General features: G+C 38.7%; 8 protein-coding genes across 11 annotated transcripts; 5 read left to right on the top strand and 3 right to left on the bottom strand.

Annotated features, from left to right (window-relative positions):
* Positions 1-3,471: 3,471 nt before the first annotated feature.
* slc16a6b (solute carrier family 16 member 6b) lies at positions 3,472-11,231 on the top strand. The gene is made up of 6 exons (XM_053515136.1): positions 3,472-3,906; positions 5,083-5,349; positions 6,699-6,842; positions 7,670-7,798; positions 8,599-9,462; positions 9,564-11,231. The coding sequence occupies exons 2-6, from the start codon at positions 5,112-5,114 to the stop codon at positions 9,809-9,811; spliced, it is 1,623 nt and encodes a 540-aa protein (XP_053371111.1). The 5' UTR covers positions 3,472-3,906; positions 5,083-5,111; the 3' UTR covers positions 9,812-11,231.
* A 1,406-nt stretch (positions 11,232-12,637) lies between these two features.
* On the bottom strand, positions 12,638-17,281 carry si:dkeyp-72e1.6 (transmembrane protein 238-like). The gene is made up of 2 exons (XM_053515300.1): positions 16,608-17,281; positions 12,638-12,892 (listed from the first exon to the last, which is right to left on the bottom strand). The coding sequence occupies exon 1, from the start codon at positions 17,103-17,105 to the stop codon at positions 16,614-16,616; it is 492 nt and encodes a 163-aa protein (XP_053371275.1). The 5' UTR covers positions 17,106-17,281; the 3' UTR covers positions 12,638-12,892; positions 16,608-16,613.
* Positions 17,282-19,323: 2,042 nt separating this feature from the next.
* LOC128544881 (mpv17-like protein) lies at positions 19,324-24,807 on the bottom strand. The gene is made up of 4 exons (XM_053515182.1): positions 24,480-24,807; positions 22,109-22,179; positions 21,926-21,955; positions 19,324-20,199 (listed from the first exon to the last, which is right to left on the bottom strand). The coding sequence occupies exons 1-4, from the start codon at positions 24,775-24,777 to the stop codon at positions 20,014-20,016; spliced, it is 585 nt and encodes a 194-aa protein (XP_053371157.1). The 5' UTR covers positions 24,778-24,807; the 3' UTR covers positions 19,324-20,013.
* Positions 24,808-33,162: 8,355 nt separating this feature from the next.
* LOC128544424 (mpv17-like protein) lies at positions 33,163-41,857 on the bottom strand. The gene is made up of 4 exons (XM_053514519.1): positions 41,000-41,857; positions 36,612-36,682; positions 36,386-36,415; positions 33,163-33,489 (listed from the first exon to the last, which is right to left on the bottom strand). The coding sequence occupies exons 1-4, from the start codon at positions 41,307-41,309 to the stop codon at positions 33,304-33,306; spliced, it is 597 nt and encodes a 198-aa protein (XP_053370494.1). The 5' UTR covers positions 41,310-41,857; the 3' UTR covers positions 33,163-33,303.
* Positions 41,858-44,680: 2,823 nt separating this feature from the next.
* pdxdc1 (pyridoxal-dependent decarboxylase domain containing 1) lies at positions 44,681-70,695 on the top strand. Of its 4 annotated transcripts, none has more exons than XM_053514516.1 (23): positions 44,681-44,765; positions 52,471-52,541; positions 53,425-53,493; positions 53,701-53,775; positions 54,347-54,496; positions 55,191-55,380; positions 57,860-57,928; positions 58,022-58,100; positions 58,845-58,929; positions 59,404-59,452; positions 59,542-59,643; positions 60,389-60,514; positions 60,817-60,867; positions 64,251-64,311; positions 64,558-64,628; positions 64,811-64,916; positions 65,442-65,613; positions 66,038-66,156; positions 66,408-66,529; positions 66,718-66,810; positions 66,997-67,093; positions 68,367-68,465; positions 68,557-70,695. In XM_053514516.1, the coding sequence occupies exons 2-23, from the start codon at positions 52,471-52,473 to the stop codon at positions 68,766-68,768; spliced, it is 2,268 nt and encodes a 755-aa protein (XP_053370491.1). In that variant the 5' UTR covers positions 44,681-44,765; the 3' UTR covers positions 68,769-70,695. The 4 variants fall into 4 exon arrangements, with proteins under 4 accessions (XP_053370491.1, XP_053370492.1, XP_053370493.1 ...); XM_053514517.1 differs by lacking the exon at positions 44,681-44,765 and adding an exon at positions 45,988-46,021; XM_053514518.1 differs by lacking the exon at positions 44,681-44,765 and adding an exon at positions 47,940-48,104 and having other exon boundaries at positions 54,350-54,496.
* Positions 70,696-72,985: 2,290 nt separating this feature from the next.
* gspt1l (G1 to S phase transition 1, like) lies at positions 72,986-88,193 on the top strand. Its single transcript, XM_053515040.1, has 15 exons — positions 72,986-73,106; positions 73,192-73,430; positions 76,717-76,758; positions 77,114-77,320; positions 79,452-79,485; positions 80,195-80,272; positions 82,055-82,235; positions 82,789-82,943; positions 83,082-83,222; positions 84,142-84,235; positions 85,272-85,352; positions 85,496-85,669; positions 85,785-85,874; positions 86,106-86,274; positions 87,440-88,193. The coding sequence occupies exons 2-15, from the start codon at positions 73,223-73,225 to the stop codon at positions 87,490-87,492; spliced, it is 1,707 nt and encodes a 568-aa protein (XP_053371015.1). The 5' UTR covers positions 72,986-73,106; positions 73,192-73,222; the 3' UTR covers positions 87,493-88,193.
* A 1,940-nt stretch (positions 88,194-90,133) lies between these two features.
* Positions 90,134-100,907, top strand: nde1 (nudE neurodevelopment protein 1). Its single transcript, XM_053515387.1, has 9 exons — positions 90,134-90,389; positions 91,468-91,581; positions 91,930-92,083; positions 94,271-94,419; positions 94,601-94,737; positions 95,849-96,043; positions 96,225-96,310; positions 96,574-96,716; positions 98,340-100,907. The coding sequence occupies exons 2-9, from the start codon at positions 91,496-91,498 to the stop codon at positions 98,380-98,382; spliced, it is 993 nt and encodes a 330-aa protein (XP_053371362.1). The 5' UTR covers positions 90,134-90,389; positions 91,468-91,495; the 3' UTR covers positions 98,383-100,907.
* Positions 100,908-102,844: 1,937 nt separating this feature from the next.
* On the top strand, positions 102,845-136,887 carry abcc1 (ATP-binding cassette, sub-family C (CFTR/MRP), member 1). Its single transcript, XM_053514817.1, has 31 exons — positions 102,845-103,016; positions 104,670-104,846; positions 106,870-106,995; positions 107,640-107,777; positions 109,796-109,921; positions 112,008-112,069; positions 113,423-113,554; positions 118,621-118,851; positions 120,745-120,922; positions 121,357-121,518; positions 121,608-121,700; positions 121,818-122,021; positions 122,122-122,268; positions 122,606-122,693; positions 123,401-123,470; positions 125,284-125,410; positions 126,477-126,653; positions 127,723-127,890; positions 128,611-128,797; positions 130,431-130,482; positions 130,665-130,797; positions 131,548-131,755; positions 131,938-132,248; positions 132,585-132,784; positions 133,903-134,029; positions 134,641-134,742; positions 134,859-135,005; positions 135,107-135,265; positions 135,395-135,561; positions 135,658-135,852; positions 135,990-136,887. The coding sequence occupies exons 1-31, from the start codon at positions 102,966-102,968 to the stop codon at positions 136,096-136,098; spliced, it is 4,554 nt and encodes a 1,517-aa protein (XP_053370792.1). The 5' UTR covers positions 102,845-102,965; the 3' UTR covers positions 136,099-136,887.
* Positions 136,888-143,876: the final 6,989 nt, after the last annotated feature.

Below are 143,876 nucleotides of genomic sequence, written 5' to 3'. Positions count from 1 at the left end.
CTTCATTTAAACTTTGTGACATGTCTTTTAAGTTCTGTCATTTTGTACATTTTAAAGTCTCCTTAACCACATCGACAACTTACTGAACACTGAACTAATCTCCACAAAGCTGACCGAGGTGAGTATGTGATGACGCAGACATGCTGTTTACATTACACTCAGCATGTTTTACTTGTAAACTAGTCTCGTGACCCCAGTGCAAAAGACAAAAAAAAGAAAAAAGAAACATATGTCAGACACAAACATGTCTTTGGAGTGTGAGGCATATTTTGCACATTTCATGTATCACTTTAAATAAGAAAACTTCTCTTCTGAACACTGACACCTCTTTCATTTCCTGTAAAACATAAACATACGTAACAACAATATGAGACGGTCCAGTATGATTCATGAACAAACATTGGTCAGGTCTTACTCATATAGAGGGACATCAAACAAGAACAAAAGATTTATTATTATAGAGTTTATCTATAAACATTAGCCTTAAACCATTAAAGAATAAATTCAAATTCAAATTTTATTTATCGCATACACAGTCATACACAGTATGATATAAAGTGAAATGATTATACGACTGCTGTTGACCTCAATATTACAAAAAATAAGAGAATTTAATTTTTTTATTTACATAATATACAGTGATAAGAATAATAAAAATCAAAATAAAATAATAGAATAAAATAGAAATAGTAGAATAAAATAGAATAGATAAATAATTAAAAATTGCCAGACTATGAAAGCAAAAACCAGATCAATATACAGTATAGTTGCATTTTTTTTTTCATTTATGTAATTTTATCACACATATATTCATTTTAATATGTTCCCTGTGAACTTACGGTACAAAGCGTACAAGCTGAATGGCATGGCAACCCTTTGTAAAACACAAGTGGACACAGACACACGCACACACTCAAACACTTAATGCACACAATGTGCAATGCCAGTCAGCCTACAGTGCATGTCTTGTGCGTGCTAAGGAGAAACCAAAGTACCCAGAAGAAAACCACAAAGCACAGGAAGAACATGTAAACTCAATTTACACAGGAGAGAGAAGCCAAAGTTGGCAAGTCACAGCGCTAACCCCAGAGTCGTTGTGCTTGCCATGTCAACATGTTATTCTCTGGAATATGCAAGTGTGAATTCAGGTAAACACATGTGACATTGTCATGTGAATAATGAATCTACACCAGATGCCCTTCCTGACGCAACCCTCCCATTTAATCAGGTGTTGGGACTAGCCTTGCATCCAGTGGCTGGGGTTTGGTTATTGGGTGGGAAACAAACCCGGGTCTTCCACATGGCAGGCGAGAAACCTACCACTTAACCGTCTATGTGCCATCCAGCACATTGGGCAACGGATACTCCCCAACCTCAAGATATAGGCAGTTACTTAAGGGGTTGGGTTGCCAGCTCAATGCCATATTGTCATTCACACATACACTACGGGCAATTTGGAAATTCCAGTTAGCTTAACCTGAATGTCTTTGGACTGTGGGAAGCACAGGAGGAAACCCACCAAGCACGTGGTGAACAGGCGAAGTCCACACACGCAGACCTGAGATGGGAAATTTAACTTGACCCTGGAGGTGTGAGGCAACAGTGCTAACCACTACGCCACCATGTGACCGTATCGCACTTATACATACATACACACACACACACACATATATATATATATATATATATATGGGAGGGGGGGGGGGCTGGGTTATATGTAGATTTATATGAGAAAATGCCTTGTGGAAAAATACCCTGCGTGATTAATAAATAATGATTTTCATGTGAAATTCACTTGACATTGCTTGAAGCATGACATTGCCTTCATTCATGCCGCAACTTATTCTCCTTAATTGTGATGAAAAACCAGTTAACAGGGCGTTCTTCTAAAGCTGTAGATAAGTCCTTATCAGCTGTGCCTGTGAGACGACTGCGCATGCGCATGACGTCAACCTGAGCCGGCTTCCCTCGTGGTAACGCGTTTAGTTGTTCTTGTAACTTATTTCTCAGAAATAATGTTTTTTTTTCCACCTTAACTAAAAATACGAATGAAAAGCACAACACAATCATCTCGTAAGCATTAAACAGGGGTTAAACTGGATCGTATTGAACTAATGTGTCTCACTCTCTTCATGTGGCAGCGGCACAGAACAGAACTGGAATAAACCTGTTCTGCCCGGTACAATCCCTTACGCGCGCACAGACAGCAAGCATCTCGTGCTCCACTGCGGTGTGGTGCACGCGCGACCCCGGATGTAGGGCTGTATCTGTCATCACTGCAGAAACACACAGCACTATAAAGAGCTGTCTATAGTCGGGTCAAGAAAAAAAAAAAATCGATAATTTATGCTATTTTTGTGATTCTTTTTGTCTTTGAATAGTATAAAAGTTGAAAAGACTAAATGCTTAAAAATATTATTATTTGTTCATTTTAAACGGCCCTGATCTAATAAAAAAAAAAAAAAAAGATTAACAGGGGTTGCGAAAAGTTCTGCAGTTGTTAAAATGATTTTAATTCATTTCATATATATTTAATAATTCATTAAGATTTATAGATTTTATAATCTATTTGGAAAAACCTGGTATTTATTCAGGTGTTTCAATTGATTAGGTCCCTTAGCCCCAGTGAAGGACAATCATAATGCTTCAGCGTTATACCAAGACATCTTGGACAATGCTATACTTTTTTTTTAATCAACTTTGTGGCAACAGTTTGGTTGTTTTCTATTTTAACATGACTGTGCCCCAGCATACAAAGCAAGGACTATAAAGACATGGTTTGAAGAGTTTGTTGTGGAAGAACTCCACCGGCCCAAACACAGAGCCCTGTAACCTCAACCCCATTGAGCACGTTTGGGATGAACTGGAACAGGCCTTCTTGTCAAAGATCAGTGCCTGACCTAATAAATGCTCTTCAGAATGATTGGTCAGGAATTCCCACAAAAACACGGCAAAATCTTGTGGACAGCCTTCCAGGAAAAGTGGAAGCTGTTATAACTGCAAAAGGGGACCAACTTTTGTGTATGCATTTGGATACACAATATGGAATGTCATTGCAGGTTTGGCCAAATACTTTTGTCCATATGTATAACTTAAATGGACAGATGAACATATTTACATGTAAATGATAACTTTTTATAAAATTTTTAAAAATATATATTATTGTGATGAATACATGATAGCATTGCATGTTCTCGTGCCTGTAGTGTGTGAATATATATATATATATATATATATATATATATATATATATATGTTTAAAGAAAATGCATATATAACTAGCTAATACAGAAACATTTAATTAATCAGCAGTAGAACTAATGCCTAAATGCATTTTTCTATAGAAAAAATTTGCATTATATTTGTTTTATTTCTAAGATTATATTCTACAAAATTACTTGTTACACAGTGCACGGGCGGGCGCGCGCTCTAAAGGGCTTTATGAAAGCGCGGCACGGGCGCGCGCAGGCTCTCAAGTGTCTCGCAGTAGCGGTTGGCGCGCGCGTGCCCGCGTCTCAAATACCGGCTCGAGCCGGTATAAAAATCTGCCAAGAGAGAGACAGAGAGGGAGAGGAGGAAAAGAAAGAAAGAAAGAAAGAAAGAAAGAGTGTGGGGGGAAACACGAGGACCAACCGGTTAGATCGGTGATGCTCGCGCTGGAAAACGGGAGTTGTTTCTAAGAGAGAGAGCGCGAGCGATGATATTTGACGCGGCTGGATCAAACCGGAGTCACGGCGTTCTCACGAGTTTTCTCCTCAGAGAAAGTGAGAGAGAGTTAAGGTTCAACCTGATTAAGGTTAAGATGCTGGTCAGGTTGCTGAAAGGAAGGTAACGACGTTAGCTCGGGTGGTGGTGCTTCTGCCTTCTGTGCTCTCGAGATTTTGCTTAGTCATCATTTTTTTGTTGGTAAGTACACCTTAGGTAATGTTGAACATTTTATGACGCATTAATTGAGCTCATATATGTTCCTAATCACATGAAGAGGGTATAATGTACGTTTTCTGAGAGAAATCAGTCAGTCAGTTGTATCCTTGGTTGTCAAAATGTCAAAAAAAAAAAAAAAACTCTCTCTGTGCCTTGGTGAGATTGCTCACAGACAGAAAGCGCTAATTTAGTCCTAACTCTGACAGGAAATAGTGAGTGTGAGTGAGTGTGTTGTGTGTGTGTGCGCTGACTGGTTGAAGCCGGTTTATGTTTAGAGAAGATCCGCATTGCTGTGCTGTGAAATGATGCTCTTCTCATGCACCCTGAGCTGCCTCAAACAGCACCGTCTATATCATATTTAATCATGTTAGACATGTAAGCCACAGTTAAATAAAAAACAAACATTTCTTATTTGTTCCCGGTCTAACTTTTCTAACACAGTCTACCCCCGGAAGTTGTAAAAGTTGTACAGAATTAAAGCAATTCCCTCTCAGTTCCTCTCTCAAATAAAGTACTGTGAGTTCTAACTGCAGCCGTCTGCCGTAAACCCCGCCCATACGTGACGTCATCTGGTTGCGTCAGCGCCTCTATCCGGCTCATGAGTATGTTAATAATATTAATGAGCAACGCACAGAGCTGACGTGTAATTGCCTGAACACTGTGTCCAGATGTACAGTACAGTACTAGAACATCATCAGTGGTAAATATGACCAGAACATACAAGAAAATAAATGGGAGCACCTTCATAAATTTTACACTTAGGTGTTATTCCAAACATTCCATGCATGCCATGCCATGCCATGCCATTTCCTATTTTATCCTTGTTTTGATTAGAAAGAGTGTTATGGTTACAGTCTGGATAAGGTGTTTGACACTAATTGAACCCGAGTAGGAGAATCATGTCATGTTTCTCAGGGGCACTAAAGGGAGGATGGTTTACACAAGGGTTTGAGTTACAAGTAGCAAGGGAGGGTGAATGTGTGTCAGGTGACCCTTGTGCTTTCTGAGAACTGTACGATTGCCGTAAGGAGTTTTTTTTTTTTACATTAAAAATAAAACATGATTGATGTTATGAACCCTTAGATTGATTTAGCTTTATGAGTGTTATGATTTCCTCTGGAACATTCCTTTAACCTATATATGTCTTTACTTTCCCAGGTTCTCAGACAGGACGTGACGAGTCGACCATGCAGGGAACGATGCCCGCTATGCCCAGCTGCATGAAACCCAACGTTTACCCACAGGCCCCTGACGGAGGCTGGGGTTGGGTTGTAGCCGTGGCTTTCTTCTTTGTCGAGGTTTTCACCTATGGCATCATCAAGATTTTTGGCATCTTCTTGCAGGACATGACCAACCATTTCGGAGAGACGAACAGCCGGGTGTCCTGGATCGTCTCCATCTGCGTATTCGTCATGTCTTTCACAGGTCAGATGCCCCTGATTACTCAGGACGATCAGAAATATAAGGATATGTTCGGGCGAACAAAAAATTAATTTGCAAAAAAAATTTACAATTGAAGATTCTGATCAATTGAAGATAAAATTACTGAAAATAAAAATGGATATTTTTTCTCTTTTTCCCTTTAAAACTCATTGTCAAAAAACCTGCATTGTGTCAAAACTGATTCTAAAAAAAACCCTGAAGTTTATTCTTGAAGTTTTTTTCCCCTGATAAAGAATGATCCAAAAGCGTATTTTCCACCCAAAAAATAAAAATAAATAATTAAAAACTCTGACACTTATTTTTCACCCTTTAAACTGATTATTTAAAAATTTAAACTTTTCTTGCGCTATTTTCTTTTAACACTGATTCCGTTTTTCGAAAAAATTAAAATTTTTAAGGGAGAAGTGTTAAGGAGAATATCAAACACTTAATGAATCTGTGTTAGGACAAAATGGAGTAATCAAAGTTGCAAGATTTTAAAGAATCAATTTAAGGGGTAAAATGTAAGAGTCAGAGCTTTTACCTGTTTTTTTTTTTTTTAGAGTGGGGAAAATTTTTTTGAGAATCTTTTCTTGGAGAAAAACATTATTCAAGAATAAGTTTCAGGGTTTTTTAGAATCAGTTTTGACACAATGCAGATTTTGACAATGAAGTTTAGGGGGAAAAAGCCACATTTGTTATTTTAAGTTTATTCTTTTAAATGATCTCTTGGGGAAAATGGAAGTGTTTCAGTAATGAAATAAATTCATATTTGTTTTAAGAAAAACATTTTGTTAAGGAGGGATGTCTGCTTAGAAATAGGATCAGAAATATATCCTGAAACAATCAGAGTTTGTCCCGCCAGTTCAAGCACGTTCATTCTGTTCTAGCTCTTACAGCACGAGCGCTCGTTCTCCCTGAGCCTGAGTTCACTCTCATGATGGGTAGAAGCACTTTTGGAAATGAGATAATTAAAAAAAGCTTTTTGCATAAGGAACCCAGCAATCAGTATCCATGTGTGAGTCTCCTGTGAGCCATTATGGGAACGCGGCGTGTGTTTGTCGAGCCTCTTATGAGCCTGGAGTGTGTGTGTGTGTGTAGGCGTTATCACTGTAGCCTGAGCTTAAAGGAAAGGTCATTGAGGTAAACACTCAGAGCATGGAACTAACAAAGCGTTATGCTGTGTCATGGTTTATGGCACGAGGAAGCGTTTCTTCGCACCTTTTAAGTCTGGGTTAAACTACTGAGTCAGAAGAGCAGGTCTGATATCTGATCTCACCATGGCTGTTGCATGCTCTATGGATTTAAAAATCTTTTTGCTAATGATGTGTGTGTTTGTTTTGTGTGTCCAGCTCCTCTGTCGTCTGTGCTCAGTAACCGGTTTGGATTTCGGCCGGTCGTCATGGTCGGAGGTGTCCTGATCAGTCTGGGTACCATCACCACCGCCTTCGCAACGTCCATCAATCAGATGTACATCACCACAGGCCTCGTTACAGGTACCTGTGCATGTGTGTTTGTGTGTGTGTTGATTCTGGTCACTGAGAAATGTCTAGTAGCAGTAAATCAGTAGAATGTCCACGTGAGAGGGTTCACAGATAAACATGAATCTGGCATATTGTCCCTCCAGCCTGTTTAATCGACTCTTTGTGAATTAGTTTTGGATTATTTTGAATTGTTATCTTCTGTTTACTTCCTGTTCCTGTCAAGTTTCTTGATGCTGGTTATTAAAAGAGATTGAATTGATATCATGATATACGGTATAAAACGCTGGTTGGAGCATAAAAACTCATGTCTCATATTTAGCACTTACTTCCTGCAGTATGTGACATGTGTATTTAAAATTTCATGACCCCCATTTCTCCTAAAGGTGCAGAGAGAGAACCCAGAAAGGGCAGTGATCTGCGCCTGATCCGCCCTTCCTTCCTTTTTCTGCTGAGTCATGATTCTGTTTCGTTTTTTTTAAATATTGTAATTTCCTTGTACAGATTTGAATCTTGCGTGTCCAAACGATGCCCATGACTCAGATTCTGTTGTCGTTCCTCCTTATTTCTGTTTACTGCTTTCTCCTGACAATCACAGCACGTTTATTTCTGCTCAGTAAGAACCCCTCCCTAATGCAATGATTTTCTTTCTTCGTCCTTTTCCCCCTTTTTTTCTTTCTTTCTTTCTTTCTTTTTTTTTTTACTTTTTTGTGTCTCTTTTAATTGCAGTTTTTTTTCAGCGCAGTCTCCGACAGCAGGCAGCGACCAAGTGCTTTAGCGTGACCTGAGCTTCGTGCTGCACCACGTGGCTGTTATTCTTCCTTTGTGCTGTTTTATTTCAGGCCTTGGTTACTGCCTCACCTTTCTGCCCACCGTCACCATCCTCTCGCAGTACTTCAACAAGCGCAGATCGCTCGTCACATCCTTCGCCTCCACCGGAGAGTGCTTTTCCCTTTTTGCCTTAGCTCCAGGTAACAACGAAATGAAGAAATTTAATTCTTAAAGGAAAGCTACAGTAAATATGTTAATCAAGCACACAAAAAAAAGAAAAGGGAGAAGTTAATTACAGGTCATGCCCTGACACTGCAGTGCACCAGATACCAATATTTACAATTATATAAAATGTCTAAATCCACTATATTGTATGTGTGGGAATGCGGGAGAAATGAGTCAGCCTCACCAGGTTTCAATGTGAATCATTCCAGGAGAATGCTGATAGAAAATGTCTGTTCTGTAAAGCTGTCCTGAGAGTGAATAATCCTAATTTCGGAAAATCCTCAACAAAACAGAGTTCACAGCTCTAAGACAGAATAGCGCCTGGGATTCCGCTTGTAATTTAAAGGCACAGAGACAACGCTGGTACATGAGATGTGTTAGATTTTAGAATTTGCTTAGGAGCGGTGACGGCAGTATTGGAAGAGGGGACAGAGATTGGGGTCAAGTGGATCAATATGCTTTACGTTGTACATTCGTGTCCAAGGCGAAGAGGACTCACTTTGTCGGACTTAAGAACAAATTCGACTTACGAACATGCTCCTGGAGCGGAAGTCGAAGATGACCTGTATAACAAAAACTGCCTCAGAATCTTGTTTATTTAATAAAAAAATTCTGTGGAAGAACAATTTCATGTACAAAAGACTGATCAAATACATTGAGATCATATTACTTGATGCTTTCAGGTCCTAATAATCAGTTATGAATTAAAATTATATCATTATAATTTTACTTCACTCCTACTATTTTCTTATCGTTTACTTTTTGTTTTTTTCAGCCTTCAGCGCTTTGAAAGAACAAGTTGGCTGGCGAAACTGCATGATTGTAATAGGGATCCTACAGGCGTCTGTGATTGCCTGCGGAGCCGTGCTCAGACCGATTGTCATACAGCCTGAAGGTTCCAAGCTGGAAGAGGAACCGGAAGGTCCTCAGTCTCCCCTTAAACCCAATCCCGAAAACAAATATGAGCTAGAGAACGAGTTCACGCGCACGTCTCTGGACTCCGTCGACTCCGGCGTTCAGTCCATCTCCTCAGTGGGGCAAAACACAGCGTCTACCGAGATCTCTGACGCAGACCCGCAGGAGGGGGCGGGGAGAAGCGATGACGATCAGGCGCTGTCTTCCACTCCTCTAAAGCAAAGTCAGACTCTGAAGAGAAAAAGGAGGATTGATCTTTCGCTGCTGAAAGACGCCAGTTTTATTTTCTACTCCCTCTTCGGCCTCTTCGCGACCCTGGGCTTTTTCGCCCCGCAGCTCTACGTGATCGAGCTGAGTGTGTCGTACGGGGTCCAGCGCAACAAGGCCACCTACATGCTTTCCATCATGGCCGCGGCCGAGATCTTGGGACGGCTGTCTATAGGCTGGGTGATGAACCGCAGACCCATCCGGAAAATCTACATCCTGCTGATCTGCACGGCGCTCCTAGGCCTGGTGCTGGCACTCTTCCCTGCTGCCTCATCGCACTTCTGGGCGCTCACCTCCTGCTGCGTCGCCTGCGGCTTTCTGTTCGGCACGGTCGCCTCTACTCACATCCCCATGCTGGCCGAGGACGACGTGTTGGGCATGCAGAGGATGACAATGGGCGCTGGAGTTTACGTTTTCATCCAGAGCTTTGCCGGTCTCGGCGGTCCACCGCTCGCAGGTAAAATACGGATGGATATAAATATGATTCAAGTAAAAAAATTTACTGTGAGGATGTTCATGTAGAATCTGTTCCCTTACCTGGATGTGTGTGTGTTACAGGCATGTTGGTGGACGTGACGAAGGATTACGGCTCGGCGTTTTACTCCAGCGCGGCCGGAGTGTGTGTCGGCACTGTTTTTCTCTCGTTAGTACGACCGGCTAAAACCGGTTGGACCTGCTGCAGGAGGGACATCAGAAAGGGTGTACAACAGGAACAGGAAGTGATGCCAGATGACTTCCTGGAAGTGGACATAAATCTGGAAAGCAGCGAGGCGACGGAGACAGCGAAGAACACGGCACAAGTCTGAGATACAAACGCACACGAACACATGCACTTGAACGATTTACCCAAAGACGGACATTACGGATGTTGATTTGCTTTTAATATGCCTAGGGTTTTTTTTCCATTTTTATTTTATTGTTTTATGTTGTTGTTTTTTTTGGACCAAAAGAAACCTCAAGCTGGCGATGCTGCTGTTGTTATCAACATAGTCTTATGGATAAGTGTCAGTAGAGGGGTACGCGTTAGGTCGGAGGATTTGCTAACATCACTGGTTAGCATTGTGTATTTTACAGACAGTACTGAGCTGCCAACTTTTTTTTAATCCTCTTCATCTTTTTTTATAATTGATTTTGGTAATTTATTTTTAAAATTCTTAGGCAGTGTTCATCATTGTCTATACCCGCTTTATCCTGTATACAGAGTCAGGGGGGGCCTGGAGCCTGTCCCAGGAGACTTAGGGCACGAGGCGGGGTACACCCTAGACGGGGTGTCAATCATCTATCGCAGTATAAGGCAGTATTAAATGAATTAAGAAGTTAAAAAAAGACAAACTCCAGTGCAGAACAATGTTAACAATGTCAAGTCACAGCGCTGTATTACTGTACGCGGTTTACAGCGTGGTTTGGTTTTAATTGGCGCTAATTACAAGGCTGTTTTGCGGAAGGTTCTCCAAAGTTGGAGGCAATATTTTGACACATCTTGCTGTCCAAAAGAAATGCTGCCTACTTAGGTAGCCTACTTTCTTGTAGTCGTGGTGCACAACTAAACTAAATGTTCGCAGTGAAAAGATAGCATGTGACTGATAACTGATACGTTTACTTTTATACTTCTCCTTATTATTTTTTTGTTATTCTTATACTCCAGGTAGATCCAGTGACACGTCTTCCATGGTGTTTCTTTTGTTTTAAAAATGTCTAAAAGATGAAGAAGAATGAATGTAGCAACATAGTTAAAAAAATTTTAAAATAAATATATATATATATATATATATGTATGTGTGTAAATCCAGCGTCATTACCACAACACGAATAAATGTCTTTCATATTTATTTTGATATTTAATCCACTTATTTTACTTACTTAGCAGACTTGAACATGTTGCGGGCGAGAAACAATCAAACTCAGCACCCAGCAAAAAACTAACGCTAGGCCTCACTCTAACACTGATTTAACACACAATGTCACTGTAGTGCATGAGAAGAGGTTTTTATGATTTATTGTATTTTTTTTCTCTCAGTCATAATCTCACGATTGCACTGTATGTTGCTAATTTTTTTTTTCCTTCTGTTTTTACATCACAACGGGCATCTTATTTAATTCAATGAAAAATGACTTGTGCAATGAAACCAAACCATGATGTATGATGAGTTTGCCTCTGGAATGCTGCAACTGCTGTACTGCAATGAGATTGATCTTTTACACAGGAATAAAATGTTGTTAATTTCATGGACTGCCTTCTTCTTTTTTTTGCTCTAATGTGTATATACAGGAACAGGAGCAACTCAGAACACACAACATCTCATATTACAGAATTAAAACTTATTACAAAAATCTTCATCATATCAATAACTACATGTTTTAATTACTTTTTGTCAGAGCTGCTTTGGAAGAAAATTAATCATTACTTATCATTCTGATCAATTAGTGCAGTCGAGACCACTTTGGTACACTACAGAACCATCTGGATTTTGATACAACAGCGCCATCTGCTGTTAGGTGTGTGCTGGAGATTTTTAGAATAACATTAATTCCTTTTTCAAAAGCTTTGAAAAATGTGATTATTTAATTATCTGCATAATCTTTTTATTTTGCATGAAAACTATCAGAGTTAGAATCGGTTGATTTCCAAAGAGAATGAGTGCCTTCGTTGCTTTATTTGGTGTGTTGCTTTAAAGTTATATTTGCAGAGAGCTGAGAAAGAAAAATAAATGAGCGCGCAATAAAACCAAATCATGATGTATGACGAGTTTGCCTCTGGAATGCTGCAACTGTTGTAACAATTTTGCATTCAAGAATAATAAAATTTTTCATTTGAGAAGGTTACTGACACTACGGACATAAAAGGGCATGAAATTGTACAGTATTTAACAAATGAGTTTTATCTTGAGTTCTACTTTTATCTAATAGAAATATAAATACGTATGAATATTTACAAAAAATGAGATAAAAAGCATTAAGTATTATAAAAAATAATGTTATATGATTCGATCTGAAAATTCACTTTTTCTCCCTTGGGTGAGACATCGATACCATGTTTTTGGCCGATGGGATTTAAACAGCGTCTTCATTTATCTCCGTCTCGTGTGTTGATCAAAGCTGTGATTACAGATTCCTTGTGGCTGCAGACTTTCATGTTCCAAATACTTTTCACATTCTGATTTCACAGCCTTGTTAAGTTTGGGAATGACTGGAATTTATCTACACTAAACATTAAACCTCTACGTCCATCAAATCACATGAATGTCTGAAGAACCGGGATCAGTGCTCCGTTACTCAGGCTCGAGGTCAGCGGTCATTTTTACCCAAGCAAGCACTACGAATTCAACAGATTAACATATGAACAGATAAAAAAACACCTGATCATCAAACCTCTCATACTTCCCTTAACTTCATCTGCATCATTCCTTTATGAGCAAACAAAGATAAGAGGAAGTCACACACTCACGCCTCTCTGTCCAAAGGTGGCATTTAATAGATAACAGAATGGAGGCGGAAGTTTAAACCACACCAGGAACTGGACACGAAATCAGCTTGCGATGACACGACCACAAAAAAATACAGTTGTTTATTCTCCTGTCTGGTTTGTAAGACAATTACAGTGTGTGTGTGTTTGTGTTTGTGTCATGACTGAAAGTCATGATTCACATTAGATAATGCCCGAGAAAGACGAAGCGTCCCTGAATAGCAGTGTGGAACGGGCGGTGACAGTGAGGAATTAAAAGAAAACATCTTGATATCACAATTATAAAGTCGTAATTACTGATCAGTAATACAAATCATCTGTAAACAAATTAACAACAACAACAACAAAACCCTACGAAGCGGTAAAGGTACAGGAGATGAGCCTCAACTTCAGCCTCATGGTGAAATATCTTCTCTTGTGGTCGCTGTGGAATAAGAAGAAATGCAAAAATCATCCAAAGTCCAAATAAACATTTACTCATGCACCAGGTGAAGGATAATATTTTTTCAATAAACAGGCTGGAGGTTAAGTAGGAAAGTAGCTGCTGTACAGCTGTGCCAAACAATACAGGTGTGTGTGTGTGTATAATGGGTTTAGTGTTAATGTTTAACAAAACGATAAGAAGCTCTTTCTTTTCTGAACACTTTGCTTCTTTACAAAAAGAAAAAAAAAAAAAAAGCCAGGCCTATTATGTGGCGACAAAGCCGCAGCGTCTCGAGTCGGATAAATGGGAAAGAAATTGCTTTTGAATGGGAACAGGGTTGAATCCGCGCCGATGCCTTCTGCTCGTTAATATAAACAGGATCACTGATTAATACCTGCAGAATTCATGTAGAGACAATCTCTAAAGCAAGACGGATTTTCCCCAAAACGATCACATTAGTTCATTACTCCGGTCACGGAGACAGACGAACATCTGTAAGTCATGGCGTTTAGGAATTCTTTACACTTTTAGTCTTAGTCTTCCTTCCTAAACTCAATCTTGTCCTTTAGGCGACCTATAACTCCATAAATTGCAAACCCACAGAGCAAACCTGCATTTTTTCCACCAGAAGAACATAACACTGATATTCCACATCAAAAACCTCAAAGCAAATGAGCTTTCATTGACTTTCGTCAAGTTTAGTGTATAATATCTGCAGCATGTCATCTGACTATATCAAAATAAATAAAAGTGCAGTTATTATTCATTCTAACATTGTACATTTTTGGCAGATCTATTAATATTTATTTTTATCTTAAATTAGGTTAAAGAAAATTTACTTTTTTCTTTAATGAAATTCTCACGAACATCCTGTAAACACTTACTCTAATGTAATACACTCACACAAGGCCGTGTTAATAAGCTGATGCGTCGAGTCTGTACAAGTTCCTTTATGGTTCCCCTGTTTGTCTCCAAACCTCCAAACAAATGTACATTATGCATGCAGACTGGCTAGCCTGGATCATCCCTACACTGTGTTATACAATATTCTATATTGTGTTATATCCTGGGATAGGCTGCGGCTCCATCCCGATCTTTACCTGGATACATAAATAATCCTTCCGTATGAATAAAAGCATGTGGACTTTCCATATATCTATGCAACGTCTCGTAAAAATCAATAGATTTTTACACACAAACTCCACACACAAAGAGACCCCAGACGGGAATCGAACCTGGACCCCTGGAGATGTGAGGCGACAGTGATAACCACCAGCATTGCCAGAAGTGACAATGCCAAAGAAATATCTGATTTTTAATCAGAAGAGGACAGGACTGTTGGTGAGACAGAGAGTGGACTCTGCAGAGACAAATAGCTACGAAACCTAAGAAATCAGCCTTTCTATCTTTTACAGAATTATAGCACAGTTTAAATAAAAGGGTAAAACATCAGCGGAGTCACGACCTTGACCTTCTGAATGACATTTGTTTGTACACCCACAAAGAGGGGTAGCTCAGTAGTTAAGGTGTTAGAATGATGTTTAAAAGGACCCAGGTTCAAACCCAAGTTAGCCCTCTTAACCCTCAACTGCTCAGACACATAATAAGATGAAATATCAGTCAATCCGATAAAAATGCTGTAGATGTAAAACTGCCTCATTTTGTGTCTTTGCGAGTTGTTCCTCTTGAGGCGGTTGAACTCAACAAAGTGTTAATAACATATTAATTAAAAAGCTAAACTACTCAAAGATATCCCATGCTTCAAAGCATATATTTTATTATAAAACTATGGGTGTTTATTATTATTTTGTATGTTTTCTCTGAATTCATGCTTCAAATTCAAGAAGACTAACCTCGCATTTTCAAAACATAACCAAAACATGGACAATAACACTGCTGCTGACACACCCATCACTTTATTCCATGTTTCATGTTCTGTAATGTTTTATAATGTCGTACCTAAAGGCCATATCTTACTTTATTACACATTCTTCACATCCTGTTTAACTCATACGTTTCATCTGTATATTTTAATTCTTTAATTTTCTGTTGCAACTACTTTTTTTTTTTTGCTTCGTTTCCTTCACACCTGTATTGGAGCACGCCACACCACTAACCACAACACATGAATGAGGACTTACTTTTTACTTCAAAACCTGAACAATACCACCACTAATGTCACACACACATCATCTCATTTCATGTCATACCGACGTGCCATATCTTTCCCTCTAAAACCCTTTTTTATTTTGCACATTCCGTATAAATGAAATTTGAATGGGCGGGGTTCTTAGGACCTACACATGCAATTTGCCTATCGCAGTAAAATCTTTCTATCTCTTTGTCTTTCCACTCTACTCTACCTTTTTTTTTTTTTTTTTTTAGTAATAAGTATACAGTATATTCACTGTATAAGCCTTTCACTGCATATCATACAAAATTATACGATTTTAAATTTACATTTGAATTTATTAATTTGAGTGGGCGGGGTTGTTAGGACCTACACATACTTACACATATGACTTATATTAAATATGATATTTTTAACATTTTAAATTTACATTTCTGTAAAATGCATTTAAAATGCACCGTGCATTTTTTCCCTGTATTTCATCTCTCTGTCTTTCCACTCTACCCTAACTTTATTATTTTTATATTTTTTTGTCATAAATATACAGTATATTTGTATCAGCATTTTACTGCATATCATACAAACTCATACAATTTAAAATTTATATACGAGTTTTTTTATTTGAGTGGGCGGGGTTGTTGGGACCTACACATTACTTATTTGCACATATGACTTATATTAAATATGATATTTTTAATATTTTTAATTTACATTTTTTTTAAATGCATTTAAAATGCACTGTGCATTTTTTCCTGCATTTCATCTCTCTGTCTTCCCACTCTACCCTAACTTTATTATTTATATATATTTTTTGTAAAAAATACACAGTATATTTGTATCAGCATTTCACTGCATATCATACAAATTCATACGATTAAAAAATGTGAATTTTTGAATTTGAGTAGGTTGTTAGGACCCACACATTACTTACACATATGACTTATATTAAATATGATATTCTTACATTTTAAATTTACATTTCTCTAAAATGCACAGTGCATGTTTTTTCCTACTGCAGTTAAATTACAATTTATAATTCGAATTTTTTTTATTTGAGTGGGCGGGGTTGTTAGGACCTACACATTACTTACTCAAGTGTATGACTTATATTAAACATAATATTTTTAACATTTTAAATTTACATTTCTCTAAAATGCATTTAAAATGCGCCGTGCATTTTTTCCCTGTATTTCATCTCTCTGTCTTTCCACTTTACCCTAACTTTATTATTTATATATATATTTTTTGTAATAAATACACAGTATATTTGTATCAGCATTTCACTGCATATCATTCGAATTCATACGATTAAAAAATGTGAATTTTTGAATTTGAGTAGGTTGTTAGGACCCACACATTACTTACACATGACTTATATTAAATATGATATTCTTACATTTTAAATTTACATTTCTCTAAAATGCACAGTGCATGTTTTTTTCCTATTGCAGTAAAATTAAACATTTTAATTCGAATTTTTAGTGGGCGGGGTTGTTATGCCTCACCTGTTACCTGTTAATTAATTGAGTAATTAAGTGGAGTGTGTGTTTCTAACTCTATAGGCTTGTTCTATGTGATATTGACCTGGGCTCATATGGGTGCGGTTTCTGTGTCCACCGAGGCTGACACTGTGCTCAGGTGTTGGTGATGAGGAGGAGGAGGTGCTGGAGGTGGTGGTGGTCCGGTCATGGGCAGGCTCACCGCCACGGTCCCCCGGCCGCCATGTTGGCTCCGTGACGCCCGACCGGCCCCGGCGGCTCCCCCGTCCCTCCTCACGGAGCTCCTGAGGCGGCTCGAGAACCTCCTGAGGACCCCGCTCAGACCTCGGTCCTTCTTCTTCAGCAGGCCCACGTCGTCCTCCAGCTCCTCCGGGGGAACCTCGATGTTCCCCGTGTACCAGAACACCCACCAGATCAGGCTGAGGAAGATGACGATGGCGCCCGCGTAGATCAGAAAGTCGTAGAAGAAGATGTCGGCGAAAACCCCCGCGAGGAGCACGAGCAGGCCGCACACGTCGAACGCCACGGCCAGCCAGAAGGCGCACGAGCAGCGGCCCAGCCCGCCCACAACCGAGTCCTCCATCGGGGGGGAAAGAAAACACCGAGCACGAAAAGCGAATCAATACACAACCAGAGAGTGTGTGTGTGTGTGTGTGTCCTCACTGCTTTTAAACTTTCAGCATCATCATGATCTCAAATCTAACTCTCTATAACACTGAACATAACCGTTTCCAGATTAAACGAGCCGTGTGTGTGTGTGCGCGCGCGCGCAGGTAAAGGTGATCCAGGTGAGTGACACCGTTACCTGTAAACGCTTAGTGGGCGGGGCCACACCTCCACCTATCCAAAAAAAAAAAAAAAAAAAAACCAGGAAGTGAAGGACAGGTAAAGCCGAAATGATTGGAATAAATAGGTAACGAGATTTAGAACCTTCCAGTGGAAATCTCAGTCATAGCCAATATAAAATTATAATAATAATTATAATAACAACAACAACAACAACAATAATAATAATAATATGCAATACAGTTACATAATAATAATAATACATACATACATGCATGCATACATACATACATGTATTTTCATCATCATCTTCCTAATAATAATGTTGATGATAATAATAACAACAATAATAATACATAACCCACTTTATTAAATAATAATAATAATAATAATAATAATAAATTAATAATAAATTAATAATAATAATGACACCACAAACATTTTTAAATAATGGTATCTTTATAGATGGAGATTTGAACAGTTGATAAAAAAACAAATATAAGAAAGAAAGAAGGATAGATAGATAGATAGATAGATAGATAGATAGATAGATAGATAGATAGATAGATAGATAGATAGATAGATAGATACTTTATTGATTCAGAGAGAAATTTTAGATATGGACATGGAATGGAAAGCTGACCAATAGTTACTAATGCAATGCTACAAAAAAATAATAAAAATTATATATAAAGAATACAAATAAGGCATATAAATATGCAATAATATTTTTTTATTGTATTGTAAAGTGCAATCTTGATGTGCAATTTTATGCATGGCAAAGTGAGAACAATGCAAATAATATTTATAGTGCAAACAACAGCATGAAAGTAACCCTAGAGAATCACATCCTTCTGTACCTAATAATTTGGCAGCTCACTGTAAGACCATATTTGCAGGCTAAATAGATAGATAGATAGATAGATAGATAGATAGATAGATAGATAGATACTGATCCCCCCCCCCCAAAAAAAAACAGATTTCCAGCAGCAGTAGAGACAGTAACACACAGACAGGTTTCTAGATGTGTACATCTACACATACAGTCAGTAGACGTGATGTGAAAGTTGACCTAAAGTTACCAGTGCAACACTAAAACTAAACTAAAGTTAAATAGTTGATTAAAAAAAGAAAAAAAATGTTAAATACATCTCAAATTAATTTTAAATTTAAGGTTTTTATTTTGCCTGAATTTTTCTCTTTCCTTCATTTTTACTTTTCTTTTTTCATTCTTGTTTGTTTTTCTGTTCTTATGAACTTCTCTCTCTTCTTGTGCGTCCTTTTATACTTTATTAAACCCTTTTTTTACTTTAGTGTCTGTTTTTAATTTTATTATTCGTGGCATTATAGTCATTAATTAATACATTTCATTTAATCAAGTTTTGGCACAGCTTTCCTGGGATGGTCTTCATGTTGTAAGATTTGATGGTGCCAGCAGGTGGCGCTCTACACTTTGCTAGCAGGAAATGTTTCAGTGTAAGTGTCTGGATGAATTACTTTTATAGGTTATAATTAACTTACACATTAGATTATACATGTACTGATATTGATCATTAATTTTCAGGTCAATAATTATTTTTGTAAACATATACTGTATTTACACATAAATATACATGTTAAATATTATACAGTATACTTATTTATAATGTATTTAACCATTAGGCCATACAAAAAGGAAGATGTGAAACCAAATGCACCATTCTTTTAAAAAGTTGGATAAAATATATAACAAATATATTAAAAAAATATTTAAACCCAGGGGAATGTATGGATGCAAAATGTTAGAGATATCATTTACAAACATGTACATAGATAAATACATGACGATTCCACATATTCTAATTTGCAATCAGCATTTTTTTAAATATGTAATTTTAAAATGACATGCATTTTTTAAAATTTATTTTATAATGTACATGTTTTTGATGCTGGTATTGTCCTTCTTGTTGTTGTTATGAAATATCAATGAAAAAAATTTGTTCATCTGCAAAAGCAAACAAACAAACAACAACAACAACAACAAACCAACATAAAGACTTTTACAATGTTCTCACACTGGAGACTCCTTCTCTAAATATTATTTAAACGTCTCCTGACAGAGTAGTTTACATCAGATCTAAAAAATATATGTAGTGTATTGTGTTACAAATGAGGTTGTGTTACGGTAGCGAGTGAAGCGACATGAGAACAATATCTAGGCATCTTAAATAATATCATTGAATGCTATCTAGAGCAATTAAATTGTTAGCCGTGTAAAACGCATGTCTGTTGTGGGCTGTTCTTTTGTGTTTTTCTGTTGTGTGCGTATTATTATAACGATTATGCCTGGACATATGAGGTATTCTGATTCTGTTAAAAAAATTGTTTAAGTCACCTATACACAGAATATGAAATATATAAAAATATAGGATACACACACTACACACTACCAGTCAAAAGTTTGGATATATTGTCTAATACCATGGTCGATCCTGATTTTTCTCTCTTCCTCCACTGTAAAACAATACTGAAGGCGTTTATCCAAATAAATCTGGTATTGTTGCAAAATTAATAATAGAAAATAAATCACTATACAAAAAACTTGAATTTTACAGTATGGTGTGTCCAAACTTTTGACTGGTACTGTGTATATATACAGTATAAATAAAGGTTTGTGCAATACGCGTCTGTATGTGTGTGAGTGGAGGCACCAGGGTCGCTGTTTATTACTTCTGTCCATTAGGGCTTTGGCTCATGATCTGTTTCTCAGTGGCGGTTAACCAGTTGAGAGCCGTGCCCGCCGTGCCGTCGCCGCTCCGCTGCGAGAAACACAGGAACATGGACCACAGGAACGCCGAGCAGCCCATGAAAAAGGTGCGCAGGTACAGCGGCATGTACACAAAGTTCAGGACCTGAAACCAACGAACCATAAAGTTTCAGGCAACGATATAGACCGAGAAATCAAAGTTAAAACCATGGAAGAAACATAAGTTTATAATGGATTGGATGTGAAAAACAGTTATCAGGCTTTGATTCTTCATCCTCATGTCAGGAATAAGAAAGCAAACCCTTTTTACTGATCATCATGCAGAACAAAGCAATGACAGGAGCAAGGGCTAGAACCCTGGACTATGGACTGTGATCAAGGATTCACTGTGGATTTCCAGAAGATTAAAAATCAGCAGACACTCCCCCATCTACAGTACATCAATGGAATGTGTCCCTGCGTAGAAGTTCCTAGGTGTTCACATCTCAGGTATTCTATTTACAACAAAGCACAACAGCGCCTTTACCCCCTCCTGAGAAGATTAAAGAACGTATCTCCCTAAATTCTAGAAAGTTTTTCTCGTTGCACCATCGAGAGCATCCTGACCAACTACTGCACATCATCGTCTGGCACATCAGCTCCACTGTGTTAGAAAGAAGATCTCTACTAAGGGTGGTGAAAACCACCCAGCACATCATTGGTACCAGGCTATCACGGAGCACACATCACACACAGAGACTCCTCCCGCCCAAGTCACAAACTTTCTGACCCCCTTCCGTCCAAGAAAAGGTCCAGAAACATTCGCATCATTAGACTTAACTGTTCACAACAACAACTACTTCTACCTTTTACCTGTAATACATCTCACAACTGTTTTTTTCTGTTTTTTTTCCCACATACTGTATATAACTGAAGATCTGTATATAACCCCAACTTTCTTAATACATGCATATATCCTGTGTGTGTATATACACTCGAATCGATATTAAAGACTAAAGCCTCACTAAGACTATCTAATATTGTTTGATGTACGTATACACATCTGTACAGTCCATCCTGGTTAAGTCTTTTAACACATGATAAAAGTTTTGGTGCTTATTGAAATGAATAATCCTTCGTGACTTTATTACCAAATGCTAACAGAAGTGGTTTTCATCCATCTATCTAGGAACCTCTGAAGTCCAACTAGGTGAATACCGTTGTATTTATTCCAATTTTAATGATTGTGGAAGGACCTCATTAAACATACACACAGTACAGGCAATTTGGGAACGAATATTAGCCTAACGTGCGTGTCTTCGGACTGTGGGAGGAAACTGGAGTACTTAGAGGAAACCCAGCAACCACGTGGAGGAGATGCATACACGCAGACCCTGAGACGGGAATCGAACCCGGACACTGGTGGGGCAAGGCCACAAGGCTAACCGCTACGCCCCCGTGCTGCCAATCGTTAGGTATTTGAAGTTTGTTTTGGGAGAAGTTTGAAGTGGGTGGGGCTATTTTGGAAACGTCTGGCAGGTGATGTCAGACGAGTTCGTGTATACAGTAAACAAAGACTGTACGCATGAGTTCAGGAAAACTCCGAATCGGCAACACACTCACGTCAGCTATTTGAATATTCATTCATTCGTTGATTCCTTTCACTTAATATCCTCTCATTATCGTCGGAAATGTTTGTTGTTGGAGTGCTTTGTTTTATAATGCTAAGTGAATAAGTAGCAACCGTCACCTCCGCCCCAATTATCGAGCACAATCTGTGTCTATAGTCTACATCTGGTCCTGTTTTGCCTGTCCCTCTTTTCTAATATGGTTATAGTTTGTTGAGAGAGAGAGAGAGAGAGAGAGAGAAGACACACACACATTAAACATACCTGCATAAAGGGCCAGTACATGAGTCCAGTCTGAAATTCAAGAAAAACTAATTCAACATGATTTCCAATAAGATAAATAAATACATTACAGAAATCCCACAGGCAGTGAGTGCGATGTGACGTTTCATGATTAATATTCATGTCAGATTTCTCTAACGTCATAACATAACACAGACGTCCTACCTTATATGTGTTAAGGAATTTCTTCCTCCAGTCTTCAAAGACGTCCTCTTTGCCCTCCAGCACACTCACACCTGTATAAAAAAAAATGAAGTGACCATCCATTATCCTTCAAGCAATAAATGATAGGACGTCAGGAGAGGAAATAAGAACCAGAAGATCCAAAGACGAACATACTGTCCAGTGCTTGTTGAGTGTAGTGTGACTCAGAGTGTAGAGCTGTGTGTCACTCCGGAGACATATTCTGTATATTGGAATTATTTGCGTTTGTTATTGGACTTGTCTCAGTCTTGGCGCGTTGACAGAAAATTAAAGAAAAAACTATTTCTTTCAATGATTAGATTTTTTACACATGGACAAAGTTCAACAAGGAGTAATTCCTACATCCAGCCTTATGCCTTATGGTGGGTCCCTTTCGACTTAGGATCATCTAACCCTCGATGTTCTACACCGATCATGTTTTGCCTGTCAATTTTTGAAAGCCTGGCCATGAAAATACAATATTAGTTGGTTTTTTTTAGGCTCAATCTCAACAGGACAGTGCTTGATTCACATTAGGTAGACAGCCTTGTCTAGAGCGACGTAGATTTATCTCAATATACATCTAAGGGTGAGGTCATTGCTCAAGGACCCAATGGCTTGGTGGTGCTGGGGTTCAAATCCGTGACCTTCCTAGCTCTATCTGTAACCTGTGATGATGATGATGATGATGATGATGATGTACAAAGCGTAATGAATCTGCATTTACTAGAGGTGGGGAAAAAAATTGATTCAGTGATGTATCGCGATTCTTTTGTGTGGCAACTCATGTATCGTCTGACTGACTTTTTTATAAAAAATTATATATATATATAATCTTGATACTTGAAGAATCGCATCAGGTATCTTATCATGATGATAATGTTTTCATGGTGATTCCTGCTCCTATATACTTTATAATATAATAATCAATAATATATAATATATACCCATATATTTATCTCTTTATACTAAATGTTCTACTCGATACTTGTTTTTTTAGATCAAGGCCTGAATGACATGTGCTTAAAGAAACTCCAGCATCAAGGAACTTGTCGTGAGGTTTTTTTTTCCATTCACTTCCTGTTTCTATTTTTGTACAGAATGTTTCCAGGTTAGGTGCAAATTCTGCGTAAAAGTGTGCAGCTGATTTTGGAACTAAACGCAGAACGCTATTTTTAGTTTTTGGGTAAACACAATCAAAAACACGCTCATGTTGACAGAAAAAATAAAGATTTTTTGTGCAGGCAAATAAGGATATGAAAAAGACCAACACAGTAAGATCACAAAAATAAGAATGTAGATATCACTACATTCCTATGTATAAATATTTATGTTATTGTAAAGCGACTCTGAGTTTCCTGAAAGGTGCTATATAAAATAAACTTATTATTATTATTATTATTATTATTATTATTTATCACGTGATAGAACTGTGGCTTAAATTCTGGATAAGCTTCATTCTCAGAAGCATCTTATCTCATCTCATTATAACCGTCAGTTTCTCATTACTGTATGTGTCTTATACCTTTAATATTTTAAAAAGGTATAAAGATCCGAGCTTGAGGATACCATGTCAAAAGTACAGGTTGGTATTTTTTTTAGAGTGTGAAGAAGCAAAAGAATTCAGACCCTAAACAGACCTTGCTTAATCCAATATATTAACGGAAACTTTTTTTAATATTGCATATGTTTTAGTTTTTTTAATGACCTTTAATTAAATAATATCACATTTTGGATGAGTAAGGTTATCAGACTTGTCGCTGCAGTTTTCCATTAAAGAGTAAATCTTTAATACTTTATTGTCTATTTTTATACCTGTGATATACAGTATGTCACCAACCTTTACTCTGAAAACAAATGAAAGTTAAAGCACATGCGCCTTCTCATGTAAAATATGCAAAGTAGCCTTGACGGCTCCGCCCATCTGAGCAACCCGGAAAAGAACTTTTATCTACTTTTTAAGCATATCTTTAATTCGCTTTAGATCAGTGATCTAACAACTGTTTGTGGCTTAACGTTATATTAAAGGTATAAAGATAGAAAATAAAGTTACTTAAATATGGTGGAACCAGCAACCACAAGTTATAGATACCTTTATTTCTGAGAGTCTATGCTCTAATATGCTTAGTGTGCTGAGATTTACTGCAGTAATAGGATTCAGTTAGAACCAATGGTGTAAACCTCAGTCAGGATGATCTATTTATTCATTTATATATATATATATATATATATATATATATATATATATATATATATATATATATATAATTTATTTATTTATTTATTTATTTGCTTTATGTTCTTCAATAATGTACCTGAGGGTGTCGTTTCCGGTTCTCCCTGACTCACTCACCTGTGTAGAAGACGCTGGTGACTATAGGCAAGGAGAAGCTCTGATCCAGCGCTACCTTGGACAGCACCATGGCCAGGGACCGGCCCGGGAACCGGCGCTCGAGGGCGCGCAGCCAGAAGTAGTTCCAGTTGCCATGGAAACAAAACGTCACCAGCGCCACGTTCCTCGTGCGCTTCCAGTCGATCTCGGTGCCGAGCTGCTGCTGAGTAGCGCGCTGATAAATCACATCACCGCTCCCGTACAGACAGCCGTACAGGGACACGTTGGCCAGCCATGGGAACACCTTCCTCATCCTCATTCAATTATTTATGAAGTTCAGTTATACTTCTGTACGTCTAGTGTGTAAGCTGTCCTGCCTTTGATCTCTTCTGAATGTCTGACTGACTGGGCAGCTTTTATGAAAGCCGTGTACTGTAGGTGTGGCCCAACCCAGGGATAACCTCCTGTCTCACTTTGGTCATGCGCAGGTTGTGCATCGGGTTGAAGAGACACTCCTCCTCCTCGTCCTCCTCCTTCTTTACTTGTTCTGTTTTATTCATGCAGTTATTGTGATAATCAAATGTATCATGATCAAATGGCTTAATAAGTGTTCACATCAAAGAGAGAAAAAAAAAAATCTCAGTGATTTGACCCTGACTTTGGTGTGGCTGGTCTTATCAGAGGAGTTTGACTATTTCAAATTTAAACTTCTATCACTCCTCTGATTTTAATAATTCATAAGTCAGGCCTTTAGAATTTAACTAATTTATTTCCCTGACAAATGAGGTCAAAGGTCAGTCTTTTTATCATTTGTTTTGTAATTTAAAGCTTATTAGGGATGATATATATTATTCCCAGCCAATGCCCAAACCCCACCCACTGGAACCAGTGCTGCTCCCAAGACCAGATAAAATGGCAGGGTTGTGTCAGGAAGGGCACACAGTGTAAAAAACAAAACAAAACAAAAAAAACAGCAAACAAGGCTTTGTCAGGGCTCTGTGTTCAGGCCAGGCGGGTTCTTCCACATCCAACTCAACAAACCATGTCTTTATAGTTCTTGCTTTGTGCACTAGGGCACGGTTATGTTGTAGTAAATAAGAGCCTTCACCAAACTGTTGCCACCTAGTTTGGTGAAGCATAGTATTGTCCAATATGTATTTGTATACTGAAGCGTTAAGATTTCCTATCATTGGGGATAAAGGGGACTGATTGATTGAAACACCTGAATTCAATAATTACCAGGTTTGGCCAAATACTTTTGTTTATGTAGTATATTATTCATACAATCATACACAGATAAATATCAGTGCAGTAAACCTAGTTAAGAATCACTTTCTAACTCCATTGTCGTTCATGATTTTGTTTAATGCTGAAGGCGTCCGAATTATGCAATAATCTCCTTTGACCAGTTAAAGTTGAGATGCATCTCCTACTCATGATCTGTAAAGCCTTCATAACTGCCTTCATGACTTCTGTGTCTCAAAATAACAACTGACTGTATGTTGAGGTTGTTAAATAATTAAATCATTAATTAAAGTCCATATGTGTTATTTCACAGTTTAAAAATTTCCAGTATTGTTGTAGAATGTTAATTTTTTTTTTTAATCATTAAACAAAAGCAAAAAAATTTGCAAATGATCCCAAACTTTCGAGCGGTATAGTGGGTATTTTATTTAAAAAAAATTTTAACAAGTAACTTTAGAGTGTGTTCATTGTAAATTGTAAATTCAAGCAAATTGTTATAAACCTAAACAGTTTTTATTTTTAGGAAAACAAACCATTATGTAAAATACGGGCGTTTCAGGAAGATTTACTGATTCCGTTTATACCAAATTTCTTAAAATTTATCTTCCTGTAGCTTCATGAAAAAAAAACCTAACCTCAGGCTACTCTCAGGTAGATGGTTACTGATCGAAAGGTCTTTCTTTCTCTCTTTCTTTCTTCCTTACGTTATTTATTTATTCCTTCCTATCTTCCCTCCTTCCTCCATTTCTTTCTTTCTTTTTGCGCCACATGATTAAATGATGGCGTTGTGGTCCCTACAGTTGCTTCCATATCGTCATGTTAAATTCTCTGGTTATCCATCTCAGGTAGATGGTTACTGATCAGAACGTTGGGGGTTCAATCCCCAACATGGCCAAGCTGATGGTGTTGGGCTTTTCAGCAAAGTTCTTAATCTCCCTGCTGGCTATGTGAATCCCAATAAGCTGATGTATGTAACAAAACAGTGCCATTGTTGTGTGATGTACTGTATATGTGACAAATAAAGGCATCGCCTTCTCCTAAATGTGTGTGATGTTCTTGGATATGCCGGAGTCCCGTCCTGGGTGTGTTCCTGATTTTCATGCAGATCTTCCATGACTCTGCCCAGAATGAACCACTAAAAAAGATAAATAGATGAACATATTTGCTTCTAATATTGAATAAGACATTAAGGCACTGTGCACCTTGGAGCTATGATGTTGTATAGCGTGTCTAAATGCAACATGACAACAATCTACAGAAATGTGTATCATCGTAGCTGTAAATAGAAACTCTGTCTGCTTTAATTCCATTGGTAGCGTTCAGCTATTTCTGGAGCTTGTTCAATTTTAGATTCCATTTTTTTCTAATTCTTCCTTTTTTGTAAATATTACCAGGGATTGGCACACCCTGTGGGTCAGGTTTAGCGAAACACAGCTAATCCAGCCGGGTGGAGTACAGGAGGCATCGGTCATGTGACATTTAGATATTTCTTGGTAAAATGAGTAAATATTTTTCTGGTTATAATAAAAACTGGAAAACGTTTTTTTCCGTTTGTCATTTCAGACACAACCGTACATTTCATACTTTCATTTTAAAGCCTGTGATGTTGTTACAGCTTCATTTATCTGATTAACTCTAGTGTAAAACATCACTAATTCACAGCTGAATGTATTTACAGACTATAAAAATGATTCTGCAGTTACATCATACGAGGTAAACTCAGTCAACTTGTTTGTGTAGGATGTGTGTGTGTAGAATGTAGGATATGTGTGGAGGATGTAGGATGTGTGTGTGTGTTTGTGTGTAGTATGTGAAGTGTGTGAGTGTAGTGTGTGTGTATGTGTGTGTGGTGTGTAAGTGTAGTGTGTGTGTGTGTGTGTGTGTGTGTGTAGTATGTGTAGTGTAGTGTAGTGTAGTGTAGAGTGTGAGTCTAGTGTATGTAGTGTGTTTGTAAGTTGTGTGTGTGTGTGTGTGTGTGTGTGTGGTGTTTGTGTGTAGTATGTGTAGTGTGTGTGTAAGGTGTGGTGTGTGTGTGTGTGTTGGATAAGTAGTGTGTGTGTAATGTGTAGTGTGCATGCAGAATGTTTGTGTGAAGTATGTGTGTGTGGTGGTATATGTGTGTGTGAGTGTGTGTAGTATGTGTGTAGAATATGTTGTTTGTGTGTGTGTGTAGAATGTGTTGTGTGTGTGTAGTGTGTGAGTGTGTGTGTGTGGGATGGGTAATGTGTGTAGTATGTGAGTGTAGGGTGTAGTGTGTGTGGTATGTGTAGTGTGTGTGCGTGTAGTGTGTGTGTGGTATGTGTAGTGTGTGTGTGTGTGTGGTGTAGTATGTGTAGTGTGTAATGTGTGTGTGTGTGTGTTGTAGTGTGTGCAGTGTGTGTTGGATGTGTAGTGCGTGTGTAGTATGTGTAGTATGTGTGTGTAGTATGTGAAGTAGAAGTATAGATACAAGGGTTTAAAAAGACTTCTTTAGAAGTTGAAGTATCAACTCAAGCTTTTTACTCAAGTAAAAGTGTAAAAGTACTGGTTTCAACACTACTTAAAGTATAAAAGTAAAAGTAACGTAAGGGGGAAAAAGCATTAAGGATAAAAGCTTAGGCTGTGCCACCGGCCTATATACTGCACTAACACCTCATAAACAAAACAAAAAAAACCTGTTGTTTTTTTGTTGTATTTTTAACGGCTATAGTGATTTGGGATACTGTATATGGCAATTGAAAAAGAATGCATTTTAGTACAATGTAAATACATTAAAGAACCATATATGTGTATGACTGAGCATTAACATGTTTCATGGAGAAGAAGATATGAGAACTAGTTGCCTGTAAGTATTTTAATGGTGCAAAACTTCAGAGGCGTGTCATCGGTAACCTTTATTGGAATGTAAATGTACAGCCAAGCTTAGCTGCAGAAATCTGTGAGGGCAACATACAGGAAAATTAGTGCACCCAGGGCAGGCTTAGTAACAAGTGATTAATAAAAAATAAATAAAAATTATAAATAAAAATTATATATATATATATATATATATGTGTGTGTGTGTGTGTGTGTGTGTTTCGCTTGAATCTTGAGTCTCTATCACGGACATCTTCATCTACTTATCACAACCTCATCAACCGAAAATGATATTTTATTTAAACGTCCTCGCTGGAGTGTGTGACGTGACGTCATGTGCAGGTGCGATGGATCGCGTGCCAACCATTAGGGTGTCGAAATGCTATGTTTATACTTTACATCCTACCACAATCAAATTCGCTCCATTCGGATGTTTTATTTTCGTTAGTTTTTTAAATAACGAGCTAAATAAAATAGTGTAACCCTTCTTTCTTGACTTGACTGACTATTCTCCAGTCTCTCTCTCTCTCTCTCTGGCTGTGGGTAAAAAGCGGGCTACAGTTGAGTTTGCCACACAGCACGAGAGCATACAGACTTCTCTCACACCGTGTCACACTCTCACCTGTCCCCCTGGGAACCCAGGACAGGTAACTTGTTAGTTCCTCCTAACATAAGTAACATAACCAATAAATTAAATACAGTATTACACATTCAGGGATATAGACAAAATAATAATAATGCACTGTAAATAATGATTAAATAATATTAAATAACAAATAACAAATCAGTGCAGTAAACTTAAAATAATCCAAAATATATTGTTTGTAGGAACTAAGGTTACAATAGGAGTAACTAAGCTATTTTTAAAATGTAAGGAGTAGAAGTAAAAAGTCAGCTGAAAAATAATTACTCCAGTAAAGTATAGATACCCAAAATTTCTACTTAAGTAAGGTAACGGAGTATTTGGTAGTATGTGAAGTGTGTGTTGGATGTGTAGTGTGTGTATTGTAGTATTTGTAGTGTGTTTAGTGTGTAGTATGCGTGCGTAGTGTGTTTGTTTGTAGATCAGTTAAATTAAATTTTATTTATATAGCGCTTTTAACAATGGTCATTGTCTCAAAGCAACTTCACAAAAAATAAAAGATTATTATTTTTTTTTTTTAGAAAAGAAAAGAAAATATTTTGAAGTGTGTATGTGTGAGAAAAATGTGTCTAGATAATAACGAGATGAATGAATGATGAATGAAATGTCTCTGATGAGCAAGCCAAGGGTGACGGCGACGGTGGCAAGGAAAAACTCCCTGAGATGGCAATAGGAAGAAACCTTGAGAGGAACCAGACTCAACAGGGAACCCATCCTCATCTGGGTGATAACGGATAGAAATAACATCATGTGTTTTGTGCAGGTGAAAGTTCAATATAACAGAAGTTGTGTAGATTAACATGAAGTCCAGTTCAGCACTGGGAGTCAGTAGGTGCAGAGGGCAGATGGGGTCTGGGTCAATGGAAGCACAGGAGCAGGATGTGTAGCTCCAGCCATCATAAGGCAGAATCTAGCTGGAGCAGGTCCTTCTCTGGATGCCTTAGAAACCTCGCAGGGTTGGCCCTTGTCTACTGAAGCTGATACAATCTCCAGATGCCTCGGGATGGGTAGAAAAATACAGAAAAGATGGAGCGAATTAGCGTAGTTGGCATTCAGGATAGGTGTACTGGAGTATGAGGTTATGGGATGAGTTACGCGTATGCCAGATTAAAGAAATGCGTCTTGAGTCTACTTTTGAATTGGGAAACCGTGTCTACTCCCCGAAAACTGTCTGAAAGGCTATTTCAAAGCTTTGGAGCTAAATATGAAAATGCCCTGCCCCCTTTTGTAGATTTTAAAATTCTGGGAATTACCAGAAGTCTGGAGTTTTGTGATCTTAAGGAACGTGGTGGATTATAGCGTATCAGAAGACTGGCTAGGTATGTGGGAGCTAAACCATTTAAAGCCTTGTATGTAAGTAGTACTATTTTGTAATTAATTCTAAACTAAACAGGTAGCCAGTGCAGGGATGATAATATAGGTGTTATATGATCATATTTTCTGGATCTGGTGAGAACCCTGGCGGCTGCATTTTGAACTAACTGAAGCTTGTTTATTGAGGATGCAGAACAACCAGGAGGTCTGGAGGTCATGAATGCATGAACTAGCTTTTCTGCATCAGATACGGATAGGATACTCCTAAGTTTGGCGATATTTCTAAGATGGAAAAAGGCTGTTTTGTGATATTGGAAATATGATTTTCAAAAGACAAGTTACTGTCTAGTAGAGTGTAGTGTGTGTGTAGTATGTGTGTGTTGAACTGTGGGAGGAAACTCAGTGAGCACCGGGGGGACATACAAACTTCGTGCTGCAGAGTCCGAGGCGGGAATCGAACCCAGACCCTTGAGGTGGAAGGCGACAGTGCTAACCACTACGCCACCTTTATTATAATAATAAAAATTGTGTTACCACAAAAAGTAATATAAAATCTAATAAAGTGTAAAATTTATTTAATAGCTTAAAATTCTAATTACATTTTAAGTTTTGTTTTGTCTGTTTTTGTCCTGTAATGTAATGTATACTAATTGTTTCTCTTTTCCTTCATTTTTCCTATATATTTTTTTCAATTGTTCTCTTGTTCTTACAACTTCTCATTAATAATTAATGAATAAAAATCCTCTTTTATTTTATTGGTCTCTATTTCCATTTTATATTTTCATGTATTTCTGCTCTTTTAAGTAATATTATTGTCGTTAATTTTTTAAAATATATTTACAATTATATATATATATATATATATAACAGAGTAACAGGTATTTAGAGTCTTAATTATGTAGTAAGATTTGATAAACCCAGCAGATGGCAGTCTAGACCTGAATAATCGGGAATAGCTCAGTGTAAATGTCTGGATTAATTACTTTTATGGGTTATAATAATTCAATAAATTAGATTGTACAGGTACAATATACTGACATTGATCATTTATTGTCAAGTCAATAATAAATTACTTATATACATACAGTATATTTATTATAATAGATTCACACACACACACACACACACACACACACACACACACACACACACACACAGTACTGTGCAAAAGTCTTAGGCACCAATTTTGTTATATATATTTATCATGTCTGCATAATTCTGCGCAAAATCATTAAGTATTTCCATATATAACTTATATAAAATAATAAATAAATAACATTACAGGAGAATATATGCATGGCTGTAAAGAAATAAATATAGTACAAGACAGACCAGTTTTTAGATGGAAACAAAAAACCTAATGTACGCTCATGGGATTTACATGAAAATAGAAAGAAACGAGTGTGACAAAGTTACCAGAACAACTCATATTCTCCAGCCAGCTCAGTAAAACCTAACAACTGTTTTCTTATAAAATTGCACAAATCTGTGTCTAAAACTCCTGATTTTAAGCAACGGGTTTTCATTTCAAATATTGACGTTAATTTTATTACTCTTTATTGCTCTTTTTAAGTTATATATGGTGCCTAAGACTTTTGCACAGTACTATATATAGAAAGAGCATGTTCAGAATTATGACGTGGATAACAATAAATATTTAAATGCAGGAGAGGATGAAAAGTGTTATAGACGTCATATGCAAACATATACATAGCTTTAATAGTACTTTAAATATGAAACAATGACATATTGTACTTTTTTATCATTTTATAGTGCACATATTTTTGGTGATGGTGTTGTTCTTGTTGTTGTAGAAAGTCCATGACAAATTAATTAACCAACAAACAAACAAACAACAAACCAACATAAAAACTGCTACAATGTTCTGACACTGGAGACTCCTTCCATAAATATTCAATAAACATCTCCTGACAGATTGATTTTAAATCACATCTTAAAAACATGTAGTGTTTATCATAGAGCTGTTAAAACTGTTACATATGAGGTTGTGTTATGGTAGCGAGTGAAACAACATATGAACAATATCTAGGCATCTGAAACAATACTATGCTGAGCAATTAAACTGTTAGCCTTGTAAAAGGCACGCCTGTTGTGGAGCTTTTCTTTTGTGTTTTTCTATTGTGTGTGTATCATTATAACGATTATCAGCACATGTCTGAACATATGAGGTATTCTGATTCTGTTCAAGTTAAATGAAGTTACATAAACAATATAGGATACACACACTACCAGGGAAAGGTTTGCACACATTTTCTAATTCCATGCTCTTTCCTGATTTTTCTTTATTTCTACACTGTAAAACGATGCTGAAGTACACAATAATCTGCTTTAAACAGTTGATATTGAGATGTATATCTGCTACTTCTGCTCTGTAAAGCTTCATAACGCCTCTAATCTGAGGTGCTGGTTGTTAATCTGTGATTTCCGAGGCTGGTGACTCTAAATGAACTTCTCCTCTGCAGCAGAGCTCAGTTCTGGTCCTGCTTTCCTGAGAAGGTCTTCATGAGAAACATATTCATCATGGAGCTTGATGGGTTTTACAAACGCACTTGACGATACTAGAACAGCTAACCTTCATGTCTTAAAATACCAACTGACTATTATTACCTAATGCCGTTTGTGTCATTTCATAGTTTTGAACAGTCCTGTTCTAGAATGTAGAAAATAAATCACTAAACCTTGAATTAGAAGGTGTGTCCAATCTGGTACTGTATACATAAATAAAGGTTTGTGCAATACACGTCTGTAGAGTATGTGTGTGAGTGAAGGCACCACAGTCGCTGTTCATCACTTCTCCTCATTAGTGCTTTGGCTCATGATCTGTTTCTCAGTGGTGGTTAACCAGTCGAGAGCCGTGCCCGCCGTGCCGTCGCCACTCTGCTGCGAGAAACACAGGAACGTGGCCCAGAGGAACGCCGAGCAGCCCATGAACGCGGTGCGCAGGTACAGCGGCATCAACACAAAGTTTAGGAACTGAAACCAATAAACCATAGAGTTACAGTAAACAAAATGATCAGAGATATTAAAATTAAAATTATGGAAGAAAAGTAAGATGAAAATGGAGTCACATAACTTGAATTGAATTATGTATGAAGTATGATCCAAGATCAAGTTCGTTGAGCAGGCGAGGTCATACACATTGACAATGGGCAACATATTATGGGTTTTATCTGGGAGATAAGGAACGAGGGGATGATGCGGACTGCTGATATTGACTGCTTTTGACTTAAGAGCAGTCTGACTGTGCAAAGGTTAATAATCTTGAAGATGGTGAATGGGCTAATGAACCTAGGAGAGATCTTACGGGAAACTGTGTTAATGGAAATGTTGCGGGTGGTGAGCATGACTCTCTGTCCAACATGGTAGGTAGGGGCAGTAGAGAGGTGGCGATCCGCCTAATGTTTGAACACAAATATCAAGTTGCAAAGCCTAGAAATTGAAGCGAGAGAAGAACAAGGACCACCGGGCTTGTTGAATGTTCAGGCATTTGGCTAATTTAAGGTAGTCAAGGTTTTTGTGGCCCGTCCAGATAAGAAATGGGACCTCAGTCCCATCAAACCAGTGTCTCCATTCCTCCAGCGCCAGTTTTATTCCCCGTCTCCCAGCTTCTGATCCCCCATAGTTCTTCTCTGTGACCAAGAGGCGGTGAGAGAAGAAACAGCGGGCATCATTTGGTGACTTCTGAGAAAGCACAGCCGTCACCCGTCAGAAGTGTCTTCCTCCATTACTAGAAAATGGCGATCCTGAGAAAGCACTAAAGGTCTTTTTGGATGGATGGTCTCAGCCAGTCGGTTATTCATTCAGCCTTCTAGATCTTAGATAATAATAAGCAATAATAAAGCTGAGGAAGGAGATTGTTCGACCATAAAACTCACATTTTTCCACCTTCACAAACAATTGGTTCTCAAGGAGCCTCTGTAGAACTTGCCGAACTTGCACCCTGTGTTCCTCTAGGGAACGGGAAAAAATCAAGATAGACAAATATGAAAATGTTTAGGAAGTCCTAAACAGGGTTGTTAAAGGCTGTCTTCCACTCATCCCCTTTTTTGATCCTGATGAGATGATAGGTAGGTTCTGCAGGAGGTCAAAGTTGATATTAGGGGGAGAGGGTAACGATTCTTGATGGTTATCTCGTTCAGGCCTCAGTAATCAATGCAAGGCCATGGCGTCACAAAGAAGAATCCAGCTCCAGCAGGGGATGAGGGAGGGCAGATAATTCCGGCGGTCCATGGCCTCCTTTTCATGTGACGAGAGTGAATTCAGTCCTCCCCTAGGAGGAGTCTAGGCAGGAAGGAGGACAATGGCACAGTCATAAGGTCTGCGAGATGGTAGTGAGAGAGCCCATGATTTGCTGGAGGCCTCCTTGAGGTCAGCATAGTTAGGAGGAAGAGCTGAGAGGTCAAGAAAACCCTTAATAGAAGACATCGCTGGGGAGCAGTGAGCTGATGCAGGACAACGGGCACAAAGGACTTCATTAATGAATGGTGTTTTTGGCCCAGTCGATGCAGGGATTGTGAGTCAACCAGGGGCAACCAAGGGTAAGTGGGCTTTGCTCATAACCAAGAAGGAAGTCTCTTTTGTGTGGTTACCAAAAACCTGTAGAGTTATCGAAGCTTTATGTTGGATGATGACAGCCAGAGGGGTTCCATCGTGGGCCCAAAAAGCTAATGGGTTCTCCAGGGTTTGCGTGGGGAGGTTAAGGTCCTTAACCTTTTAGGAGGATATTAGGTTCTGGTCAGATCCGGAGTCAGTTAGTGTGGGGATCGTGTAAGGTCTGCCTTGTGCTATGATGGATCATTGGGGTCCCAAATAGCACTTACCCATTCACGAGCCCAGTTGGTGAGGAGTGTGATCACATACAGTATGCCACCCAAACAAAGCAGGGTTGATAACTGTTGTCCAGAAGCGAGAGCAGTGAAATCCAGAAGCATGGTCCAAGATTAAGGTTGTTAAGCAGGTGAGGTCATACACGTAGGCAAATCCAAAGTAAGAGATAATCCAGAGAACAGGCGTGCTCAAACACAGAAACAGAGCACTGGGGAAAATCACGGGTAAACAGGACGAGAGGCACGCAAGTTAGATACATCGCCGATGAGTGGAGCTTTCGGCGTCCTTTTAAAGGTCGATTGGTGACAGGTGTGCTCAGGTAATCAACCCGGATAACCTTGGGTGGGGTTGCAGGCAGACCCCGAGGCGGCACACTGGAGGTGCAAGGCGATAGCGCTAACCAACAACCACGCTAGCCACCGTGACGCCAGAAGTGGTTTTGGTTTTCAGATACTTGAAGTGTTTTTGTGCTAGTTTGAAGCGGGCGGGGCTCATGCATTAAAAATCACTCACATCAGCTATTTGAATATTCATTCATTTGTTAATTAATTTCACTTAATATCCTCTTATTATTATCAAAAATGTTAATTGTTGGAGTGCTTTGTTTTATAATGCTAAATGAATAATTAGCAACCGTAACTTCCTCCCCAATTCTGTCCCTGTTCACCCAGCATAATCTGCCTCTATATTCTACACCTGGTCCTGTTTTGCCTGTCACTCTTTCCTAATATGGTCATAGCTTCCTGTTCTTCTTTTGCATTTGTAATATCGCTGTCTGTAATTTAACCTCAGTTATTGACTATAATTAACGAACACTGCGTCATTTAATACTGGTTAGCACAAAACACTACAACGTTTCCGAGTGGGCTGTATAAGTATTTTATTGTAGAGTCAGAACCAGTAGGCAGTGTGTTCAGGAGCTGAACGCAGAGGAACGACAGTGTTGACAAAATAATAAAAGACGAGGGTGCATTCAGTTTATGGATCTACAGAGAGAGAGAGAGAGAGAAAGAGAGAACACACACACACACACTACACATACCTGCATAAAGGGCCAGTACATAAGTCCGGTCTGAAATTCAGAAAGACATTTTTAATAAAATAAAGAAATACAATACAGAAACATCCCATGCAGTGTGTGCTATGTAACGTTCCATGATCAATAATAATGTCATTACATAACACATAAAATCATTTTTTACATTATTTTTATGTCAATTACTGTTGTTATTATCATCCCAATGAAGTGTTTGATTTTTACATCCTACCTTATACGTGTTGAAGAATTTTTCCCTCCAGTCTTCAAAGATGTCCTCTTTGCCCTCCAACACACTCACACCTGTGTAGAAAAGAAATTAAGTCCTTCATACTTCAATCCTTTCAAAGGAAATAAGAACCAGAAGAACCGAAGATGAACATATTGTCCAAATGAGTCGTGTTTGTTCAGTGTAGTCTGGCCCAAAGTGTAGAGCTGTGGAACTTTGGGATTAAGCATAGCCTTGAGACGATTTCTGTATCTTGGGATATTACCTGAACAAAGTTCGACCAGAAGTAATTCCAACGTCTTGCAACCAGACTAATTATTGGGACGAAACCTGGATGAAGTGGGTTCCTTTTCACTCAGTGTCTCATAACTCTTTATATTCTATACCGATCATCTCTCCTAATCTGGTCATAGTGTCCTGTTCCTGAATGAAGCCAACTAGCTGAAAGCTTAGCCATGAAAGTACAGTATTAGTTGGTTTTTGAGCTTGATCTTGACTCGACAGAGCAGGTTTTGACTCAATCTTGGCTTGTGGTGGTCTTGAGTACTTGATTTACATTTGTGACATTTGGTAGACTGCCTTGTGCAGAGCTTTTGATCTAATTATACACCTGAGGACTTTGGTGGTGTTGGGGATTGAACCCATGACCTTCTGATCTGAACTGCTACCTGAAATTTACTTCATCATCTTATTGATGATGATGATGTTCTACAAAGAATAATGTTTCTGCATTTAGGGAAAAAATCGATTCAGTGATGTATTGAGATTATTTTGTGTGGCAATTAAATGTTTTTTTTTTTGTGCTGTAGGAGCAAATTACAGCGGTACCTCTGCATACAAATGTAATCCAATCCAGAGGTGAGTCCTTTAGGCCAAATTCGTATTATGAAACGCATTTTCTCATAGAAAATAATGCAAATGCAGATAATCGGTTCCAGCCACCCAAAAATATTACCAATATCACTCATTTCCAACAATATAATCATATTTTTGCATATAAGAACAATCTCAAAACATTAGGAAAAGACATGTAAATGAAGTAAAATATAAAATAAATAGACATTAAACCTGACTTAACTTAATTCATGATTCCTCTCGGCACCAGGTGCTTTTAAAACTAAACTGAAAGCGGCTCCCTTTTCTTCTTGCTATCGTCCTTGATAACATTCTTGGGACCCCATGGTGCTACTGTATGTCTTAACTAAATATTGCACAAAATGCGAAAAAAACTTGCTTCTCTTGGCTTTTCACTGACACAAACAAGTTTTGAACGGCTCTCAGACATGCACACCACTTGGCAGTAGCTCACTTCGGCTCGGTTCATTTCCAATCAAATCGGCACAGAGGTATCGTGATGTTATCGTATCGGGCGTTCCCTGTGAATCCCATCCCTAGCATTTTCACAACATGCTGTGAATACACACTATATAACCTCTATTTAAAACATTATAGTAAATATTAAGTACAATAGAAAATTGTTTAAATATGCGTTTTAGTATAAACAAGATTCAACCATGATTGCTAAATGTGTTGTCTTGCACAATTAATAAACCTTTATCCAAGATTTTTAATATCCATCTTTTCTGATTTGATGAATTTATACTTATACTTACATCAAGACGTTGTCTTAAATCTAGAAGCCTTTTATCTCTTTATACTGTCTGTTGATTCTTTTGAGTGCAGAATCAGCAGCATGTCTACACTATACGAAGAGGAAGTACTCAGTTTTTTAGATCAAAGCCTGAAGGACGTGTGCTCGGGGAAACATCAGTTAGAGTTTTGCTTTGTGCTTTTAGTCTCGCTCACACTGGATGACAAAAGCAGACCGACTGCAGCATCAAAAACACTGCTGTGAGTTTTTTTCCCCTCAACTTCCTGTTTCTATGTGTGATAGTAAAGTACAGAATGTTTCCAGATTATGTGCAAATTCCGCAGAAAAGTGTGTAGCTAAAAGTGGAACTGAACGCAGAACACCATTTTTAGTTTTCGGGTAAACAGAGTCATGAACACGCTCATGTTGACAGAATAAATATAGACTTTCCAGCCCAGGCATGTGATAATATAAAGAAATGAGATTTTTTAATTATTTCAAACAATTAGGCTAATAATCCTCACACAGCAAGGTGAAATAAATAACGAGGTAGAGAAGGTAGTGGGACGTAATCAAAATCATTTCCTGTTCCTGTCGCATGTAGTAATGCATCCTCTGACCTCTGATCAAAACTTTACGAGCACTGTTAGGAAAAAGATGGTAAAGTCAAGGATACACACTTTGTCTATATATAAAAGGTGAAAAGTGCAGAAGTTGACACTGAGTGCCACTATTTTAGTTGTGGAGACACGTTTGGACGTTGCCACCCTGATGACACAGATAGCATTGTGAAGGCTTGCTGGGTTTAAATGACCTTCCTGTGTGGGTGTGAAAGACTAATCCGTGATTATAGGTTTACGCACCAGCACCACCTTTAAGGAGACGAAGCGGAAACCAGCAAGGCTTTATAGTTCTCAGGTCTATGAACCTATTACTATACACCCTCTATGGACTCCAAATCTTAGAGCAGGTATTGTTAGGGTTCCGATATCTAATAAGGGTTTGTTCACTGGGTGGATACGCGTACAGTGATAGATCAGCCAACACATTTTTTTTTCTCTACTATACTTAAAATTCGCAGTTAATGTAGATATCACGTGATAGAACTGTGGCTTCGAGTCGGCTGCTGTGACTATTTTTAGCTTCATCATGCAGTGTCAGAAACCACATCAGCATTATACTTAACTGTGCGAAGATGACTACAACAGTGCACAATGCTAAACCAGTGTCTAATATCCGGCGTCTACTTTATCTTGCACATGGAGAAAAACTATGATATCAACATCATCTTTTGTAAAATCTCTTTAATTAGCATCCTTTAAAGGTGCAGTAAAAGTCATTGAAGCCCTTTAAATTATTTTAAAGGGAGACTGTGTTCTCATTTCTGGGTGCATAATGCTGCAAAGGTGGTACTCTTTGTCTTTGTCTTTGGTACATTTTTGTCTAAGGAAAAGTACCATTTTGAGAGTGTAAAGAAGCAAATCTCAGACACCATAAATAATCTGGTTAATCATATACTTTAGGATAATCTATACATTTTATTTTAAACTGAACTGGAACCTACCTAAATAAATCGACCTTAGAGACCTTTAACCCTAAAACACCACAAGCTAAATACCATGATTGTACTTTTAATTAAGTTTAAAGTAAAGATTAAACGGTTCATCTGTGGTTGTTTAAGGTCTGTTTGTGTGCTTTAATTTATTTTTTAATATATAAAACACAAACTAAACATACAGTACCTTCAAAGGTAGGCTTCCGGTGAAGCAACGAGGTGAAGTATAGTTAAGTACCATAAGCTTTAATGTAAAGATTATTCTTATGTGAATTTTAATTACCGTATGCACCTTATAATATTTTGGAAAGATATAAAGATATGAATTTAATGTACCAAATTTGTAAAAAAAAAAATTATAATAATTCCAGAGAGTGTAAAGAAGCAAAATTCAGACACAAAACAGACCTTGATTAAATATATGTGGGGTAACATTTTTGATATTGCATCTATTTATTTTTTTCCTCACCTTATAACATTTGGGTTGAGCTACGCTCTCAGAAGTGAAGTTATCAAACGTGTCACTGCGGTTAAATCCATTTTCAAGCATATATCTTTAACACTCTTTCATCAATCCATGAACCTCTATAAACCGTGACGGCCAATGGCGATTACCACAATATATTCCTATTTTTACATCCTCTGGTCAGCATTCACACACTTACGGGCATTTCAGGAACGCCAATTAGCCTAATCTGCATGTCTTTGGGTCTGAGGAACCCGACCAACCACGGAGAGAGAACATGCACACACAAACTCCAAGCACACAGACCCGAGGCAGGAATCGAACCTCAACCCTGGGATTCTTTTAGTGTGTATCTTTTTACCTTTGATGTACGTCACCTTTACTCTTAAAACAAATGAAAGCTAGAGCACGTTCCCAGGTAACATATGCAAAGTATAAAGCTGCAGCCTTGACGGTGCCACCCACCAGAGCAACCCGGAAAAGTAGTTTTATTACTTCTGAAGGCGTACATTTAATTAGATTCAATTACAGTTTGTGGCCAAAAGTTATTTTAAAGGTATAAAGATACAAAGTAGAGGTTCTAAACGTGGTACCTTTATTTCTGAGAGTCTTTGCTCTAACATGATTAGTGAATGAGATTGAATGCAGTAATAGGATTCAGTCAATGTCACAGGTGTAAATCTCAGTCAGGATGATTTATTTATTTATTTGTTTGTTTGTTTGTTTGTTTGTTTGTTTGCTTTATGCTCTTCAATAATGTACCTGAGGGTGTCACTCACCTGTGTAGAAGACGCTGGTCGCTAAGGGCGAGGAGAAGCTCTGATCCAGCGCTACCTTGGACAGCACCATGGCCAAGGACCGGCCCGGGAACCGGCGCTCGAGGGCGCGCAGCCAGAAGTAGTTCCAGTTGCCATGGAAACAGAACGCCACGAGCGCCACGTTCTTCGTGCGCCTCCAGTCGAGCTCGGCGCCGCGCTGCTTGTGCGTCACGCGCTGATGGAGCAGGTCGCCGCCGGCGAACAGACAGCCGTACAGGGACACGTTGGCCAGCCACGGGAACGCCTTCCTCATCCTCATCCTCATCCTCATTCAATCATTTATCAACTTCAGTTAGACTCCTGTTGGTCTGGTGTGAAAGCTGTGCTGCCTTTGATCTCTGCTGAATGTCTGACTGAAGTGCGTGTACTGTGGGTGTGTCCCAACCTGGGGATAACCTCCTGTCTCACCTTGGTCATGCGCAGGTTGCCAGGTTGTATTAAATCTGTGTGCATCACAAACACGGGTTAAAGAGACACTCCTCCTTCTCCTCCTCCTGCACATGTTCTGTTTCATTCATGCACTTATAGTGATACAGCAAATGTATCATGATCAAAGGTTCAATTAGTGTTCACATCAAACAAAGAGAAAAAAAAAAATCTCAATGATTTGATTTGATTCAAGTGACTTTGATCTTGGTGTTGCTGGTCTTATCAGAGGAGTTTCCTAAACTGCAAATACACTTCTGAGTTTAATGGTGAAAAAACAAAAAACGTCCAACAAGCATCAGGTCTTTCCTGATAAGTGAGGTCAAAAGACAGACACTTTTTTTTTTTTTTTTTTAAAGTTTATTGGCGATTACATATATTATTCCCATCCAATTCCCAACCCCTAGCCACTGGATGCAGTGCCAGTCCCAAGCCGAGCTAAAACAGGAGGAGTTGCGTCAGGAAGCGCATCTAGTGTATATATATATATATATATATATATATATATATATATATATTTTGTCCTTCACTTGATTAATTAATTAAAACCCGGCACGTTTTTGTTCAGATAGGATGATCTGCTGTGGCAACCCTGCAACCCCTGTACTGATATTTATATATAAATTAAAATATAAGTTCATCAAGTTTTTCATTAAACCTTTATAGTTAATAGTTTTTTGGTTTTTTTTAACTTTTTTTTTTAACTCGTCCAAACCTTATTTATTGATTCAGATGTTTCAATCAATCAGGCCCCTTATTTCCAGTGAAGGACAATCTTAATGCTTCCACGTTAAGACATCTTGGACAATGCTATACGTCACTAAACTTTGTGGTAAGAGTTTGGTGAAGGCCCTTTTCTATTCCAACATGACTGAGCCCCAGCGGACAAAGCAAGGACTATAAAGACATGGTTTGAAGAGTTTGGTGTGGAAGGACTTGACTGGCCCAAACACAGCGCCCTGTAACCTCAACCCCATCGAGCACCTTTGGAATGAACTGGAATGGAGATTTTGAGCCATGCCTTCTCGTCCAACATCAGTGCCTGATCTCATAAATGCTCTACAGAATGAATGGGGATGAATTCCCACAGAAACACTGTAAAATCTCCAAGAACAGTGGAAGCTGTTATAGCTGCAAAAGGAAGACTAACTCCATATTGAAGTGTATGTAACAAATACTTTTGTCCATATGGTGTACATTAGTCTCACCCAATGCCCAAACCCCAGCCACTGGATGCAGTGCCAGTCGTTAGTCCTAATAAAATGCCAGGTTTGCATCAGGAAGAGCATAAGGTGTACAAAAACCTGTGGCCAAGTTGTGTTCGCATCTGATGGTTCACTGCAGCGACCCCCTCGACAGGAGCAACTGAAAGACCAACAACATATATTACTCATACATATTATACATACTGTAGACAAATATCAGTAGAGTTAATCTCTTCTTTCCTCTTTTTTTCTCTTTATATATGTATATTTTAAACAAGTAACTATAGAACACAAGAGAACAAACTAGGGTGTACTCATTTATAAAGTAAATTGTTATGAAGTTAAACCACTTTTATTTTAAGAAAAAAAAGCATTATGTAAAATACAGGTATTTCAGGGAGATATACTGTCTCTATTTCTCCCAAATTTCTTCAAATTTATCGTCCTGTAGCTTCATGAAAAATGCATTCAAAGATTTCATAGATAATATCGTACCCCTCTAGGCCAGACACAATTTAGAAATTAAATTGTCTCTTTATAACCACAGAAAAGAATCTTAAAATGTTTCAGGTGGGTGAGCTAGTAGATTCCCTTTGGGCCCCTTTAAAGACCGATGATGTCATGGCAGTGTGAGAGGAAGGCTGAGAAAATAAAAAAGGCAGCTGATGACACAAAATCTTGCGAGAGCTCCACCCCAACCTCCAGGGAAGGGGAGAACAATGGGAATCTGAATAAGTTGAGTATAATGTGCAAAGTATTTTAGAAAATAGAGAAAGAGGACAAAGTGTTTGTGACGTTCTGGGGTGGACTGGTGTCCCATAACGGCTGTGCTCCTGCTTTGTACCAAAACCTACAGTAGACCTGACTAGGATAAACCAAGGAACATATTCAGTTCTTATATTTAATAAAGCAGTAAGACACTCTGTAACCTGGAGCAATGATCTTGTATAATGTTGAATGTAACTTAGCAATGATCTACAGAATGTCTATTATTGCATCTGTAATTTAAAACTGTCTATCTGATCTCGGTGTTCAGCAATTTTAAGATTTGATTAAATTCTAGGTTCCATATTTCTTTTCTTTTTATAAATATTGCCTGTGATTGGCACACCCTGTTGGTCAGGTTTAACGAGACACAGCCTAGTTCAGCCAGGTGGAGTACAGGAGGCACCCGACAAGTGACATTGTGACATTTCTTATGTAAACACAAAACTGTGACATGAGTTATTATCTTCATGGTTATAATAAAAGCCTGAGTAGGCATTCATTTGTCATTTCAGACACAAACGTATACTGTACACTTCCCTTTTAACGTCTGTAACGCTGTCACAGCCTAACTTACGGGACTTGACTAAATGAAACATCAACTCAGTCATTCTTGAGAACAGAAACAAAATGTTTTTAATTTGACAAAAAAAAAAAAATTTATTATTTTTGAAAACTTTCAATATAATGTTAAACAGATACATACAGTTAAACAGTCTGGATGATCAAAGGCTTGCATTGGAACAGCGTCCCAGTTGTAACATTTTTGTGCAAATAACAACCTTTTCAGTGCATTACAGGATTTTTGTCTTAAACATAAACACCAAAAATTCCCACCTGACGGTGTTGACACACATCTGACGGTGTTGACACCTATATATAACAGAATAACAGAAATTCTGTTTGTTTGTTTAAGCAGCGGGTGGAGCATGGCCGGAGGGCGGTGGGGTTTGCACAGGTAGTCACATGCGATTATCAGCTTTTATGTCATGCTGCGGGCGTGTCACAGGCAATTATCAGCTTTTGCATCACACTCTGGGCGCATCACAGGCATAACCTCACCGACTCTAACAGGGGGCAACGTCATCGTCAACTTTTACAACATACTGATTGTGTCACAGACATCCCTCACTGAATGCACAAGTGGGCAGCGTAGTTTGCAACGGAAACCGGTACATCAGGCCGATCTTAGGGCCGCTGAAACCCTGGATTAGACTGCAGAGCGTCTACAGAGACAGGCACATATGGCAGGCGGAGCAGTGAGGGCTGCTGAAACAGAGTGAGGAGCCTGAGGAGTGGCAGCGAGTTGACCACACACACTCTATTCGCAGGTAACGGTGGCACACAGGCATGTACGCAAGCGGTAACCTCTGGTTATAAGAGAAGAGATCTTTAAAGGTTTTACAGAGACAAAACTATTACATTCTGTTGTGAATTATTTTGCAGCAATGAATTATGCGTTAAATAAAGCAATAAACCCATTTTAGTAAATGTAAAAAGTATTTTAAGTAGCAACTGAACAGGATATAAAACAAACAGGGTGCCGTTAAGCTGTCCTTGGCGTTTTGGTTGAGGACAAGATTACCAGACTTTTTAAAAAATTTATTTTTAAAAAATGGCTGACGGTGTTGACACAAATTCAGCAAGCAAATAAAAAATTGGAGATTATTTTAAAAATGTAATTAATTATTTTTTTAACATCTATTAATGAATTAAAATTTACTTATTTTACTTAGCATGCAATGTGATTTTTTTCATAGATTTTAATCAGATCTTTTAGCTATTTGAAAATGTGAACCCTTGTCCTGGGCAAGGACTTTTTCATGTCTAGTGGGGACATTTTATCAAATAAAATAAAAATATTTTTATATAGGATTGAAAAAAACTGTTTTGTTATTCTGAGTTGATATAACTTATAACTTATAAAATTGATCATAATGAAAACATTAATGAATTTTGTAATTTTATAGAATAATAAGTGCTGGACATGTTTTGTCCCAGGTCTCAAAAATGACTGCACTAATTCACAGCTTAGTGTATTTATAGGGTATGAAAATGATTTTGTAAGTACATCATACTGTATAAACATCAGTTGCTTTTAAAAGCAATGAAATTCTGTGCGAAGCCAGAACTCAAGATGATTAGCAATTAAACTAAAAGCTTCCAGATCAGCCATCAGCACTTCTTCTTCACTCAGCAGGAAATCTGCAGTGATCAGGAATTCATGAATGGATTCTTTCTATAAAGTTATTCAGTTCTCACATGAACAAATCCTGACTGTTAGTTTCAGTGGGTCTGGTTTATCAATCTTTCACAAAAAAATGGTGTAAATATTTTCATACGTAAAATAAATCAATAAATCAATTAATTAATAAACATAAAAAAATACTGATATATATCCATAAAACTCTGTGTATGTGTACTCAAGAAAAATCTGTAAAATAAACACACTTATTATAAAAAATCTGTCTGATCGGGACAAAAAACACAAACGAAAAACCTCTATATAAACAAATCAGAAATTCTGTACCTTCGCCAGCTGGTGGTGTTTGCACAGGCGCTCTGTCACAGGCGTTCCTCATTAAAGGTAGGAAGTGCTGTCTAATAGCTCTGATTAAAATGCATTGTTTCGATGTGCAAAGTAATAAAAAAAACTTTGCAAATACTAATGCACGATTAATCATCTGGTGATCTAATATACTTTTTTCAAATGATTATTATGTATTTTGTGTCTATTTTTTCATCTAACCTACAGTAGTGCTGTACAGGCTGTAATGCTTCAGTTTAACATTTAGCCTCATTATGATTTTATTGTGTTAATGACTGAAGGTTTTTTTGTCAAGTTTTTTGTCTTTAGATGTGATGTCTTTAGGCTGGGTGTCACTCCCTAAAATGCTATTTATAACCGAATAAAAAAAGGTGTGTTAGTGGTTGGCACTGTCGCCTCTGAGGTTCGAATCCCGCCTCGGGTCTGTGTGCATGGAGTTTGCCTGTTCTCCCTGTGCTTGGTGGGTTTCCCCCAGTACAAGGACATGCAGATTAGGCTAACTGGCATTCCCAAGGTGCCTGTAGTGTGTGAATGATGTGTGAATGACAATTGGGTGTCGAACTGGCAACGCGACCCTATAAGTGACTGCCACGGAACCCGATTTTGCCGGATGGCACATGGAAGGACCAAATAAATAACAGATAAAGTCTAAATGTTGAAGAGAGAAAGAGTTGAGAAATAAATTGATTAAAAATAAGTAAATAAATAAATAAATAAAACATATTTTTAGACATTATAGGTATATATAGTTAAGTTTGGTGCGAAGATGATTTTTTCTTCTTCTACAGAGCACAGGGTTTCCTCACAACACCATATTGTTTTAAACATATCTATGTCCTTCATATTCTTGTAGAAATTAAAATCAATTACGATTCTTGATGTAATAAATCCGGAGAAGATCTTTTGGGGGTTGCAGACTGTACTTCGTGCCAGCTTATTTTTTTCTGCTTATGTATATTGGAGGAAGAGAGAGGAGAATAGAGAGAAGATGAGAGACCAAAAGCGAAGGAGAGATAACAGTTAGGTCTGGTCACAATCACAAAATGTACAGTATAATGTGCAAGCAGGGACTCCGGCAGGATTAACTAGGACATCATAACTAAAAGGGAGAGCCAGAAGGAAACACAGGCATGAGGGGGAACTGGGATATAAAGCGACCAATCAACTCACCGTCAACAATCCTGAGTGACCAATGAGAGAGGGGAGGGGAGGACAGCGTCTAAACATACCAGTCCACCATAATACTCTACGTCCGGTACCTCTATGGGTTGTACCTCCGGTCACCATCACACACCTCGGGTAATTTGGAAGCATCAATTAGCTTAATCTGCATGTTTTTGGACTGTAGGAGGAAACCAGAGTACCAGGAGGAAACCCACCAAGCACAGGGGAAAACATGCAAACTCCATGCAGACAGACCCCGAGGCGGGACCCTGGAGGTGCGAGGACACGGTGCTCAAATTAAAGCAAGATAATAACTAGTGACCTTAGTGATGTAGGACGCGTGTATTTATAACTAAATACGCAAATCTGCGCACGTTTTACCAACTTGTTTTATATTGTTAAATGATCAGATCTGAACAGATTTTAATGTGATCTTGTGTGAAAAAGGTGAATAAATAATTATACAAATCATAAAACAACATCAAAGAAGAATGTATTTGATAACACATTCAAATTCTATTATTAAAATTGTATATTGATGTATTTTTATTTATATTATTATTATTATTATTATTATTATTATTTATTCTGATATGACTAAAATAAACTTTTAGCGTTTAGAAAAATCCGAACACGCTCAAAAAAAAAAAAAATGAGAAAAAAAAAAGCTGTACGTTTGTGGCGGGAGCGCGCTCGTCGGGGGGCGTGTCCTTTACGCGATGACGTCACCGCTGCCAGCACACCAGGAAGTAGGGTAGAAATTTCTCTACACAAATTAGCAGAGAGAGAGAGAGAGAGAGAGAGAGAGAGACAACGCCGTATAGTTTGGATTTTTTTTATATAGAGATATAATTTATATATTTTACGTTATTATTATTCTACATTATTCTTCAACGGACACTTATTTACTTTATCATTCTCCACGGTTCTGAGGAAGGTCTAATCAAAATCCTGAAAGGTATGGAATGAATGCAGAAGAGCTTGACATTCACTTACAAGGTCCAGGTTAGATCAGACTAGCATGCAGGTGGCTAAGAGAGAGAGAGAGAGACGAGCAATGTGTGTGTGTGTGTGTGTGTGTGTGTTGTGCTGGAATTGTGTACTGTAACACATCATTCTCAACTGTAGGCAAGTGGAGTATCATGATGTTGGGGGTGTTGGGGGGGGTGACCACATAATCACGTGATGCAGATGTCGTGATGTGTGACGTCACATTAGGGTTTTCTGACAACATCAAGGTTATTGTGCAGTTTGCATAGAAAATGAAGATGCAGTATGATCTAGGATGTGAAGATCATGATCGGAGTTTTCATTACTGAGACATTCAGAATGGTCCAAACACACACACACACACACACACAGGTCAGGCTGGTCAAACTGGTGGGCTGATCTGGTCAGACTGGGTGGCTGGTACCCTGGGTGGACTCAGAAGTGTCCTGAGTTGGTGCATGCATGTGCTACAAGTTTCTAGACGTGTCCCTTTTCGGTTTGTCTAGTCTGGGTCCCTTGGGTTTAAAAAAAAAAAAAAAAAAAAATTATTATGCATGGTTTACATTTACATTTCTGACCTGCGATGTGAAGATAACAATCTGAGATATCATTGCACCCTGCTAAAAAACATTCAGCATGATCCAACAACAACAAAAAAAAACAAGGGACAAGCTGGTCAAATTTTTGTCCTGAGCCGGTGGACAAACTGGAGGCCCGTCTTTACTAAAATGTAATGGCACACTGGATGGACTCAAAAGTGTCCCAGGTTAATGCATGTGCTACGAGTTTCTAGGAGTGTCTCCGGTTTGTTTGGTCTGTGTCCCAAGTTTTTATGCATGGTTTAGATTTACATATACAGCATTTGGCAGACGTTCTTATGCAGAGCAGCTTACAGTTTATCTCATTGCACATCTGAGCATTACCTGTGTTTGTATAGAAAATGATGATGCAGTATAAAGGATGTTAAGAAAATGATCTCTTGTATGGTTACATCCTGTTGTAAAATCTGATTGTTTCTGGAAAAAAAAACACACAGGCCAATCTGGTGGCCTGAGCTGGTGGCCTGAGCTGGTTAGACTGGAAGACCATCTTTACCAACGTGTAATGGCGCACTCAGTGGACTCAAAAGTGTCCCAAATTGGTGCAGGTTTCTAGAAGTGTTCTCGGTTTGTTTAGTCTGGTCCCTAGTTTTTATGCTTGTTTATGACATTTTTCAGACGCCCTTTTCCACAGCGATTTTGATTTTTATCTCATTGACCATCTAAGCAGTTGAGGATTGAGGGTTAAGCCCTTGCTCAAGGGTCCGACACTTGTGGCAACTTGATGGTGCTGGGATTTAAACCTGGGACCCTCCAATTATTAGTCCAACCTTTGCCCCCTGTTTGACCTCGTGATCTCCATGTTGTGCATGTGGGTTCCTCAGGGTTCTCCGGTTTTCCTTCAGAAATGTGCCAGGATATCCTGTGAAGCGGACAGGAGAAGAAGGTGTTGTTCTGTAATAGATCGAGGTCCCATCCGGCGTGTATTTCCCATCTTTCTCCAGGGTAGACTTCGGATTCATCTCGAAGCCTGACGACGACAAAGCGCTGATATCTCGAGCGCCTGAATCATGTCCCCGATGCTGCCTTCTCTGATTTATTAGGTCCTGATCTAAATTAAGGTTCTGTTGCTTCACATTTACTTCAGTTTATATCTTCTCAGGTGTCGGTCAATCAAATCTCGTCATTGAAATGTAACGAGAGAGAGGAAGGGATGGTGCTTACTCTTAAAAATGAAGCCTTGTGATTAAATGTTGAGCTGCTTGAACATGGGATTAATGAGAAACGATGATTAAACATTTATCGCTGGGTTTATTGTGTAATACGTACTTTTGTGCTAACCCGCTGATGAACTTGGTCTACAGTGTTTCATAAGAACAAGGTCTGGATGATTTTCTTGTATTTTACTGAAATGCACCTCCAGGGTCCTAGCACAGCCTTAGCTCGGATCATCAGGATTAGATTTTTTGCCATTTGAGAATATTTAAATGATGTAAAGCTCATTTTTTTGTATGATGTATTTTTACGACGACAGAATAAAGCTCTGGAGTGACAAAATCATTTGTTACATTTTCTGCATTGTTTTTGTTTGATGTTTGATGTTTATAAATAAATGAGTTCTAAACTTTGTGTGATGAAATAAATAGGAACCATTAAAAGCAGATGCCTAAGTATTGATTAGACAATGTAGACAGGGGAATCACCACGGACCAGCCGATACGATGTCATGATGATGTAGAAATCCTGATTCGATTTGTATCGCGATTCTGTCAATATAACGACTTTATGAATTTCTTCATTTGATTTAATTTGTTTCAAATAATTCACTTGTACCACACAGGATGCTGTGCTGCCTGCTTAGGTGTAAATAGTTTGGAGTAGTCTAGCGCCACCTGCTGGATGATATCACCACATCCAATTTTAAACATGCATGTAAATATTTTTTTAAATCATAAAAGTTTGAAGTCAGTGAATTGCCACGCAAACAAATCTCGATACTTAACTGAATCGATTTTTCTCAAGTATTCATTTTGCATGACAAAATCAAAATTCATTGCATGCCAAGAGAGATATTTACAATCGTCTACCATCTGGATATCGTGAGAATATCATATCAGTTGATCTCTCATGATAATCTCATGCCTAGTGGTTACTGAGGCTCAGAATACTTTTGCGCGTTGGTGCTTGGACCCCTTATGCTTTACATTATACTGTCGTGGTTGGTGCTATAAAAACGTTAGAATGATTTTTATCAGAGAACCAGTTCCTCTTGTATCTCCTTTACCGTCACTGACGTTTCTTTAAACTCTGCCAAACGTTTGTGAAGAAGATCCGGGTTGATGGTGTTTGTTTAATGCCCTTTACACAGCCACTCCTATACACTCCACTCTACTCCATTTAGAGTTTGCTTTCTGGTGGAACCACTTTTTTTTTGTTTTTTGTCCCGTAGGCCAGACTCGCCAGCTTTAATAGTGTAGTGTAGATTGTATGAGCTGATAAGTTATATATTATGTTTATTTTGGAAAGTTTTCTTTGAGGAGGTGTGGTGTTTATTTTACATTTAAGGAAGGCGTCCTCAGCTTAAAGTGTAAAAAACGTAAAAAATATATATATTTTTTTAATCTTTGGGAGAGAAAAGGTCTTTCATGACGAGCTGCATTTATATGTTTTTTGCAATATTAATAAAAAAATAAAGGCGCACACGTTTTGTGGACGTTCCACATGGTAGATATCCCAATAATCATCAGCTTCAGGATGGTAACAGTAACTCACTGTCACACACACACACACACACACACACACACACACACCTCACTGTCACTGAACATTTTTCAATAATGTCATTGAACCGGTCCTGCTTGCTGCTCAGCTAAACTCATACATGTGTGTTTTTACATTTGCATAACTAGCTACGGTATAATAAGACAACAAACACTACGATACCATCATATAGTCAAAAATGATCCGCACTCCGGCTGTAGAAATTATTTAAATGAACATATAGAGAAGACAAATGCATCACTTTTCGACATAATCTCTTCTCTCCATCTGTCGCAAACGTCCGTATTCCCTCATTAAAAACCGTGTGCGGCGGATCTGCGAGCCACGAATGCGCCGCTGTCTTCACGTCTTCATCAGAAGTGGCTCTTCGTCCTAGTAGGGCTGCTTTCTGGGAGCCAAACACAAGAGATGAAAGTCTGATGGAGCGAGATCGGGACTATAGTGAGATCGCTTTAACACCCCAGAGTGTCAGTGACAGTGTGTGTAGTAGGAGTGTGTGGACGTACATCATCATGCGAGACCACATGACCGCCCGCGGGTACATCAACCCCCGTGTTTAATCCGAAGTTTAGGCTTCAGCTCTTCAAGATGCGTCTCTGCGACTGTGTAACGAGCGCTGTTATTTGTTAAACCCTTTTCCCGGATGGTGTTCCAATACTTTTGGCCCTTGAGATGAGAATCCCAGAAAACTTTAGGCGTGGGTGAATTTTCCAGCTGATGGTCGAGTTTTGAACTTTTTTCTCGGCCGGTGATGGGGGATGTTTACGTTCCAGACTCTGTTGTTTACTCTCAGTTGCTCTACTTTTCTAGAAATCACAAGCGGGGCGTCCAGGTTTGTTTTTACTTGTTTTTGGTATTCTTCGATCTGCTTTCAGATCTTTTCAGAAGTTTGTGTAGAAATTTTGACGTTCGCTGCATGATGAACTAATTTACTGTCTGTCCTGTACATGTACACGTCTTGTCCTAATTGTGTGGTTGGAACCGAATTAACCAAAACGAACCGCGTGATTTCAGATGGACCCGACGCTTACTGAAATGGGGAATCACCTCTCGGACGCCATGAAGATACTGGAGGGTGGCCAGCTGTAAGTTTGTTAATCCTTAATTAGTATAAATAAAGCTAGCTAACCTAAGATTAAACGTAAGTCCTGTGTTTAAATAGCAGCGGCGGCGCAAATCTTTTTTAACAGCAAACTTCTTATAATGCTAGTGTTAGCTGCTACGTTAAAGGCCAGCTAGCAAGATTGGCCACAACATAAATGTGGGAATGAAGTCGGCAGGTCGAGACAACGATAATTTAATCACAGCTCAGACAGAATGCTATGATGAGACGTAGAAAATAATCTTTATATATATATACAAAATAAATATTGTAGCATCTGAAGCGTAGGTTGTATTGGGTTTACTTTCAAAGCGTTATAAAGTTCAGTAATTATACACGGGTTTTTTTTCTGACTTTGGGGTTAAAGGTGTGCAGGATGACGAAACAAGTCACGTTTCACATCATAATTCTCAAAGACGTTTCTAGAAAAAATAATTAAGTTTTACGATATATAGGTCAGTATGTATAAAAGTTTATTACTACTGATATGTTTTCTTTTTATTAATAAAAACCTAATTTATAAGACATTTGTTTTTATTTCACGTGTAATAAGTAGCGTTTCTATTCGGTAAAATTTAAGTGGATAAAATGTACACATGAAAAGAGAAAGGACAACATAGAATTACCTTCTGTAATTAACTTTTTTTTTAATGTATTAATCAAAGTATTATCATTGTATCGAACCACTTGTTTTGATTATCATTAAAGATCAAAGTAAGTGAATATGAGAATATACAGTTCTGAGTTTCGGGTTTGTTAACGTCCTGTACGCATTTGTCACCAATCGACATTTTATTTATAATTTTTTAAGATTTATTTATAATTTTTTAAATAAATGATGTAACGAGTTTGTTTGTGTTCTGCAGCGAGACGGCGCAGGACGCAGTGAGACGGCAGCTCAGCTGGAGAGACATCCCAGGTCCTTTACAGGGAGAGTAAGTGTGTCTGAGCGTCTCGGGGCCCGAGCGTTCCTTCTCTGGGTGAATGTTGATGATACGCGTCCCTGTCTGTTCAGTTCGTCCTCGCTCAGTCACGCTCTCTCTATTTCTCTTCCTCCCCCCTTTCTCTCTCTCCCTATCTTTCTCCCCCCCCTCTCTTTTTCTCTTCCCCCTCTCTCTCTTTCTCTCTCTCTCTCGTTTCAGTGGTCAGAACGTCGTGACCATCCTGCAGCTCGTTCAGAACCTCATGCACGAGGACGAGGACAAACCGGGACACCGGTGAGATTCTGTGTAGTTCAGCTAGAGCGTACATATGATGATGCTTCTATGTAGTGATGTATTTCACACACACACACACACACACACACACACTGTCTCTGTCTTTGCTTCATCTACACATGTACACAAAAACACACACACACATATGCAAGCTTAGGCAAACGCACACAAACGCCCTCTAGGACATAAACACACACACACATACACACACACACACACACATACACACACACACACACATACACACACAAACGCCCTCTAGGAAATAAACACACACACACACACACACATACACACTCTCTCTCTCTGCCCTCAGGTCTGTTCCGGCTCCACACACACACATGCACAATCTCGAGCTCTGTCTCTGCTCCACACACACACACACACACACTCTTTCTTTATGTTTGTCCTTGCTCCACTCACACACAGCTCTAACTTGACCGTAACAAACACACACTACAGGAAGCAAAGAGATGATAAGAAACTAAATGATATCCCTGTGACTTATTGTTTGGGCTTATAAATGTGTGTGTGTGTGTGTGTGTGTGTGTGTGTCCATGTGCTTCCTCAGCAGGACGCAGTGTGTTGGAGAGAAGGGTTACATGGCTTTACTGGGTCACAGCCTGGCTGCGTACATCTCCACCCTGGATAAAGAGCGCGTGAGGAAACTGACCACACGCATCCTGTCAGACACCACACTGTGGCTCTGCAGACTCTTCAGGTACACGCCATCATCACCATCATTATCACCATCATCACCATCATCATCATCATCATCATTATCACCATCATCATCATCACCATCATCACCATCATCACCATCATCATCATCACCATCATCACCATCATCACCATCATCACCATCATCATCATCATCATCATTATCACCATCATCATCATTATCACCATCATCATCACAATCATCACAATTATCATCATCATCATCACAATCATCACCATCATCACAGTATTATAGTGTTTGTTCTAAGACTGACAGTCTTATCGATTTACGCTTTTTGTGTTTATACTTTGATTCAAGCTCACACTGAAAATATTAGTTGTAACAATACAAAATAATGTATATGAGCCTTTCCATGGCTTTTATCTGGGGAGGATATAAAAATCTACATACACATTAATAATGAAATAATTTTATTTAACAGTACTGTAGTTTTGTGTGACCAAGCACCAGTTCCTTATCTCCTCTCTCTCTCTCTCTCTCTCTCTCGTTATTTATAGTTTGAAGATGATCATACGAGTTTAAATAATTCTTTTTAATTACAAATATAACATCGTACACATTACGCATTATTAGTCTAAAGGGGATGGTAAGGGGGCTTTAACAGAAGGCATGGTGTGATTATAAAACTGGAATAATAATTATATATGTATATATGTGTGTGTTGTTGTTGCAGGTATGAGAACGGCTCGGCGTATTACCACGAGGACGAGCGAGACGGACTGCTGAAGGTGTGTCGGCTGGTCATTCACACTCGCTATGAGGATTACGCTACGGAGGGCTTCGGCGTGTTCAGCATTAAAGCGCCGGTCATTTACATGAGCGCGGCGTGCAGGCCGGGGCTGGGAGAACACCTGTGTAACCAGGTAACACACTGCAAACACAAACACTGCACAGGCTAACACGACAAACGGGAGTACGAGTGCTGTATGTTGCTGGCTGTCTTTGTGGAGTGTCTTTACCTACATTCATCAGGAGGTCACTCTGCCAGTGTGTACGGTACTGTGTAAGAGTTCTGACTCGGCCCTCATTGCGTCATATCTTGCTTTCAAAGAGCCAGACGTTCTTGTATTTATAATGTAGTCCTAGGGAATAGTTCTACGGGCTTCCTGAAGGACTTTTTTGTCTCTCATATGCTTTATATATATGTGAACATTTTTTGTTTTTTAACCCACACATTGACCTATGATTCATTCAAGCATAAAAAACTCTAACTTAAGGAAGGAAGTTAACCCTCTAAGCTACCACTGCCCTTACTACTGATAATACTGCCCTATTGCTACTGATACTACTCATAGCACTGATACTACTGCCATGTTACTCCTAATACTACTGCCCTACTACTCCTGATACTACTGCCATGTTACTCCTGATACTACTGCCCTACTACTCTTGATAATACTACCCTGTTACTATTGATACTACTGCCCTGTTACTCCTGATACTACTGCCCTATTACTCCTGATACTACTCCTACCGATACTATACTACGATACTACTGCCCTATTACTACTGCCCTATTACTCCGGATACTACTGCCCTATTACTCCTGATACTCCTACCGATACTATAATACGATACTACTGCCCTATTACTACTGCCCTATTACTCCTGATACTACTGCCCTATTACTACGGATACTACTGCCCTATTACTCCTGATACTACTGCCCTATTACTCCTGATAATACTACCCTGTTACTCCTGATACTACTCCTACCGATACTATACTACGATACTACTGCCCTATTACTACGGATACTACTGCCCTATTACTCCTGATACTACTGCCCTATTACTACTGCCCTATTACTCCTGATACTACTGCCCTATTACTACGGATACTACTGCCCTATTACTCCTGATACTACTGCCCTATTACTCCTGATAATACTACCCTGTTACTCCTGATACTACTCTTACTGATACTATACTACAATACTACTGCCCTATTACTACTGCCCTATTACTCCTGATACTACTTTATTACTACTGATACTGCTAATGGTAATTATACTACTGCCCTATTACTACTGATGCTTCTCATACTACTGATGCTACTTTTTCTATTATTTCTGATGTTACTACCCTGTTAGTACGAATAATACTCATAGTTCTGATACTACTGCCATGTTACTCCTGATAATACTCCTACCGATACTATGATATAACTGCCCTATTACTACTGATAATACTACCTTATTACTACTGATACTACTAATAGCACTGGTACTACTACCCATTACTACTGATACTACTTAGAGTACTGATACCACTGCCGTGCTGCTACTGATACCACTGCCTTGTTACAACTGATATTAACATATTACTACCGATACTTCATATTGTACTGATACTACTACCTACTACTTATTAATATTACAGACACTAATGCAGACAGTACTGTTCTATTACTACTGATACTACTACACTGTTACTTATAATGCTACTCATAGTACTGATAGGACTGTACTTTTATTACCGATAATACTCCATCTACTGATGCTACTTCTACTACTGATACTACTGTCATATATTACTACAGATACTACGCCTAATTCTGATACTACTGCCTGATTACTGCTGATACTACTCTATTATTACTGTTACTGCTCATAGTAGGCACACTACTGCTAATACTACAGCCATATTACCAACTATACTACTCCTACTACTGATACTACTCCTGATAATTATACTAGTATTGCTGCTGCTGCTGTGTGTTATTGTCGTTGGTTCTATTGCTACACATATGATAAATAATGCTATATTTATTACTAGTGCTTATATTAATACTAGTATTATTTCTGACACTACCACTATTTCTGCGACAAGTTCACCTATTACTCTTAGTACTAATACTAATACTACAACGATGCGTATAACCACTGCTACATTTATTATGAGTATCACTGTCACTACTTCTAATAATGTACTACCACCATTACAACAACTACAGCTATTGATAATACTAATGCTAATAGTTACAGCTATTACTTCTATGTATACTGCTACTGTTAGTGCTGTTACTCACGCCACCGTTACTACCGATTAAGACTAATGCCTTTATTCCTACTACTCCTAATCCTAACCCTACTATTATTGCTGCCACTATAACTACTACAGCTGGTGTTAATACTACTACTGCTTCTCTTTCACAAGCCTTTTCCTTATCTTATGTTGCAGCTGTTCACGGTTAATCAGTAACTAATGTGTGCTAGATGAGAACGCAGGATAATGTTAGTGAGGCAGTTTAAAGGAAGAAAGTAGTTTCCTGCCGAGGTTTGATTAAACCCTGTAAACAGATTTGTGTCTTTACTGTTATTTTTTTTTTTTATGTTTACAGTTGGGTCTGCCTCTGTCCAGCGTCTGCACCGTGCCGTGCAACACCATGTTCGGCTCCCAGCACCAAATGGTCAGGGTCGTATATTTGCGCTTGCATGTTTAATTAACCATTTATTGATCGTTCCTGGTTATATTTTCGCTTTGACGTGTCTCGTTCTTACAGGACGTGGCGTTGCTGGACAAGCTCATCAGAGAGGACGTCGACGCTGGGAAGATTCCCCTGCTGTTAGTCGCAAACGCTGGTCAGTTGGGTTTAATAATCCCCCCCCCCTCTTTTTTTTTAAATTCAATTACCAGGAAGTGCTTGATTGATTTATGGGACGCACATAATGAGCACGAGCAAGAGCAATGAAAAGGAGGGTTAACTTTGTACACAAAGTCCAGCAGCGAGCGTTTAATCGGATGTAATTCTAATATACTGTAGGTATAAAAACAAACAGCGAGACTGTTTAAAACGTGGTTATTTTTGGAACGCAATAAACAGGAGAGCAGCTCAAAACGCCCGGACTCAGTATAATAAAATTAAATCAGGCATTTACCTATTTAGTGCACGTAACAGCTCGCAAGCTAAAGGGTTGTTGTTTCGGGTCAGAATTAATTAAATGTGTTTTCGTCAGACAGATACTTAAATCTGTATCTAAACACACTTATCATAGAGCTGTTAGTCACTGGTCTCAGGGAGAGAGAGAGAGAGAGCACAGACTCCATTATTTCATATTGGAGTCCTACAGTTTGATAGAGGACGGGATAGTAAGTATATAGTAACACTATAGTGACTATACAGTAGATAGTAAGACCAATCAGAGTCGAGAACTCAGCAGGGCTGTGGTGTTATCAAAGTTATCGATACAGACGTAATATAAAGGGTATATCGTTGTCAGATTTTTCTAACATCATTATCATTGTAACGGATGAAGCTTTCTGACACAATATAAGTGCTTATATGAACCTTTTTGGTTTGTTTTTGTTTGTTTGGTTATTTTCAGGAACTCCCGGTGCGGGTCACACGGACAAGCTGAGTCGTCTGAAAGAGTTGTGTGTTCAGTACAGCATCTGGCTGCATGTAGAAGGGTGTGTAAAATAATCCTGTCCGAACAGAGCAAGAGTGTATGTGTGGGGAAATTGGAGAAAAAAGGCGGTGCAAAAATAGTGGGACTTTTATTACCATGTCAATAATTTAAAGGAACAGAGGAATGAAATGGGTCCTAAACTGGAGCCTTGCGCCACACCTTTGTTCGTTGCTGATCTTCGCTGCATTGTTGATGTTGTTCTGTGCTATATTATTCAATATATGTATATATATTCAACATAATTCCCAAATTTTTAACAGAACAAAGAACCTTCTTGTGATTCCTTTACACACTGATTCAGCGAACAGCTGATCAAAATCATTGATTTATCCACACAACCTTTTCGTTTCCTTTCATTAGATAGATCTTGGCGTGATAATGACTCTACTGAAGTATTTAATGTAAACAAAATTAAAAGTAACTGTTTTTTTTTTTTTTCATTTAATAATGACCGTTTCTCTTCTGTCACTTTTAGGGTCAATCTGGCAACCCTGGTGCTTGGGAACGTCACCTCTGCAGTCATGGTATGCTGTCAAGTCTGGTAGTTTGTGTAAGTGTGTAAGAGCTTTTCATTGCTTATGTTGGGTGTGTGTGTGTGTGTGTGTGTGTTTAGGCAGCCACTAAGAGTGACAGTATGACGTTGACTCCTGGCTCGTGGCTCGGACTGCCGGCTGTTCCTGCTGCGACTCTTTACAGACACGAGGATCCTGCGCTGGTAAGCGTGCACCCTAGGGCGGGGCTAATCATAGAGAATAAACTTTGTTTTAAAAAAAAGGATAAATCTCAGCAGTCTGCCCCATCCCTCCCACAAATTGTTAAAACAATCGCACTCGTTCACTCTGGGAGTGTTAAAAACACAGGCGTGTGCTAGACAATTGTGAAGAGCTCGCCGGGTTGAAAAGGAGATAACGCTATAGGAGCAGGCTTACCTGCCTGCGGAAGGGAAGGACGCCTACTGTATGTAGGGAGCCTACGGAGTGAGCGAGGAGTGACAGATGTTTTTAAAGTGACTTAAAAGTAACCTAATTAGTAATCTGATTACTTTTTACATGTAATAATCAGTAATGTAATCAAATTACAATTTTAAAGTAGTAATTAGTAATTTGTAGTAGATAACTTTTTTACATTGGTGCTTAAGCAGTCATTATTCGGGAAACTAGTGCTGTCAATCAGTTAAAAAACTCAATCTAGTTAATCACAAAGGCAGTAATTAATCGATATTAATCGAGATTAATCACAGTGAATAATCGTGATTAACTAGATTCAGTTTTAATTGATTGACAGCACTAGTTTACAGTCGAGCATTGAGTACTGGTGGTTCAATTTCTTGAAACTTTTCTTCTCCATCACTCTGCTGCCTAAACTCTTTATTTACTTTTTTTTTTCTTTCTTTTTTTCATTATCACCTGTTCTTTCTCTCTCTCTCTCTCTCTCTCTCTCTCTCTCTCTCTCGCTCTCAGTCTTTAGCGGCAGGTCTCACATCCAGTCATCCAGTGGAGAAACTCCGCGCTCTTCCTCTCTGGCTTTCGCTGCAGTATCTCGGACACGATGGGATCGTAGAGAAGATCCAACAGGCCTCACAGCTTGTGAGTTCGCACACACACACACACACACACGCACAAACACACACACACACACTCAGGCCAGCTACAGTTCTAATAACAGACCTGTAACATTTAAGAAGTTTTAGACAAATTTCTTAACAACGATTGTCTGATCGTCCGACTGATCACGTGACACACCGCGCCTTTTCACTGCAGCTGCCAGGGGACAGATTGTCTTGGAAAATAAAATAAAAAAAAATCCTTGAGTCTTAGGTGATATCGGGATTTTGTTCCTAAATAAAGATGAAACATTATAAAAACAATTTTTTTTTTTTTTTTTGCAGAGTCAGCAGCTTCTGGCGCAGCTGAAGACTTTGGCCTCCATCAAGACGTCGGTAGGTGAAGCAGCGCCTGTAGCCTGGTTTAGCGTTGTGGCAAAGCCTCTGTGAGATTGACTGCATCGCACTTTTTTGCGAAAATTAACGGCAGATTTCCAAATTGTTAAAAATGACTGACTTACTGCATCACTTACTTATTATTGTAAACTTATAGATGGAATTATTGGCAAAAAACGACATCACCGAATCGAGTTCAGCTGAAAAACTAATTTATACACCATCGTCTGATTTATTTATTTATTTATTTATTTATTTTCATTTTATTTATTTATTTTTTTCTCAACTGTCATTACGTTACTTAGTATTGACAGTAAATTTGTGACTATATCGTAAAAGAGGCCCGTTTAAGCTGTGCGCGCGTGTGTGTGTGATATCAAAACGACCTGTAAGGAATATCCTAAAAAACTTAAGACTTGATTAAAACGGAGACCTTTTTTCCTGTCATCATTATCAGGATGTCCTTGACAGAGAGATCTCTCTCCTGGAGGCTTTGAAAATGGTAAAGAGCTGTGTGTGTGTGTGTGTGTAGGTGTGTGTAGGGGTGGGAAGGTATAATAGTTAGTTATAATAGTATGTTTCAAGACCTCACATTTTCCTGATTCTTTTTACATCAATTAAAGTAAATTACTGCAGTGTTGTGTGAAGAATGCACCACTTGAGGGCGCTGTTTTGAGAAAATAACTCCCGAAGTTGATTATTTTTGTATAACGAGGTGATTCAGTTCTAGTTATCCAGCGAATAAAAAGAAAGTCTGTTTAATGATACCTAATACCGTCACACCCCTAACGCAAAGTGTGTGTAGAGTGTCTGGAAAGTGTGTAATGAGTGTGTGTGTGTGTGTGTCAGAGCTCTTCAGTAGTGTGTGTTAGTGAGAATCGGGTGCCTTGGTTCCAGGGGGCTGTGTCTCATTCGCGGGTGCCGCCTCTCTCCGCGGCCTCTCTGAGGGACGTGCTGGGCTCGCTCATACTCTCTATTGTAGGTGGGATTCACCCTCGTTCCCTCTCGCTCCCTCCCTCCCTCCCTCCCTCGCTCGCTCGCTCACTCACTCCGTCCGCTGTGTGTCCCCTCCACCGCTCACTCCCTCACCATGTCCACCGCTGCTTACAGCATGCGCACAGAGTTCACCCGATGGACTGGCAGGTCATCAGCACTGGGCCTGGGTTCAGTCTCGGACCTCCAGTTGTACTCTCCTGTGAAATCAGTGTTTCTGTTAAATCTGTTTGTAAGAGAAGAGACGCAAAGTGTCGAATGCTTTTTCCATTCAGGTTGTCGCTCATTCTGAGTAGATGAACTAAATACAGACGGGCTCTTTAGGTATTTCACATTTTTGATTGTCTGACTCACTCACTGAGTCACTCACTGACTGACTAACCCGCTTTATGACCCAGTCGATTACTCACTCTGAGTAACTCAGATACTAACTCCCTGACTCACTCACTCATTCGCTTATTCACTTACTGACTCGCTTACTCACTTATTGACTCACTGGGCCCTTTACTTACTGACTCACTCTTTCTCTGACTCCCTGACTCACTCACCGAGTCATTCACTTACTGACTCACCGAGTCATTTACTTACTGACTCACCGAGTCATTCACTTACTGACTCACCGAGTCATTCACTTACTGACTCACCGAGTCATTCACTTACTGACTCACCGAGTCATTCACTTACTGACTCACCGAGTCATTCACTTACTGACTCACCGTGTCATTCACTTACTGACTCACCGTGTCATTCACTTACTGACGGTGAGTCACTTACTGACTCACCGTGTCATTCACTTACTGACTCACCGAGTCATTCACTTACTGACTCACCGAGTCATTCACTTACTGACTCACAGAGTCATTCACTTACTGACTCACTCTCTCTCCGACTCCCTGACTCACTCACTGAGTCATTCACTTACTGACTCACAGAGGCATTCACTTACTGACTCACTCTCTCTCTCTCTCTGCGATTCCCTGACTCACTTACAGAGTCATTCACTTATTGACTGACCGAGTCTTTTACTTACTGACTCACAGAGTCATTCACTTACTGACTCACTGATTTATTTACATACTGACTCACCGAGTCATTCACTTACTGACTCACCAAGTCATTCACTTACTGACTCACTCTCTCTCTCCAACTCCCTGACTCACTCACAGTCATTCACTTACTGACTTACCGAGTCATTCACTTACTGACTTACCGAGTCATTCACTCACTGACTCACCGAGTCAATCACTTACTGACTCACCGAGTCATTCACCCACTCACTCACCGAGACATTCACTTACTGACTCACCGAGTCATTTACTTACAGACTCACTCACGCATTCACTTACTGACTCACGAGGCATTCCCTTACTGTCTCGCCCATTCATTCACTTACTAACTCACTCACCCACTTACTGACTTACTCACTCAATCACTCACTGACTCAATCACTCACTGAGTAATTCATCCACTGACTCACTCACTCTCTGACTTACTCTCTGACTCACTCACTGAGTCACTCACTGAGTCACTTACTTATTGACACACTAATTAAATAATAGTTTTGACTCTCTCAGTAACAAACTCACCCACTCTATTAATGATTTACTCACTTACTGATTCACTCATGCAGTCACTGACTCAACCTCTGTGACTTATACAGTGACACACACTCTCTCTCTCTCTCACACACACACACACACACAGAAACACACCACTTACTGACTCATGCACACTTTTTCGTTCCCTCTCTCTCCCTGGTGTTTTTACAAATCGAGACGCTCCACAAGGTGGCGCCGAGTAACCTCAGCGTCAGTCCCGATGTGGAGAAATCTTCAGTAGTTTGCATGGATCCCATGTAGCAGAATTCCAAAACAGAGCTGTAGTGTGTGTGTGTGTTGGAAACGGTGACGTGAAAGTGAGGACGTGCCTACTGTTCCAGCATCACATGGACATTCCGACAGCGATGCGATGCGATGTGATGTGATGTGATGTGATGTGATGTGATGCATGACACCAGATCAAAGGTCATGCAGTCAGGGTTCACCTCAACTTAACAACTAACCTAAATCTTTCCATGACATCACATTTCAATGGCTGAGACTCCAAACCTAATCAAACGGGTCACATGGTGCAGCTTAGTGCATGACATCAAGCCTTCCGGCTGTGTCTCATTCTCATATTTAAGTGTTGCAAAAGTACGTTAGATACTGTCTCTCTTTCTCTCCCTCGCTCTCTCTGTCTGTCTTTTTCAACGTCTCACCTTCTTGTTCCACTTCTTTTTTTTTTCCTTGTTTCTGTTTACTTCCTGTTTGCACTTTCTTTTCCTTCCTCCTGTTTTTGTCTTCCCTTGTCTCTCTCTCTCTCTCTTTCTCTCTCTCTGACATTTGCAGGTCGAGGACGAGCTCAGTTCTCCAGTCGTCGTGTTTAGGTTCTCTCAAGATACAAGTTCAGGTGATTGATTGTTTTCCAGTTTTCTGATTTTTTTACTATTTATCAGTGGTACAGAATTATTGGCACCCTCAGTAAATGCTGTATACAAAAACACACACCTAACTTTTCTAACCTCATGTTCATCAAGGGTGCCAATAATTCTGAACCTGACTCTACATAAAGAACATGTAACAGTGAAACATGCACATAATGGGAGAGATGGAATTAAGTGTTTTCTGAGCAGTGTGTGTGTTTCCATGTCTGCAGCGTCGAGCGGCGGGTCAGCAGAGGGATACTGCGGAGGAGACCGAGAAGTACAGGACGCTCTAAACAGATGGGTGAGAGCAGATCTCCTTCACCACATCACACAAAATATACACTTATGCTCTGTCTTTAGTAAATGACAAACTGTTAAAGACAAGATACGGTTCTGAAATGATTGAAAACATCAGATTTCATCATTGAAAATCAATGACACTGAATATATTTAATATTTGATATTTTTACGTTTTGTCTCCAGCTCGGTGAGAAGTTAGCGGTGCTGGTCCCTGAGAGCGGAGTCGATGTGGTCGAGCTGGAGGATGAGGGCGTGTGTGTGCGCTTTAACCCTCTAATGACTGCTGCAGGTGAGAGTTCAATCAAACACACACACACACACGTCTTTCTGCGTATGAAATTTAAACAGTTTGCATTAAATTTGGAGCCGAATCCATCCAGACTGATTTATTGCTGAGTGTCTCATTAATATTTTTTATCTATTTGTAATTAAATTCAATGATGTACAGTACGTCTCAAATATAAACACTCGTCCCCTCAGCAGTAGTTGATGATCCAGAATAAAAATGCAGCATTTTGTCAGAAAACCTTTCCCATCAATCTTAATTAAATGTCTACCTTAAAGAAAACGTCCTCACATCAGCGTTTGTAGCCTGTTTGGTGTTTGAAATCTGTTTATGTGGATCGTTCAGCTGGTCAACAACCTGTTGCTATAGAAACTATACCGCATTTGCTGTATCTAGAGAAACAATAATGTATTTACCGTTACTATAGAAACCATAACGTATACATGGTTGATGTAGAAACGATAATGTGTTGGCTGTTATAGAAATGATAAGTTGTGTGTGTGTGTGTGTGTGTGTGTGTATACACAGCTTTGGGCACACAGCAGGCAGACATAACACTCTTGGCGGAGCGGTTGGCGGAGACGATTCCCATGTTGAGCTCCACGCTGCGTTTGAGGCACGATTTCCGAGAGGAAGTTCTCCAGTACTCGGCTCTGACCTACATCGAGGATTTGAGCTGGGCCGGACTCGGAGTCGTGAGGTCAGAGAGCGCAGGGGGTTCATACCAAAACCAACATGGGCTGTGTCCCAAACACTACAGTTTACGGCAGCCGTGTTAGGGACCGCTCTCTGTATTATTCTCTGTATTATTCCCTGTATTATTCTCCTTATTATTCCCAGTCGTTTTAAGAAAAGACTTATTTATTGTGTTTATAATTATTATATCCCAGGGTTTTAATAATCTGGGTAGAAAAAGCACAGTATCCTGTATATTACCCACAAACCACTGCATATGAGCACGAGTCTCCAAAAAAGTCCCTCTCCAAACATAACATTTGAATGAGTGTGTAATAAAGTCATAAAATTGAAAAAAACTGGCTTTTATCATACAAACTGTAGTCAAATTTACTCCTGAAAAAAAAACTGTGCAGAGAATGCATGTTATTTTTGTTTTGTCTCTGCAGGTACGAGCCGAGGAGGACGGACGTTGATGACGCGAAGAGAGAGGTGGACGTGCAGAAGGTCAATTCTGAGCTGCTGAAGAAGCTGAAGGAACTGGACACGGAGCTGGAGTTCTCAACAGGTCCTTAAAAAAAATAATAAAAATAATAATTTACAAATATTCATATTTATTCTCATCCTGGGAGAAAAGTAGAAGTTTAACAGTTTAACAAACACCACAGTTCAGCTGTTTTCTTGAATCCGATTAGTCAGAAGGTGTTGATTAATTTTCTGTAACTCACACAGTGACGTAGTAGTAGTCATTAGTACACTAGTAGTGAGTGTGTGAGTGTGTGTGTGTGTGTGTGTTGTTTATATTTGTCTTACGTACAGGACCTGAATTCGGTGAAGAGAAGGACTGTGTGTACATCGGGATGGCGTCAGAAGACCTGGACGTTTCAGTGTTGGTTGAAACCATTTCGTCTTTGGGAAGAGACATTGAGGAGAGCGGGAAGGTATCTCACACAAACACACACACACACACACACACACACACACCTTACGACTTCCTGCAAAGCGTTTAAAAAAAATTGGGTTATTTAAAAAAGCGGAATTAAACTATTTAGATGTGAGTAATTGTCATGTCTTTTTATTCATCATGGATCACATTATTTCTTGCGTCTCTTCTTCCTCTTGTCTGTAGCTGTTAGAGAACATGACGGAGGTGGTGAGGAAGGGAATCTTGGACGCTGAGCTGCAGCTTCAGAAATCTGCTGAGGAGAAACTCATGGAAGAGGTGTGTGTGTGTGTGTGTGTGTGTGTGTGTGTGTGTGTCTGTGCCTCTGTATTCGGAGCTGGCTGACTCGTATTTAGGATGCTGAAGCGTGTCCAGTCACTTTGATTCATAGCTGCTGGACATCTGAGAAAAAGAAAGAAAGAAAAGAACTCTGATTGATTGATTTTCTATCCTTATCTCCTGTAGGGGGTGCTGCGGCAGATTCCTCTCGTCGGCTCCATGCTCAACTGGTTCTCTCCGATTCAGAGCTCGGTGAAAGGCAGGACGTTCGACCTGGCAGCAGGTAATCTGCACTTAATTACTCGAAATGTTCTTAAATCTTAATACAAGCAGCTCTTCGTGATGGACAAATTAAAAGACGAGGTGAGTCTGCTTTGAAACACATGATAGTCTGTGTAGGGACACATACTGTAGCTGCTGCACTCGTTATAGACTGCTGACACTGAGCTGGTTATGAACTGCCTTGTTAATGAACTGTTCATAAACAGAAGCTGCTGCGTAGTTGGTGAACCTTTCATAAAGCTACGGTGCTGTTTTTGAACTGTTCATCCAAAAAAAAAAAAAAAAGGACAGCCCTGGTTATGAACTGTTCATGAACAAACAAACTACTGTGCTGTTTGTGAACTCTTCACCAAATGAAGAAGTACTGCCCTGTTTATGAACTGTTCTTCACTCATTGTTCACAGTCTGCTGCGTTGTTCCTGAATGCTTCTCAGGGCATGAACTGATCACAAGCAAAAACTAAAGTGATGTTTGTGAAATTTCCATAAACAAAGCACTACATTATAGTTCATACAGCTGCTCAACCTGTCCACGAAAACAAGGTGCTGTGTTGGCACTTAACTGTTCACCAGCAATTGCTTGCACTGCTTACTGACGTGCTGCACTCTTTGTGAACTGTTCACGAGCAAGCTACTGTGCTGTTCACGAAATGTTCACAAACAGAAGCGGCCTCAGTACAGTACCTGTTCGCTAACAAGCCAATGTGCTGTTGATGAACTGTTCGCCTAAAGAAGGTGCCGCGCTACATATGAACTGTTCACATGCAGGAGCTGCTAGGCTGTTCGCTAACTTTAAATACACAAACCGCTTTGACACTACCACACGCTACAAGAGCCTCCATAAACCTAAACCATTCAGAAAAAGAAGGTAGCGATCTGCTTAAGAACTGTTCATGAACTTTTTTTATAAACAGGCACTTCAGTGTTAATGAACAGTTCACCAACAGGTGGCGCTGTACCTTTTATGAACTGTTTACAAAAAGAAGGTGGTGCACTAGTGCACCAGTTCACAAGAAGCAGCTACTGAGCTGATCATGAACTTTTCATAAAGAGGTGCGGCACAGATTTATGAACTGATGACAAAAAGAAGCTCATCGGTCTTTTATCAGTTTGTCACTGTTCAAAATATTTCATGTATTTTGAAAATACTGTTATTGTTTTATATAGAGCATTAACAGATTTTTATTGGCTTTATCAGTAGTATTTAAACCTGATAATCCGTTCATCTAATTGAAACCTGTGTGATGTCTTTTCCCTTTTTTTTTTTTGTTGCAGGTTTTTTGGACAGCACTGAGCCTCTTTACTCCGTGAAGGCTCAGACAAGCAAAGAGGCCTCACCTGAAACGCCTACATCTACAGCCAAACGGCTTACAGGTTTATTTTCCCGCAATAGCCTTCTAGGTGTTTGTTTTACACAAGAATAAGACCAGGTTAATTTATAACCCCTGAACTGTTTCACCGACAGGACAAAGGCTGTTCCGGCGCTCCACCATCGGTTCCGAGTCGTGCAGCGAGACCAGCTCTGTCTGCCACCTCGACGAGTCTCTAAAGGAGGCGGAAGTTCCTCAGCCTCACTCCGGCCAGTCAGACGCACCACCTCTGACGCTCACGCCGGAAGTAGAGGCGACAGATCAGCGCGTCCCCGAGGGCCAGGAGGAGTCCGAGTCGATCAGATAGAACCATCGAATCCATCAGCGACGCCAAAGCGGCTGTACACTGTGAAGTGCGCAACCTCGATGCCTTGACCAAGTCAGACTAGGGCTGCGTTCCAATACTTTTACTAACACTTGCTCATCCGCTTACCTTTAGTCGTTCTGTCCCTTTATTATTCGGAATGGCGTCAGGTTAGACGTCATGGAGCGCGTCTAGTTACGAAAAAAAAAAAAAAAAAAGCATCGACTTCCGTTTTCTTTCAGCGTAAACAGGAGCAATAAATCCATTAACAGCATCCGAATGAATCCGCTCTCCTCACTTCGTGCGCACATGTGTATGACATTGAAGTCGATGAGTATGTGTTACATCAATATTGGAACGCAGGACAGGAAGTGAAGGCTTGTTGTAGAAGAGTAGCCAATGGAACAACTGGAAAATTTCATCAGTGCACATCACATCACGCACTTTTTACTTTATTTTTCTGTTTTGCTAATAACACTGTTTCTGTGATTTAGCGAACGTTCACCTTTCTGGGTTTCGTGACGCCCTGTCAGTATGCACACTGCCACGCATCATTTGTTCTGTATTCGTTCGAGATCACATCGTTTACATTATATAAATATATATATTATGTTTTGTTCACTGTAGATGGTGGGTTGATTTTTCTATATATTTGTTTTCAGTTACACTATTTTTTTCTTAAACTAAAGAAGCAGTTCTACTAAAATAGAGGTGTACGTAATGTCTCTTGTACCCCTAGCCTAAAATGTTGGTATTAATTATAGATATTGTAAAGCCCTCTATAAGAAAACGTTTTATGGAAGGAGTCTCCAGCATCAGCCCTTTATAACGGTTAATAGTTTTCCCACAGCAGGCAAGTCTTTAGGGTGGAGAAGGTTACAGTTTTACACTTTTTGTGGTTCATTAATACCCAGCTACGTTTAAGGAGGACTTTTCTGAGGAAATATAAGGTTTAGAACTGCTATAACTGTAAGTGACAACGGAAGTGAATTTCAATATGGTCAAATTATTATTCCATTTAGATTGATGTGGGAGGAATAAAACACTTTGGGGTGTTAAGGACATTTTGTACTTTAAAATTTTCACTGAACTGCTGCTTGAAAGGATTGTTTGGTGTTTTTTTGGCAAAAAAAAAAAAAAGGAGGTTGGGGGGGGTGTTGGGATTTTCTTTTTTTGCGTTTTATTTGTGTAGTCTCACGATTACTACAAATGAAGTCGAATATAATTATAATTTTAATAATCAAATTAAAGCCGTATTGCACTTTTTTGTATAGATTGTTATAATTTAATCAGAATAATCTTTATTTATTCTACTGATCAAGATCTGATAAGACTTATAAAAAAATCCAATTCATAATCCTTAGCGTCCGATTGTAGGACCTGCAGACATGCTTTGCATTTACTGTAACAAAAAAAACCTTAAAAGTACACTGTCGATTTATTTTTTGGGTTCCGTCCATCACCACAAAGCCACTGATGAAGTTCTTCCTTTTTGTCAGCTCATTACATGCTCTCCTCCCTTTTCATGCTCACTAATAAGAGCATCTGAATAACACATGAAGTATGAACACGTGAGTCACCTTCCACCCAATAGTAAACGATCATCTCGTCACCTGTCGGGTTTTTCCACATAAAACACGTTCACGCGTTTATTTGTTGACGACTAATGTAAATGTGATTTCTTGATGGTTAATGTCAATTAGGACCGGATGATTTTTCAATGCAGCTACACTGTCTTAATTTGGTGCAATAAATATACTGGTAGTTGTTTTTTTCCCCTCTTTCTTTTTTTCTTTCTTTCTTTATTGTGGCAGAAAAGATTTAGTGCTACGAGCAGATTAGATTAGTTTTTATAATCATATAAGCTTTTTCAAAAGGCAAGTCTGTGAATTATAATAAAGATTATGATGCTATGCAAACCTTGGGAACTCATTACTTTCTGTCTTTTCAGTGTTAGCACTGAGCTAAAATTTTTATTCTACTTAAATGAGTAGACTTTCATTTAAAATAAAAACCCTGTATAGTACCTGTATACACCACCATATTAGGGCTAGCATTCGACGCTAAGTGTACCACAATGCTGTGGTAAATAGCAGTAGCAATAGTTTGGTAAATAGCATTTGGTAAATGAAGGTGATGTACCATCATATCTGAGGAAAATATTAGCATTTTTGACATCAATTTCTTATTTGCACATTGATTGTGCTTTCCTTTCCTTTATAAAAGCATTAATATCTACCTTAATTGTTAGCTTGCTAAATCATGCGATAGCTAGCTTATTTCTGGTGTGTGTGTTTTCCCAGCATTCAATTCTTAGTGTAACACAATGCTAAGTTTGGTAAATAGCATTAATTTTAGTTGAATTTAAAAAATGTTAGCATTCTTCACATTTCTGTCTTATTTGTAAATTGGTTGTGCTTTACATTTCCTTTATAAAAGCATTAATATCTACCTAAATTGTTAGCCTCTAGCATTAGCTAGCTTGTTTCTGGTGTTGGTGTTTCCCAGTTGTTTAGCAACGCTGCTCTTACAACCACCTGTGCAGCGAGGACACCAAATTTATACCTTTTGTAACTTCCTTTAAAAACATTAAGATTTGTGAGATTTATAAGATTTATAAATGTGGTAAATACAGTATTATCCCTCCCGGATAAAATGGGAGGATTGCGTCAGGAAGGGCATCCAGCGTAAAACCTGTGCCAAGTTGTTGTGCGGACTGAATATTTCGCTGTGGCGACCCCTTGCCGGGAGCAGCCGAAAGACCAACAACAACAAGCACGTGTTAATAAATGTACAGTGCCATCAGTTTAATTTTTTAAGGTCGCATTTTATGATATGCGGGCATCTTTCCATAGGCCGATTGCGTTAAGACAAAGCCTATAGGTTACCTTAAGCACGGCCAAATACACCTGTGAAAAACTCATTACACTTTGTTCAGTACTTTTTTTTTTTACGTGATCCATGCACAAATAAACAAACAAACAAAAAACAGACAGACAAAAATTCAACAAACCATCTTGATGTGTTCTATTACTCATCTTACAGGTCGTCCCCCCAAATTATATTTGCGCAAATATCTTCAATGTACAGACACGCACAGTTTTATTATATGTATAGAAGATAATAAAACTGTAAAATTTGCATGTCTGTACATTGAAAGTATTTGTAAAAAAATAATGAAAAGAAATATTTCCTTCAGCATTGTTCCCTTTGATTAGAAAGATTACATTTTTGTAAAGATTAATGTATAGAAATGTATGCAAAGAGCATAAAAATCACATGATTGTTGTCCTATGCTTTACTTTACCGTATTTTTTTCTAGATACTTTCACTTTTTTTTGCTTCCATCTATTTTTTTTTAACTCTGCATCAGTTATGTTTTTTTTCCCCTCAAATATTATAAATGATCCCCTAGTCCTGTGACTAAGTACACCTTTTGGATGATGTATGTTTTTGTTTATTGATTTTAATAGGATTTATGTTTTCAAAAAATATATAATTAATCATCATTTTCCTAAAACATATTTAAATATTAAAATTATTATTATGTTAAGTCTTTGAGGTATCAAATACAGGTGCATCTCAAAAATTATAATAAAATTTAAAAAGTTGATTTATTTTAGTAATTCAATTCAAAACGTTAAACTCGTATAGATTCACACAGGTTGATATATTTAATAAGTGTTTATTTATTTTAATGTTGATTATGGCTTACTTCTAATGAAAACAAACAAAATTAATAACTCAAACCAATAAGAAAAAAGATTTTAAACACAACATTAACACAAAAATTTTGCACTACTAGAAGGTATGATGAACATGTACAGCACTCAATTCTGAAATATATCAGTCTGTGTGTAATGACTATATAAGTATCACTTTTTGTAGTTATTATTAAAATAAATCAACTTTTCGAATATATTTTAATATTTTTGTAGATGCACCTGTAGGCCTATATAAATAATCCAATTACTGCACAATCCTTTTACTTAAAGATGTAGTTAATATGCCTTTAAGAAAAGTCACAGAAATCGCAACGTCACGACAGTAAACGAGACCTGCGTTCCTTTAAAAGCGGCGTAGAAGGCGGGAGATGTAGTCATTTGTTCATATTCAGACCTAGAAAAGTAAGGTACGGCTTGCGAACAGATGACTCGATTTCCCAGAATGCTCTCGCACGTCGATTACGAATGTCGTCATCGCAGACGTACGTACACACGAGGATTCCGTTCGTTGAGTCGAGTCTCCCTTTTTTCTTTCCGCTCGCGCGTGAAGCGAGACCGGCTGTTTCAGTTGTGGATAAACAGTGGGGGGCTGTTTAATAAGAAGTTTTAACAGGGGGTAAGTTTATTTACGAATTCTTCCTGTATGTGTTTGAAATAATAACATAAATCAGTATCAGTTAATACATATATTTGCCTTGAAGATAGAGCAGTTCGAGCCCCGCGCGCGCGCTAATGGAGCCAGCGCGAGACGCTGCCCCGGATTCGTGGGAGCAGGAGGATGAGGGCAGCGAGGCCCCGCTCATCGCTCCGCCCGGCCTCAGCGACGCCTTCAGCGGCCTCAACGTCAAGGCCAAGCCCTTCATTCCGAACGTCAACGCGGCTGAGTTTGTTCCCGGATATCTTCAGAAACCGCAGACGGAACCCATCGCCCCTGCAGCCGGTAAACTCCTCTAGCGGTCACGATTAGCTCGGCTAAGCTAGCTGTACATTTTTTTTGTCCCGCCTGTTAGCCCTCTGTGCTAAATCTGCCGCTACACTGCGCTATGCTAAGCTAGGCTAGGCTAGGCTAACCTGTGGTAAGAGGAAGGAGATGCGTAACAGTTTAAAGTTCGCTCACATTACCAGAACCTCAGCTAAAGTACACATTCTTATCATAAATACTCCCTTTATTCGGGTTGAATACCGCTTTAAACACCAGGCTTTATTGCTGTTATTTAGTTTTAAATTCTCTAACCACAAATCACCACACGTGTTAAAGTCGGCTAACTAGCTAACATTGCTTTAAACACCGAGACTTCAATAACAAAGATTAAAAAAAATATATACTAGTAAAAAAAAAAAAAAAAAAAAATCTACAGTAGATGGCAAGATATCTATGTTTGTTTAAAACACCCACACCACCTCTGCCACACCTGGTGTGTGTGTGTGTGTGGGGCATTTAGTGGTTGTGGTGCGAGTTAATTACCTTATTTTTTTGTATCTTGTTTTTTTTTTATATAAAATTTCTAGGTTAATTACCTCAGAAAAAGCACTACAAAGTGTGTGTGGGTGCCATTACTTTTGGCTTCGGCTATGTGCTGGGTTTTAACTCCGGATTATCTAATAAATAATTCTGGTCACGTGATTCTTTTTTTGTTTTTTGTAAGCCTGATGGGAATGTGCTCTGTGTGTGGGCAGTTAGTTAGTGGTTGTGGTGTTTGACTTAGTTACCAGTTTTATTATAATATTTTCACAGAAAAAAAGAAAATCATAGGTGAAAAGGTGTGGGTGCCATTACATTTGCCTTTTGCTATGTACTGGGTTTTAAATCCGGATTATTTAATAAATAATGACAGATTTTTCTAAGCCTGGTGGGATATTAAATGCTGCAGGTTACAGAAAAGAAATTTAAAAGAAAAGGTGCTGTGTGTGTGTGTGTGTGTGTGTGTTGAGTCACTGCTGTGTTGGCACCGTGTTGTTTTTCTCCTCCATGTAGCTTAAGAGAGGTTTTAAGGATACACAAAGGGACTTTGTGTTTTAGTTCAGGACTAAATCTACAAGCTCGCTCCTGTACCGTCGGGGGGAAAAAAAAACAACTAAATGTTCACGCCCCGCCCCTTAATTGAATGACGTCAGTCCTGTTTGGACCAGATCAGTTTATCAGTAAAATTTCTGTTTAAAAAGAGAGAGAAAATAAAACTTCTTGCATGTCTCCTCAGGGCTTTCGGACAGCAAAAGCAACACAAACCCTCATCATGCAAACAAGTTTTTCCAGTGTTTTTTTTTTTTTTTCTTTTTCTAACAAACCTGAAATGTTTGTGTTTTGTTTCGGACCTGATGGAGAGTCGTTTTATCTAAGTAGAAAAATACTTCTACAATATTGTATGCATTTGCGAGTGTAAAGTGATGCGAGATCTTATTTTCTGTCACCTTATGAGAAGACATTCTCAGGTAGCGAGTGTAGAGGAGGCTTTAGCTCTCAGACCAAGACTGTACAGTTGTACATGTTTAAGGCATTTTCTCCCCCAATTTTATGATTCAGGAAGTTTAGAAGAGGCACTGATGTACACAGGAGACTTGATCATGTAGTCGCACATAGAAAATATAAGATTATTAAGCTTCTTATTTCTAGTCATGTTACTAAAATTGCAAGTGAAAAATGTCTTGTTTTATTGGCCAATCATGTTGCTGGTTTTTAGGAATTTATTTCTCGAAACGAGACATTTTTAAAATTTAACATTTGGTAAGAAATAAGTGTAATTTTAGATTTGGTTTGTTGTAATCTTATTTAAAAAAATTATTGATACACTTGGTTATATTCAAGATTATTTCTCACCTTTTCCATTAATTGTATGATACTTCCACAGTTTTCTTTTCAATTATGCTCGATTATTTACATTTCTCTGTCCTTTTGCTTTATAAAGTCATTACTGTAGCTGTTCTGTTGTTCGTAAAAAAAGAATGACGTGTTTAAGGCAGAACAATCAGAAGAAAAAGGTACTTAAATTATATCTTGAATATAGTTAAATCTATCTAAAAAAATTTAAAATGAGATTACAACAAACCAAATATAGGAGTAGTTAGCTTATTTCCAGTCAAATTAAAAACTTACTTACAGGCTTACTAAAACTCTAAGCAAAATAGAGTCTTTGTCTTGGTCCAGTTTGCTCTGGGTTCAGATACGGGTCCTATCTCTGGAGTACCCTTTATACTCGTGCTGTGTTTTGTTGTTAATTCTGTAGGGGTAAATGTTAATGTCCATCCCAGCTTGTGACGTTTAACATGCGAGGGGTGTTGGGTGGGGGAGGGAGAAACGTGACACGGGCGTCTCCTTGGAGATTTTTTTTTTTAAATCAGCTTTTTGTCTTTGTCATGCTTGTTATGTAAATCATTTACCTTTTTAAACAGTGATTAGTCTTTAACCGCAAAGCTTTAATCGAGGCACTGTCTGTATATTAACCGATCAAAAGCACAATATTGCTTATTTACAAGCGGAAAAAGGGACTTCACTCTCTCTACAGTGTGTTCGTTTGGCATCCCTCCAGAAACAGGGAAGAAGAGGGATTTAAGAAAACTAACTAATAATACAGCTGCGAGCCCCAGTCCTCAAGGTGGTGCTGTCAATCTTCAAAGATTTGACCAAAAAAATGCAGTTGGACCTTTTAACCACGTTTCTCTATCTGATCATAAATAAGTCTTTTCATTCCAAAAGGGATTAGTTTTAACCCCTTTTTTTTTTTTTTTTTAAGAGCTCCATTTATAAGTATTTATATATTTACTAGTCATTATTATCAAGGATGATAATTATCTAAAATAATAATTTTCATCAAAAAATCCTTAGTATTATATAAGCAGCAATCTGTAAAAAAAATCTTTTATTTTTCTCCGTACATCTTGTAAGTTAATAAAAATAATTCACAGGCTAGACACGTTTTCATAGCAATTAATTTATAACGGTATTAGTTTTTTGTTTCAATAAATATTTTATGTCCGTAGTGTGGAATATCCACAGCGGCAGCCACAGGTCTCCCAGGAGCTCACGTTACCATGGTAACGCACAGAGGAAGTGATGTCTGCGGACGAGAAAAGTTCCCTCAACCAACATTCCCTGCACAGGGAGTAGGGAGCACCCTGTCAAGTTCACTTCGGGAAAGAACGCAGCGTAGAAGCTTTATGCACTTTGAGGTTTGTGCAGGGCGTTTTGTTTTTTGTGTAAATGATAAACTTTTTCTTTTTCCTTCTTACAGTGGTGGAGAATGATGGCTGTATCGAGGTCTCAGAAACAGCCGGTGAGTGACTTAAACAAAATAAATAAATAAATTTAGCTAAGTTTTTTTTTTTTTTTTTTTTTGGCGCTAAAGCAACGTGGTACAATTCTTTTATCAATTTATGCTATCCTTTAAAAAAAAAAATTATCTATAGTAAAGTTTCCAAGCAGTACGACACGACCTGTTCCTCACCTTTCATGACATTTACACTGTATCTATCTCTGCTTCATCACTGCACTCTAAATCTTTACACTTTCAACCGATGTAACAAGAACGACCAGTGTCTGATCTGTTGAGCGTGTAAACACCTAACTTGTAAAGCGCGCGTGCGTGTATATGTATCACTGACGCGTGTGCTGCGTGTTTGTTGTGACAGCACCTCCTCCGCCTGTAGAGAACGGCTCCAGAGACGGAGAGACGGCAGCCGAGGACGAGAGCTGGGAGCGGAAGGGCGGAGAGGAAGACTCTCTCCAGGAGGAGGTGATGGAGGAGGACGAGGAAGTGCCCACGCCGAAAGTGACTCCCACGCAGCCCAACGCGCCCAAGAAAGAACACGTCAACGTGGTGTTCATCGGACACGTGGGTGAGTACAGTTGCGTCTCGGAGAAGCAAGTCTTTAAAAAAAATAATAAATAAATCAAGATCGTATTACTGCCAAAGAAAGAATATCAAGAAAAAAAGATTAGTAAAAATAAAATAAAAAAAATCATCATTTTTTTAAAAAGTATTTATTTTTAAACAAGTTAGTAGAAAAATGGAGAAGATTGGAGTGTGTGTGATACTGGTTTTCATGTCCTGCCTCTTTTTAAAAAGAGAGAGGGGTGTGTGTGCCTGTGCACAAGAGATGAGTACCTGAGGTGTGAACGGTATGAGGTAATGTAATATAATATGCAAGATATAAAAAGATGAACGTGATGCACTCTTGCGATTCGGATGATTGTCAGGATGGCAAATGTGTTATTTGGTTATTTAAGGCTTAATTTATTGTTATTATTAATGGTGTTGCCGTGAAACGCGCGTGACAGTCGAGGGAACGAAATGTAAATTCCAGTCTGCTTTTCCTCGCGTGGTGATTTATTGATAAATCAGCATTGATTTGATTTGCCGTTACTAAATCAATCGATCAAATAAATTATCTTGTCTGTTTCATGTCTATCAATTTTAATAGAGAATTTATTTTCCTCCAAGCTTTTTAAAAATTAATTTATAAAAAAAAATAATAATTTAAAGCTTCTTTCAAGTAAAAGTGAATAATTTTTTTATTTTTATTTTTTACTTTTATAAAAGTCCTAAAAAAAAAAAAGATGTTAGACTTTTGTTAAAATACTCTGATGGGAGTGTAACGCTTCGTGTGAGAAACTTGAAGAGAAAATAAAAAGGCCTTGGACAGTGATAAGAGCGCGAGAGACGTCAGCACTAAATGAATACCAGTTGTTCCAGGTTCATGAGAAAATGCCTGTTTACTCCCACACACGCACACACTTGTTAAGCTTTGTTTTTTTTTTTTTTTATAGGTCTCAGCTCGGTTTATGTGTCCTCTTCGTGATATTTGGAGGTCGCGCTCGACCTGTGTTTTTACCTTATACATCAGGAAAGGCGCTCAGATTAGTTTTTTTTTTTTTTTTTTTGAGGAGTTTGCTGTGGAGTGAGAATGTGGTGGTGTTGGTAGTAGTGATGATGATGATGATGAGGGGCGATGAAGGACAAAAAAAGTTTGTTGGAAGGAGTGAAGGTGATGCAAAGAGTTGAGACTTTTTCAATAGTGTAATAAAAATAATTAAGAGTTAAACGGAAATCAATGTATGAGGTACAGTAGGTGAATGTAAATGACAAAACTGGAGAAAGAAAAAAGAGGGACGTAAAGTGACGCAGGTGAGCAGATGGAGAGGTGACGAAGACGAATGCTGGGATGAAAAAATTTAGCTAGCAGTGAAGAATAGAATGAAAAATAAGTTGGTTATACAGTATAGCCATAACGTGATGATAACCGCCTAGGTTTTTGGTTCCTCTTGTGCCATTGAGACAGCTCCGGCCCCTCAGGGCATGGATCCACAGGGTCTCCGGGGGTGCGATGTGGTGTCTGGCAGCAGATCCTTTTGGGAGTTATTGGTTTCGTGATTTGACTCGGATCTGGAGAATTTTGTAGGCCGTGTTTCAGTGCTCTGTTTGCTGGTCGCCATGTGTGATGAGTTCTAGGTTTAAATATAGTAAACTAAAGTATTAGAAGCGTTACAAATTGTTACAAATGACTTTGCCCCTGCTGTTCTGTTCTTGGAGTTGACTAAGAAGTGGGCGTGGCTTAAACCTGATGTTTAATTTTGAACCCTGGGGTTGTGTATTAAGAGGCGCTAACATTTACATGGGCTATTTTTTTTTTTTTTTTTCTTCATTTTTTTTTTTTTTTTTTAAATAATTAATTTAATTATAAGTTCAGTCATTTGTTCAGTCAGATTTGTCCGATACCCTCAGGTGACAAGCAGACGTTACGGGCTGTGTATACACGCTGCTCATGTGGGCCATATCATGTGTGTGTACACACACACACGCGCACTGTTGGAATACAGACTTCCTAAACAAAGAGAAACAGTAATGTTGATCCTGATAAACCCTGGTGTGTGTGTAATTTGAACACACAGGGTTGTCATTGAGTCTCTTATGAAGTTATTACACGTCTTTAGATTTCTAACTGCATTTTTCAACTCCTTTGTTTCTAGACGCCGGAAAATCGACCATCGGTGGACAGATCATGTGAGTAGCTGCTCAATTTTTTTTTTTTTTTTTTTTTTTTGTGAAATACTGATGTCCAAAAAGCTTAAAATGTTTTGTACTTATTAAATAATAAAGTCATGAAATGAAGAAAAAAAATCTATAAAAGTTTGTTAAAAAAATAAAACATGGGGTGCCCAAGAAATTTTTTATTTATATATATATTTTTGCTGGACCTCTGAGTGTTAGAAAGCGCTGACACTGGAGACTCCTTCTAGGAATAGCAAACCAGCGTCTCAGGTTTTACCAGTTATGTTATTTTTTTTTTTTTTAGGTGTTATAAATACTGCTTTTGTTTATATAGTGCCTTTTTTAGCTCGTGTGTGGATGTGGCTTTATACCTATTAACAAATAAAGGTAGAAGGAATTTAAAACATTTCTCAATTTAGTTTTTCTGGGCTGCAGGAGGGACTGCCCTCACACTGGTCATACAGCGCCACCCCTAATGTAAAGAATAAGATTGGGGTGGAAAAATTAAGCATTAAAAAAGCACTGAAAGCAAGAACTACAATAAAAAATTAAATCTTTGGTTCCTGAAAAGGTCGAAAGGCTGATTAAAAAAAAATTAATAAAAATATTTAGTGGTCAATAGATGGCGCTGTTAGTAAACTAATGTATGAATTTCAGGTGGAGGTTAAGCGAGTCTTGTGGAATTTCTAAGTGTGTTTGTGTTTTTCTTTTTACCTTACAGGTATTTAACAGGCATGGTGGAGAAGAGAACTCTGGAGAAATACGAAAGGGAGGCCAAGGAGAAGAACAGGGAAACTTGGTAATTTAATTTATTACACCGTTTGTGGAATGAATCATTCCGCGGTGTGCGGTTTATAGGGAAATAATCACGTCACAATTTTCTACATCAGCATGTCAAGAAGCAGTTTATTCCGCTTTTACTACAGGAAACACTTTCTTCGTGTTCATTTAAGAATGAGTTGTCATGCATTTAGTTGTTTCTGTTTAACGTTTAATGTTGTGTAACGTCCGTAAAAGCTTGTTAGTTCCTGTTCTTGGTTGTGTTATAGAAACTATAAACCACTGTACCCTTTTTTTAAAAAACCCTTGAAGTCGTGCACTTTTTGTTCCCCTTTTAAAATTTTTGTGGAAATGACAAGTTTGATTACCACATGGTCTGACGTTGATTCTCTCAGTAGACATAAATGTCCAACTTCTTACCAAATCCTAAATATGTCCATATTCTCACCTCGTTTCTGACAGGAAAATTATTTATATTTTCATTTCATTTCCAGTTAAAGGGAATTCACGCCTTAAGTCAAAATGTCTGCGTAAATGTTTATTTTAAGCTTTCAAAATAAAAGTTGCTGTGCAATGTTAAAAAATAATATTTGTGGATGTGTGCCCTCTGCATCGCCGAGATCAGATTATTAGTTGCTCGATCAGTTAACAAGGAACCATCGAAAACATGTCCTAAACATGTAAAAGGTTTAAGTAACTGTGGAAAACATAAGGCACATGCAAACAAAGCTGTAGAGGAAGAATGCTTTCAAAAAAAGAAGAAAACTTGTACGATCGACCAAAATTGGTGAGGGTTATATTCCTATACTTTTGGATGCGGTCCAAAAAATCAATTTTTTTTTTTTTTTATAGTTTACCCCTAAATATGCTCCCAGACACTTAAATTTTATTTCAACCTCCGCTTAATATATTACCCTTAGTTATTTTATGATATTTGTTACAAAATTAATACATTATATTGTTCTTCATAGTTTAGAGCTAAAACGCATGAAAATTTATATGTTGCCATGAAAAGAGGATATTTGTGATTTCCGAAAACAATTAGAGGTAGATTTTAAGAAAAAAATCCGCGAACGACTGATCCAGCAAACTCTGAACCACGACTTTGCGGGGGTCGACCGTAAACTGTAGTAAACAGTTACTAAAGGAACAAAGTCAGTAGTTGGTGTGACGGCGCTTTGAGTTCCCGTTAGACTTGAATACAGTTTGTGCAGTTTTATAACGACATTTGCTGTTTAAGCTCAGTTTGACGAAGCATCCTGCAGCGTCAGCCACAGTTCCTCTGAGGACACCTGCTTCTTTAATAATTTAACAAAAAATTTTAATGTGCTTTTGGCTGGCTAAACCCAGCAGCTTCCCTTTTTTTTTTTTTTTTTTTTCGTTTAAAAAGTGGTTGTTAAAATAGTGTGCTACTTTTCTGACTTTCTATTCTATTTTTTTGTAACAAAGTTTGTGGTGGAATACGCACGTTTGAAAAGCAGACAAAGTTTGTTCAGTATTGTATTTCTGAATGTTAAGAAGCGCTAGACTCTTTCCAGGAATGCCAAATAAGCGTCTTGGTGTTGCTTGTTAATGCGTAAAAATAAATCACCCTCTTCTCTGACCGATCGGAGATGAGAATTTAAAAGGTGCTGAGGTAAATGTACGGGTGTCTCTTGAAATATGTCATGGTAAAAAAAGAAAAAGAAAAGAATTGTCTCTACAACCCAGTTTTTCCAGGTTTCTCCCTATTTAGTAAAACAGATAAATCGTCTCTGAAATTAATGTACTTTTGGGTTAAATCTGTGCTCCCTCCCTGTAGGTACCTCTCTTGGGCCCTCGATACAAATCAGGAGGAGAGGGATAAGGGTAAGACTGTGGAGGTCGGCCGAGCGTATTTCGAGACGGAGAAGAAGCACTTCACCATCCTGGACGCGCCGGGACACAAGAGCTTCGTCCCGAACATGATCGGAGGCGCGTCGCAAGCCGATTTGGCCGTACTGGTGAGTCTCTGAGAGGTGCACACTCATTATAAATAGATTTTATAGGAAATATATAGTTTCTGTAACTTGTGTGAAATTAGTTTTTTTTTTCAGTTTAGCTGTAACAAACTTGTATGTAAAGCAGCTTGTAGCACAAGGTTTAAGTTCATCTAGTTTTCAAACAGAAAGAATCTGTAATTTAAATTCAATAAGTTTTTCTTTAACTTTTTTACCTTGTTGCCTTCAGTTTGTCTGCCAACCTGTGTATCATGATACACGTATAGAAATGACTTGAGATACTCATGTTTCATCTCTTATTTACCATGTAAGGTACTGTATGGCCAAAAGTTTCCCTCTTGTGCTCAAAACCTGCATTACAGCTTCTTATAATAGTGAAGTCTGGAATGTCATTTTCACCATCACGTGTAATAAATCTGGTGGTTATGTGTCCACATACTTTTGCCCATATATTGTACAGTTGTTTACACTTTTGAAATGCGTGTTCAGTGAGATCCTAAATGTTTTTTTTTTTTTTTATCATCATGAACGCTAAAATCTATGAAATGTCCCGCAGGTGATTTCGGCGCGTAAAGGCGAGTTTGAGACGGGGTTTGAAAAAGGCGGTCAGACGCGAGAGCACGCCATGCTGGCCAAAACGGCGGGAGTCAAACACCTGATCGTCCTGGTGAACAAAATGGACGACCCCACTGTGAACTGGAGCTTGGAGAGGTCAGGAATCTGCTTACTTTTTTAAACGGAGACTTTATTTGTTTGTACCTTGTTGAGAGAGAGAAAGAGACTTGAACTACTCGATCAAGGAGGCTCTAAATTCTAAAGACATGTCATTTTGTAAACGCTTGTCCACAGATACGAGGAGTGTAAGGAGAAACTGGTGCCATTTTTGAAGAAGGTGGGCTTCAACCCCCGGAAAGACATTCACTTCATGCCATGTTCAGGACTGACAGGGGCCAACCTGAAAGAACCAGCGGAGCACTGCTCCTGGTACACGTAAGTTCAAGTTCAAGTGCAGAAGAGGTGTCGCTTTATACATTTCTCGTACTCAAATCTGATTGGTTGATTATAACTAAGCACCGTCACAGCTCTAAGCAGCTCTGACAGAACGGCAGCTTCAAATCACGGGTCCATATTAAATTTTTATTTATGTATTTTTAAATTTAGTGTTAAAATTTCTCATTTAAACAATACAAACTAACTTTAAATACACAAGTTTAAGATTTAACTGAGCAGCTGCATGTACGTGTCATCTGCCATAATTATTTATGTAAACAATCTTGGCAAATAATTTACTTCTGCCACTCGGGATGAAAATGTGTGAATAGTTTGTTTACCTGTTGGATTAAAAAGAAACTAATGTTTTACCTCCTCTAATGCCTTCAAAACGTGCGGGTTAAGCAGCTGCAAGCATGCGGGCGCGTGGAGGCTCCTAGTGGCTAATTAGCGCTCAGTGTTGAGACTGGTGTATAAGTGTAATGAGCGAGTTCGACTGATTCGCACAGAATTTGGAGGGAAAAAAAGGAGATTGGAAACTTTTAACGCACACAATTTCTGATGCAACACTCGAAAGAGAATCCTTTATGTCTGAGGCTTATCACTGATCAGGGTCGATCAAACAGAGGCAGATCGACATCTGTTATAAATGTTATATATAATTTTTATTATTATTGATTTTGTAGTCGGTGTGGCGATACATGACTCGCCACACAAAATCGCAAGTCAGACCTGAATAAATCTCCCCCATTTTTAGTTCCTATAGTAACAGCTTCCCTCACGCCACCACGTTAGTGTAATGGTGCACGCTGAACACTTTTATTCTGCACAGAGTTCACTAACTCTGTTTATTTGCTTTTATGAATTTTTATTTGCTTCATGTAACTAATAAGATTTGTGTGTGTGTGTGTGTTTCCAGAGGATTACCTTTCATTCCACACCTGGACAGTTTGCCAAATTTCTGCAGATCAAGTGACGGACCAGTTAGGTTACCGATCGCAGATAAGTACAAGGTAAATATCAACAAACAGTCTGTTTCATTTTTATTTATTTATTAAATATATAATTGTTTACCCAATTAAGTGACTTAATGTTTTAGTGCTTCGTAGTAAATGATTTATTACATAAAATACAGAGTCAGCCAAAGAAATGTACACACACTTCATGGGAAAGAAAAACTTCATGAATTCAAACTGATTTAATGAATTTATTTTGTAACTGTAGAGGCCAAAAGTATGTATTAATCTCATGATGTCTCAATAAATTTAGTGTTAAAATATTTATACACGTTTTTCTTTTCCTGTAGTGTGTACATCCTGTGTACTTTACTCTGGCTCACTAGTTTGTTCACTGCAAGCCAAAAAATGTATTATTTAAATAAAATAAAAGCTGTGTGCACAAGTTGTTCACTTGTACAAGCTCCGCCCACTTTACAACATGAATCAGAATTTATACTGCATAATGTAAACCCATAATGATGATGACGCACTCAGTGGATTCAGGCAGAACAGTAACATAAGAGTACCGTAGCGTATAAAAAAAAAAAAAAAAAAAAAGTCCATTTAATACAACTTTCCACTGTCAGAAAGGTAGTTCTTGTGTACGGTTGTATTATTTGCTGTAGTGTTTATACTGTAACAATTCACTCAAAAGAAAGCTTTGGATGTTCTGTAATAACTGGTATTGTTTAATAAATATAAATCTGCTTGAATTTTATGGTTTTGATTCACAAAACTAAAGTTAGCTGAGAATAGGGACCTAATAATAGAACCTTGTATCAAAACTAATTTTTAATTAGAAATCAGTTGGCTTATACAAACATTGCCGAATGAAAAGCTTTAGTGTCGGCCATGTTGATTTGGACGCTGAGTGTGTGCGATAGGTGTTGTGAACCGTTCTAAGATAATGATTTGTTTTAATCCATCAGAATGAAATAACAAGCAGCACTAGGTATCCATGTGGTGCTAACATCAGTAAAAAAAATTGTGGTTTCTGTTTATAACTGAGCAAATGAGAAAAAGCTGTTATAAAGATTTCAATCTTCTCTAGGACATGGGGACTGTGATTTTGGGAAAGCTGGAGTCTGGTTGCATCAGTAAAGCCCAGCAGCTCGTCATGATGCCCAACAGGGTAAGATCATAAAGCACATCCCATAATATCCCACTGATGTTTGTTTTATTTATATATATATATATATATATATATCTTGTATAAGTCATTTAATAAATAACATGCTCAGTAATTGCATTGCTTTGTTTCTGTTGTTTGCGTAGCACACGGTGGAGGTGCTGAGCCTGCTTTCAGACGATGTCGAGACGGACGACGCGTCACCCGGAGAGAACCTGAAGCTTCGACTGAAAGGCATTGAGGAGGAGGAGATCCTGCCCGGCTTCATCCTGTGCACCCCGGAGAACCTCTGTCACTCGGGACGCACCTTCGATGCTCAGGTACAAACAAACAAAAAAATGTGAAACCTTGTATTTATTTATTTTAACGCAACAAGAAATATTTAAAATCCTTAACTACTGCTTAAAACATTTTTCCCCCCCTTACATTTTCCAGATCGCCATCATTGAACACAAGTCCATCATCTGTCCGGGCTACAACGCGGTCCTGCACATTCACTCCTGCATCGAGGAAGTGCAGCTCACGGTATAAAAAAAAAAAAAAAAAAACCACCGTTACCCGTAATTCACTCTCCAGAGTTTTATATAAGTTTATATACACACAGGATATAATCAGTTTCATATCTAGATATCAAAAAAGCCTTTACTTAAGACACCGAAAAGTTAATCATCAGAACGTTGGGTTGCCAGATTGGTTCTTTGATTTAAATACATGTGTTGGTTCATGTGCCGTGTTCGTTGTTTCGCCTTCCTGCAGGCCTTAATTTGTTTGGTGGACAAGAAAACGGGCGAGAAGAGCAAGACGCGACCTCGCTTCGTCAAACAGGACCAAGCGTGCATCGCTCGCCTCCGAACCGCTGGGACCATCTGCCTCGAGACGTTTAAAGACTTCCCCCAGATGGGCCGGTTCACCCTGAGGGACGAAGGTCAGTCAAGTACACAAACCAGTTCGCTTTATTAGGAACACCTGGGCAGATATCCTAAAGAGCGAGAAGGCAGAGCTTCAAAGAGCTTTAGCTGACGTTCACATCAACTTTGAAGTGGGTAAAAGGCAAATACGCACTCGCTATGGCCGCGATTAGCAGAAAAGCAAAATCAGAACACACACTATGTCGAATCCTGAGACACATTACAAGAAGGATGCTAGACAGTTAACAGTTGATATAGGTCCACTTTTGATAAGTCTGATCGGTGGATATGTGCCTTTCTTGTTCTTTTTCGCTCCTGTAAATGTTGTACATGCTGGTTATAAGTGCGTTTCTCTCTGAAAATCTGGTATGGGGGAGATGGTCGCAGATGGTTTTTTCCAGATACTGAATTTTTAAAAAAAGCTGTTGAAGACACTGAAGCATGGTGGTGTCAGCATCGTGATATGGGGATGTTTCTCATACAGTGATGTTTCATGCCAGGGATCATGGATTAGTTTGAATAAATACATCAAAATACTTAGATGTCATGCCATCTTGTGCTGAAGGGGAAAGGCTTATGAAATAACACACCAATAAGCGAGCAGGTTAAAGAGTGGTCAGACCAAACCTCAGATTGTAACCTAATAAAAAACCTGAGAAATGACATCACACATGCTGTTTCTGAGGCAAAACTCAGAAAATGTAGAGGAATTGTGGTATGTTGCGCTATCAGAACCGTCCTGGGCTAATGGACTACATGTTCACTGGTGCCAGAAGTTGGTCGACTTCATGCAGCACAGATGTGAAACAGTGGGTTATACAACTAAATTTTAGGTCAGTGATTCACAAGTCAAGCCTTTTCAGTTTATTCAGGAAACACTTGTGTTTTTAAAGAAAAATGCACAATGCTATTTTTTAACAGCTTAATATTTCTTTTTCTTTACTTCCTGTAAAATAACACATTTGACACATTTTTTTATGCATCAATTTAGAATAGGTACAGTGTTCCCAATGCAATTTGCATGTATTAAAATAAAAGCTTTTATAAGCATTTTGAGCTTCTTATTCTAAGTCATTTCGTCTTGCTTTAGAATGAAACTGATTTTGAATTTTCATGATTTTTTAAAATCTTTTTATTTATTTATTTTTTATTCCCCTGTCTCTCTCTTTCTGTCTCTCACAGGAAAGACCATTGCCATTGGGAAAGTGCTGAAGCTTGTTGCTGAGAAAGACTGAAAAGCTCTATGTGCACGTGAGTGCGTGGGTGTGTCGTGGGGAAGCCGAACGTGGAAGAGAGGTTGGTGTGTGTTGCGGCAGGAGCAGCACCGTTTTCCCGGCCTTCCCGCCTTCCAGAAGAACCAGCTCACAAAAAGCAAAACAACTTCTTTAACAAGAAATTTTGTTTTTAAGCAAAGAAAAAAATTAATAAAAAAAGAAAAGAAATCCAAGTCCACATGTTGTCAGCTTTCTCATATTGAGAGCTCAGCAGTGCCATTTTTTTTTTTTTTTTTTTTTTTTTTTACAATTTTTTCCTTTCCTTTTAATTCACCAGACTTACAGAAGATGGTTGTGTTTATTGTAGTTTCTTTTTTTAAAAATGATTTTTCTTTTCTTTACACCAGAGGAGTACAGTTTGCAGCGAATACGCTGTTATAATAATAATAATAAAGATGTGGACCAGAGGTAACTTGTGTAACAGAAAGGTTTAAAAAGTTTAACCAGTCAAAGCCGGAGAGGAAGAAAAAAAAGAAAAGAAAGAATTAAACCTCAGTATATCACGGTCGTATTGTCTCCCTTCGCTTACACACACACACACACACACACACTTTGAGTTTTCTTCTCGTCGCATTCTTGCAGAGCGCACGAGCGTGCTCACGTGTTATTAAAGCAAACTTCTATGAAAATAAAAAATATTAAATTGGGAAATTCTTCTTTTATTTTGTCTAAGGTGTTTTAATTTTTTATCCTAATTAGCCTTTTTGCAGTTATAGCCACATTTATACCTTCTATGTACAATGCACTCCACTCTTCTGCGAAGGCTTTCCCCTAAATCTTAGTGTGTGACTAGTTGAAGTGTGTACATCCAGCTACTCGAGCACTAGTGACATCTTGCACTGATGTGTCGAGCTGGTCGCTCAGGCATGGCTCTGGTATTCCTTCGTTCCCATCATAACACACAAGGTGCATGTTTCATAGAGTTTGCTTTGTGCTTTTGACATCGAGCTGGAACCGGTTTACAACATGTACATTCTAGACAACTTTGTGACAGCGATTTGTGGAATGTTCACATCGTTTATGACTCGGTACACTCTTCAGTAGGTTTGAAACGATTGTGCTTTACCGAGCAAAGCAATGCAAATGTATTTAAATATCCAAATACTTCATAGCAGCCGTTCCAACACTTAACGAGCCTGCGGCCCAATATGAAAATCATCTACAGCACACCCAAACCTTTAACCACAACTCTTAACATACGAAGGACTAAGAGTAGTGTCGCATCATTTAAATCTCATGGACTTATTTTTTTTATTCTGAATTACTTTTTTGCATATAAATACATTTATCAAATTGGCTTGTTTATTTTACCATAAAGAAAAAAAAGATACATACATACATGGTATTCTTTTATACTTTTCCCCCTATGCCCACACACTACACTAAATACTCATACTTGATCAGAAATGTTTACTTGACATTACAAAGTTGACAACTGAATTTTTTTATTTTTTTTTATAAATTACTCATCTGCAATACCCTTACTGCCCACTAGGGGTAGGGCTTTCCACGCACTTCCAGAGAAATTTGGTGACAGTAATTCATGTCTATAGCAGATTAAATGTGATAGGATTGAAATATGAAGCCTTTTACTTCTTATGTATTTGCACCTACCAACATCAGCTGTTTTAAAGGAAATCTGTTTTATCTGAACCAATCAAATCTTTGGATGTGGTTCTTATATCTCATTTAATCTGCCAAGTTTGTTTTTTTTGTTTGTTCTTTGTAGATGTAGGAAGGTTTTAGACGTACTTTCTCAAATCATCTATAGCTAGGTTAATATTACTATGATACCCCAAACTGTTCTGTTTAAAAAAAAAAAAAGAATCAATGACGTAATTGGAAGTCGATTCAACTTGTTGATCTGACTCACTTGAGACTGGCTGGAATTCCATCACCGGCAGCAAGGCCTTCTGGGTAAAGTATAACGTGGAACATGAGCAAGAGTAATAAAAGTCAAAATGTGGGTCCCTTTTTTTTTTTTTGTCTGAATGTCAGAAATATCGAACACTTTACACACATTAGAATCTTTTGGATCTGTGTAGGTTTTTGTGTTTCAGAAAGTAAATGATAAAAAAAAGTTTTAGGAGTTGAATATCACCAGAATGCGAAATTAATTTAACAAAGACAATATATATAAAAGGCCTATCTATCTATCTATCTATATAGCTACAGTATATTATAAATCAAATATTTATTTAAATATAAATTCATATACATTTATTTATATAAAATGATGGAATATAAATGCATTTTATTGTACGTTTTTATATATACACAATTGTTTGCTATATTATAAATTAATTATAAGTCAGTATAAATTCATTATAAATTATTTTATATAAAATGCTATGTTACACATCAATTTATATAATATGTGTATATATAATTTATTACTGTTAAAAAAAAGAATGAGATATTTCACCGCCGATATTTCACTTGGTCCGGCCAATCACATCTCTTTCCTGTATGACGCCTCATTACGAATGGTCCAATGAAATTCGACCTCGACGTCAACTAGGAAGTGAGCAAACATTCGCCGATCTCCAAGCTATAGCGTTGTCATTATTCCTCATGCGTATGACATTGAGATTGCAGGATCACGAGGAAGCCTTTCAGTTGTTCCACGAGCGAACATCAGATTCTAAGAGAAGAAGAATTGATTCTGAGAGGATTTCCCCTTGCTATTGTCTAAAAGTGCTTGTTATTTTACTTATTTGCTTTTTCTAAATTATTAGCACTAAAACTGTATTAAAACCCCAATCCGGAGTGGGATATAACCCGAGAAAGGGTTTCCGTTATTTGATTCGTTTTGGGCGTCGAAGCAGAAGTCGGTTCGGAAAATTTGTAAAGTTTTGGTAAGTCGCGCGAGCGCTTGGTTAGCATCAGCGGCTAACAGTTTTACCTCAGCGGATGCACTGAACAAAAAGTAGTACGATTAAGCAAATAATTTAAATAAATGTGCTTTAACGGCACTTTATATGCCGCCCTAAAGTCTTAACCTGGCTTTAATGAAAATTTATTCTAGTTTTTAGAGTCAAGACTTAGTCTGAGTCTTTATTTCTAGAAAGTTCCAAACCACAAAATTTTATTAAGTATATATTTAATAAATGCTAAAACATCTTATGGTGTGTTAGAGAAATGTAGTCTAAATTACAATACTTATGAAAAGGTCAGAATGGTGGCTAAGGGCATTGATGCTGCCTTACATGACTTGTATATTTTAAATATTTTTAATTGCATTATTTTGAATTTGCTCACAAGTGTATGTAAAAGTGTGAAAAAAAATCAGGTTTAAACAGGAGCCACTGGAAGTAAGGTCTAATTCATTATACTCCTATTTTGAGATTTACAAGTAAATAAAAATAATTATTTTTATTATATCATTAGTATACTAAAGTGTTACAGTTGTGTTTCAGAGTTTTATAGTGCTGTATTGTTGATAGTATGTCTAGGAATATGGAAATGAATAAAATACTCAACAGGACATGCCTTGCACAAGAGTGACAGCAAACATGGTTCACTGATTTTCTGAACTCACTCACAAAAGCCATCCTTTAAAATATATATATATTTTTAAACAAAACATTTAAACAGCTGTGTCTGAAGAATGCTGGGAATTTATTAGTGGAGTTTGTGAGTTCATGTGAGTGGTCATATGATTTTATTGATCTTGTCATGCTCTGTGAAAACATTTTACATTTATAACCTCAGAAACACATCCAGCATAACATCACAGGTTAATATGGGTGAAGTTGGAAAATAAATCGTTCCCTGTACGTGTTAAACTGCTTAGACTCATCAGTGGTGCATCAAGACATATCTCAAACCCTATTGGCTGTTGGTTAAATCAGTCAAATGCCATAACACAGTTCATGGGAAATTATTCCTATTTCAATTATTTTATATAAAGCTTGTTTTTTCTTTCTGTTCCAGTAAAACCCGCTGATTATCCCGAACAGTGATGAGTGACTCCGAGCCTCCGGCGTTTCCTTCCATCGAAGATGAGCGGGATTACTGGAAGGAGAGAGCGGCTCAGCACCACCAGAGGTTCTGGGCAAACCTCTTTCTCAGATTTGGATAGATTTACCGCATCTCATTTGAGTTGATCAAACTTCTCAGAGCGTTAGCTAGTTAGCTAGGTTCTTTCGTTCTGAGATGGTAGAGGGAGAGACTTAGGGGTGTTTTCATATTGGGCCCCAGTATTTACATTCATCATTTTTAAAAAGTAAAATGTGCACTTATAATTTATAGGCTTAACCTCCTCGTGCAGCAATGTGGTCCACCTTTAGAGCTGATTTGAATATTGGTTTCTACCTTGTCTGTTTTTTATTGAGATTAAGTTTGTTTTTGTTCTTTTTAAATTACATTAGACACTAAATACGTTGTGAATTTCAGGGCTGAAGAGGCTCGAGACGAGCTGCAGGAGTTCCAGCAGATGAGCCGAGATTACGAAGCTGAACTCGAAACAGAGCTGAAGCAGTGTGAAGCGCGAAACCGCGAACTCCTGGCAACAAATAACCGGCTACGCTCAGAACTCGAAAGTTTTAAGGTACTTAAGGCTTATGAATTAGTTTTATTTCCTTGCTTATATATATATATAAGATCTCACTCAGGGGATGGGGTTTGAACCGACACGCATATCAGAGGATTAGTAGTTCATAAAAGATAAGTTAGTTATACACACTCAACAACTCGTCCGTGTGCATATTCGTTTACAGCTGCTGCTGCTTTGTACCACTTGGAAGTATTTCAAATATTTTACAGTCTTAGTTTAATATATACACGTGTCTCCGTGGTGGCTCATCTGAAGCTAAACATTCGTTGTTTAATCTGTTGTCTGAGGGACGGGAGTGCTTAGCCTGCAGCAACCAAAAATAATTTGGTTCCCAGAGAGCATGTGGTGAAAGGGCTCAGTGGTGCTTTTTGTGTTTTTCTTGCTAAAAGCGAAATTTCTCAACAACCGTTTCTCTCTCACTCTCTCTCTCCCACACACACAGACGATCTCTGGTGCTCAGATATATTTATAGCTAAGGCATAGTTCAGCTTTACTGAGGTCCTCAGGGCCACTGCCCCTTTTCACCCACCCGTTTAGACAGCCCTGCCTTGAGGTACTGATGGAAGCAGACTGAGGCTGTGTGTCTGTCTGCATGACTGTCTCACCTTTTTGGTGTTATTTTCTCTGCATGTCTCTTTCTTTTTGTCTTTTTCTCTTTCTCCCTCTCTCTGTCACCTACCCCTCTCTTTTTTTTTTCTCTCTCTCTCTCTCTCTCTCTCTCCTCCTCCCTCCCTCCCTCACATTCTCTTTCCCTACCTGTCTGCCTGCCCTTCTCTTTCCCTACCCGTATGGCTTTCCCTCTTTCAACTTCTGTTTGTTCTGTCACTTTTGTCTGGTCTGTTTGTTTGTCTTTCATTCTCCACTTTTCCATTGCTCTGCATCTCCCTTTCTCCTCTTTGGGTTTCTGTCTATTCCTGTCTCTCACTGCCTCTCCCTACCTGTCTTTCTTTGTTTCTTTCTCTCTTGTTCTACGTCTTTATATCTCTATTTGTTTTTTCTCTCTTTTCCCTCTCTGAGAGGGAACAAGTGTGTGTGTGTGTGTGTGAATGCTCTTATCTTTTATCCCTTATCACACTGAGGAGGAAAACACAGCTGAACCCCGTGTGTGAAAATGTCCTGAGACTCTCAGCAGCTTGAGGCATGTGATTGTATTTTTATGGGAAACAAATAAAAACGAGATACACAGCGCGTCTGTTTAAAGTGCCATGAATACAGATTTGGATGAAAAGAGTTTTTTGTTTGATGTTTTGCTCTGAATGTCCTGTACACGGAGGCTACGCCCTCGTGCCTGTGTGTGACCTTTGAATTCATTTGTGCTTTTTATCATATTTCGTCAGCCATGAGATTTTAATTTATGTTTGTGTATAAGTTAAATTACGTAGGCAGTTGGTGAAAGGGACATGCACGCATGCGCGCACACACACACACACACACACACACACACACACACACACACACACACACAAACATTTACAGTCTGCCCAAGAAAAACAACAGGGCTGATTGAGAGGCCAAGAAGCAGCTGATGACTGAATGCCTGTCATGTCATCTCTATAGGGCTTAAAACAATGTTAAGTTGCATATGAAATGCTTAGTTAGATGATTTTTAATCACTTATAATGTATGATTCAATTGAAAAGTTATCAGTTTTAGGCTGCTCAGCGATTACTGCCAGAGTATTGTTCGCTTATTTCCTACACTGTTGGTTTGGATAAATTTCATTTTTAGGTGTTTGGGCGACACCTGCTGGTCGGTATTGGTCACTAACGTTTCCAATCGCATCATGTGGAAGAATTCAGAAGTGCAACTCTAAATGGATTAATTTTTCCATTATGACTTACTTACTGAACTCAAGAGGTTGAAGAGACAATCAAGAGTTTCAAAATAGGAATTCTAACTTTATAAGATGTTTCTAGTGTTTTTTTTTTTTTTTTTTGTTAAATTGGAGGTCAGAAATTTGATAGTAGGATTAGTCAAAGACAGCGGGTAACCACGCTGGTAAAGAAGTTACATATTTGCATAACATGCATGTAATCAGCTAGGACATGTTTGGTGTCTGACGTTATTTATTTCGGGTCTATGAGAATTTCAAAACTTCTGTTTAAGATTTTACTGTAAGTGTATGTCCAACTTTATCAGAGCTAAGTTTTTATTTATTATTTTTTTTAATTGTCTGTTTAGGAGAAATATGAGACACAGCACTCGGAGACCTACAGACGGATTTCTGCCCTGGAGGCGGACTTAGCAGAGACCACAGCCATCAAGGATCAGTTACAGAAATACATCAGAGAGCTGGAACAGGCCAACGATGACCTGGAGAGAGCCAAAAGGTGCAACATTGATTGTCTGTGATGGTGCTACTTAAGGATGAGGATGATTTGGAAATAATGCTTCTTTATAATCAATAACATGTGAAGGTAAAACTCTGTGGGGAAAGTGTTTATAGAAAGTGTTTCTTTAAATATTTGGTTTTTCTCTCTCTCTCTCTCTCTTCCTTGCTCTCTCTCTCAGGGCTACTATCATGTCTCTGGAGGACTTCGAGCAGAGGATGAACCACGTCATTGAGAGAAACGCCTTCCTGGAGAGTGAGCTGGATGAGAAGGAGAATCTGCTGGAGTCGGTGCAGAGACTGAAAGACGAAGCCCGAGGTGAGCTCCTAATGCTGCTCCTAACTAAGGGTGCTTTGATTTATCAGCTGCCGATCAAAATTGACTAATAATCACAATTTTTACAATTACTGAATTTTTCAAGTAATCGATATTTTGATGACGCAAAATGCACAAGTCGACAGCCACATTAACGTGCCGTCGCCATTCTGGGGAAATTATCTCTTTTCAAAAGACGTTAAATTTGCAACATGCAAAATTTTTTCCTAAAGGAAAACCACATAGGCAAACATCTGCTCAAAGCTTTAACAAAACAAAGCTTATACGCCGCTTAAGCATGAATAATCTGAGTAAGTTATCCCCAAAGGCTGCAGCTAGATCTTGTGAGTCGATCCTCACTTAACGACCTATCTCAATAAGCTCAAGTCTTTCAGTGCAGAGTAAAAAGCCTAAAACCATTTACACAAAATTAATAATGAAGGGAGAAAAAAAGATCGGTTTGCAGCTCTGGCCGAGGCATCCCGAGTTTACCTTACCGCTCCATGCATGTGGGCGGACGCTGAGCGACTGTTCGGCTTTCTGGATGATGAGAGGAACAGACTGTCTCTTATAAATGCAGAAATATTGATGTTTATAAAGAAATGCATGCCCTCAGTTCTTATTAATGAGTAGCCATGATCAAATCGCCAAATACAAAGGGACCTAATGTGTGTTTATTTAAAAACATTTTGTGCAGAAATTTTATTTATTTGGTGACACAGCCTTGTTCCATGTGGTGCATGTTATAACGAGCAAGTATACCAGGACTCATATTTTAGATGAACATGTTGGCGTTTGTGAGACATTTGATGCTACTCAAGGACAGGAAAGTTTAGGTTCTTTACTGAGCATAGGCGTGAAATAATAAGAGAATGGAATATACTGCACATGTGTCGTTGCAGTAAATCAAACTTTTTACAAATTTGATACGTTCTCTGATTTTGATTATATTTGTACACTGCCATTTAGAATATGAATTTTATTTCCACAGCTATAAATAGTAAATAAACAAACTATACTACTAGGAACATTGTTTAGTTTTCACTACTTTCACTGCTTCAACGTTTGTGTCTCTTTATGTAAGTCATGTATTTTTTTTTTTGTGTGTGTGTAGATCTGAGGCAGGAGCTGGCCGTGAAACAGAAGCAGGACCGTAAACCCTCGCTCAGCATTTCAGTGGACGGAGAGAAGGCAGAGTCAACACCGTTACACACTCCGTCTGCTCATTCCTCGGTCCTCACTACACCGGCCAGAACAGCAGCAGGGCTCGGGAGTGCCTTTCACACACCACCGTCTTCTTACAGCAGAAGTGAGATCACACCCCAACCACACGCACTTTCACACACGCACACACACACATGTCTGTAAACATAGTGAATTTGCAGTGTCATTTTTTTTTATTTTTTTTATTTGTTATATTTGTGAGTACAAAAAGTTAAGTCAAACTAAAGTTTTTATGAACCTTTATTCGTGATGTATGTGTGATTCAGTTGAAGGTCTAACTGGAACGCCATTGACCACATCAGCACGGATATCCGCTCTGAACATCGTAGGAGAGCTGCTGAGGAAAGTCGGCGTAAGTCTCCTAGCCTGATATTAATAATAATTATTATTGTTTATCAGTATTTTATTAAACAATGATAATTCTACTGTCGCTTGTTTTTGTTTTTCTGTCCTTCACTTTTGTACTACTTGCGAAGTGTGTATATTTTGCACTGTCTGTGTTTAGGGTTTTCTGTTAGATGAATGTACCTAACAATTCAACATGTTTTTTTTTTTTTTTGTGTATGTGTCCTTGGTGTTTGTCGGTGTGTCTGTACGTGTGTGTGTGTTTTTTAGAATTTGGAGTCAAAGTTGGCGTCATGCAGAGAGCTGCAGGTCCAGGACCGAACGCCGAGCCGCTCAGCAATGGCTCAGAGCGCACACAGCACGCCGAGAGAAGCCATAGAGAACCAGTCAAGTCCTAACGGCCTGTTCGAGGGGTGAGCGACATGCTGAATGTTAAACTCTGTTGACAAAACTGACCTCACAGACCTCACAATAAATGTGGAATAATTTTAATGGCAGAAGGTTTAAGTGATGATTTATTAAAATATTAATTTAGATAAAACTATTTGTATAATGTAACAAAATAAATGCATTTGAAAAAGAAATTGAAGATTAATTTTTTTATTCAACGTAAAATGTTTTCCAAAAGCGGTGCTTAGTCACATGACCAGGGTTCGTTATAATATTAGAGTTAAAACATGCCTGATGGAGCTGAAAAGGAAGAAACGCAATCAAAGAGTACGAGATTCTTTTTAGTCTAAACAAATTTGTGTAAATAAATCTCCAGCACTGTAAGAATGTAAAATGAACATATTTATTGAATAAAATCATGTAAATCTTTTTTTGTCATTAAGGGTTGCTTAAATAAAAGCATTACAGCTTTTGGTAAACATAAAAAAAAATCTGTAGTGTCCATAACCATATCAAATTCATGTTGCAATATTTTAACAATTTTCTATTTCTAATACACTTTTTCAGGTTTATGTCTTTTTAAGTGAAATTTAAATAAGTTTCATCTGAATGACAGTTAAGATCGTTGAAAGATTTAAATTAAAAAAAGTAACTGGCACCACGGACATAAAAGGAGGAAAAGGGCATAAAATTGTATTTAGCAAATGTGTTTTTTTTTATCTAATAAAAATGTGAATAATTATAAAAAATGGTGTACCATGATCCTATCTAAAAAAAAAGATTTTCACCTAGATGAGAGACTTTTAACCACCGATACCATGTTTTGGCCGTATAAATGGGCGTATAGATGGAGGTTTTAAATAATGTTTGTAGTGTTTAAATGCTTTGGTTTTTAAGTGCGAAAAACTAATGTTATAAGGAACAAGCTACATTTACTTAATCATTAAATTTTTTTAAGGTTTGTAAACCTTTGTTGTAACCAACTCTGTAAAAATGTAATATTAAATTGGGAATTTATAAAATCATGATACTTTTAGAATCGCAATTTAAATCGAATTGGCACTGAAGTATCGTGATGTCGTTTGGGGAGGTAACTGGTAATTCCTGTTTCTATAATATACAGAAATTTATGTAGAGTTTGCCAATAATTTAAGAATATATTTATATATTTTTTTAATACTTTTAAGAATATGGATAATAAAAGTTAGTCTTGATAAAATGTGTGAATATAAAATTAGTATGATTAACAATTACATATCGCAGTTTAAGCCACAATCGCAACATCAAAATAAATGCAATGTGGATTATTAAAAAAATAAATAAAATTGTGTGTATGATGGTTGACGTGGTGATGTTTTCTGTAAGGAGATGTTTCTTTAACATTTAAGGACGGAGTCTCTAGTTACAGCTTTACCTCTGACCCTTGAGACTCCTTTCTCACTTTAATATTCGAGGAAGGAGTCTCCAGTGTCAGAGCTAAAACTGTAATTTTAGACCAGAGCAAGAAATTGTGTGTTCTTAATTGATACCTTGGCTTTCATATCTCCCTCCCTCTCTCTCTCTCTCTCTCTCTCTCTCTCACATAGATATTCTCGTTCTTTTCCACTCTTCTTAATGCATTTTTTTTTGTTTTTTTTTTGTTACAGAATGGTGAAGCGGCTGGATTTTGGACCCAAAATGGTGGTGTGACCGACACCTTTCCCCCGCTCACTCACTCACTCATTCTCTCTCTCTCTGTACATCACGTCTGTGATTATTCTTATGACTCTTCATACACATGCCTGCTCCTGACTAAGTGTTTAACTCTCTTGCACTCAGAGTGTGTGAGCTTGTCTGTGCTTTTTAACTACTGTTATTAACTAAGGGTTAACCCCTTCCTCTTGCTTTTTTTTTACTTTGTCTATATTTACAATGTGATCTGTACATATATATGTTTTTGATGTTTTTACAATAAGAAGTCTGAAATGGGAGTTTAGCACTGCGCAGTTTAGCGTTTAGGCTTTTCCATGTTCGTGTAATAGGGCGAAAAGCAAGTGACCGTGGGAAGGAGATCGTTAATGGGCTGGTGCGGGCTTCAGTGGAGAAAGAGAGAAGGGAACACACTAAACTGTGCAGCGCAGCACAAAACTTAAAGACTGCAATATTGCCATAAGGGTCTGTGTGCAACATGTCTTCTAACGAGCAATTAACCGTTCAGGTTAGAAAAAATGTTTTTGAAATGTTGTCGTCGTTGCTTTGCTCCGTCGACACATTTTGCCCTTTTTGGGGCGCTCGTAGCCGAGCCACTTTACTGTACGTCAGCAGTGACGTCAAGATTATTGTTGTTCACGTTTTTATTTCTGTAATCAGATAGCAGATCGAAAGAAATGCATGAGTGACAAGAAATAGGGGGAAAAATTATCCGTTATATATTTTTACAGTTTGAAACGTAACACGAGAGGAAAGACATTTTTGTAAGTGTTCATAAATAGCACTAAGGAGACTCAGGATGCTGTTCAAAACTCGAAATAGTAAGCGATTGTGTAAATTTAGCATATCACACTCATTATCGTACGATTGATTATTATTTTTATTATTATGATGATGGTTCTTGCTTACAGAACGGGAGGATCATGGTTTCACACAACTGTTAATTTATGTGTTTGTGTTGTTGCTGTTGTTTGTAAGCATTCACTGTACAGTAATAGCTTTAGCCTGACTGACACAACAAAAAAATTTTTGTTTCAAAGAACTTTAGTTATTGTGGAGCTTTTAAGTCTTTTTTTTTTTTTTGGGTCGACCTTAGTTTGCCTTAAGTTGCGTTTACATTGCTAAAAAAAAAAGTGCGTTTAGATCAAAGAGCGAGTCTGAGAAGGAGACGGAAAAGAAAACCCATCCTCTTAGTTTGGATCAAAGAAATAACACACACACTGTTGTACACTGTTGTACGTGTTGTGTTCCTTTTATTATTGTTTTAAGAATGATGCTTTATTTAATCTTGTAAAACGTCGACAAAACTAGATTGTTCCATATTTTTAAAGGAATGACAAATTAAAACAGAACAAGACATTAGCAATTAGCAAGAAACCTGCAACACAAAAGCATAAAAAAAATCTCTGTCCAGGAGACGTCTGAAAGCTCACGTAGGGTTATAGCTTTACCTCCGACACTGGAAACTTTTTCCCCAATATCATCATCATCATCATCAATATTAATTATGCGCAGCACCAAAGTCTTTGCGAATGAGCTGTCACCATATGAATGAGAGCTGCTGTTATAGACGACTGACTAACTTGTGACCAATCAGAATCCAGTAGCACTGATACGATGCTATCACAGTTCTTACCTGGGTGGCTAATCGATCTGTATCATGATTTTATACATATCGCGATTCGATTTTAATGTTTCAGTTCTAAACCAACTTGGCAAATAATTTCTCCTACCACACATGATGCTGCGCTGCCTATTTTTTGCCTAGTTTAGTAAAGTAGGAGTTAAGCAGAACTGCAACATTTTACCACCTGAAATACATACACACAGTATATAAATTCATAAATAATATTACAAAAAAATCGACTTTGGTGTCAACGTGGTGATACATGAATTGCCACACAATTTTTTCCCGCTTGCTACTGAACGCTACAACACAGCAATTTCTCTGTTTAACAGTAATAGCCTCGTTAGAGCACTTTTATTTATTTATTTTTAGTTTTTTAATTTTTAATTTTTTTTTTACAGAAATGATCACTATGCTAGTAACCACCTTTTTTTTTCCTGCCCGATCTCTCGATTTGTCCGAGACCTAAAATTTTAACAAACGGACCAGAATCTGAAAGTTTCTTATTTGTGGTATCTCTGTAGAGTAGCTAAGATGAATTAAAGTTTAATACTTCAGTGAAGGCTACAATGTTTTATGTTAAAATTAGAAATGTAATGAGGAGCTCGTACATCCTGTTGTCTCTACTAATACAATATAGGAATTATGATAGATAGATACAGTAGATGGATAGATAGAAAAGATCAGGGATGTAGTTAAATATTTTTACCAGGTTATTATTAATTACTAAAGGTCTGTTACAGTTTTTTTAACAGTCTGTTTGGTGTTGATCAGGTGTTTAAATCACTCGGAGAGGGGAGTCGAGTTTTAAGGCGTAGTCTGGGTTAAAACAAGCAGATTCTCATGTTCATGTAAACAACTGTTTTCATCAGATGTGCAAAATAAATCTCTTACTAAACAAAAATATGACTCAAGTCTTTCTTCCACAAGTGACACTGAAATTTTGTGAAATGTCCGGTTTACAGTGATTTTGAGTGGCTGTGTCTGCGTGTTTATGTATAAAAGTTTAAAGGCCCCCTTTTTTGCTCCTGATCTTGGATTACTCTCCCTGTGGTGGTTTAAAATTCAAAAACATTGCACTGGGTAAACTGGTGACTCCACAGTTGTCTCTGGTTGTGCATGTGTGTGTGTGCATTGCTGTGCTAGTGTTCCTGGGAAACCTTACAGATCCATTTCACTCCTGACCAGGATAAAAGTGTCTTAAAAAGATAAATGAAAAAACGAGAGATTTTAATATGTACTAAATACCACAAACTCTGGATTAGAGTAAAAAATGCTGCAGTGGCAGCGTGTGTCCAGAAGAGGGCACTAATTATCTATTACTGATTATCAGTTTATCATACAATAGGTTAAGGTATGAAAAACTAGATTTGAGTAAATGTAAATCATAAACCATGTCAGGGCATAAAAATCACTAATTTAAACAATGCAGTTAGCCTCATACATAAATATAACATAAATATAAAATGTATCAGTAAGATGGAAAAAATTATTTATTTATGGACCTAAAAGCTAAAACTTCAATGCATAATTTTCCATAAATGTAAAGTTAACAAAAAAAAAATACAATTAAGCTCATAAATATGCAAAAGATGAATTATCCAAATAAATCGGTTGTTTAATAAATCGGTCCAAAACAAAACAAAAAACAACTAGGGAGACTGCTGAAAGTACAAGAACTGGGTTACGAACAGAAAAACGCATTAAAAACATGGAAGGATAGTGGTGAACCATCATCTTCGAGGAAGAAATGTGGTCAGAAAAATATCCTGTAATCAGAGATTATTAAAAAAAAAAAAAAACACAAAGGAACTCATGACTATGTTTAATAGTGACAGTAAGAGCATCTCAACATGAAGAGACCTTGAGGAACTGGGACTAAACAGCTGTGTAGCCTCAAGGAAACATTATGAATAACAAGGTCCGGGAGAGAAATGAAGCCGGCTCTGGGGGCAAACAAATGTTGTGACGTTGCATAAGATTATTGAAATGATGCCATGGCTGTAATCGGAGCGACAGGCGGGACTACGAGTGCGACTTTTCTATTACAGATAAACTCAGTTTCAGTGTCACTTTGCAGTGATGTCATTTTGTCACACATAAAACTGCACATCAAGATTGCACGGCAATTAACTTCATTTCACTTCTACCCTCTTATTAATTCTTATGATTTATATGCTTTATTTATACACTTATTATATACAGGCAGACAAACAGACAGATAGATAGATGATGGATAGATTATTAATGCAGACGGTTATTCTATCTATCTATCTATCTATCTATCTATCTATCTATCTATCTGTCTGTCTGCCTGTCTGTCTGTCTGTCTGTTTATCTATTTATCTGTCTGTCTTTCTGCCTTTCTGCTATCTTCAGTAAATGTTAATACATTTTAAACAATACAGGATAAAAATATCAGCAATTTAACAGTAAATGCTCTTTCTTTTAATTATTAAATTGCAATAACTATTTTAATTCTTTATGTATTAAATGAACTATGTTTTTTAAAAACAATAATTCATGTTAAAATTATACAGTTAACTATATTACTGGTGTTTTGATGAGATGATTATTATTATTATTATTATCGTGATTGTTTAGCTTATTGTACAGTTTATTTATTGACTTTAACTCCTGTAGGAAGCCCCCCAATGCTTGGATTATTTATTATTGCAGCTCGTCCAAAAAAAAAAAAAAACAGCCCTTTGAGCGAACTGTGTCCAGTGTCCAATCACAGCGCAGAGGACGAAATTAAGAACACCAATCACAGCGCAGATAACCCGGAAATGGGCGTGTCTGTATCCGAAAAACGGATGGGGGAAAAAAAAACGAGCAGGTGGATTGAGTGCGCCCGTTTTGCGTAAGCCCTTAAGAGGCAGCGGTGTGGCGTCGCCGCCGAAGCCGCTGCTGTGTGCAGGGAACGCGGGGACGCTCTCACGCGGCGCTCGGAGACATGGACCGCTTGTGCAGCGCGGGCTCTGCGGAACCTTCAGACCCGTTCTGGGTGAGTGTGTGTGTGTGTGTGTGTGTGTGTGTGTGTGCGCGCGGACACGCCGTCGGGTTCGAGTTTGGTGCTGAGATTTTAACAACCGGGTGAATGTGCCGGTTAAAGTCGTTGCTAATGCTAATGCTAATGAGACACACTTGTATATTTTGTACAGTTTAAGAACAACAGATAAAATGGCGGCGTTTTTTTTTTAACACCACGTGACCTCGCTTTATTTTTACTTGTTAACATTTTATTAAATTTTTTTTTAATAACACAAGACTGAGACGTTTCTGAGATTATATATCCAACTCACTTCTTAATAATTAGCCTCATCCTGTTGAGCTCTTGTTTGTTGTTGTAGTTGTTTACAAACATGGCAGTTGTTTATAATTTTAATTATCATGTGAAGGTCACATCTTTCAACTAATTATTTCCCTGAATTTGAATTAAACCCTCTGTGTAGTTCATTAATATGGTGGTGATGAAGAATAAACAGTTAATAAAGTTACTCTCGTACCCAGACTCCCAGGTGTTTTCTCTGTGTGTGTGTGTGAGCGAGTTGTTTTAGTGTAAATCATCTCATCACGTCTCATCACAACCCTGTGATTATTATAACGCTGATGTTCACTTTTGTTTGGTTCACTTCCTCTTCCCAAATCTCGACCTGTTCGTCTTCTACACACACTCCTAAACCGTCTCTATTAAAACACGGCTCGTGTGATTTATTTCCACAGCTTCCCTGTCATGTTATTTTTATTGTAGTTTCCTCAAGAGAGGGTGCGAAGTGAAGAGAGAGGAGATGGGGATGAGCAGGAAGATAAACGGTACTGAGGAAGATGGGCAGAGATGGGACAAGACAAGAGTACGGGGACAAGAAGGAAGGACCAGGGTCGAGAGGCGAAGGGCGACATGAAAAAGGACCGGGGGTCGAGAGGCGAAGGGCGACATGAAGAAGGACCGGGGGTCGAGAGGCGAAGGGGGACATGAAGAAGGACCGGGGGTCGAGAGGCGAAGGGGGACATGAAGAAGGACCGGGGGTCGAGAGGCGAAGGGGGACATGAAGAAGGACCGGGGGTCGAGAGGCGAAGGGGGACATGAAGAAGGACCGGGGGTCGAGAGGCACGAAGGGGGACATGAAGAAGGACCGGGGGTCGAGAGGCGCGAAGGGGGACATGAAGAAGGACCGACAACAAGGAACCTAAAGGACGAGGTGAAAAGGCAAAGAGGGACACGAAGAAGGCCTAGGGTATAAGGGTGAAGAGGGGAAATGTAGAAAGACAAGAAGGATGGGGGAGAAATGTGTAGAGGGAGGCAAAAAAGGATAAAAAGGGTGGGGGCAAAAGAGGGCACAAAGAAGGCCTGGGTAGAAAGGCGGAGAGGGACATGAAGGACAAGAACGGGAGTCGAAAGACAAAGAAGGACGGAATGGAATGCTGAAGACAAACTAGTGTAGAGATCCACAGGTGGGGCAAAAAGACCCAGACTGAGAGGGACAGGAGCAGAGAAACACTCTGGGGCAGTTGGACATGAACAGTCAACCCTGCGTGTCCACTGGGGTGTTTAATGTGTGCTGTCGTCTGCAGCGTCATCGAACTCTCTCCAGTTTGCAGCTCTGTCCGAACGAGTGACCACCATTTTTATTATATTTATTTTTTTCTGTGTCTGCAGGACTGGAACCGCACATGGTACTCTCAGAACCCAGACGTGACCCAGTGTTTTCAGAACACACTCCTCGTCTGGATCCCGTGTCTCTACCTCTGGCTGCTCGCACCTTTTTACTTCCTCTACCTCAGAAGCCATAACCGCGGCTACATCTGTATGAGCCACCTGAGTAAAGCCAAAACCGTGAGTGTTAACGAGCGACAGAGGCACACCCGTATTACCCAGAATGCACTGCGCTTATGAGCACATTGTAGTTGCAAAGCTGAGAAATGACTGTGTGTGAATGAGAAATGAGAAAATCTGAGATTTTAGCTGCCTACATTTACATGTTTGATTTATTTATTTATTTATTTTTTAAATTTTATTTTAAAAGGCACTACTGGGTTTAACGTATGTGTGTATAATATGCAAACCAGTTCAAACTGTTTTTATACAGAACGTGCGGTTTTACAAAATATGGATTCCAGCGGTCACTCTTTATGATCACATGCTGATTTCAATACAATTACCTTTTTATATATATATATATATATATAATTTATTTACTTTTTTGCATTGTTTTAACTAAACTTTTTGTTATTTTAACTCGAGCTTAAAATTCACACCTAAATAACACTTTTTACTCGCACATGTATTGTGATGAAAATGATAAAAAAAGTGAAAAAAACAATATTTATTCAGCCACACCCACAAAAACTCCTCCATAAAAGGCAAAGAGCTCAAAGTCTTTCAGCACAACAAAACAATAAAAAAAACAAAAAACATCTAATCATCATAATCCTTTATTCCTTTTTTATAATTCCAACTTCATATTAGGCAAAATATGTTTAAAGTTTTTACTTTTATTACTCATTTCAAAGATTTTCTATTGGCTTATTATTTTTTTATTTTAAAAGTTTTTTTAAGATTTAAAATTTATTTTAATTTTCATAAATTATTATTTTTTTTATTCAAACTGATTTGCTTATTAACAGAATTAGAGAATTTCACCTAAGAATCACCTAACATCTAAAAACAACCAGAATATAAATGTATATTTAATAGACAGTAATTTCAGTAAGTAATATTGAAACTTTTTGTTCATGTTTTTGATTGCTGAGTTGATTTAATATTTTTTTCAGCAATAAGTATATGTGTAATTATAATAAATAAGGGATTTAAACTTAAACAGGGCGATCTGTAAATAAAATTACAGTGGAGTTAGTTATGATTCAGTGTAAATTTGCACAGGGTGTAGGGGTGTGTGTGTGTGTGTCACGCCATAAAAACTGCAGAAAAATTTAAAGCTTGCTCTCCATCGTAAACCTCATCACATTCAGGTTATAATGAGTTCAGTTCGTATAAAGTAAAAGTATACTTTACCAAAAAGTAAACTAAATTACACACAATATTTAATTCGGTCACCTTTAGCTTTAATTATCTAACATAACACTTCCTCCAATCCCCAGGATTGTACAGTGGCTGAAACATGATGTGTGCATCGCTTCATGCGCTTCCCTTCTCACCCTGATCACCCCCGTCTATCTGGAATAGGCTCAATCTGGACTCATCAGATCACATGACCTTTTTCCATTTCTTCAAAGTCCAGCCTTAATGCTTCTTTAGTAACAATTAGCCTCACTAACGGGTAGTAAGTCCATCCCAGCAACCAGTTAATTCGCTGTTATGTTATGTAGTGTAGAAGTTAATAGAGATGTGAGCTACAGAGTAATATGATGCAAAACAATTAATGAAATGACCGGTTAATGATTCGATTTGTATTGTGATTCCGTTAGGTTTTTTTATTTATTTATTTATTTTATAAACAATTCTAAACAAATTTGTCAAATAATTCACTCCTTCCACACAAAGTGCACCACCTATAGGATTATAGAGGAACTGCAACATCCTAACCACCTCGAATGTAAACATGTAAATTTAAAAGTAATTTAAAAAAAATCTATTTTGCAATCAGTAAGGCGATATGTAAATTGTCATACAATTATAAAAAATATATAAATGTTTATGATGCATAACTGAATCGATTTCGCCCCCACGCACACTTTTGTTGTACACAATACAGTATGTACAGTATATAATCCCGTCCTTGTTACTCTACAGTGAAGTGTGTGTGTGTTAACAGGAGTAGCCCCTGTGTTTTCATCTGTATCAGAGTGTTTGTTTAAGCCTTTCCTTATCTCAGTGTTTTTCTTTCCTCTCCCTTAAGGTCACTGGGTTACTGCTGTGGATTATCTGCTGGTCAGATGTCTTCTACTCTTTCTGGGAAAGAGGCCACGGGGTTGCAGTCGCACCTGTTTACCTCGTCAGTCCCACGTTGCTCGGGATCACCATGGTGAGATGAAACGCAGGAACGATCCACTGTTATGTCCACAAACATCATTTACAGCTCCACATTCTCCTCAACCATATACCGTATACATCGCTTACTGTATATCACAGCACCGAATCCTCGATTCCGATTGGTCGGAAAGTGTTGATTCATCATTGTTTATAGCCGCTTCTCTTCCCGTAGTGCGGCTGTAAATCACAGGTTGTTTTTAATACCCTGTGGTTTTTATTAGGACTGCAAATTTCACCAGCGGTTCTTAACTGATCGTTAACCATGCTAATCATTAATAATCTTTTAACCATTTTTGCCCTCAGGGTATATAATACTTAAAATGCCCTAACAGCACAGAATAATAAAACAAATAAAAAAAGGAAAAAGAAGGCTATGAAGAATATTTTGCTTGTTTTTTTTTTTTGTCCTTCAGAAACAAGGCTGCTAAAAAATAGTCTTTAATCTATTGTAAGTCAATAGAGATGTGAGCTACGGAGAAATATCATGCAAAACAATTAACATTAAAGTTTATAATGTTAACGATTTATCATTGCAGTTCTTACCATGTTTATTAGAACTTGTATGGCAGATGCTAATTGTAAGCTATCGCTAGTTGAAAAGCAAACTGTAATTGTATGTTTTTGTCTTTTTAACAGTTGCTGGCTACGTTTTTCATCCAGTACGAGCGGATGAAGGGCGTCCAGTCCTCCGGCGTGATGCTCCACTTCTGGCTCATCGCTTTAATTTGTGCCACGATCACATTTCGTTCGAAGATCCTGTGGGCGATCAACGAGGTGAGGATTAGGGTCTATAAGGTCATGTCCACTTACTTTGTATTTTTTTTTATATATATTTTTTACATTTATTTTCTATGTATTACTGATGTCCACTTGTCTCAGGTTGACGCTGGACTGTAAACACTGATATTGCTGTAGTCGGTAATATTCTAACTGTAATCAGTCTGTCCCTCGGTTCCTTTAAAACACACGATTTTGTTGCCTTACAAAGTAAAAATGCTGACACTGGAGACTCCTTCCATCAACAATCATCTCCTTACTGAAAGCTTCATCAGGCAACATCAATAATACAGTACAAGTCTCTGTTACACTAAAGCGGTTGCTAGGGTTTTCCTAAGCGTCTCTTGGGGTTGCCAGGGTGGTGTTATGGGATGGCTAGGGTCTTTCCTTGATGGCTGCTGAGGGGTTACTTTTGTATTTCAAGAGGTTGCTTGGGTGTGTCTAGGCTGTTGCCATGGCATATCACATGATCAATAGGCTGTTTGTATGCGGTTGCCAGGGTGTTGCGTGTTGCTAAGTTATTTCTGTGGGATCTTTGGTGGCTGCTGGAGTACTTTTTCATGCAGCTGTTACGTGCTATTGTGTTAAATGAGGCTTTTTTTTTTGTTTTGTTTCTACGTGGTGTTTTGGGCTAGCTGTTTGGTTGCTATGGTCTTCAAAGTGTTTTTTTTAGGGTGTTGCTGATTTGTTTCTATGGCATTTGGTGTTTTTTATGGTGTTGCTAGCGTCTTCCTGGTGCTTTCTGTTGTTGCTAGGGTTTTGCTGGGCTTGGTCCCTATGCGCTTCCAAGTAGTTTTTGGAGTGTTGCTGCACTTGGTTGTTATGGTGTTCCAAGTGGTTTCCAGGGTGTTGCTGCTTTATTGCTGTGGTCTTCTGCTTGGTTGCTATGGCATTTCAGGTGGTTATGGTGTTGCTACTTAGTTGCTGTGGTGTTGCTGTTTGGTTGCTAGGGTCTTCTAGGTGGTTTCCAGGTTGTAACTGTTTGGTTGCTAGGGTCTTCCAAGTGTAGGGTGTTGCTGCTCATTTACTATGGCATTTTAGGTAGTTTCTAGAGTGTTGTTGCTTTATTGCTAGGGTCTTCCAGGTGGTTGCTAGGGTGTTGCTGCTTGGTCTGTATGGTTTTCCAAGTGTTTGTTTATTTATTTTTTTGCTGTGCTTGGTTGCTATGGTTTTCCAGGTGGTTGCTAGGGTGTTGCTTCTTTGTTACTGTGGTCTTTATGGTGTTCCAGCGCTTGGTTGCTATGGTTTTCCAATTGTTTTTTTGTGTTGCTAGGTTGCTTTGTCATTTTAGTTGATTGCTAGGGTTGTTTCTGCATGGTTTGTATGGTCTTCCAAAAAAATGGTTGGTTTGCTCTTCCTGATTGTTGTGTTTTTGGTGAATACTAAAACCAGTGTTGCTATGTGGTTGCCAGGATGTCACCAGAGTATTCCAGTTGGTCATTGAAAGCTTGCTATGTTTGTGTGGTGTGCCAGGTGTGTGTTAGGGTGTTGATGATGGGTGGTTGCTTTGGCATTTCCAGAGGCTGCTTTGTGGCTGTTAAATGCTGCTTTTATCCCAAGAGGTAGGCAGGCTGTTGCTACGTGGTTGTCAGGGTGTTGGTCAGCAGTCACACAGTGCTCCAGGTGGTATTCCAACAGACTCCAGGTTTACGTGCTGTGTATGCATCTGGTGAATAATTCCCTGAATTAGAGGTTACTATGAAAACATTATCTACAATATAAACCTGTACATGGAAATGTTATGGAAAAATAAATCAACACTGTTTGACCAATAAGAATCCAGAACTCTACACCGCTGTGGTGTAAATGATTAGAATTGGATTCCATGTTTTTATTTTTTTCCTTATTTATTTGTTGTCATAATGTTGTACTACAATAAGTTCTGTGGCTCACTCTGTAAACTTGCACATGGTCATTATTGCATGTATTAAATACAATCCATGTGTGTGTGAGAGAGAAACAGAGAGCGAGAGATGATTTGGAGTGGTTTTAACAGTTTATGTTCTCTATTTTAGCCTGATTCTGTGAACACCTTCAGATACACCACGTTCTACATCTACTACGCCCTGCTGTTGATCTCACTCATCCTGTCCTGTGTTTCGGACCGGCTGCCGCTCTTCTCCCCGACCGTCAAAGACCCGGTGAGTGTAACTGTAGTAACACTGACATTAAACATGAACACATTAGAAGAACTCCTAGCAAGGGTGAGCGTGCGTAGTTACACCAAACCGGTTCTCCAATCACCCGCGATTGTGATTCTACCGCCGTCTAAACCTCCATCACGCCCTCGCTGGGCACGTCGGGTCTTCCATTGGTCTTATTGCTTTGTGCATATAAACAGGAAATCAAACAGTGTTCCCAAGGACAATACAGTGCTGTAATAAGGAGCGCTGTTTAGACCGGGTTTAAAGGAATTCCTCCCCCAGAGTCTGTTCTGGATTATGTCAGATTTAGTTTCTGTGTGAACCTTGCCAGATCATTTATTCCTCACCGCAAGCAAAACGCTCAAGTTTGCATGTGAGCGAGAGGGAGTATGTGAGCTTTGTCGGTACAAAAATGGGATTTTTATATAAAACTCATGAACCACAGACTCGTACTGCGAGGACTTGAAGCACAGTCTCAGTCCACAGATCTCCTCTCCTTAAACCTCCAGCGTGTCTTCTACATGAACTCTGCGCTGGTGCCTTAGCGTGTCAGGTTACTAATGCGGATATGCGTGAGCTATTCAGGCAAGTAAATGCATAAGCATCAGTCCGGCCGGATGGAATGTAAAGACGTCTTCTTTAACCTTTCACTAAGGCTTACGTTCACATCATTATTTTTGGTCGGAGGTTTTGTATGTCGTGACCGTTCACATTTATAATTTAAAAGTGATGTTTATCCAGCGCTATTGGGGGACGCATCTGTCCTTTGAAATGGCATGTATAAGCACATTGATATGTATTCGGGTTAAAATGTGTCATATTTGGGTTGTTTAAAAGGGACGCAGGGTTTTTAATGTATTTTAAATTCTTTCTTTAATTGAGACTTGTACTGATCTCAGTGCCTTAACCCCCTGACCTACCACGACTCCCAATCCCGTCTCTGTTGCTCTTTGTCTTTGCTTCTCCCTGACTCGACTGGAAAAGACCTGTTTCAGGATGTTTATAAATTATAGCTCAGACTTGTCAGTCCTGGTTCATCTCCAGCTGGGTTCTGGGGTTGTTCACCAACAGGGTGTAATAAAAATACCTCGCGTTGCACTGATTCTGAGCATGGCAACTCCACCGAACATTACATCATATCATAGTACATATGATTTCACGGTGATTAGACTCCGATCCGATTACAGGATCGAGATGAACAATCGGAAAAACACTCGCGCTTACTTGTGGAAATCAAGCTGATCCAGTTCCTGAACTGATAAGCACTCATTCTCCTGATCCCTAAAAGCCAGCCGTGTCGTCAGAAACGCACAATGACGTCGGCTCTATCAGGGGAAAACTTTGGAATGAATGAATGACCACCCTAAGTGAAGTTTGGCAACTTGACTTCACCTGATTTCAGCTGCTTCTCAGTACTGAGCTTTCATCACTTGTGCATATCTTTACCATCAGATACCAGGGAGGGGTACAGTCCATCATTATCGTCATCATCTGTCTTCGGTCCTTGGTGTTGCACCAAACACATCACCTGAAAATCAGCTTTTAGGGTTGCCGGGTGTTCAGTTGAACACCCGGCAACCCTAAAAGCTGATTTTGACAATCGGAGAAAGATTGATCCTGAGTATGGTCTAACGCTTTACAGGAATGAAACGGAACTCCTAAATCTGTGCGGTCGACATGGGGAAGTGGTTGACTGCTTAAACTGCTGTTGCTAGGCAACCAGGACACGTGACGTCACAAACAGTTTGGCCAGCTTGAGCTTTGTGGATATAATAATTTTTTTTTTCTCTCTTAATAGAGAATCAATAGTTGTTAACAACAGTAATGTCCAGTTGGACAGCATGTGATCTTTAAACTCGATTAAAAACACAGGCTTCAGCGTTTAGAGATGGATGATCCCACTGATGTCATTCAAGTGCTTAAATATGTATCTATAATCGTGATCATTTCTAATCTAATTTTAATAGATTATAATTTTTTTTTTTATATATATATATATATATATATATATATATATATATATATATATATATATATATATATATATATATAAATAAATTGTGGGTTTTTTATCTAAATGCAGAATCCGTGTCCAGAAGTGGGAGCGAGCTTCCTGTCCAGGATCACTTTCTGGTGGATCACTGGGTAAGGAGAAAAAAAAAAACGTTCTTGTCATATCTTATTTCATAACTGTTAACATCAACCATTATGTATAATTATAAATGATTGATTTTTTTTTTTTTTTTGATCTTTGCTCATTTTTAAAACATCCTCCAGAGCAGTTATACAATTTAATTATTAAAAACATTTTTTTAAAAGAATTGCTCCTTCCTGAGGCCTTGACACTAACCGGTGATCTCAAAATCTCTCTAACTAAATTCCATGCAAATGCATATTCAACCAAAAGCTAACTTGGAAGGCTTGGAAAAGAAAGCTAGTTAAAATGGAAACGTCTTTCTCAGGGCTCGGTATCATAACAAGTGACAAGTTATCCATTAAGAATTTCGGTCAACATTTCTAAGAATTGATGCTGAATGTACACGGGAACGACTGCAGCTTGGACGCGATCAGCATTCCCGGAAGCACTACCTTCTTTCAAATGTTTGCACTATTCAAATGTTTAACTGCGGCTAAGCGTCTCATCACCGTACCGCGCTTAAAGTCTTCTGTAATCATCAGTAGCTTTTATGCCCTAATTCCCCCAGAAATTTCATCACAAGTCCTGGTTTGATATGACACAACCTCGGTAATTTTGTGTGATCCACTATTCTAAAACGTGTTGCTGTTTGATAAAAACCCCGTATATAACTACAGAGCTGATTTTGTTCATCTAATAAATGCTGTACACCTAATAAATAAAACCTTACCTAAAATGCACCTTGTTACCCAAAGCTCTCAGCGTGAAGTGGAACATTGCTGTGTGTTCTGGTGCATCCCTGTGCACTGGAGTCTTTTTCAAAGTTGTTCGTGGAGTGATGATTGTTCAAGTGTTTTTTAAAATGGTGTGGCTGGTGTGCCGTTTATCCTGATAGTTTTACACGTAGATGTTTTAGCCCCTGGATTTTACGGCAGGGTGTGTCGCAGTGGAAGTGTGGATCTTATAAAGTCCATCCTACGTCTCCTAAGCCCACTTAAGATGCTTCTGATTGGCTTGATACAAACTGTTGCATTCCTAGTATGTGGTGGCTCATGATGCACTGACTCCAGCCTCACTTTAATCCCTGTGAAGAGCTTTATTAACCTTCAAAGCCCTGAGATCATACTTGTGTACCTTTTCCCGCCAGACTTTAACATTCTAGTCAACTTTCCTTAAATATGCTTTGATACAGAACTCTTTGAACAGCCAGGCCTTTAAGCAATGAGTTTCACTTTTTGATTTAAATAAAAAAACAACTCAGCATATTCAAATCAATTGCATTATCCATTTAATTTGTTTTTGTATAAATCTATGCGTCTATTATTATTTTGTTTAATCCTTACTCGTCCATCTATCCGCAGGATGTTGATGCGTGGCTACAAAAAGCCCTTGGAAGAGAAAGATCTGTGGTCCCTGAATCAAGAGGACGAGTCTCACACGGTCGTGCCTCAGCTGGTACACTGCTGGAACCACGAGTGCAACAAGGTCAAAAGGTTGGAGTTCCCTCAAGCCTTATATTGTTCATAATGATGATACAGCGGAACCTCTGTATACGAATGTCCATTTACAAATTTTCACTTATAATAAATGAAATCTGCTTCGGCATACGAACTAACGCACCGATCTGAAACGAGCGCCGGCCAAGCGAAGTGAGGTTTACAGATTTTACAGATGTTTTCGTGACTTCTTTGTATTTTCTGCGAAATTTAGTGAAGACTTAGATCCACCGTTCCCAAGAATGTTATCCAGGACGGTAGCAAAAAGAAAAGGGAGCCGCTTTTAGGGAATCACAGGTTTACAGGAATCATAAATTAGGATTAAGTGAGGTTTAATGTTCATTTATTTAATTTAATTTACATGTCTTTTCGAAATGTTCCAGTTTGTTTTTGTATGCAGAAATATAATTATAGTGTTGGGAATTGGTTATATTGGTAATGTATTTGGCCGGCGGGAACGGATTATCTGCATTTACATTATTTTCTATGGGATCATGTGTTTTGAAATATGAAATTTCACCTCAAGAACTCTCCTCCAGAGTGGATTAAATTTTTAAGCCGGGTTACCGCTGTATGATGGAATTAGTTTATTTATTTTTAATGTTGTACTTCACACGGGGGGTTGAAATTTTGGTAAAGTGGCTTAACTGTCGGTGATGTACTAAATAACTTTGACATCTGTTAGAAAACATAATAAACTGATTATGATGAAAGAGTTAATCTGTTCTGCAAGTAAGGCTTTAAATAAGGGGGGCAGAAAAATACCCAGGAGCTGTTCTTGTGTTTGGAGGACTAGTCAAAATGTTCTGCTCGAGTGCTCTCCCTCACATGCTCCCCCTCCCTCTTTATTTCTCTCTCTCTCTCTCTCTCTCTCTCTCTCTCTCTCTCTCTTGCTTTCTCCGAGTCACGAAAGGCAGCGTTACACACTCGTTTGGAGCACAGCCAGCCGCTCATACACGTCTCAGTATAAACCGGTTTGAAGGAGTCTCTGGACTGATGTGCGGTCTCAGAATGACTCTGCACAAAGTGAAGATGACTCAGCACTTTTAGAAGGGGTTCTGCTGTATGTAATCTCTCACCAGTCATCGTTATTGTAGATTTCTCTCTCTGACTCTCAACGTGGTTTGGGACCTGAGGAATGTAGAGCAGACGATAGACCGGGTGTTCGAGTGTTTCCGGCACTTTCTTTTGCCTCATGAGCAGTGAATCCGCACACACTCGCATGACTCAGCTGAAACGCAGCTCTCGCTTCTGTTTCCTGTTATGGAGCAGCGCTGAGTTCTGGAAGTTTCTACAGTCTTAACTGTGCCTTCAGAGTCATTTCTTTTTGTATACAGATTATAAATCTTCTGTTTGTGTTGTGTGTCACTTTACGTTTTTCTAATCTAGTTTTTAAGTTTTTAAGATGTTATATTAACTATTTATAGGGATGGGAAATTTCCATGAAGCGGAGACAATATCACCATACGATCCGATTTCTATTGCGATTTCTATAAGCATCACCATTTTTATAAAAATCCCAATGTGATATAAATTATTTTTAAAGATTTCTTTACAGTTTTAAACAAACTTTAGTCACAAACAACGCTGTGCCACGTCCCCATGTACGAACAGTTTACTGCACCACCTGTGGGATTATAGAGGAATTGCAATACTTAATCGATTTTATTTATTTATTTTTAATTCCCCACCCATATCTATTAATTAATATTTCAATGCTACACTGCTGAAGCTTTACCAAACCAGCTTCCTCTCAACAGTGTCTGGAATATCACTAGGGAAGTACGTTGTGTTTATCATCTTTTATCAGGATATCAATATTAAATCGTCATCTTACCCAGGCCTAGCCGGTGAGGGCGCGGCTGTTTTTGAAGTTAACCAACCTGTTTCGTAGACATTCCTAGACATTTAAAGGCAACTAAACTCAAACAAAGTTAGACGTAGCGATCTCTTCTCAGGAAACGCTGCGGCAGGTTACAGCCGAAAATAAACCAAAGAATTTTTTAAATCAAATAAAGTATGAGGAAAGATTTCTATAAACTAGTCATAACAACAGCTGTGTGATTTTGATCAAATATGCAATTAATTGAAACAGTCTTTTGTTATTCGATTCAGATAACGTTTTAGATTTCGAATCGTCTGTTACTTTTGATTGGGCGATGTTTGATTTGATGTATAATTTGTTTTTCCGCTATCGAGTTTAAAGTGCATTTATATGTGCGATGGAAGTAAATGCACTCGTAGCAATTCGAAGAAGACTTCAAAGTATTAAAGCAATATAAATACAACAAATTGTTCGCATTATGGTGAATGTTTCTGCTGTTAAAGGAAATAAATCCTATCCTGTTAATTAAATCAGAACAAATGTATGAAATTAAAGTAAATAGAACGGATAAACACGAGCCAATTAGAACGAATCGCACTCATGACATGTACACTGTAATAAACTTTCAGTCAGTACACGGAGTGTCTACGGCCAACCAGTGTGGGACAAGATCAACATCATCCTGTGGTGAATTAAACAAACAAACCAAAAAAACCCACAAACGTTCAGGACATTTCGTTAGTAGATTAGCATTAAAAAAAAAAGATGATTGTTTGTTCTAGACGTGAGGTTTAAACACTCGACAGGACCGGTTATGCTGTGTTTTAATAATTATTAGACACTTTTAGTAGTTTTGTAAGAAATGTAGCTGCTTGAGGCGAATCAGACGATCGACATTAGTGTTACTGGATAGTAAAAAACAAAAAATCACGACGATCAAAGTCTGAGTCGTAAGAACCTGCTTCTAGAAGGTTCTGATCAAACGCTCAGCCTGTTAACATTCCGCACCAGCGAGACCGCCACGCTCCGTATAAACATCCTTGACTTCCAGCGGGTTTTGACATTGTTTTCCCAGCGTGAAGGGCATGAGAAGTGCAAACCCTCATCACACAGCACATGTTGCACAGCCTGTCCCTGTAGAACACCAGGATCCCCGGCAACCGTGAGGCCTTAGGAACCCGAGCGTTACTGTGTGTGATGAGTATTTACTCGTCCTGGGTATAAACTCATCTTTCATGCTGTCTGGTGTGAAGCATGAATTAGGACTGGATCTTTGTTCCTATGCTAAGATCTGAACGCAGTGTATATACAGTATATCTTATGTAGGAAGGCTTTTCCTTTAAGTTTTTTTGCGCTGGAGCTTGTCGACTCAAGTTGCCGCAGACACCATCATCATGGAGCATTAGTTTCTTTTTGTACAGAACATCTTGTTTTATGCCAGACTGCCTGAATAAAGACCATTTGTTGCATCAAATTTCCCACCGAAGCTCAAATTAACAGCTTTAAATCTTTTGAAAGCCGGCGACCGAGACGCAGCCTGTATGACGAAACTAAAACATGTGTGTGAGGTACGGTCCTGTTCTAGAATGTCCAGGTGTTTGGTGAGCAGACTAACATATCTTGGAGAAGTTAATGCATTTGTCTGGCCTTCCGGTTCCACTAAAAGAAGCCCTACGTATCTCTAGATTTATATCTTCATTTACAACATTTAGCAGCTAACTGGATACACTGACTGCAGAAGGTATGGACCTGCCCCACACTTCTGCAGTAAAGCTCAATAAATTACAGTTTTCTCAGTACTACTACGGCACCATCATCGGACTGCCTGTCTGATTTAACGTCTGAAACCCAGACCTCCCAATTTGGAACTCCTTTGAATGACCCAAACATGTGGAGAAGGTCAGGACTGTATGGGGGACGTGGCGATAACTCCCAGCCGAGTTCCTATGAAGTCGAAGTGGTGTTGGTGAATGTGTGTGAACTGTACATACACATCACAGATCTGTCTTTTCCTCAAGTGGGTGATGAGTTGTCCGTAGATTTTTCTCGAGGATGATGCATTCCACTTTCACTAAATGTTCACAGGAACCACAGCAGTGGGCTCATCACTCACGGGCTTACCACCTTCTTTAAAACATTTTCAACTTTTCTTTTCTTCTTTGTCTTTCGGCAGTTCCTTTTCACGGGTCGCCACAGCGAATCATCTGCCTCCATCTAACCCCATCCTCTGCTTACTCTTCTCTCACACCAACTAACTTTATGTCCTCTCTCATCCATAAATCTCCTCTTTGGTCTTCCTCTAGACCTCCTGCCTGGCAGTTCCAACCTTAGCATCCTTCTACCGATATATTCATTTACATTTAGGCATTTGGCAGACGCTTTTATCCAGAGCGACTTACATTTTTTTAATCTCATTACACATCTGAGCAGGTGAGGGTTAAGGGCCTTGCTCAAGGGCCCAACAGTGGCAACTTGGTGGTTGTGGGGTTTGAACCTGGGATCTTCAGAACCATAGTCCAATGCCTTAACCACTGAGCTACCCCTGGCACCATCTCTCCTCTAAACATGTCCGAACCACCTCAATCTGACCTCTCTGAATTTATCTCCAAAACATCTAACATGGGTTGTCCCTCTGATGAACTTAATTGAACCTCAACATCTTCAGCTCTGCTACCTTCAACTCTGCCTCCTGTCTTTTCTTCAGTGCCACTGTCTCTAAGCCGTAGAGCATCGCTGGTCTCGACACTGTCCTGTACACCTTTCCTTTCATTTTTTCGCTGATACTCTTTTATCACATAACACACCTGAAACTTTTCTCCACCCGATTCGTATCAGTTAGTGTTTCATTTAGTTTTAGCCATTATAGTGTATTTGCTCCACCCCCTTTTGTGACGTTCAGCAGTGACGGCTCGGAGCTGTCCATGTTAATGCTCAACAACCCGTATTTTTGGACTTTGATTCCTTATGAAGGTCAAAGTTCATGCATTTAAAGAATCAGTGTTTAAGTTTCAATAGGATTTGTATGGTAATGACATCCATGCTGTTGGTTGTGTTTGTAAAGCGAGGTTCCACTGTAGTTATGATGTATGTATATGAATGCTACACAACCACTTTGGGTTCCATCTGATTAGATTTAAAATCATAAAAAAAAATTTTATTTGTTATTTTTTTATTCTTTGTCAGTTTTTTTCTTTCTTTTTTTAAATGTATTTCTGACTCCGTTTGCTCTGTTCATCAGCAGACCGGCAGACAAGGCCATGTACTCTCCCAAACGCCCGGCTAAGCCCGAGAGCAAGGACGAGCAGCCGATTGAAGAGTCCGAGATCTTAATCTCCAAATCTCCTCAGAAGTCGCGAGAGCCGTCGCTCTTCCTCGCCCTGTGCCGGACTTTCGGACCGTACTTCCTCGTCAGCTCCGTCTTCAAGTTCATCCACGACATCCTGATGTTCGCTGGACCAGTAATCCTCAGGTTGGTTTCCTTGTGTGTGTGTTTGAGGGATATTTGCCGTCTCTCACAGTGTAAGAACACAATCGCATCCTCAAATACAGCTGTGACCTTCCAGACAGGGTCGCCACACAGTTTACTCGAGCACGCTGGAAGTTACAAACCTATCCCGCTGATCTCAGACCACACGAGTTCAGACTACAATAAACATCACCGCATGAGACGTAGTCTACTAAACCCCTTTTAGATACAGTAATATCTGTGAGACGCGCGGTCACGCCTTATGTTTATGTCTAAAATTAGCCGCGGGATTGTCTCAGCCAGCATGGTGATTGAGGCGTCACCATAGTAACGTCATGCTTGGGTTGGTATCTAAACTCTTAAATACAAGTGGACGCACACAATAGTCTCCTGTGCATGCCTGCGGGAAAGGGTAAAAGTTTGCATCCCCCGTTGGTTGTGCTTGAGAAAAGAGTAAATGTACTTTTAAAAAGGTTGCGCGAAGCTAATCCATGTACCAAACGTGTTGCTCTTGTGTGTTATTGTCGTGCGGTACAGAACGCATTATTCTGTATACATCATGATTTGCCAAGAAGAGTAAAACTTGAACTACATTTGGTAGGCTACATTTGATCACGGTTATAATGAGTGATAACAGCACTGAGCCGTGTCTTAACATTAAAGCTTAACTATGAACATGTCTTCACTATCCCCCCCCCCCCCCCCCCCCACTCTCGCACTTCATCTCAATCATAAAGTACAGCGTCTCATTTTACCAGAAATCCCAAAAGAGTCAATTTGTCTGTCCTGAAATATCACAAAGTGACGATCAAGCGTATTTTCCTAAATGTTAAATAAATTTATAAAATCAAACTATTTTTCTGTACATCAAACTCCCTTTATTTTTACTCCTTTTGCAAACGCACCATGTCGGTGTCTCTGTGAATGAGCTACCGCAGAGCCACGCCCCTCCAGAGAATAGGGGAGCTGGGGGAGGGGCTTCTCTTATGATGTCACAGTATATGGAAAATTTTATTGGCTTGTTTTATACCCTGGCCAATGCAAAAAGCAAAAAAAAACAAAAACATTTTTTTTTTTTTTGTCCCTCACTACTACTTATTATTATTACTATTATTATTTTTTTTTAATATTATTATTAAAATATTATTTTATTTTTTTGTTTGTTTAAAAATGAGTTAAAAGTGAATTTTGCATAACGGGTGCCCTTTAACTGGATTTTACACAAATGACCCACCCTTCCTGACCAATCAGATTAGAGAATTTAGCTGCAGTATATTATAAATAAAGTGAAATATTGCTGTAAATCCTCCCAAGATAGTCACTGAACATCAACTGAGATGATGAGTATTCAATAGATGGAGACATGAGCATCTCATTTTTATAATTTAATTAAATACAAACTGCTAACTCATTTCTTTTGTTTACCATGTAATTGTCTTACTTTTTTTTTTTTTTTTTTTTTTTGGTCTAAATTTTTATTTATTTTCTTTCCCGCTTTGCAAACATTTGCATGTAGATTTTTTTCATAAAGATGTGAAATACTTGGAACTGTTTTTATAAAAAAAAAAACATTAATTTATTATTTTATATTATATATATACACAAGTTAATTTTTTGCTTCATTTTACAATTAATTATAATTTTTTTTTATTTTTTTATTGTTTTTTTTTTTTTACAAAGATCTAGCGCAATCTAATTTACTCCAGATGACTGTTTTGGTTTTTGACATTTACCTTGTGCAGTGATGTTATGACATCATAAAGAGGACAACCTTTGATTTGTTTCTGCTCACTAAACCCCCTATTTATTAATTAATTAATTAATTTTTATAAGACATGAAACGTCGTGTCCAGGAGTTTTTCTGACCCATCAGAGTTCCTCCTGTTGTCTTCTCAGTCTGTTGATCCAGTTCGTGAATGACTCCAGCGCCCCCTACTGGCACGGCTACTTCTACACGGCTCTGCTGTTCTTGTGCACCTGCGTCCAGACGCTCGTCCTGCAGAAGTACTTCCACGTGTGTTTCGTAACGGGGATGAGGCTGCGCACGGCCATCGTGGGCGCCGTGTACAGAAAGGTGAGCTCGAGCCCTGCTTTACATACGACCAAGGGGTGGAAATGATGAATGAGTGGTGTGTAGAGGATCACACGGGTGTCTTCTGTGTAGAAATTATGAATTATTATTTTAAATGATCTTGTAGTGGATTTCAATTAGCATCACTAATAAAAATTAAATAAAAAAAAACTATTATGTAATTTTAAGGATTTCCTCATTACAGAATAAGGTATCCAAAGACATTACACTACTTTATACTTTTGATTAAAATTGAATTGTAATGATTAAATATACTGTATATGTCAAATAATTTTTATTAATTAAAATAATAATGATTTAATTATCTAGAAAAATAAAAGAAAGGAAGCATTAAATAAAATGTGAATCATGTTTATTAGAGTAAGATGGCAATTCAAATATCTTCAGGTTTCACAAAATCCTTTTCCTCGTTTAAGGCGCTGGTGATTACGAACGCGGCTCGCCGCACGTCTACGGTCGGAGAAATCGTGAACCTCATGTCTGTCGACGCGCAGCGCTTCATGGACTTGATCACGTACATCAACATGATCTGGTCGGCGCCCCTCCAGGTCGTCTTGGCGCTTTACTTCCTCTGGCAGGTGGGAAGCGGTTTGGTTTTGAGCGGGACATGATGCCAGTCGTATCAGATCCATGTTGATTCAATCAATTAATTTGTGATTTATTTTAGTATCTGGGGGCGTCTGTGCTGGCCGGCGTTGCAGTGATGGTTCTGATGGTACCAGTGAATGCAGTTATAGCCATGAAAACCAAAACCTACCAGGTAAAATAAATAATGAAGTTTGTTCCAGGTTTTCATAGATGAACTGACAGACTTTCAGATGGATATATGACCAGCTGAGTTGATGGAGGGATAAACCCTGATGATCTCGTTCCTCAGGTCGCACAGATGAAGAGTAAAGACAACCGGATAAAGCTGATGAACGAGGTGCTGAACGGCATCAAGGTGCTGAAGCTCTACGCCTGGGAGCTGGCCTTCAAAGACAAAGTGTCTCAGATCAGAGAGAGTGAACTGCGCGTGCTGAAGAAGGCCGCCTACCTGGCCGCCGTGTCCACCTTCACCTGGGTCTGCGCTCCCTTCCTGGTGAGGGACGGAGACGTTACACCACGTTTGTAGCCCTACAGCTCTCACACTTTTGATTTACCATCGCGCCGTTCCGTGTACTTTGTGTTTCCCGTGCTAGGTGGCGCTGTCGTCGTTTGCCGTGTACGTGCTCGTGAACGAGAAAAACATCCTGGACGCGCGGAGGGCCTTCGTGTCCCTCGCCCTCTTTAACATCCTGCGTTTTCCTCTGAACATGCTCCCCATGGTCATCAGCAGCATGGTGCAGGTCGGGCGCAACTTTTTATTTATTTTATTTTTTTTCATGCTTTTAGAGATTATGACAATAATTCTTGTGAAAATAATTGAAATCAGTTTAGAAACTGTAGATATGATGAGGTCGAGAACTGATATCTGCATGTGACATCATGACATGATGCTATTTTTAGGGTGCCAATACTTTTATAACGAGCTCAATTGTTAAAGCATGTTTTTGCAAGACGTTTATATTTTGTTCAAATCCTTTTGGTTACAGGTTGAATTTGCGTGACTTAACCTGGCACCTCATCACTGTCTCTTCTCTTTTTTTTTTTTTTTTTTTTATTTATTTCTTTTTTTTTTTTTAGGCGAGTGTCTCGCTGAAACGTCTGCGTGCGTTTCTGTCTCACGAGGAGCTGGACGAGGACAGCGTGGATCGCAGAGCGGTTACAGGCTGTAAGCTGCCCCGAATAATAACCCTGCACTCCTACACCGATTAGACCCGATACAACAACGTTATGCCAACAAAAACTGATTTCTGCTGGTGCAAAACATTTCATCTGAATGATCAGTAAAGCTTGAACTGGATTGGTTGTAAACGCCTGAATCTGAATCATAATGAAAATGTTGAACTGGATTTACGCTCTCGAATCTGACTTGATTAAATAAGAATAATTGCAAAAATCTTAGTTTAATCGTCTTACACACTTGAGTTAGAGTGATTTATGAATGTTTAAAGCAGATAATTTTTTTTATTTCATTTTTAAAATCATTGAATCTGATTAATTCCATCACTCAATCCTGAATCGGCGCAGATCGTTAAATCTGAGTCGGAACTACACAAACACTGGAAACAAGGCGTCTTAATCATTTTCTTTCTGAACTGTTGTGCCAAGTTAAATCTAGGTTTTTTTTTTTTTATTTATTTTTTTTACACCACTTAAATCTAAGCCGTCCCACAATCTTTTGATTTCCACCTGCTTTAACTTCTCGAGTGGTCTGGGGTCTAAAAACGCGTCTGAGTGAATTCCATCAATGGAGTGAAGTGTGTAGGATTTCAAAAGGCAGGACGTGTCCACGCCGCACGCGTAGGCGACGGTCCCGGTGGCGGTTTTGATGTCCGGCTCTGAGACGACTGTTGTTCCTTTTCTTCTTTCTTTCAGCCCCTGAAAGCATCAGGATCACAGACGGGACTTTCAGCTGGTCTAAAGACGACCCTCCTGCTTTAAAGGGGTAACTGCGTCTCCATGACCTGATGATGATTACAATACATAATTTTTTTTTTTTTTTTACATTAAAAAAAATATATATATAAATACACTGTTGTAGTAAATGCATGACGTACATGGAGATGAAAGAAGTGTTAACAACACTAAACATGCACTGTTTTTAAAACGTTTCTTGACACCGATGTAGCTAAAAGACCAGCAGCCGTGTGAGGATTTGATGGGCAAGTACACCTGCATGTTCAAAATCCGCAAGATATCAACAGCCAGATAAATGCAGTCTGGCTCTGAGAATGCAAATGGAACGATTATGTGAATTAAATGTGATTAATTAAATGTAATCCAGTGGAATTCAGTCTCCCAGGCTCGTGAGCGTTTCTCAAATTCCCGAATTTGACCCTAAACTGTTCGATCTGGAGATCGTCAGGTTGATCAGAGCTCCGTACGACTTTACAGTTCAGGAGAAATCGCAGCTCTTGAAATGTTTAGTTTATTTTTTTAAAGAGTGTGCTTGGAAATTTTAAATAAAAAGAACAGATCGAGTTATTTGTAGGTGGATCCGTAGCGGGTCTTGTTCTGTAGGAATTGTTGATGACACATCCCCAAAGTCGACATCATGTGACCTCACAATCATGCACCAACACCGACCACGCTGGGTACAAGAAGGATGACCCCCACCAGTGTAGTGTAGGGTAGAGGTGAACAGAGGTGGAGGTTCAATGAGAACATTTACTTCTTTTCACTACGCGTTTCACGTAACTGTAGTTTTATCACTGAATACTTTTTACCTTCATTACATCCTACAACAAATATCTGTAATTTCTACATTTCATTTATTAAACTTATTTGGAATTGTTCTGTAATGTACCAGGAGTGTGTGTGTATATGTGTGTATGTGTATATATATATATATATATATATATATATATATATATATATATATATATATATATATATATATATATATATATATATATATATATATATATATAATATACATACACACACACACACACACACACACACACGGTTGGCTAAGAGCTGACGGTGTACTCTGAGAACTCCTATTAAACAGCGCTGAACATCTTGCTGTATCCTGGGACTAAATTCCACTTATTCTAAAATTTCCTGATTCTGAGCACATATTTTATTTATTTATTATAAACCAACTATGAAACAATGTGGTTTTTACCTCCGACCCACCGCCTGCCTGAGCGTCAATTTTATCATCTGAATCCAGTTGTAATTTCCTGGTAACGATTTACTGTCCAAACTGGACTCAAGTAATTATCTACGGAAATCTCTTTATATCACTTGTATTAGATTTATGATTATAAATAATCAGTGAATTGATGCTAGCACTTTAATTATCGTTATTATTGAAGAATTGATTAAAAAATGTTACTTGCAATCTTTTTTTTTTTTTTTTTTTTTTCTTTTTGTCATTTGAAAAAATTATGATTTGAAAATTTTTAGAAATATTTTCTGACAGAATCCCAAAATTAATGAGATATTAATCAGACTTTATTTAATGATGTCTTAATTCTGAGATTTTACTGAATAATATTAATTCATCAAATGCATTTTAAGTGTAATTCTGCATTAAGAAGCATGTTGTTCCTCTCTTTACATTTCTGCTCTCACTTTCTTCTCTCTGCTCCTCTATTCTGTCACCGTTTTCCCCCCTCTCTCTCTCTCTCTCTCTCCTCTTAATCTTCACTTTTCTTTCTTAATGTCTCTTTTTAATGATCTTTGTGTGTGTCTGTCTCTCTCTCTCTCTCTCTCTCTCTCTCTCTCTCTCTCTCCTGGTGTGTGTGTAGTGTTAACGTGTGTATTCCTGAAGGAGCTCTCGTTGCTGTAGTCGGTCAGGTGGGTTCGGGCAAATCCTCCCTGCTCTCTGCTCTCCTCGGAGAAATGCACAAACAGGACGGCTCAGTGTCAGTTAAGGTAACTCTCTCCCTCTCTCTCTCTCTCTCTCTCTCTCTCTCTCACACGCACATAGTCTCTCTTCGATTTTTCTTGTCTTAACATGTTTAACACCTTGCTTTCACACTTTTCATGTAATTTTTTTCTTTTTTTTTGGGGGGGGGGGGGACACACCTTGTTTTTTTTTACTAGATTAATTGATTATTTATCTATTTGTTTTCTGAATAAGATGAGATGCTCTTAATGTCCTGGAACATCTATGAAAATCAAAATAATAAATAAATTCTCATTAATGTGAATAAATACTCAATAAGTACATGTAATGTTGCTTGTTGGGACGTTTTTAGCACTGAAACTGGAGACTCCTTCCAGGAGGTGTTACATAAACTCCTCGTAGTTATAAACGCACAACCTCGTGCCTCTGCATCCTATAGAGATAACACGTTAGATCAGCGGCAGGATTGTTCGAGCTTCTGTTACGTGTATCGAAACAGTCAGGATGGTTAACTTTAAATGAACAGCTAAGGAAAGAAAAAACGCGTATAATTGCTTTAAAAACTTCAGATCTTAATCACTGATTGTGTGTCAGGTGACTTGATGGTGTTAATTTTCTCAGGATTTCACCAGCTGTGGGTTTTAGTACATGATGATAAATACAGCTGTTTAACTATCGTTCAGGATTAAATACTATACGGTGGTGGAGGGAATCGCTAGGGACCGACCGGTACGATGACATCACGATACCTCTGACCATTCGGTTTGTATTGCGATAATATGGAAACATCACGATTTTTACAAAAAAATCACTTTTAATATGAAATTTTGTTACAATTCTAAACAGACTTTGAAAGTCATTTGCGTCTTTTGTTTCTGAATAGTTTAGAGCGCCACCTGTAGAAATATAGAGGAACAGCGACGTTTTTCACTTCAACTGCAAACCAATAATTAAAAATTTTATTTAAAAATAGTAGATTTTGGGGTCAGTGTGGTCATACTTAATATTTGTTTTTAATCATGCCTTAGTGCAGCAGGACTGTAGCAGAGAGGAGATGTCTGATGTGTGTGTGTGTGTGTGTGTGTTGGTCAGGGTTCGGTGGCCTACGTGCCCCAACAGGCGTGGATCCAGAACGCCACTCTGAAGGAGAACATCTTGTTCGGGCAGGAGATGAAGCAGAGCTGCTACCAGAGAGTGCTGGAGGCCTGCGCCCTCCTCCCAGACCTGGAGATCCTGCCTGGAGGAGACGACACCGAGATCGGAGAGAAGGTACACTCACCATGACTGGAAACATTTCTTTTTTTAAATTGTTTTATTAGATTAGGGAGGGATTGTGCTAAATGATTTAATCCGTTCAGAAGGATCAAGGTGAAATGTTGTATTGTGAAACACATTGTTCCATAGAAAATGATGTAAATGCAAATAATCCGTTCCATCCACCCAAGAATATCACCAATTTCCAACATGATATACATATTTCTGTATATAAACACCATCAAAACATTTAGAAAAGGCAAGTACATGAACTAAAATATAAAATAAATAGACGTTAGACCTGACCTGACCTTAATTTATGATTCTGATGAACTGCAAGCGACTCCCTTTCTTCTTGCTACCACAAGAATCTGTAAGACGGGACATTTGTATGCCGAGGTTCCACTTCATCTTTTTTAAAAAGAAATCATTTTATGCTTTTATATTTTTTAGGTTTCTTTGTGTAGTCTCGGAAAAACAAGGACTAAAAAAAATAAAGGGTTGAGGGAGGGTCCAGTGTGAAACAGATTAATGATGTGAATTAATTGATGAGAAACATTTAATGGGGAAAGCTTTACGACTGTATGAAACTCCTCCAGCTCCCGCGTGGGGTCGTAAGGTCATCTGGATGGATGAAAGCACACACTCGGTTGCCACACTGGGTGTAAAATGGAGAATGTGGACACACATTAGGAATTCCATGTTCTACCAGCAAAACCATTCAAAAAATCACCATTCAGTAGAATAATTCCCCCCAGTTTTAAAATGGATAAAATCAATGTGCAACATGTGTGATGTAACCTCTAGAGAGGACCAAAATTTTGGTTTTAGAAGCATGAAAAGATTTATTGTGATATTGTGTGTAGAAAAAATAAAAAGGAAAAAAAATGCAGCTTTTACATTTCAAATAGTGTAAAGGAAACCTTATAAATTTTTTTTTCTAATTTAAGAAATCCCTAACAATTCTTGTATGCAAATGTTCACAGTTGCAATAAAATCTACATTTTCCGATCCCTGGTCCAGTCTTCTTTCTCCAAAATCCTGATGGTGATCCTAGGTCTAATTGTGTGTGTGTGTTGTATAGGGAGTGAATTTATCGGGCGGTCAGAAGCAGCGTGTGAGTTTGGCCCGGGCAGTGTACTGCGACTGCGCCGTGTATCTGCTGGATGATCCGCTGTCGGCCGTCGACGCTCACGTGGGGAAACACATCTTCGAGAAGGTTGTTGGGCCTCAGGGCCTCCTGCAGGGCCGCGTGAGTTCCTCCTCCAACACGCACTCGCGTGAATATTAAACTTACTCAGTAAAGATCTACATCTGATCCAAACTCTCTCCAGGCAGGAAATGCAAGTCGGGTTTAAATCGAACTGGGGGATCAGGAGTAACAGAATTATTAATAGTTCAGTGTTTATATTAATGATGTCACTTCTATTCTTGTCTGATCTGATCTGATCTCATCTCTTCTCCTCCAGTCTCTCTGTCCCTTTTTCTGTATATTCTGAGTTCTTCTCATCCCATGTCTTTTCATCTTTTTTTCTTCAGATAATTTCTGTTCTTCTAATCTCTTCTTTTTTTCTTTTCTATTCCAGTATCTTCTAAGCTTCTCTTCTCTTCTCATCCCTCTTCTTCTGATCTCATCCCACCTTTTTTCTTCCAGTCTGTTCAATTTCAACCTTTTTTTTTTTTTTTATCCTTTCTATTACAGTCTCTTCTCGTATCTTCTTTCACGCTTTCCCCTCATTTCTTTCCCTTTTGACCTGCTTGAACAATAAGTAATATAATATAGTTTATGAAGTAAGTAACAAATAAATCCGTTCTGTACCAAAGACCAGGACGAACACTCCACAGGACGAACAGTATACAGCGTAAAAGTGTTGCACAATTAAAAAGAAATTATAAAAGTCTCAGTTTACTTTAGCGCTCAGATTATTCGCTCGGATCTGATCCTTCACTCGCTCCCCTTTGTCCGTCTCAGACACGCGTGCTGGTGACCCACGGGCTCAGCTTCCTGCCCCAGGTCGACCTGATCCTGGTGATGGAGGACGGACAGATCAGGGAGGCGGGCTCGTACGCAGAGCTGCTCGGCCGTCACGCCGCCTTCGCCGAGTTCCTGCGCACTCACACCAACACCGAGCAGGAGGAGGAGAGCGACGGGGTCGGAGGTGAGCGCAGTCTTTGTAGATGAGCTCTGAGACTACATTGTTGGCAGAACAGATGTTCTTAAAAGAGAAGTGTGTGTGTGTGGATGGGTTTAGCCTTTCTTTAATACTCTTACAGAACAGAGCTTCTTTTGTTAGAGTCTTTTTATCCTCTATGCCCCTAAACTCTTCTCTAACTATTCTACTTCTGTGTATTTCTGTCTTCAACATTGTTGTTGTTGTTGTTTATTTCTGTCTAAAATGTAATTTACCCCCCTGTTCCACCCCGCTGTTGTCCGTATTGCCACATGTACCTTTTTGTCGTCCTTTTCCGCATCACGCTGTTCAGAGGCGGAAAGAGTTCAGGAGGAGCAGGATGAGAAATCTGAAGGTTGGAGGCCTCGCTGTTCATTAGCTCATGCAAAACATGTCCAGGCTCCCAGGGGCTGCATGGCGCATGATGGTTGTTGGTTTATTTCCCCCCCACAAGGGCTTCCTCTAGATATGGGCCAGCTTTTTCGGTGACCAAAAGTATTGAGACAAATTTTTTTTTTTTATAATGAGAATCAAGATAATAAGTGTGTTATCCTGTGCAATGAACTTACTTCAAAACAAACAAAATTTACCCTGAACTGCTTTATTCTTTAAAACCTGCTGGATCTGGTTGGGGATGGGGTCAGGGAAAAAAAAGTCTCTTCCTGAAGATCATGTACAGAAATAAGTTCACCATTCTCTTAAGAATTCCATAGTCTGGTTGGTTAGTAGTCAGGTGGACACTCCGGCTTCAGGAAGGTACAAACAGGAAGCAGGCAGAACTAATCCTACATGGCATATGCAGTATGTGTCTTAATACTTCTGGCCACCGCCGGACCTGTATCTGTCAGGCTTCAGCTCACCATCTGCATTAAACTGGTATTAGAAAATTCAAACTCCAGTCTACAGTATTTCATCTTATACAGTGCATGTGGAAAAAATGGTTTTAAACGCATGATCATAAGAGTGCAAAAGAATTAAATATACCATGGAATTTAACAGGTAGGTCATTTAAAGTAGGATATTATTTAATGATTTACTCGGTTTTTAATTATAATTGTGGCTTTAAGGGTTGAAACATTCCGGTGTGCTGTCAATCACTTTGTGTCACGGAGTGTTTTATTCCTCACCACAACATAAGTGTGCTTTTTTTCCTTTTTTTATTTATACTGACAATTTTAACAGGTTGTGTTTTGATTTAAACAAATGTACATGAGACAAGCTTTTTTTATTTGTTTTTATCATCAGAAAAGTTTTTATTTATTTATTTATTTATTTTAAAAGCTATATCCAATAAAGCTTTACCAGATTTGTTTTATTTCCCTTTCTGCTGGTACAACTGTCTCAGCTGCTGTTTCAGAAAATAAGTCTGCACTTTCTGACCAATCTGATTTAAGAATGATGTATAAAAGTGAGAAAAAGCAGAGTTCATCCGGAACACGGGTCATAACCAGGCCACAGTTAAACCGTGCCTAAACCCGACCCATGGGTCATTCTGGATGAAATGTGCAGCTTTGCTAAACGGTGGCGTGTTGCTTTTTGGTTTGAGCAGGTTAAATGCAAAAGTTTCTCTCCCACTCCTTCTGTTTAATCGATTTCTCCGTCTCGTTTCCGTCTTATCCAGATACGTCTCCGCGGAAAACTCTGGAAAACGGAGGTCCAGCGGCTCTGCTCAGGTGAGTGTGATATGTACAGAGCGAGATTTAGATTCATTTAAAAAATCGATTTATGTTTATCTCGTAACGATTAGAGTTCAATTTGGTGTGATTTAGATGAAAACATTTTATTATATAATTATTATTAATTAATGGGTCATTATAAATGCGTGAGGTTAACAGATGGCTGTGTTTCTCTACAGACAGAGCCAGGTGTCCTTAGACGCATCCGGAGCCGTAAAACAGAAAACCGAAAGCAAAGACGCCAAAGAGCAGAAAACTAAATCAGCAGACGCCGCCAAACTGACCGAGGCAGATAAAGCCAAGACGGGCAGAGTGAGTCCGAGTCGCAAAAACACAGCGGACTCGAGATGGGGCACTGAATTTAACTCTCTATACATTATCTATATACGTTGTATGTGTTTATAGATGATGTTTGCAGATAGTGTATGTGTGTGTGTGTGTGTGTATATATATGTATGTATGTTATTTACATTATATATTGCATATAAACATTATCTACAGTATATACATTACATGTGCTATCTGCATACATTATCTATAAACTTGTATTTTATGTATGTGTTGTTTACATACATTATTTATATACATAATATATTATACCTTATATAAATTATTTACGTTATCTGCATACATTATATACATGTACAGTATTGCATATAAACATTATACATTATATACGTTACATAATGTATCTATGATTATCTGTATACATTTTAAACTAATATATATATATATATATATATATATATATATATATATATACCTTATCTACATACATTATGTACACATACCTACAGTATTACACGTATACATTATCTATATATATACGATTTATGAAGATATATTATCTATATGCTATACTTTGTAATTACATATATAAAGTATCTACGTACTATGTTACATATTGCATATAAACATTATCTATATACGTTACGTTATCTGCATACATTATATACATGTACTGTATTTATGTACACATTTACATATATACGCATTCTGTATAAATAAATGTAACTCTATAGACCTGTTTTTTTTTGTTTTTTTGTCTATCCCGTCTCTCAGGTGAAGTTCGCCGTGTTCTGGGACTACATGAAAGCCATCGGTTTGTGTCTGTCCATCTTTAGCGTCTGTCTCTTCTTCGCCCATCACGTAGCGTCTCTGGGTTCTAATTACTGGCTCAGCTTGTGGACGGACGACCCGGTCATTAACGGCACTCAGCCCAACAGAGACATGCGACTCGGGGTGTACGGCGTGCTGGGACTCGCACAAGGTTTAAAAACTGTCGTCCTGCACACCATGCTTTTTTTTTTTTTTTTTTTTTTTTTTTCCTCTTTCCTCTTCTCGGCAACATTAGACGCCTCCTTTTCTCGTTCCTTCGTCTATTCAAGACTCTATACCTTAACGGTCTGTGAGGAATGATTTAGCGTTGACGCTCTGCTTCTCTCCCCTCAGGCATTGCCGTGTTCTCTTACTCCATCTCCGTGTCCATCGGTGGGGTCCTGGCGTCCCGCTTCCTCCACGAGACCATGCTGTATAACGTCCTGCGCTCGCCCATGTCGTTTTTCGAGCGCACTCCCAGTGGGAACCTGGTCAACCGCTTCTCCAAGGAGACGGACACCATCGACTCGGTGATCCCCAGCATCATCAAGATGTTCATGGGCTCCATGTTTAACGTGCTGGGGTCGTGCACCGTCATCCTCCTCGCCACTCCGCTCGTGGCCATCATCATCCCTCCCCTGGGGCTCTTCTACTTCTTTGTGCAGGTTGGAACACTGACGTTTAAAACCGTAAGAAGGCTTAAAAAATAATAAGCTGGCCCTATTAAGTGTTAAACAGTATACAATACATTTAAAAAGAGGGAAAAAAAGGATAAGAATTCTTCAGGTTGGTTCTTTACTGCCCCCTGCAGGTGATATCGAAGCAGACGGTACTTCCAGATCCTGTTTTTAGAAATGGGCTCAACATTTTTGCAGTATTTCTACCTAATGATGATGTGTTGATTCTTTCCCCAGATAAAGATTTTTGAGTGTAAATGCTGAGATTGTTATTTTTGTGAAAAGTATTAAGTGTGTGCTAATATTGATACCCGTATGTTTCAGCGTTTCTACGTGGCCTCGTCTCGCCAGCTGAAGCGTCTGGAGTCTGTGAGCCGCTCTCCGGTGTACACGCACTTCAACGAGACGCTGCTGGGGACAAGCGTGATCCGCGCCTTCGGAGTGCAGAGCAGCTTCATCGGGGAGAGCGACAGACGAGTGGATCACAACCAGAAAGCCTACTTCCCTAGCATCGTGGCTAACAGGTCTCATAAACACACAAGCACGTGTACACATGGAACATCCGAATAAAGATTAATTTTAAACACATTTTTAAAACAAAATTTAGATTCTAGATTTTAAATAAATCTCTAACATTATGGTTCAGAAAAAGTTTTTACATTTTTAGAATCACAATTGAAAAAAAAAAATCAGATGAAAGATGACATTTTATACAAACAAAATGTTCACGTAAAACTAATTTTAATACAATATCTACAGTGCTGGGGAAAAGTATTTGATGATGATGATGATTAACACTTGATTGCCACAACCAATTATGTTCATGGGCCAATTACCTTTTCTCATAGGGCCAGGAAGGTTTGGTTTAAGGTTTCCCCTTAATAAATGAAATCATCATTCAAAAACTGCATTTTGTATTTACTCTGGTTATTCTTGTGTAATAACTTTTTTAAAGTCTCAATCCTTTACATATGACAAATATACAAAAGAATATACAAATCAAGGGGAGAGCAAATACTTTTTCACGGCACTGTATACCATAGAGTTCTAAAGTCTAAGATGGTACATATGTAGGTATGATGAGTCTCCCTTATTTAAACCACAGTTGATTAATTATTATATATTGGTGAGATGCATTGATGCAAAACTGTTTTGTCTGAACAAATATGACCAGAAGTATGTGGTCACCTGACCATCACACCCACTCAAACCATCATTACCATCCAGTTCTACTGAAAGTGGACGTCTGGGAAGACCCTCTACTGGATGTTGAAGTGTCTGTGAGGATCAGTGATCATTCAGGAGCTCGGACCTGGAGCCTCCCAGACACCCTGACGTCATCGAGTTCTCCTCCAACACACAATGTCTTCTGGATATACGACGGGTCTGGACCTTTGTTGGTCTGGTCCCAGTGAATGGAAACCGTAACTTACAAACCGTACAAAGACATTCTGTATGATTCTGTGCCTCCAACAATTTACAGAAGGAATCACATGTGGGTGTGTTGGTCAGGGGTGCACAAACTTTAGGCCAGAAATTGTACGAGTTGGTTTTAGTAAGATTGGAACTCTTTTGGTAAATGTATAAGCATGTAGAAGGTGGTGTGTGTGAGTCAGATTAGTAATTGTGTGTGTGTGTGCAGGTGGTTAGCAGTGAGGCTGGAGTTCGTGGGGAACTGCATCGTGACGTTTGCTGCACTCTTTGCTGTGATGGCCAGAGACAGCCTGAGTCCAGGCCTCATGGGACTTTCCATCTCCTACGCTTTGCAGGTCACACACACACACACACACACACACACACACACACACACACACGTGTACAATAACTGATGAGTAAAAAAAAAAAAAGAAATACACACCATACTGAATAAAAAGAATATCTCTGTATGAACCAATACATAAATTGTTAAACAAAACAAAAATAAATACAAAGCAACAGTATAATTTAAAAGCATAAGATTTGAAATAAACACAGAGTGCCACATTTTTTTGCATAACCCTGCCTGCGATATCCTGGGGGAACCGGAGTGCCGTAATGATCATAGTATCCGTGCACATAGATTCAATGGCATCACTTCAAATTGCTCATTTTTGATGGGAAGTCAAAACATCCTATTTTAGATCCGCTCTCACTATTTACTGATGTTCGTCACTTATTAGGAAGTTGCATGACCGAAAAGGTTGTGACTCACAACCCCACAGGCTGGCACTACTTGTGAGACGCCCCGTCTAATGAACAAAGTACTACAGTTTCACACTGTATTTTATTTATTTATTATATTCGTTCACATCCATGGTTTTATTACAGTATAACATTCAGACTTGTTGAACTTTGCGTCTCCTAATGGTCTCCTGAGTCCCGTTGTCCTTCCTGTGCACAGGTCACTGCGTCTCTTAACTGGTTGGTGAGGATGTCTTCGGAGATAGAGACGAACATCGTAGCTGTGGAGAAAGTGAAGGAGTACGAAGAAACCGAGAAAGAGGCGAGTACAGCTTTGTGTGTGTGTGAGAAACAAGCCTATGGACGAGCTACATTACTATAGTATGATGATTATTAATATTATTGTTATTTATCTGTCCCCCCCCCCCCCCCCCCCAGGCGCAGTGGAAACTGGAGAAGAGCCTCACTCCTGCCGGATGGCCCACCGTCGGCCACGTGGAGATCCGGGACTTCGGCCTGAGGTACCGACAGGACCTGGAACTGGCCATCCATGACATAAATGTGACCATCGAGGGAGGAGAGAAGGTCAGCCCCGCCCCCCAAACAATGGGGTTTCACCATTTAACCCCTGATGCTGGTTAGGAACCGGAGCGGTGCCGCGTTAATAAATTGGTTTTAACCCTCAGGTGGGGATCGTGGGTCGGACCGGAGCGGGAAAGTCGTCTCTCACCCTGGGACTGTTCCGGATCATCGAGGCGGCGCAGGGAGACATCTGCGTCGACGGACTGAACATCGCCGAGCTCGGGCTTCACGAGCTGCGCTCTCGCATCACCATCATCCCTCAGGTGTGTGTGTGTGTATTCTGTATGATATACACACACTCTCTTTATACAGAATAAAACATCAATTTATTTGTTTTTTGTTCAAGTATTTGCGTGTGTGTGTGTGTGTGTGTGTGTGTGTGTGCTGATCAGGACCCGGTTCTGTTCTCCGGATCTCTGCGCATGAACCTGGACCCGTTCGATGGTTACTCTGATGACGAGGTGTGGAAAGCTCTGGAACTCGCTCATCTCAAGAGCTTCGTGTCGGGTCTTCAGGACAAACTGAACCACGAGTGTTCCGAGGGAGGAGAGAACCTCAGGTACTCCGAGTCGCTCACTCAGGGCTCTCATCGTCAGGGTTACTGAGGATTTTAAACTTTATTCTGTGTGTGTGTGTGTGTGTGTGTGTAAAACAGTCTGGGACAGAGGCAGCTGGTGTGTTTGGCGCGGGCGCTCCTCAGGAAAACGAAGATTCTGGTTCTGGATGAAGCCACAGCAGCTGTAGACGTGGAGACGGACGAACTGATCCAGTCCACCATCCGCACACAGTTTGAGGAGTGTACAGTGCTGACCATCGCTCACAGACTCAACACTATTATGGATTATACACGGTACACACACACACACACACACACACACACACACACACACACACACACACACACACACACACACACACCATCATCATGGACTATACACAGTACACACACAGAATGAAAGCTCACAGTTTGTGTGTGTGTGTTTACAGGGTGTTGGTTCTAGATAAAGGACAGATGGTGGAGTTCGATTCTCCGTCCAGTCTCATAGCGAAGAGAGGGATCTTCTACAGGATGGCCAAGGACTCGGGTTTGGTCTGATTATGGCAGGAAAAAAAAAAACAAGAGACAGTCTTTCTGGCACAGTCACTCTGTGATTAACCGTCCGTTCTAGAACACGGCCAGCACTCTAGAACCCAATTTTCATCTTAGAACACGGCCGCCACTCTGGAATCCAATCTCCGTACTAGAACATCCCCATCTCTCCGGAACCCACTCATCATTTAGAACATGGCCGTCCCTCCCAAACAACCATTTGATCATTCACAGTCATCACTCCAGAACCCAATCTCCATTCTCGAACATGGCCGCCACTCCGGTATCCACTCCTCACTCTAGAACACGGCGTCACTCCGGAACCCATTCTTCATTCTAGAACACGACCCGACAGTTCAGACCCCACCCTACGTTCTAGAACACCGCTCTCATGCCAGAAGGAACTGTCCATTCTAGAACACTGAAGTGGGCGGAGTCTGTGGAGATGCTAAACCTCCAAAGGCACTTTCTTTCCCCTGCTGCTGGACGAGCTGTTACTGGAGCTCATCGCTGTGGGTTTGGAGAAAGACTCGAGTTTCTCAACCAAAAAAAAAGGAATATATTTGGTCGGGTTTTATTTTTAAAGCAGAAGAAAGAAAAAGAGTTCAGTTTAAAGCGGCATTTCTGAGTGTGTAGAATTATTATTTTTATTTTTGTCTGTCTGTATATCTGTCTGTCTTTAAGCCAGATGTTAAGGCGTTTATTACAGTCTGATCAGGCTTTGGAGCAAAGCAAAGTCGACTCTTGTGTAGAATTAAGTCCCTGAATACCTCCCTCATGAAGACACTTAAAGCAGCCTAAGCAGGCCAAAGATTTACACAACAAAAAGTTAATATAACCGACAGAGTCTTCTAACTTCATTAACAAAACAATCTGCCATCTTGGAGAAAATAGAAAAGACATGAAGGTAGCGACTGTCTGTTGTGTTTAGTTTTCACAAGCTGAATTTAAATAATCTGTTTCCTCAAACAAATTGTTTCATGAACGAAAAAAAAAGTTAAATAGATTTTCAATTGTTTAAAAAAATATATATAATGTTTGTGAGCGTTTAAGCCACGCCCACCGGAGATAGACTGCTCTGCTTTTCCGCTCGTAAAATATTAAAGAACTGCAGTTTGCGCACAGTTTCGTTTCCCTTCTGTATGACATTTTTCACCTCCGCCAAGGTTTCTGTAATGTTTAATCTCAGTAGATGATGCCGTTAGTACAGCATTTTTAAACCGCTGGGTCTGGTTTATAGTAGTAGTAATAGTAGTAATAATAATAATAATCGTCTATTTGAACTTTCCATCTTTGATATGACACATGGATTATAATTTCTTTTTTTGGGTATATATATATATATATATATATATATATATATATATATATATATATATATATATATATATATATATATATATATAAAAAAAAAAAGACTCAGGTCACATGACACACCAGCACTGTTACATAGCATCAGTACGCTGTCTGTACGCGCTGTAAGGGGAGAAAAGCAAAGGTGCTTATATTATGCAAGTAGAGATATAAACAGCTGGAGACGAATGTAAATCCTTTATATCGTTACGTAATGACTTCGTTGTTTATCACAGGGTAACAGATTTCATTATAATGTGTTTGGATTCGTTTTATCTGGTTTCAGTCACGTTTACTCTAGAATAAGTTGCGATATTGGCGTAAACATGCTTAACACTCCTTATTTTATGTTTATAAGACAAATAAAGTCAGAACCAAGAAGCAAAAAATTTTAGTTGTTGTAAATGCTGACACTGGAGACTCCTTCCATAAACATAAGTAATCAATCTAACAGAAACCATTACGCGATACACGTTTGTTAAGCCCCTGTACGGTAATAAGCTGTTACCATGGCAACGCCAATTCAAGGAAAACGAATCAACACCACCTGACCAGTCCGAATTGAATAACGCAGCAGCATAGATTCAACGAAATAATTAAAGCATAAATAAATAAGGTATCTCGTACACTGTTGTCTCATTAATGATCGCCGCTACACCGTCTCCAAAAGAACTTTTTCATAATCCTAGCTTTAAAGTCGCGTCTAATGTTAATAATTTTCTAATTTCCCGTGTCCATGTCTTTTTGTAGTCGCATGTGATTTCTAATTTGGATGTTTTTATCATGCAATACAGCGGATGCCCCGGCATACGAGTTTCCTCATTTATCAACTCAACTTGCGTCTTAGGAATTAATATTTTGCAAAAAAATTGCCTGCATTTACATTATTTCATATAGGAAAATGTTTCACAGTACAAACGTTTGCCTCTGAAACGGATGAAACCTCCAATGCCGGAGTTCCGCTGTAGTAAATTATTTGTAGCCGTTTAGTTTATTAAAGTGTCGCTAGAGTTTGAGACGTATTAATAACCACCACGTCTCCTCAGCGTTAATAAAGAGTTTATTACGTCGTGTCCATGTTAACCTATTAACTGTTTAGTTGCCGTATTTAAGAGTTTCTGCTCCTGTTTTTTTTTTTTTTTTTTTTTTTTTAAAATGCCAAGTTTATCAAATGCTGCTGCTTCTTATATACACGACTAAAGATTTATTTTCCTTCTAATAGTGAAGAATTTTTGTAAATATGTATATCCATAGCAGGTTGATCTTTTGAGTATCTTTCTACCTGCTGTGTGTTTTGTTTGTTTTAAATGCGCGTGTGATTGCAGAAGTTACCAAATGCATCCTTTTATGATCAGACTGGATTTCGGTTTTTTTTCCGCATTTCAGGCACACCATGGGTTTGTTACGTATTTATATTTGTTTGTTCATTTGTGTACGTGTATGTTTATTATTTGTAATATACATGCATATATATATGTAGTTTTGAAGTGGTTACTTTCATGAAACAAAAATGTTGAGTTTAATAAAATAAGTTATTTTGTAATCATTTCCGTGCCTTTTGTAAATGTTGGAGATGAGCAGAGAACTTTTGCCATGTTGAAGAATAAAAGGGTGTTGAAATTAATTATATGAGCATGGAATGTTTAAGCTGATTTATACACGTAGGGAACGAATCATTTGCTGTGGAAGGTGCTGTTATTGGAAAGTAATCAGTGACTGGAGATGTGTGATGACTTTACAGGGTGAAGCTGATCCTAAAACTGGAGACTCCTTCAGTAAGTTTTAAAGCTGCATTTCCAAGGGAGTGCTAATGTTGTTGGTAAATTCTGGACAGTTGGAATTATTATTTTTTTAATATATTGAAAACTAGAAGACTTTCGTTTGTCCATGAGCCAATATCTTATTTAGGATACAACACCTATTGCGATAGAAAATGATGCCTGCTACAGGTCTCAAAGTCGGGACGTGGGCGTGTTTACCATTGGTGTAGCATCTCCTCTTCTTCTCAAAACAGTTTGAAGAGGCTGGGTCATTGAGGTTATGAGTTTCTGGAGTTTTGGTGTTGAAATTTAGTTCCAGACTTTTCTGATACAGGTTTCCAGCTGGTGCAGAGTTTGTGCTAGTCTTTGAGGTATTTATTTTGTTTAATGGTGCACCAGATGTTCTCTACAGGTGAAAGATCTGGACTTCAGGCAGGACATTTCAGCACCCGCACTCTTCTACTATGAAGCCAGGCTGTTATAAATTCTGTAGTGTGTAATTTTACATTGTCCTGCTGAAATACACAAGGCTTTACCTGAAAAAAAAAAAAATGTTGACTAAAACCTGTACAGTGGAACTTTGGATTACGAGCATAATTCATTCTGGAAGCAGACTTGTATTTCAAAACACTTGTAAATCAAAGCACATTTCCCCATAAGAAATAATAGAAACTCTAATTATTTGTTCCACTCCCACTGAGAACAGCATTTATGTCCATACTGGACTCGGTAGGAGTGAATCAGTGTGTAGTAGGACCCACTCATAAATCAGGTCACCCTTTAGATTTAATATTATCCTTTGGATTAAGTATAATTCCACAGTCTCAGTTATAACCCAAGTTATCTCAGGTCGCTGTCTTGTCTCAAATAAAGTGTGTCATAGTAATAATTTACGCACAGCACCATGCTACCGGTTTAAACGTACATTCACATCAAATACCATGCAGAGCTTCATCAATAATCTTCCAGTTATCAACTTTGATTGAATCGCGGTCTGACTCCACAGATTACCTTTAAAACAAACCGCTCGAAAATTAAAACACAAATAGCGTCAAACTAAATTGTTAGTATTCCAAATAGCATGGAAGAAGAGCATCCTGAACTATAAAAAAGCTCTCAGTGCTGCTAGATTATTGTATCTCTCCACCTTTTATAGAAGCTAACAAAAATAACTCGATTTTTATTTAATACTGTAGCTAAAAACAAGACCACTGCAGAAATTTCCACAGCATCATCATACAGTAATGAGGATTTCATAAACTTTTCAATAACAAAATCATAAATATTAGGCAAAAAATTCAGGCTTTAAAACCAGACAATTTAAGTTATACAGATGATAAGCTAACCACACCATATCAGAACCTAGAATACTTTACTACCCTTGAAGAGAGGGAACTGACCTTGACCCCCTCTCGGCTTTCCAATTGCAGGCCGATATCAAACCTTCCCTTTATCTCTAAGATTCTGGAAAAGATAGTATCACAGCAGCTACAGTATGTTTACATCTACATAGAAATAGCATAAACGAACTGTATCAGTCAGGATTTAGGCCTCATCACAGCACTTTGATCAGGTTGCGTCATTATACTTGTGTTACTACTTGAGAGTTCTTCCACTGTTAAAGCATTAGGGCAGTAATGCAAACCCTTGCAAATTGATGTTTGCATAGTAGAACCTTTATAGAACTGTCGAAATATGTGAACAAGACGTGCAATGGCTCGCGTGCTGGACTTCCAAGTGGAGAACTTAGAGAAGCGTTGTGCTCCAAGACTTTTACTTATCAATGTAGTATTCAATGTGGAGACCTCAGGACGTACGTCTGCATCTGAAGGAGGACTTACAAGCTCATATGTGTTCTCTTCATGTTGTTCAATGTCAGAGTTGTTCAATAGAAACTTTGGTCCACAAAGCCAACTGGTGTCTTGAAGATGAGAAGATTGAGACGTGTTTTTGAGCTTGTCTACTGCTTCCTTTGCTGTAGAAAGAGACTTCAATCCATCATCGACATAAAAGTCACGGTTCACAAAATTCGGGTTCCCATTTTAGACAGATTGTCGAAGACATTAAATGGCAACAGCAGGGGAGAGACTGTTGCCAAATACATGAACTCGCATGTGGTACACAATTATGTCTTCAGATGGATCATTATTAAGGAACCTTAAGAAATTGTGGTCATCCTCCTTTACTAAGAAACAGTAGAACATTTGTTCAATGTTAGCTATTATTGCCACTGCTTCCTTGCGAAATCGCATAAGCACCCCATATGGGTGTTGTTCATGTCTGGGCCTGATAAAAGAACTTTTAGTGAGACAACCTCATGGCGAGCGCTGGAATCAAAAACCACTCTTCCTGGGTTTTTGAGGGGCAAATACCAGCACTCTTCTCTTTCCTCCAGAGGGGGAGCTCCTTCAGCATGATTGTTACAAAAGATTTGGCCCATAAATGTAAAAAAGTGTTGTTTCTTCTCTGGGTTTTGCTTTAGACCACGTCTCAAGTTGCATTTTCTTTGAATGCAAAGAACTTGGAGCGAACCAATGACTTATTGCTCTGCTCATCAAGGATCACATAGACTTTCATTGCTTTCTCAGGTTGACCCCTGGGATAGACTTTTGCCAAACTGATTTTTCACCATGACTTATTACTAAGGTCACCTTTGCAAACCTGAGTGCAATGAGCGTCCACTTCTGTTGGTGGTATGGAAACCTCCTCCCTGCCCTGCTGTGGTAAGGAAGCAGCTTCTTGAGATTTTGATGGTTATTCTAGATTCTGGATAGACTCATCTGTTCCACATATTCACTTGTTCACTGCATAACGTCTGCAGGACCAATTTCCAGTTGAGGCTCATGTTGGCTGGGGCCACTGATGTCAATAGCTGCTTCTACCGCCTTTTCGGCCAAGTACTAGAGCCGTTTCTCTCTCTAACACCACTTTATGACATTTTTGCCCTCAGTTTGGCTTTCTCCACCATTATTTTACCTTCCTTATCTGCAAACTTCAAATGTGCCTTAGCTGCCTCAGCTTTTGCTCTGGCTATAGTAGCTGCAGCACTTGTGATGGAGCTGCCAGATTTTGAACAGGACAAATAGAATCTAGTCTTGTGTGTCTAGTCTTGAGTGAGTGTGTTGACTCCATTGCACAAAATACCCTTTTTCAGTTTACTTGAATTTTCCTGACTGCTATTGTAGACTTACTTGCAGCCGCTTTTTCACTGTACTGTTCTCAACAAATCTTTGGTGTTCATATTGACAGTCAGATAAACTCCCCTTCCTCACACAAAAAAACAGAAGTTTGATTTTTTACAGGTTTAATGGTCTTGTGTATGGAGTGAAAAAGCGATGCTGTTGCAATGTTAAAGATTAGAGAGATGCACGGAGATTAAGAGAGCCATAGTTATCGTTGCCGGCATGAAGCACTTTCTATTTTTTCTGAATCACATGAACACCTGAAATTTAGGTTTAAAGTAACGCTAAACTTGCCAGTAGATGGGGCTGTAAACCATTAACAAAGTCATTAGGATTAATTGATTAATTATTTGTACTTAATAAACAATTAAAACTCATCAAATTAAACACTAAACATAAAATCTGATCCATCACACGCGCACACACGGAAGTCGATTATATCAGTGAGAGACGCGCACTAAGACCGAGCAGGGGAGACGATTAGCCAGAATTCTGCCGCGCAAGAGAGAGAAAACCATTGGTTTGGATCACGTGACGCTCGGCATCAAAACAAGAAGCTCATGCGTGATACATGTTACACGGTACTCGCAAACCAAGACTTGCTCATTTTTCAAGTCAAAATGTACCTGTCTTCCTCCTCTTTAGCCCGGAGGACGCAGTGTGTGTGATTACCGACAAGAATGTCACATTTGGACTCGCCTAACCATAGAACACTTTTCCACTTTGAAACGGTCCATTTTAAATGAGCCTCGACCCAATGGAAACGATGGTGCTTCTTGATCATGTTCACATATGACTTCCTTTTTGCATGATAGAGTTTTAGTTGGCATCTGCAGATGGCCCGGCGGATTTTGTTTACCGACAGTGGTTTCTGGAAGTATTCCTGGGCCCATTTAGTAACGTCAGTGCCACGATCATGCCCATGAGTGATGCAGTGTCGTCTGAGGGCCCGAAGACCACGGGCATCCAACAAAGGATTCTATTGTGAATAAAATATTGGCTCATGTGATGTGAAAGTCTTTTAGTTTTCATTTAATTAAAATAAAAAAAAATGCCCCAACTTTCAGGTTGTATTTTAATTAATTTGTACAAATCGTTAATATAGAAACTCTAAATTAGATCTCAGAACGAGTGTGTTAATATAAAGCTGTGATTTAAAGCTGTGGAAATGAGGAACTTACTCAACACCACTGAGATTTAAACAGAGCTGTGGTGTGTGTGTGTGTGTGTGTGAAGTGAGCTGATTTGATTTGAGCTAAGATAAAGTATTTTTGAAGCTGAGGCTCAAATAAAATCTTTTTTTTTCTTTTTATTTATTCACTGTACAGATAAGCGAACCCGAAATTGTAATTCTTTTTTATAAATACACAAAAAAATTATGATACAAATGTAATACAGTACAAAACACTCAACACTGACGTCGTCTACATCACTGGATTATAAACACACCGCTGCTACAGATGCTTTTTAACATTTATGAATAAATCTC

The sequence above is a fragment of the Clarias gariepinus genome, chromosome 16 (assembly GCF_024256425.1).
Source record: "Clarias gariepinus isolate MV-2021 ecotype Netherlands chromosome 16, CGAR_prim_01v2, whole genome shotgun sequence".
Taxonomy (NCBI): Eukaryota; Metazoa; Chordata; class Actinopteri; order Siluriformes; family Clariidae; genus Clarias; species Clarias gariepinus.
Note: the sequence above shows the minus strand (reverse complement) of the source record. Positions and strands in the feature narration are given on the sequence as shown.

What these genes read in the sequence shown, in the direction of transcription:
- si:dkeyp-72e1.6 (XM_053515300.1), bottom strand. Translation starts at nt 17,105, where the DNA reads ATGGAGGACTCGGTTGTGGGCGGGCTGGGCCGCTGCTCGTGCGCCTTC.
- LOC128544881 (XM_053515182.1), bottom strand. Translation starts at nt 24,777, where the DNA reads ATGAGGATGAGGAAGGTGTTCCCATGGCTGGCCAACGTGTCCCTGTAC. An exon ending in CACCAGCGTCTTCTACACAG is followed by an intron (nt 22,180 to 24,479) that starts GTGAGTGAGTCA and finishes TTTTTTATACAG; the next exon opens with GTGTGAGTGTGCTGGAGGGC. An exon ending in TGTACTGGCCCTTTATGCAG is followed by an intron (nt 20,200 to 21,925) that starts GTATGTTTAATG and finishes CGTTGGTTTCAG; the next exon opens with GTCCTGAACTTTGTGTACAT.
- nde1 (XM_053515387.1), top strand. Translation starts at nt 91,496, where the DNA reads ATGAGTGACTCCGAGCCTCCGGCGTTTCCTTCCATCGAAGATGAGCGG. An exon ending in GCGGCTCAGCACCACCAGAG is followed by an intron (nt 91,582 to 91,929) that starts GTTCTGGGCAAA and finishes TGTGAATTTCAG; the next exon opens with GGCTGAAGAGGCTCGAGACG. An exon ending in AGCTGCTGAGGAAAGTCGGC is followed by an intron (nt 96,311 to 96,573) that starts GTAAGTCTCCTA and finishes TGTGTTTTTTAG; the next exon opens with AATTTGGAGTCAAAGTTGGC.
- gspt1l (XM_053515040.1), top strand. Translation starts at nt 73,223, where the DNA reads ATGGAGCCAGCGCGAGACGCTGCCCCGGATTCGTGGGAGCAGGAGGAT. An exon ending in GTGAACTGGAGCTTGGAGAG is followed by an intron (nt 82,944 to 83,081) that starts GTCAGGAATCTG and finishes GCTTGTCCACAG; the next exon opens with ATACGAGGAGTGTAAGGAGA. An exon ending in TCGTCATGATGCCCAACAGG is followed by an intron (nt 85,353 to 85,495) that starts GTAAGATCATAA and finishes TTGTTTGCGTAG; the next exon opens with CACACGGTGGAGGTGCTGAG.
- slc16a6b (XM_053515136.1), top strand. Translation starts at nt 5,112, where the DNA reads ATGCAGGGAACGATGCCCGCTATGCCCAGCTGCATGAAACCCAACGTT. An exon ending in CCTTTTTGCCTTAGCTCCAG is followed by an intron (nt 7,799 to 8,598) that starts GTAACAACGAAA and finishes TGTTTTTTTCAG; the next exon opens with CCTTCAGCGCTTTGAAAGAA. An exon ending in CGGCGGTCCACCGCTCGCAG is followed by an intron (nt 9,463 to 9,563) that starts GTAAAATACGGA and finishes TGTGTGTTACAG; the next exon opens with GCATGTTGGTGGACGTGACG.
- LOC128544424 (XM_053514519.1), bottom strand. Translation starts at nt 41,309, where the DNA reads ATGAGGATGAGGATGAGGATGAGGAAGGCGTTCCCGTGGCTGGCCAAC. An exon ending in GACCAGCGTCTTCTACACAG is followed by an intron (nt 36,683 to 40,999) that starts GTGAGTGACACC and finishes TTTTCTACACAG; the next exon opens with GTGTGAGTGTGTTGGAGGGC. An exon ending in TGTACTGGCCCTTTATGCAG is followed by an intron (nt 33,490 to 36,385) that starts GTATGTGTAGTG and finishes TATTGGTTTCAG; the next exon opens with TTCCTAAACTTTGTGTTGAT.
- abcc1 (XM_053514817.1), top strand. Translation starts at nt 102,966, where the DNA reads ATGGACCGCTTGTGCAGCGCGGGCTCTGCGGAACCTTCAGACCCGTTC. An exon ending in ACACCGAGATCGGAGAGAAG is followed by an intron (nt 126,654 to 127,722) that starts GTACACTCACCA and finishes TGTGTTGTATAG; the next exon opens with GGAGTGAATTTATCGGGCGG. An exon ending in GAGGGAGGAGAGAACCTCAG is followed by an intron (nt 135,562 to 135,657) that starts GTACTCCGAGTC and finishes TGTGTAAAACAG; the next exon opens with TCTGGGACAGAGGCAGCTGG.
- pdxdc1 (XM_053514516.1), top strand. Translation starts at nt 52,471, where the DNA reads ATGGACCCGACGCTTACTGAAATGGGGAATCACCTCTCGGACGCCATG. An exon ending in ATCTGGCTGCATGTAGAAGG is followed by an intron (nt 58,930 to 59,403) that starts GTGTGTAAAATA and finishes TGTCACTTTTAG; the next exon opens with GGTCAATCTGGCAACCCTGG. An exon ending in GGAGCTGGAGTTCTCAACAG is followed by an intron (nt 66,157 to 66,407) that starts GTCCTTAAAAAA and finishes TCTTACGTACAG; the next exon opens with GACCTGAATTCGGTGAAGAG.